Source organism: Opisthocomus hoazin, chromosome 19 (genome assembly GCF_030867145.1).
Source record: "Opisthocomus hoazin isolate bOpiHoa1 chromosome 19, bOpiHoa1.hap1, whole genome shotgun sequence".
NCBI classification, from domain to species: Eukaryota; Metazoa; Chordata; class Aves; order Opisthocomiformes; family Opisthocomidae; genus Opisthocomus; species Opisthocomus hoazin.
The window spans coordinates 15,269,103-15,371,859 of NC_134432.1; the positions used below are offsets into that span (position 1 = coordinate 15,269,103).

Below are 102,757 nucleotides of genomic sequence, written 5' to 3' on the forward strand. Positions count from 1 at the left end.
CTCTCAGGTCGGTCTCCTGACCTCCTCTTAGTGTTCTTGAGGACTCTGGGAGTGAATGATTTCTGAGTAAAACTTGTAAGAAAGAACTGCGTGAACATGTTACAAGTGTTATACTATGTAAATGCTAATGGTAAAGCCTTAGGAAATCACTGGACCTTCATGTCTCGCTGTCATCTGATTCATGAACCGTCTGCCTGTCAGTCAGTGAATAGACCCCAGTAGAGTGACAGCCTCCAAAGTGTGAGTGCTTTAAAAACTTTTTGTTATCAAAGTAGGATCAACTTTTTTTTAAAACCTTCTCTGACTGAAACGTTGTAGATCTTCCGAAACCTTGAGTGTGAATTCCGAAAATCACAATTTAAAAGATTTGTAATGAGTTATAATTTTCTTTCAAAGAACGTGTGAGGTTTTAATAATCAAATACAAATCCTCTGTTTCAGGTACAAAGCTACCTGGTGCTTCTGCATGGCGAGAAGGTCAGAAGTTAGCTAGAAAGTTGCTTGGTCCACCTCCTACTTTTCCAAATCCAAGAAGCACAGCTGAAGAGCAGACTACAGCAAATACCTCCGGTACAGTTGCATCTCTGCTACGCTTGTTATTTTGTCACTCAAACAAAAAAATGGTTTATTAAAACTAGTTGAAACAAAAGGTTTCAAGGCCCTTCTGAGCACCTGTCTTTAATGACTCTTGCAATAACTTGTCAGGTTAACCACCACCCAGAACAATTAATAAAGCTGTTGTCCGTGGTCAGCTGGCACAATGATTCCACCGTGGTTTGAAGAGACCATGCAAATACACTGTGTCCTTAAAGTAAGACTTGTCTGGACAGGTTATGTCTCTCCAGCAGAGATACAGCATCAGCTCCATGTCCTGCACATCCCAGCATAGTCTGCTTTTTAGCTGGGTTGGTTTGCCAGGCACAGCTGTAGAGCTTCGCTGGGTCTGCCAATACCTGAGGCTGGCCGCGGAGTTCTCATTGTGCTACACTGACAAGCGTAAGAGGTTTATGAGATAACGGGTTTCACTGCCCATGTATATTAAAACCTGTTTATACTGAAGGGCCACAAACTATACATCATTTGTACAACTGGCAACGGCAACTTCATATTTTGCATTTACAAGTTTATCTTCTCCTTAGAACATTGCAGATTTTACTACAGATGTAGAAGGCTGGGCAACACCTGCAAACAGTCCTCAGACCTATAATAGGAAGCAGGTTTTAAGATGCTCATGATAGATACAGGAATTGATATATCTCTGAAGTAATAACACCGCTGTTGTTTCTAAATGCTTTCCACAGAACCTGGCAGAGGATTTGTAGCAAGGCCAGCGATGGAAAACAGCTCTAGAGAAAGGGGAAATGAACCTGTGGGGAAAAGCTCTGAATCCAAAAGCCGCATGACTGCCCCGAGCAAATCTGCTGGAAGGGGCAGCAATGCACCAACCAAGGGTACAAAACAAATACTGGGGAACCTGCATTTGCAAAGCCAGTATCATGATGAACACAGACACACCAGGGTCCCAAAAGATACTGCAAAAGGAAAGGTAGAAGTTCTGCAGCAATACCTACGTACCCATTCTCCTTCCCCTGGACCTCAGGCCATAACTCCCTCCTCCTTCAGTGGGCAAAAGATACAGTCTTCACTAATGAAAGCTGGAGCCAAGCCCAGCAGCTTAGGAAACCACAGCAGAGGAAAAAGCACATCTCCTCAGAGACAGAAAGGCTTAAGCAGCCTTGCACAGAAAGAGTCTGAGAAAGAAAACCTTAAGCACCTTTCAAAGAGGAGGATAAACATTAAAAAACCTCACCCTTACAGCCCTGAAATTGTTCAGGAATTTATGTATAGAAAGAATGAAGAAAGAAAGAAAAAAATCCTGGAAGAGAAAAAGTCTTTGGTGCAGGCCATGGAGATGAGAAATAAGCGACTGCAAGAAGTATACAGGAAACAGAGAGAAGCTATTGGAAAGAAAATGGTTTTTGACCAGAAGCACCAGCTCATCGGAGAAACAGCTTCTGCAAAAGAAAGTCCTCAGTGTAAATTTGAGCAAGTAAGTCAGAAAGGAGTGGCAGATTGAAAACCCTCCAATCTTGATCAGTACAGCACCATGTAGGAGATGAAACACTTCGTACAAATGCTTTGAAGTGTCAGGGAGAAAAAGTTTTACCTGGAAAAATAGATCAATTAACTTCTAATTATGGCAAGGACTGCTGGGCTCACTAGTAAGGCTGTAACCCTTGACTTGGGGCCAAAAGCCTGGAAATCTCCATTGCTTGAGCTAAAAGAACAGGCCTGTTGTCTGGTGCATGCAGTTTTCCAGCTACATGAACCAGTTATTAAGTGGAATAAAAGCCGAATATTACGCCCATGTTGCGTAGCTATTTAGTGCTTACACTAATGGTCACTTCTGTTTCAGGAGCAAACCAGTGGTGGAATCCTGGAGAGGAGTTTCCTGGCCTGGGTGGATAAAACATCCTGTTCTCTGTTAAGGAAAGATCACAGAGGCAGGTACTCAGACATAAAAAGCATCCTAGAAAGCCTCTTTCTCAGCACACTCTGCAGACTTTTCATAGTATTCTGTTGTAAACTATAAAAAATGAGAAATGGGCGAATGTCCTATCATATCTTACCTTACAATCAGCCTCACCGCACCCTAGTCCAGAGCGGTCACAGAACCTGGGAGCATCTGGGAGTGCTTTTGAGCATGGAAGGAGACTGATGCTCTGGCTATCCAGGTTGAGGCAAACTTTTCAGCCTACTTCTATGCTTTGCATTTTTTGTGCTTTGTGTTTTTAAAGAATAATTATTCCTCGCCAGCCCCAGGTTGATTCTTCTCCACATCTGTCAGCAGTTCACGCTCCACCCTGAATCTATCATTTGACAAATGTATCTATAGACAGGGAAATCTGCTGCTTTTTCTTTTGCGAAGTGCTTTAGCTGAGGATACTGGTCTGTGCAGAAAGCTACTGTTACTTTGTCTTTATAACCTGACATTTCTCCTTTTTGTTTAAACAGGAATCAAGTTCTAGAAATGGTTCAATCACCTAAAAAATCATCATTAGCTTCTCCAGCACCACTGGAATTCGAATACTCGATTCTCGGTCATCTGAAATGTGAAGACTTGAGGGACTGCTCTGCCCCAGCTTTGCACACACCTGCTCTGAGCTTTTCCCGTCTTCAGAAAGATGTAAACCCGTGCTTCAAAGACTCAGCTTCTGGTCTTTCTCCATACAGAAGCAAACAGGATCGAGTGAAAGCCATCCATAGTCTATCTGAGGAACTTGCAGAAAAGATTGAGATGGCAACTAAGAGACTGAATGCAGCGAGCCGGGTGAAAGACTCTGCTGACAAAACACAGACAACTTTGGACCTTTTCAATGAGTATTCTTCTGTCCCAGAGCCTGAGACAACCAAGGATGAGCAAGACAGGACAATGACTATACAAATGCTTCTGGACACCCCAGATCCTGATGTGTCACTTGTGTCATCAGATGGGGAATTTCATGGACTGGGCAGGATTAGCCTTGTGGGTAGCACTGAGGGAACAACAGCCCTGCACAGACAGAAGGAAATACCCACTCCTTTGCCTGGTGGGAGTGCTGCGAGTGAAGAATTACCGTGGATCACTGCCAGCCCAGGACAGAGGCATTTCAACACTGGGGAAGACCCGAGGAACACACTGAAAGGTAGATCACGTTGACACGGTGCAACAGTGCGGCTCAGATGCCGTAGCCCAAGTCTCTCAAAGCTAGAGAGCAGTGTTTAAGCCTGATTTCCCCTTGGCTATTAAGACTTGTGTTTTGGAAAATCGCTGGGCAGTGGATCTTCTGTGCTGTATCTGTACTGCTCAGAGGGAGCAGTCGCTGGAGCCTTGAGTGTCTGCAGGGTTGTTCTCTGCACAGCTCACCAGTCTAACGCCAAGAAGTCACAGGTGCCCTCAGCAAGGAGCACAGGGAGGCTAGGGACCCTCTGGCAGCAGCACGTACGAGCGCCAGTCTGTATGCTGTTCAGTAGGTTTAAATCAGCAGGGCAGAACCGTGGAATAGCAGCAAATCTCCTCACATCAGAAGGTCGCCAGAGCGTTAATAGTGACTGGCTTTTCTTGTATGTCTGTTTGCTTAGCACTGAGAAGTCTGTCAGTCCCCCTGTGAGAGGAAAGATGAGCCTGAAGTAGAGGCTAACACGTTTAGAAGTAATGATCTAACGGGTAATGATCTAATTGCTTTCTTTTCCCCTTATTGCACTCATGAAACTACATCTCTTAACCTATGGCTTTGCCACTGATTTTGGACACATCACTTCACCTTCTGGTGCCTAGGCTTTCCCAGAAGTAAGAAAGGAATTGTAAACCTAACCCCACATACTTAGAAAGCCGCGGATAACAAGAGCTATATGAAAGTTAAGTGCTCTTACATAAATAGGCGGAGAATAGATGGCACAGCTTGGGCCATTTCATTTCTACAAAGAGCATATTTATTAAATGCCTTCATTTGTCTTTTTAAAAGGTTTTCCTGTGAATAAGGGCTCCGAGGTGGACACAAGCCTATTGCACGAAAAGCCAACAACCAGCCCAGCCTCTCCATCTCACAGATTCCTCGCTAGCAGGTAAATAAATTCGGCTATATTCTTCTCTGCGAAACACGCCACGCACACACACGTAGCCAAAACAAATCGCACCAGTTCAGCGTGGAGCCAGGCTGCTCTTTGCTCTTCACCCAGCGAATGGCCACGCAGGAAGACGGTGGCACCAGCAGCGCTGCGGGAGGGAACCGCCAGTGCGGGAGGGAACCGCCAGTGCGGGAGGGAACCAGCCGCCCGCGGAGAGCGGGCATTCCGAGCGACAGGCGAGGCGCAGCCGGGCTCTGGGGGCGATAGCTCTGCCCGACGGCAGCTCTGCCCTCCAGGCGGCCTCCCCGCGGGGCGGGGGGCTGGGAGCCCGGGGGGAGGCTGCTTCCCACGCAGCCGAGCCCTGCCCCGCCTGTCCGAGGCAGCTCGGCCTCGCCACCGGCTCCGGGACCGTGGCAGCCCGCGGGAGGCGGCCGGTCCCGGCGGGGGGGGGGGGGGGGCTGCGGCGGCGGCTGCGCCCGGGATGCCCGCCAGGGGGCGCCGCGAGCCCGCGTCCCGGCCCCGCGCGGCCCCGCGTCAGAGCTCGCGCCTCCGCGCCAAAACAACCCCCGCCTGTTCCAGCACACGGCATCGGCAGAGTGACTTGATTAGCTTTGGGAGTGCCTAGTTACAGCTCCAGTGATCGCCTCTGTGCGGGGGATTACAGAGTGATTTCACCAGCTGAACTCTGCAAACCCATTGTTAGTGATGGGTGTCACGCGCTTTGCCCCGAAAGTGGGTGCGACTCTGCCGGCTGCGTACGCGGGGCAACACCTACTCACAAACACTGGGTTTCCTGGAACAGCGCCTGTGTCGGAGCATGGTAATTATTATGGAAAATAGGTTTTGAAGCAGGAAATTTAGAAAAAAATCTTGTCACTTGGACGCGGTGCTGTGCAGCCTGCTGTAGGTGACCCTGCTTCGGCAGGGGGTTGGACTGGGTGACCCACAGAGGTCCCTGCCAACCCCGAACATTCTGTGATTCTGTGACTATATTAACATAGGCTATTTTCAGTCAGCCTGTGTTAATTGGAATGTTTGCTGTAGATGGCAGTCGATAGAAAACCCTCTGCGTTTAGCCGGTGCCTTAAAAAGCACAGCTGTATTCATGTAGCTGCCCTGGTCTCTGGTGAGCGGGAGGACGATGGAGGGACCCGCTGGCTCAGGTGCCATCGCTGAGTGCAAACCAGCACGAGCCCCCGCGCTGCCACAGAGCAGGACACAGCCACTGTCCCCGCAGAGAGGTCTTCCCTTAAAGAACAAATCCCCTGAGACCTAGGGGATTAAATATGGCCTGGACAGCATTAGCAAAGAAAGGACATATGTGCAGAAAACTGGCCGCCGCATCCCCAACTTGCCGTTCCGAGCGAGGGACGAGGTGTCGGTGCTGCGGGATCCCTGCCATGGCTCTGCGTTACGGGCACTTCACCGGTGCCTGGGCCCGAGCTGGCTGTGCCAGCCTGCTTGCAGCTAAACTGCAGAAAGCCCTGGCGGGGAGAAGAGCAGGTTTTTTAACTGAAGGCAGGACAGAAGGTACAGCATTCTTTTTAAGAAGATTGTTTACAGCTTTACAGTGCAAATTAAACAAGAGGAAAATGGAAACTGGAGAGAGAAGTCCAGACAACTCAGCTTACCAAAGTTCTGAACAGTAATTACTGGAATCACTGAGATTTAAAACCCTGTTCGTTGTGCACAGCTACCACATTCACAAAGGTTGGGCTGATTTCTGCTCCAAGAGATCAGTTGCAGGGATTATGGAGCTGTTCTGTCACAGAAGATGGCAAATGTATAAAACACGAGCGCTCAGCACTCAGAGCATGCAGTGAAGAGCCAGAGCTCCCTATGCACTGCACCTCGGAGAGCGCAGCCCACCAGTCTGCAGAAAACGGTGGGGTCCATCACTCTTGTCTTGATGCGTGCATGTTTCTATGCATCTCTAATTCACAGTAATGGAAGGTAGGTGCAGACCCCCGTGGGCCCTGAAGGGAATAGCCCCTCAGCTGTAATGGACAAGCATCAGACAAAGAAGAAATAAGACAGATTGCGCTGATCTCCTGAACAATGCAATTACTGAGAAAGCAAAGCTCCCGTGTGTTTGAGCAGTGGAGTCATAGAAAATCCTCAGACTATCACAGAAAAAAAAAAACCCACCAATAAAACCTCTCAAACAATAAATCACAACCCTGTTGCACATGCTGTTTCAAAAGATGAGGAGGGCTACTTGCAGATAAAATATCGCTGTATTTAGAGATTAGCAGTGGAAAGTGTTGCTATACTGTGAACAACTCCAGCCTCATCTCCTTGTGGGCTGAGGACTCCCTCTGATGCAGCAGTAGTGACAGTAAGGGAGTGACATAAAGGAAAGACCACTCCATGTCTAACAGTTTCTTAGCTACTGGTAAAGTAGATAATACAAAGGTTCAGAGTAAAAGGCTGTCTTTGAATTGTCCTCAGCTTTCATCTGCGTATGATCTACCTTCCTAGTCCTGAAGCAAAAGTGGGTGGGAGTCGGTGTCCACACAGAATCACAGAATCACAGAATAGTAGGGGTTGGAAGGGACCTCTGTGGGTCATCTAGTCCAACCCCCCTGCCGAAGCAGGGTCACCTACAGTAGGCTGCACAGGATCTTGTCCAGGCGGGTCTTGAATATCTCCAGAGAAGGAGACTCCACAACCTCCCTGGGCACATCAGTGGGCAGCACTCACCAGTAAGGACAACACAGGGTTCCCATAATCAAGCTGCTCCTGGAGTTTCTCCAGTACCAACCGATTCACATGCCTGCTGAGGGCATCCATCTCCGATCCGATCAGCCAGCCAGCCACACGGTAAAAGAGCACCAGTGTGCTAAGGAGGTGACTGCAGAACACACTTTCCAGGGCCATAATTCCTCCTGCTCCAGAAGCATTTGCACTGTGAGTGCATGAGCTCCGTACAGGGGAGCATTAGCAAGGAGTGCAGGCCTGTCTCTTGACTAGCATACAAAACTTCACAGGACTCTGCTAACAGGCAGGGATAGTGCTGTGTTTTTAGCCCTTGCTAAATCCATGCCTGTATAGCTCATCACCAGTTTAGACAGAGCTAGGTTAGAAAATGTGATAGTAAAAGCAGCTGAATTAAGTCTATGCTCTGACTTCCGCTGTGGCTACCAGTGATAATGAGTTTTGAGCCCACAGTCGGCTACAATGGATATTCTCTTCAAGAGTTCATCTAAACAAAGCCACCTGTTAAAAACCAACCCTTTGCCAGCCTCATTCACAAATATAAAACAGCCACTGTTACAAAATCAGTGCCCTTGAACATGATCTTATCCGCAGCCAGTTTCGACAGCACAGTTTTGTGTTTACTTGTTTAATTATAGCTGCAAAAACAGTGACTCATGTTCGTGCAAGGAATCCCACAGGTGCCTCTTTCCATAAGCAACGTTCCCGTTTCATGCACGGTTGCTCTGCAGTCTGCAGGGGCGGCTGGCAGAGATCTGTTGCTAATGCAAATGACTCACTGATGGGAATTCTCCAAACCGCCAGAAAACGTTTATGCAATTTCATCCTTATTTTGATCCAGTTACCTATAGAAGTGGCTTTCTGCGACATTCTGCATCTCTCGAGAGTCAAAAAGATGACAACACTTCTGCCACAGGTTCAGTGTGCTGGGCAGCTGCACGGGCTAGGGCAGAGCAGGCAGCCGCCAGGCAGAGGCCTGATGTCCCGAGCTGTCAGATCACAGCTCTGCCTCCCGCTGCGGAACCAATAATGCTTCCTCTTTAGCCACCGCAAATCCAAAGAACCTCATCGGGGAATTGTGATGGTTTATGCCCACTGCAGAGCTGGCTGTGTCTGGAGGAGAGGGATTTCTGGCCACTCCACTGTAATCCCAGTATTTTCTGTAGAATCTGCATTGACTTCCACTGATGTTGGCAGGAGCCCTCCCAGGAACCAGGCAGGGTTGGATTCGGACCTTGACGCCAGTCTTTCCAAACAGAAGTTCTCATAAGCCAAAAGAAACAGTGGCATTGACTAAAAACCCAACAAAACACAAATGCAGAAACAACACTCAGCGCATTTGCCCAAGAAATACTAGAACTGCTTTTTAAGAAATCCCTGTTACCTCTTCTCTTTCTCTCTCATTCACCTTTGCTCCCACTTTCTGAAGACTGCATCCAAGACGCGATAGTGGAAGCTATTCTAATCGTTTTAGCAGTTTCTGGGTCATGAAAAACAAAGAAAAGCTTATTAATGAGAAAAATGAAATGAGATTTCCCTAAGCTGATTGCTGATAAAAAAAACAACTTCCACATTCATTTTTCTGTATAAAAAAGAAAACATCTGTCACCATTTCAATGTGTCCCAGTGTCCCTACATGTGTTTCAGCTGGGGCTTGACCAAGAAATGCCCATTTTCACACCTTCCTTCCTAAACTTTTTAGTTAAGCTCAGATAGTTACAGATCAAAACAAAGTCAAAGCAGTTAGCTGAGATCTTTGTTAGGACTGTGGGACCTGGTGCTGGCATTGTTTTGAAATATTAAGGTATATATAGCAAATTGTAGTTGGACCATAGCCATGGCTCAGCACATGTCCCAGAAATACTGGAACAGAGCGCAGTACTTCATATTTCTAAAAAGATTTCAAAAGACTTTGCCAAGGTTCGGAGCTAGATGGTGCAACCAAGTCCTAACAATGGCACGGATTGTACAACGCAGCCCTCACGAATTAAGCTTCAGAACTGCAAGGTGGTTGTTTCTATTTGCCAGCAGGTTGAAAAATATCCAGTTCTTTCAGAGCAGTATTTAGAGTAGGTAAAGGCGAGTGTTGTTAGCTTTCCTGACAACATCAAGGTAGGAGAAAGGGGATTTCTGCATTGGCAGGTACGACTTTTCAGTAAGTCTTTTGTTTCCATTTAACAAAATTCAATAAATGATAGCTTTGTTAAAATAAAATAACCGTTTCTTAGTTCAAAAGGTTGCTTATACATATGCATGATCTCAAAAACTCACTGGATAATTGTTGTTACCTTGACACAGTCCGCAGAGAGAACTCATAGCTCAGAGGAATCACTACCGGAGCGAGACTACTTTGAAAGTTCAGAGTCAAGAAGAAATTGCCAACCACCCTCCCAGAGAGAGCCTGCGGACACCGGACAGCCTCAGATTACAGCCCTCTGCCACTGCGAGCACTGGAGCAGAGACTCATGACAGCTTTGAGCAGGACTTTGGTAAGGTGGCATTTGCCAAAGTGTCAGAGCGCGGTGGTTACTCAGTGTCCTCCCAAGGTACTTCTTATGCTGTTGCAAAAGAATGAACAGTCCTTCATTGCAACAGAATTCTTGCTAACAGTTTTGAGTAGGACTGAAAAAACTTCTGGGGTGAGGGAGAATTTCAAATAGCTGGTTCGCATTCCAGATTCCAAAGGTGAAGAATGCATATATGAAAAAATGTCCCCTCAACCTTCATGTCCAATTTAACAGGCACAACCCACCAAAAAATACAATAGGAACACTTTGCCTCTTCCGTGTGGTGCTGTGCTGCCTCACAGGCGTGAATCCAGCAGAGCGTCACCTCACGGGTTGCTCCTGTGCTGAGTTACACAGTGACAGCTACAGACGGCCCCGATGGAACAAACCTCATTCAGATCAGAGACATTTTCAGCACCTTGCAGCTTCATCTGAAGGTCTTGAGGAGTCTTGCGATTAACTCTTCATAATCACCACATCAGATCAGCATGGGATATTATCCCGCATGTATAGCAAGAGACATCAAAGCACAGAACACTTCCAGGGGTTAACAAAGGATGCAAGCTGAATGGAGAGATCTGCTCAAGGATCCTGCGGGGCTGGAAGGCAAGGGCGGGGTGCAGGGCATCGCCACTTCTGCTCAGAGCAAATGTTTGCACAGAAACAAGGGAAAGTTTGTGGCCGAAAGGGTTAAATGGCAAACAGGAGCATGCAGGCCGCTCTGTCTGAAGAGATCTCTGCTTGCTGCCACCAAACAGTAGCAGATGGCGCATTGTTTTAAGGGCTTTTCTGAGACAAAAGAACAAGATCAGATAACCTTTCCTCAGAGAGGGTACTTACAAAAAGCCTTTGCTCTTATTAAGGATTCTTCATTGTTTTCCCCACAAAATTTTATACGTAATATTGGATTTTGAGGTGGTGGAGAAGCCAGCATTGTTTACTATGCTTCTCCCCACCCCCCAGGGACTAGGACAGCATCTTACATGATTGGACAGTAAGTCTGTTGTCTGAAGTGCTTACCACAAGCGAAAGACATTGTATTTACTTAATATTAATAACTAAGGGCCCCAATTCTGGAAGCTATCTGGCAAAAAGACCCTGCCATCCACTATTCACTACCTGAACAATAGGAACTGCTGCTTGTGTCTATGCCAGGAGAAGCCTTTACCTTCTCTGAGCGTCTGCAGGAGCCGACAGCGTTCGAGTGAGATCAAGCCCAAGGTCTGACCGTAAGCCAGCCGTTCCACTGCGGGCCATGTTGCTGCAGATGAAGCACAGAACTGTCGTTCTGAAGACTATGTGGCTTTGAAATATGGGTCACAAGTGGATCTGTTCACCACTCTTATCAGGAAAAGGGCATTCAGATGCAAGGCTGTATTGTCTGCTGTAATGCATCACCCCAGCAGCTGATTCTGTGTTCTTTCACAGAACACAGAAGTCAGCATGCACATGCAGCATAATGATGGGCAAATATAAAACTGCTGCAAAATATAAATATTTACCTTTAAAAGATACATGCATCACCTAACTGTGAATTGCTATGCCAAAGACATGAAAAATTTTCTGTAGTAAACTTACTTGGCAAAATGGCAAATTTAATTTCCAAATATAATAAAGCACAGTACAGGAAGCAGATATTTACAAAAGATTTGCAACTATTTACTGCCTGGGTGAGACAGTGAACCTGTCCTGAACTGTTGAATTTTCTGTTTAAACGCAGCCACTATAAAATCCAGAAGGACAAATGCTGTAAGCACAGGCTGTGGTCAACACAAATCGTCTCCACAGGCATTATTGGGAAGTATTATTTCACACAGCTTTTACATGCGTCTCAAATCAGTTTAGGCACAAAATGTGGTATAACCCAGCGAGCTGACGAGGAAGTGGTTTGCACATTCTGCCTATCTCAGAGACCGCTACCTAAAATCTTTCCATCGCTCCTGCCAGACCACCAGGTCTTCTTCTGCAGGGAGCTGAGGAGATGAGCTGTGCTTTCCTTGATGCTGCAGCACACCCTCTGAACACAGCCCACAGTACCCAAGTTTCTGCACTGCTATTAAATAAGGGAGCTAGGTGATTTAAAAAAACATTTTGCCTGTGCCCCTTCCTACAGCCTTGTGATTGGACTACGGGGCAGATTGGACTAAATGAGCCAGAAAGCTCATTTCATCAGGCAAGACTTTTGTTTCCTTTTTTGTATTTGAGAGATAACAAGGTTTAAGCTGAAATTAATTGTTTAGAATATATTTTCTAAACGTTAAAACTTAAGCATGGCTACTGGTTTAAAGTCATTTGCATTAGGAAAGCAAATGGAATGCTGTCCATTATTCTTAAAATGCAGAATTTTAACCTGGATTACAAAGAAAATGTATTTATACATAACATCTTTCCCCATAACTGCTGATTGACATATTTTCTCTTATCACTAGAGGGAGCTGCCTTCTTGCTTCTAGCAGAGGCAGGAATTATTAAACTAGTGGAATCAGCAAAGTGTAACAGCATGGTTTCAGCTAATTGTCCTCTGACTGATAGTTTTGAGATAAGACAGCTCTTCGTGTTTTGCTTCAAAATCCTACGCTGTCTTTTGTATTTTACGAAGCTTCTGCCTGGTGAAGCTGCAGCGAGCTCCATCGTCAGCCTTCAAACATCTCTAAAGCAGTCTGCAATGATGGCAGTGTTGAAGCACAGCATGCTTCTTGACTTTGTGACAGGCAACATGAGAATTGCTCTTGAGAATTGCTCTCACTTCTTTTGATACTGGTTTTCTCCCTCTGAACTAGTTTCTTTCCATACGCCCAGAGGCTGCATTTGCACTGCTTACTAGCTGGCTGATAAATCATCCTACAGCCCATGGGTGCACAAGAAGTCAGGACTTTGTGCTTCCCCGTGCTGTATGCTGTTATTTGTGAAATACCACTGCAAAGCAAGTGCATCCATGTGTGCATTTCTTTCTCTGTGAAGTCCAGTGTTGCTTTGCCACACAGGTTGGGGCTTTGGTATCCATACTGGAAGTGTAGTGGGTTGAGGGAATGTAGTAGAATTGATGAGCAATAGAAGGAACATTCTATGGAAATTCAGGGTTCTGGCTAGGTCCAGATTCAGGCCCAGCTCTCTCTTGCTAGCCTGTGGCAAGAGCTGCTCTGCTGCTCGCTATGTGACACACCGCATGTGGAAGGGTCATCAGCAGCATGAGGCATTGCCATGAGCTGCAACATCTGGCTGGAAGCTGAACTCTGGCCAACCCTCTGCACTAGAGGATTTAGCTATAAACACAAAATATGCAGAGGATAGGAGCAGCACAGGCTACATTAATCTCCTTGTTTAGCAAGCAGCTACTCTTCACTGACAAGTGGGATACCAGATGTATTTATAGAGGAGAGCAGAAACTGATTCAGCAGGCGTGGAAATACAGATTCTCCGAGGTACTCAAGAATGCAGATCAGCCCATTGATTTTCCTGTGTAAACAAGCATAGCCTTCAAGTACAGAGTCTCTTGCTTAGGGATTGCTCTTGGTTCACAGGTCTTCCTGACAAAGGTCCAAACAACCATCCTGTTCACCTGTGCTGCATAACTCAGTTGTGACCAGGAGTTAGCAAACCACTTTTCTGCATTTCCCTTTCGCTGCCATCACTACAGCTCAGTTCTTGCATGCTAACAAAGTACTGAAATGCCTGAGTGGTATTTTACCCATCCCTTCCCTTACTTGAAGGGCACCCTCAAATAATAAAGCAACTGAGTTAGCACAGTAATTTTGGAGAGGAAGGATTGCCCTGACCTGGGTATCAAATGGGTCAGTTCCTTCTGGATCTGCTGCTCTGTTCCACAGCAGCCTTTCAGGACTCTTTATACCCCATCTTTATACCTCTCCAGGCAATAATGTAATCAAAGTTGTGCTTACATCTAAAGTTGCAAGTATGTATTTTTGTAACAACTGTTTTGGACTGATTGCTGACATGGGCAGAAAGAGAAAAAGCTGTCCTTGAGTAAAGCAGCAGTAAGTGCTTCTGCCTAGCCTGAAGTGATTAGAAAAATGAGACTTTTAGCCCAGCTTTCTTAATTATATGTCACAGAGATTCTACAGGGCTTTACTGAGATTCTGCAGGTGCAGCGGAAAGTGATTTAATAAATAGCTTCAATGTACATACACTCAGTTTCTTTAAAAAAAATGCTATCTGGGTACGCAGTAAAATGCCATTCATCATAACGTAAGAGGATGTGAAGTTTAGCCAGACGGTATTTTCTTTAACACAGGATGTTGCAACACAAGAAATGCATCTGGAAATGGACACGATTAGGAAAATTATGTTCCAAAGGAGTAAAAACAGATCAGAACAAACTCTTTATTCACTTTGAGATCAATACTATTGGTCAGGCTTTGACCAGAACAACAAAAACGTTGTTCAGTTGAGGCACAAATTTAAAATACTTCCCAGTTTTAAACTATATCCTAATAGATTTACATACTCCAGAATGGCCCTGTTATTAGTATAAAAGCTACTCAGACAACTTAGCTTCAATAAATTTAGCTTGTAATTTTTTTTATTATAAAATGACCTTATTTTTCAGTATTGATGGAAGCATTCCCATCTAGCTTTTGGAAGTGATGAGCTGTCTGTATACCTGCTGAAGAACTGTTTGCTTGTCTTTTTTCCTATTACATTGTTTAAAACCAGTAATAAAACTTCCCTGTAGAAACAACAGCTTTTTCACCCACAGTCTTTTCCTAAAAATACCATCTCTCAAAAGATGTGGCTGTAAGCATTAAAGAGTCTGAATCAGTCCTCAAAATTAGAAAGATTGGGATAAAAGCAAAAATCTTTTTAAAAAATGTCCTTTATTGGGTATGTGATTTCTAGGTAATTCAATATGATTTTGCCTTCTCAAACAACCCTCCAGAACCAAGAGATAGGCATTACTGAAATAAAAGCTGAGATCTTCATCCAGTTTCTTGATTCTGAAAAGTAGGGTGTTGAGAAAAGCCTCTGATAGTAACACTGTAAGAGGTAAGTGAAATTTGCAATCAAGATCTTTATGAAAACACAGCAGCACTCTAACAGAAAACCTGCATCAAGCTTGAAGCATTAACATTTTATTTCACTCACGTCTATGTAAACACAAAAAGCATCCTGGCATGCAAAGAAGCTCACGTCGCTGTTCCTTCCATGTTAAAGATCCTTCAGTATTTAAAGCGCAAACAAACCTTGCATGTTGTGGGCTTATCCTGAGGCACGGGGTAATTTGGATTCAGACAATCTGGATAGCGATACAGATTTTATGTGAAATTTCCAGGTCAAACCTATTTCTATTTATGACCCACACTTCAATTCATTTATGACTCTGGTTGCTGTGACAGTGGCACAGCACAGAGTAAACACGCAACCTGTTTGCATAAGCTTAGCAATTCATCTGAGAAGCTCAAAGCAGCCAAGAACATATCACTGGTAAACATTACATCACCTATACTGTAAAAGACAGACAGGAGAGTTACAATAAGGAAGTAGCAGTGAAATAGGTGCGCCTGGAACAAGAATTGTTTTCCCCACTTAAAAGTGAAAGCTTTTTTTCTGGGGTTTGTCTCTCCCTGGGACAAAAGGGAGAAATCAAGCCTGCACCCCCGTACAGGGAGAAGCTGCAAGATGGAAGGGGAACGCGCAATGCTGCTAGAGTTCCCAAAGTGGTGACCAGGTTGGGAAGCTTTTCTTCTTTTGTAACTAGTGGGTCTGATACTTCAGGCTTAGAAGGGGAATTGTTCCCCAGTCCTTCTCTTTCCTAACATCGGCCCTCTGGAGTCCTACTTCCCCTCTCCCCCATACTTGCAGGACTTTATGCTAACAGATTTACTGACAAGATAGAGGTGTGACATTTTCCTCCTTCTGATACAGTACAAGAAGTAAATGTACACAGAGAAGTTATTCCAGGAATAAAGGCAGATGTCAGATTTAGGAGGCTTCTAAAAATGGGCCCAGGAAGGATTCAAAAGGAAAATGCAGTTAGGAACAATGTACATATCCCCCCTTCCCCCTTTGGCGACCCTCTGTTTAAATCTAGGTATTAGGACTCAGGCACATTTTGAGAAGTACAGCCAGGCCTGAAACGCAGCAGAGCTGAGAATCAGATGTCCCAGCACCCCACTGAAAATATCACCATTCTGTTAGATTACTTACAAGGGTACCCAGCAAGCCAGTCCTGCTGGCAAAACACTTACCAAATGCTAAAATCCCCGTGGACTTTGGCAGTGTAGAAGCAGATTTTCAGGGCATCATCCAACCAGAATCTGAAGGAAGTCTGCTTCCACTGCCTCCCTCTGGTAAACTCTGATACTTTCTTCAGCTGGCACCTGTTAAATGGTGGATGATTTTTTTTTTTTTTTTTGTAATTAAGAAATAGTAACTGTTACCATCTGTTTCCTAAGCTTCTACAGGTGAGGGAGACCCTAGCTACACAGCACCGCAAGAGAAACACAGGTGTCATCTGGACAATTTAAGGCAAACCTCCCTACTACTGGCTCACAGACTGAAGGTACAGTATGCAACCTATGCAACAACCAAAGAGCAATTCCAGTTCTACTATGCCAGGTAAAAAGGTGCTAGTTATCCCTGGATTCAGGTGTATTCAAGCCATAATCAGTTGGCATCAGCTGACTCCGCATTGGGTTTATAAACCCCATGTAGCTACAAGGGAGAGCTGCTAACCTTAATTTGCTGTTTAGAAATCCTAGTGTAGCACTGGTGGGCAAGAATGCATCACTCTGCCACAGCCAAAGCAAGCATTTGTACTGCCTGCTGAAGGCAGCAGGATGTGACAGGAGCTGGCTGCGTGATACCTGTGCTGCCTTCTCTTGGAGCTTGCTGCCCTTTGGCCCTCAGCTCTGAGGAATCATGTGACTTGGTTAAAAATATCATTTATAGCATGTTGTTTCCTAACACAGGTCCATCAGCTCCAGCAGAAACAGCAGCTTACAGTGCTGAGGGAGAAAGCAAAGCTAGAGCTTCAAGAAAGCCAGAGGTTTTTGAGTGACCTGCTTCAGCACAATTCAGAGGTAAGTGATCGTTTCAGATCCTGCGATACCGCTTCTGGATTGAGCAAAATGTTCCTCTAATCCCCACTGGTTAGTTTTTTCCTCCCCCAGAATCCCTTTATAAAAATGTGGATTTTTTTTTTATAACAGAAAAAGGCTGTAAATTAGGGTAACTTTTTGGAAGTGCCCAGGTCTCTCGGGTAACAGGGTCCCTTAGGCTGTCATTTGGATTGTTAATCTGAAATCACTTAGGTACTGCAGCCTTTGGTGTCTGTGGCTGATTCTGCTGTAAAATCAAGAGAAGGGTTTTTAAGTCCTCAAGAGATAATTACTGTGGTACTTTGTCAGACATGCGAGCCTAGTGAGATACTAATCTTGACTAAAAAGTATCCTTTAAAAAAATTTTTTTTATCATGATGTTTATTGGTGATTTACCTTCCAGCCTCAGATTCTGAAGTCAGCTAGGAACTGGTGGACTTCAGTGTCTATTTGCTGGAATAAGAATTTAGCCCCACAAGCATAAATACAAGCCCAGATCTCATGCGCCATTCCAAGCTCTTGTTACATCGTTGAGAGTATTTGCTTTGGAGGGTACTTTAGCTCAATTAATGTCTCTCAATATGTTTGAACAGCACAGACAGAAATGATCTCTACCTAGTTTATTTTTTTTTAAGGCCCTTAGGATGAACGAAGTACCCTGACTCCCATGAAAGCAGCTCTAAATACACAACATACGTAACATAACATACATAACAGCTGTTATACTATCTTACTTCCATATGCCCACACAGTTTTTTTCCTTGAGAGTAGTATCCAACTCTCTAGGAATTATTGGCACTTGAAAAGCATTATTTACAATGAAGGACTTTCCCAAGAGGACGAGGGAAGAAGGCTTAAAAGTTCTGCCTCTCAGGTAGAGCATTCAGGTCTACAGACAATTTCTGTGTTGCAGGAGTGCAGTAGCTCCAAAGGCAGTTATTCTGTGCCAAGGCTGGACTGTGCAGAGCAATCATGGAGAGGATACCAGTCAGAAGGTGACAAAGCAGCTGGCAGGTACAGAATGCAGTATACAATGAGGCACTGTGACGGTTTAGCCTGTGGTTTGACAGTATGAATGACTTCGGGCACTAAAGCATTTGCACTGTGTTTCTAAAATGGATGTGCATTTCAAGTCATTTAAGAACAGCTTATGTGGCCATCACATTATCTTTAAGACTATGGCCTAACCATTTTATTCATTCAGATCTCTGCTGTAAAGTATCCATCTTTTAGATACACACTTTCTACTCTGATTTATGCACAAACTATAGTATAAACACCTTTCCAATGTTGTGAGAGATCTTGCATTTTTTAAAAGGTAGGAGGTCCTTTGAAACTTGTGAGGAAAACATGATTTTCCTCGCTTTGCTTTACCATTGTGTACCTTGGTATGAATAAGAATATCGTATGTACGTATTTCTATATTCATTTAAAGTGGCGTGGGTTAAAAATTGAGAATTGCTTTCAGAGTCTTATGGATACAGTTACCAGAAAGGCACCTTTGCACAGATAAAACTTCCAGCATTGCATAAAAATGAACACCATGCTAGTTTGCAAAAGATTCAGCCTCCGCAGAGGACTTTGCTATGAAAGCTAGGAATCGAAATAGTATCTCTGACTGCAATAAGAAAATATTTTCTTTCTTTCTTACCTTCAGTAATCAAGAGACACGTTCCCTGAAACAATCTACACTGAAGATAGAAAGAGACCACAGTGCAGTGGATCCCAAAACAGTGGGAGAAGGAAAACCTCTGGGAGGAAGGGGTTCATATTGCTCAGTGCTTCAGGAAGGTGAACGCTAAGTTAAAGGATTTGGTGGTATTGGGCAAACAACACTTTCTAGCATGGCACAAGAAACAGTGCAGCGTCCAGGGGCTGGAATACTTAACCACAAATTTCACTGATTTTCTAATTGATTTTGAAAATTTTTACCTAAATACTTATATTCATTACACATTCAAACAATAGCAATCTCCCTTTGTATTCCTGACCCTTCTACAGAAAATAATCTTGGGAGTTGGGAGTTATTTACGCTATTTATAGGCCCCTTTTTCTTTTTACCTGTTTACCATGGTTTCACTTGAAAGTGGCGTTAGTGTTCCTACTTGGCTCCTGTCAGTGAGCAGCTGTGGGGTGACCCTCCTCGGGCCCTGGCCGAGGGCAGCGTGCCGGCCTGGCTGCCGAGGCTTTGCAAAGGCACCTGGAATGCCGGAATGGATGCTAAGTCATGTCTGTGGCAACTGTTTTGGTGGTCCTCTTTCCTTTCTGTTACAGAGAAAGATTTTACTTACAGTGACATTAAATCTCCTCCTTAGGGTCCCTGCCAGCAGAGCACGGGGAGCTGTGGCCTGACCATCACACCTCGAATCTGTTGTCACCTCCGATGAATCTTGCCGACGGCGAGACCAGCGCAGGGGACGACTCTGGAGAGAGCAGCGAGCAGGCCAGCTCCGACAGCCGGGTAACAGCAGCTGGCTTATACTAGTGGGGGGGGTGTTTGGTTTTTGGGGGTGTTTTTGGCTTTTAGTCCCCCATGTCAAAACTCATCACCTGCATGGCACTTCTCCAATAAACACGATGCTCTGCTCTGTTCCCAGTGGAGTGAAGTTGGCCAGCACTATGGAGGCTCCAGCACCTTCTCCTGTTTCAGCTTGGCCATGGCGGAGCAGTGTCTGAGGGGAGAAGAGCTGCGAGCTCGACACCAGGCAGCCCTCCTCAAGCTCCGCAAGAAAGCTCTCCGGGAGAAAGCCAGGGCTGAGCTGGCCTGGCTGGGCCACCAGAAACGGTGAGGGGGGACACGTGGGCAGGACACCACAGGCCTGCCCTGGTGGGGACAGGTCCCTCAGCAGAAGGTGGAGGTGCTCAGCAGGACAGGTTTTTTTCTTCCTTTCAGGGGAAGAGAGCAAATATAAAATCCTTCTCTTACAGAGTGAGTGCAGGTAAAGCAGAAAGAGAGGATTCTGCACAGTTTTATTCTCTCCAGAGCATAGCTGAGGTCCCTGCTGCAGCCTCCCTCAGGTGTGGTGTGAGCCCAGCGGGCTGGGCTGAAGCGCTGTCAGGGATGGCGTGAGCGTCCCTCGTGTGAGGCCTCCCTCAGCGTGGCCTGGGCTGGGGCACCATGAGGGATGGCATGAGGCGTCCCTCGTGTGAGGCGTCTCTCACCAGTCGGTGAGGTGTCCCGAGTGCTTGGAGAAGCCCAGCTGCCTTGGGAGAGGTCCAGGTGATCTGGCTGCATGGTGGTGAGATGTTCTCCAAGTCTAGCAGAACTTTCTGCAGAGCCTTCTGTAGCTACTGCTGCTTTTACAGCTGCTTTGAGGGGAGCTTTGCTCCTATCCCCAGCATCGCTTTCTGAAGGGCATCAAACTCATGGCATTTAATTCTCTGATTGTGATCCCCATCCTTCTCTGGTCTCCAGCTGTCTGGAACACCTGCAAGACAGTAAGGGACCCTCTGTCATGGCCGCAAAGCAGCGCAAAATCCTGACGGAGCTGAAACGGGAGCAGGTAATACTGCAGCAAGAGGAGCTGGATTTCATCTCCGAAGCAGTGGGAGGGTGCTGCACGGGGAGGTGCCAGGAGCTGCTGGAGCAAGTGGGTTTGTCTTCTAAAAAAAGTTGCTGGTGTCATTTCATATGCATTATTCTGCTTTTGCTTCCTACATTCAGCGACGTGGTTTTTGTGCCAAAGTCAGCAGTCTGTAAATCTTAAAGAAAAGAAAACACCTTTTCTTTTTTTTTCCTGCTACTCCACTGTTATTGTGGATTTGTCTGTTTGTGCCATAACAAACAGGTCACATAATGTAGGTTTCCACTGATTTATGCAGATTTATGCTTCTGATGTTGAAATACACTAAATTAACCTGACAGCTAATTTTGTAGTCTCAGTTCTCCTGCTACGGAGAGGAATGCTGGGCTCATAATTACACTTGGTAATCAGAAAATTTCTGTCCTACTCCTTATGTAGTACAAGCCTCTACTTTACTTCAAGGAATTCCTATACAAACAGAGTGCAAACCACAAGCATCCTGTAGTTTTGATTGACGTGAAGATAATATGTTTCCAAAGGTCTCACTTCTCAGGCAGTGAAATACCCCCTTACCTGTTCTTAGATTTCACAGGTAACCCCCAGTCAGCACTAGTGAAAAATAAAACAGCAAAAATTTTTTACAAAGAAGCAACAAAACCTGCATATTGAATTTTCAGGATATTTTGAGTAGTGTTGCCTTCTGTTAAGAAATACTGTACACATCTTTGAGTAGGTCTCTTTTTCTGTATCTTAGCTCTCATATGCTCCTTTCTTTTTCTGCCTTTGTGCAGGCAGAAATCCAGCACCTGCAAAACATCTATAGGGCAGCCCATCAAGAAAGAAAGCTTTTATTACAGCAGCAAAGAGAAATCTTAATGATGCGGCATTCAACAGCACAACTCCAGGAAAAGCTGCATAATTTGTCTGGAAAGCACGAGATTAAGTCACAGTCACTAGATTTCTTGGTGGGTCTTTTGAGTGGATAACACCTGAAGTCAGAGCTGACACTACAGCTGAGGAACCCAGGTGAAACCTTATGTATTACCCTTTCCTTTTAGCTTACAAGGAGCCCAGCAACTGAAGAAGCAATACAGCTGAAGATAATGAGACTTCTTTCTAGCCCCAAGTCATACTCCTCTTCAGCAGAGTCTACAGCCTGCCCAGAAAGGCCTGATCCGTCAGGGAATAGAGAGAGTTGTGTCCAGCTAAAGAATAAACAAAGCAAGAAATATGAGGGGTAAGTACAAACCCTTTCCACAGTAATAAATGAAGAACTAATGTGGTGGAGAAGATGGAAGCAGTTATGTCCTAGATAATTGTGTGAGCTTTAAATGCTCCCAAGAGGGAATTTTATACTAAGTTTTGAAAACCTCTGTGTTCAAGCAGTTGAGGCATCAAGATCACTGCTGATCATTCTGACCAATACTGCCTCACTGTTCATTTGTGCCCTCCATATGTCCAACCTACTATCTTGTGTCTGAAATGGTAAGCTTCTTAGGGTGGGGACCAGCTTATTGCAAGGTATGTGAACAGCATCAAGTAAATTAAGGTGTCTGGATGCATAGCTGGAGATCCTTTCCATACCACTTACTAAATTCTTCACGCAGAATACATTCATCACTACAATATGACAATAAGAAACAGTGTATTTATTTCAGGTTTTTCCATTCCTTAAAAAGAAGTACCCTTCTGTGCAGGGGGAAAAAGTGTTTTAAGTGATATATTGAATTTTACCAGAAAGTTGTCTGAGTCAGTATTTACACCAGCTGTACTCTTTATCAGGGACTTGTTTGTTTTTCTGATGTTAAAATTAAAAAAATATAAAAATATTAAAAAAAAACACAAAAAAAAACAAACCAACAAACTCCTGGTGATTACGAGGAGCTACATTATGATCTCAGTACTTCTCTGTCACAAATATTAACTCCTTCAGTAGGGCAGGCTAAATCTGAGCTGTAATCCTGAAATTTAGAGAGTCTGTTATATGTATGATCTGTCTATGTCTATATACATATACATGTAATCATGTAGTACTGTGATTTGGATTTATCATTAGAAGCTGGACAAGTCTGTTTCGTGCTGAAAAAAGCAATATTTTTCTGCCATCATAAGCTTATTGCATGTGGAAGGGGCTGCACTGGATAACAAACTATTTAATCCTGTGTGCTAAAGGTGGAGTAATATTTGCTCCCCAGGCAGTTGTGCTTTCACTAGAACGGCTCCTTGCTCTTGCATTCAGTGTCACAATCCTCTGTGCTTTAAGAAAGCCTATCCTTGCAGGCTTTACACATTAATTGTGAACTGCGTTTTTGTGCAGGCAGGTAAACATCTTTCACTATGATTATCGGCACTATAAAATGTTAAGCAGTGCTATTGAATTCTGTGGGACTGGGGCGTGTTGCTGCAATGTTAGGAATAAATGTAGCTCTGACATCAAGCCTAGGTGAGTTAACTTGAATAGCATTGATAACCAGGATATTTTTTTAATGATGCCACACAGCTGCTAATGATAGTTCACATTTTCATGGTGGCTTTTAACTACAAACGCAAAACACTTTACAACTATAGATTAATTAGGTTTCAAAATACCCGTGTGGAATGAGTAGAAATGTATTGATTTAATTGGTGAAATTCACATCCCCTGGCTCTAAGCCTATGTATCACTTAACCCCTGGGAGCAGGTGTGTGTTTCACTTAAGATTTAACCACAGAAGGCTTTTGTACTACAAGGGGCTTAATTGTATGCTTAAACCGAAGTGTAGAGGTGTCATGCAAAATGCCCACAGTCAGAGGTAATTCAGGAGCTCAGTCAGACTGTTTTGAGCAAGCACTTGGCCTCCTGTTCCCCAGGTGCTGTGTCCCCAGCATCCCTGTCAGCTCCCCAGTGAGCTGTGCAGATGAAGACCCAGCAGTATCCACACTGCTGAAAGCAGATCAGATCAGCAAAAACTAGTTTGTTTCAGGAAAAAATACCAGATGCAGTTAAAGACAAATATATATATATATGAATTAAAAAAAAAAAACAAACCCTTTTCATTCAGTGTTACCCAGACCTTTAGCAGACTGTGTCAGATTTGTGCATTTACTTAAGTCCCCACAGGGAAAGGCTTTCAAATAAATCCCTGCATGGAACTGATCTATAATTCATGGTGTTATTGATTACAAGTCACAGAAATCTTTAAAAGGTTTCTTGGCTACGCTTTCACTTCTTATTACTGACAAGCCTGCTCATAGGAGAACAGTGAATATTGGCAACAGTCTAGAGCAGACAGGGGCTGGTGGAACTTGCAATGCACCCACACTCTGGCTGCTGCGTGATTGTGTATAGATCTCTTTCCTATGTAAGAGTGCAGAGTGGTAATTATGCTATCTATCCACCAGTGCAGGTTTGTTCATATTTTATTAACTCTCTTCATGATCAGTATAAGCAGTGCTGTAAGGGGATGAAAAGGGTTGGGAAATCATTTTAACAATGAAAGCAAACTGAAATAATAAATTGCCAACATGCAGAAAAAGCTGATGTTTTGAGGTTTTGTTAATGGATATTAAATACTAAAACAAGGTGGCCTCTTCAGTGGTGATTTCTTCAGTCTCCTCCTATTCTTGTCAATGAAAATTAGAAACCTGACTATATAAAGCACACTATCGAGTGAAAGGGAGGGGAACTGGGAAATAAACACACTATTCAGGGTGCTTCTGGCTTTACTAATTTGCTGGTTTATAAACATATGTGCATGTGAGCACTCTACAGGTACTATCAAGCACTACTAGAAGGATTTAATTCATACATTTATTGACTTCATATAGATTTGTCATGATTAACTTGAGAACATGAAAACAACTGCAATCAGTAATTCTTTGTCTAACTGTTTACAGCTTTTCTACTGAGAACAAGAAAACACTGGTACAATACCAGAAAGAGGCAGAGTCTTCAAAACTGGCAGAGGAGTCCCCAGGTTTGGAGCAGTCTTCTGGTGTGCAAGGTCCTGATGCGCCTGAAATGGTGGCCAAGAGAGCATGTGGTGCTACTAATCAAACCCCGGGCTCGGTCTTTATGATTGAAGATTGCAAAAGCACAGGTATCCAATAAAGAAGGTTTCTGTCACAAACCATGTTTGCAACTGCTTAGTCAGACTGAATGACTCGGGGCAAAAATTGAAGTCCCAGCTGTTCTTTGGAGAAGACAATCTTTCAGAGAGGAACATTGAGCTAATTAGCCTATGAGAGAGAACCTGTGATGTCGATCTGTTCCTTGGCTACCTCCAGCGTGGGTTTTGGTAACAGGATTTATTCAGGATTAGCAAGAAGAAGGTGTAACAAGGGTGTAAGTTGTTTTGTTGAGGTAGCAGCCACGCATAATGAAGAAAGAGACGAAGAGCGTAGAAATTTCTGGAAGTGGGCTTTACAGTTGCTACCATGTAACTGGATGATGGGTAAGGTGATTGGTCCTTTCAGCTTCTGTTGGTGTGACAGAGAACACGTAGCGCAAAACTAAATTACTCAGACTATAAATATCTTTAAGCCTTTATGACTGAGCTAAACAAAAAGCTATAGTCAAATTATTCATGGAAAAAAAAAATGCAGCATTGGAAACATTGTAACTTAGTTTTGTACCTTTCAGAGAGTGACGCTCAGGATTGTGTTTCATCACCTCTAGAGCACCCAAATTCAGCTCGAATGGATGAATTCATATCCACACCCATTACAAGAGAAGGCAGAAAGCATGCATTTCTGGTAAGGATCACCCCTGGGATTCCATTTCTGTCTGAAGAAATGGTGCCCTGGGTTACATTTGCCTTAAGATAGGAGCAGCACAAGACTCATTTGGTGGTTATGAACATCAAGTAAAAATTTGTCATGCATGTTGATTCTGTGCACTTCAGCTAAGACTAAATGTTGTAATGGGTTGATTTACCACAACCTTCCTGCCCCTTCCACTTTCTCTATGTTGTTAACTGATGACACTGTGTTTAAGCCATCTCCTGTGGGTAAGAGCTGTGCTGCTCCAGGAGAAACTAAGCCTGTCCCTGGAGCAGTAAACTCCTATTTGCCTATAGCTCTTGCAGAGACTAGTCCTTTCCTGTTTCCTACATCAGTGACACAGCCCCAGTGTGGGTATATATGCACAGGAGTCCATATGCACTTAGATATCTTAGTGCGAACATGTAGATTTAATCTCTGATCTCTTACCTATTCTTTCTGCCAGCAAAGTCCTTCTCCGTTAAGATGTTAACTCTGTCTCTTAAATATTTACATTTTAGGAATCTGTGCTGGAGGAAAAGGCACTTATTTCAAACCCACAGATGGATCCTAGAGACAATGGAGATATTAATCCATGTGACAGCAAGTTCACAGTGAAAGGCTTGGGGATGCTTTCTACTTTATGTAACTTATGCCTGGTTCAGGCAGAAAACACTTTTCAAGGAACTGGTAAATCATATTTAATGCTATTATGTCCAATCTGTTTCAACCACTTCAATCAAACTTTAATCCACACTGAAAGAGAGACAATCTTCTCGTTTATTTCCTAAGTGTCTTGCTTGCTATACCCAATATATAAATCACTGCTAGGCAAGATGGTGGAGATCTCTCAAAGGTTCATTATGAGATACGATTATACTGCTTCCTCAGAACAAAATCATAACTTATTCTGATTGTGCCATTAACAATTTACTCTCTTTTGAGGCATTTTTTAAAATAATTTAAGGGTGTTCTTCTTAAAAGAACATAGATCAGTTCAAGATAGACTTCGACAGGACACGGTGGAGTTATTTTTGTTTCCAAGTTTTATCTTCAGTTCATATTTCTTACGCTCAGTAGGATGTATAAAAAATAAACCTGGCTGTTTATATATGAGTCAGTTATATCACTTATATAGTTCTGGGTATGCATAATCTCTGTATTATAAATATTTACATATTGTGGCAATATTTTGTTTTTGTGTTATTCTTCTAATGAACTATCTTTCTGCATTTACTCCTAGATACCATAGCGAGGGAGACTATAGCTTTGTGTAATTAAGACTTAAAAACAGCGGTCTTGATGTTAGAAGTTTGGCATAGGCTGCACATTAACTAGAGTCTCAAGTTTAGCTTTGAGCATGTGGATGTCAAATTGACTGAAATAAATCCTATCCCTCAGGCAAAGAGAAATTTTTCCATGGACTTCAGTGGACCACAATTTCACCGTTAGTGTTTTGACTTCGCTTTTATATCTGGCAAGAAGTCTTGTGCTGTTTCATCACCTAGAGTGTCAGTGCATAGGCACTGCCGTAAACTCTAGTAGCAAGCCTTAGATCCTTGTAGTCATGGCTACTCTGTGCGACTGAGATGAAGAACCCTGTATTTGCCTTCTGTGCTGAATAAACTGTGTGTTTCAGGTGATGCAACATCATCCTTAGAAGATCTAGAGAAAGAGTCTCTGACAGTGGAGAAAGCACACAAGGAGCAGAGAATTCACAAAATTCCAAGAGAAGAGCAAGACTGCTGCAGTCCACTACAGGCATGTGGCAAGCTTACAATTTATCTTAACTGGGTGTTTCTCACATAAATTCTTCAACAGAGGAAGTCTTCAGTATCGGCTGTCATAGAGATACTGTGCTTGGAACTCAGCTTGCAGGCAGAGAAGCTGAAGTTGTATTGAGGTTTTGCTGTACCATGTTAAAATACTGCCCTGAAACCTGGGGGAAGTCCGGTAGCAATTCACTGATATATTCTTTAGGTTTCCTGGGTATTCAGTGATTCTGAATCACACTCTCTGCAGGCTGGGAAAAAGAAGAAAGATCTTTCTTCTGATGATGAAGGTGGGGAAAGGAGATCAACACTGACTTCAGATGAAGCTACATTAGTGAAAACCCAGTTAAGAAAAGAAAGGTCATCAGAAGAACAGAGGTACTGTATCTGTCAAGGTCAAAACCTTCAATCCTACCTTCAGATTCTTTACTGACGTGTTGAACCTTGCCTTGCTTGATCTATGCCCATGGTTGTGGTTCTCTTGTGGGAAGAGGAGGTAGACTTGAATGATGTTAGCCTGGGATTTTTTTGCCTTGTACAGCGTAACAAAAAACAAACATACAAACAAAACCAACAACAAAGAAAACCCCATCACAACAACAATCCCCCCCTCAAAAAAAAAAAATCACCAAACAAAAAAACCTCCTTTTATAAAATAGTTTGCCATAATACTTGTCACACTCATCAAACACTGTCTGCCAAGTTTTCTTATGTGATCTAATTCTCTGGAGTTGGTTGAAGGGGTGTTCAATGCAGTTTAGGGGGGGGTGGGTAGAAATTGTCTTCACAAGGCTTTGGGCTAGACAGAAAGCATCTGAACAGTTGAAACACTTCACATTATGCTGTCTGTAGGTAGCTAATATGCCCAAAGAAATTTAATGTTCTAATTAACATTCTTGAATGGTAGTGCATACCATATACTTCATAAGTTCAGTTTAATCCAACTATAATGTTGTATTTTCAGAATTAGCACAGACTCCGAGAGAAAATCAGAAATCATCCAGATGGATGAAAAAGCACCTTCTGAAATCCCTTTGTCAGAAGGTAAGAAACACCTTTTCCCAACAGGGTTTTTGTAGTTATTTAACATACAGTCCGAGTAATGGCTATTCCTGGAGTTTGTCCATAGAGGATAATAGCTTACTACTTCTACCAGGTACAAAAGCTACTTATTGGGCTGAAATAATACATACCTTAATGAAAATCCCACATTCAAACTCTTATGGTCAGCTACATTGGACGCTGTTGTATTTGGTCATTTGCTACATCACTGAGTTCCTCATCATTATTTGATAAATCTGATTTTTTTTTTTTGGTACAGTGATATTAGAAATAGTCCTAATCTTGACTGTGTATTTAATGCTACTGTCTTCTGAATGCAGTTTACAGCTGAGGATTATGGGATTTGAATCCTAAGTTACCTGCCAGCAACCTCTTCTAGAAAATATTTTTTTCTGAAATGATGACTTTTAAAAATTTCTTTTAAATGTTCCAGCTAAAGGAATGGAAGTGCCTGCCCCTTATGAGATTCATCAGCTGGATAGTAGTCAGTGTTTGAAGCATTTGGACCATATTTCTCATGAAGCTTCTGATGAAGAACTAAATTTAAAAGAATTTTCCAAAGGATTAGTTTCCACTGAATCATCGTCCAAGTCAAGCAACTTCTCTCTGAGATGTGGAAGTGCCAAATCGGATTCTTCACTCCTAGAATTTCAGAAAGCATCTGCAGCTTGGATTGACATCTCGGATGGCTCCACGTCAGACTCTGAATTAGAGCTGAAAAATGGAGAGGACACAGATGTCAGTATCCCAGAAGAGTTTGTCTCTGCCAATGGTGATGCATTTCTGAATGTCTCAAAAGAGATGCTAATAGCAGTAAGTAATGGAAAGGAAACGTCACCTAGTGACAAACACCATGAACACACAGTGCCTGAAGATGACATTACTGAGACTTCATCACACTCCCAGAAATATCCTGGAGATGTTTCAGATCATGGCTGCACTGAGAATTTGCTTTCTTGCATTCCATCAGACAAAGCAATTGTCTCCAAAACAAAGTCAGCAGATTCCTCCCAATCTGATAATGTTGCCAAAGGAATGAATGAGCCACATCTGGATGCCTCAGAAAACGACAGTAGAAACAAAACTTGTTCTCAGGAGATCACAAAACAGGGTAAAGATGCAGTTGCCAGATCGTCACGCAGTGATGATATTTATTCACCTAAGATTTATGGACAGCAGAAACCTAGTTCTACAATTAGCAGAGCAAAAAACGATGGTGGAATTAACAGTTTATTTGTGGATCAAAATAGAGACCTAATGGGGTTTCAGCTGACAGGTTCTTTGAAACATCTAAATTTGGTTACTGACCAGCTTAGGAACACTGTGTCTTTTCCACCTGACAAAGTTATTACAAATAACAGATCATTAGCATGTCTATCCTCAAGAAACTTCCCAGTTTCAGGAGGCGAAAATAATCATGAACAGCTTTTGAATGAGAGACGCGCATCCAGCAAGCTCAGTAAGATTGCATCTCCATTCACATCCACGCCAGGAATTTCTGAGGAAGTCCATATAGAAACCAATTCATTTGAGTCTTTGCAAAGGATGGCCACAGGAAATCAAAACAACTCAACAGCTGAAAGGCAAGCCATAAAGGATGCAAGAAGGGGACTGTTTTCTTCTGTCTGCTCAAAAAAGCAATTGTTTCAAGCTGAGAACTGCTCTTCCAAAGATGAAGATGATACAACTTTTATTAACGATGAGGTTTTCCTTCCAGCTGATGAGGCTACCTTGTCAGAAATACTGTCTCCTGTTGATGAAGTATTATCCTATGGAAGTGCTGACTTGCCATCCTCTAATAAAAAGGATTTGTCATTTCCAAGTGAAGACCTTCCTCCTCCCCCTTTAGGTGCAGATGCAATGAAAAATGATGATTCTACCTTCAGTAGGGATGATTTCCCATCTCCACCGGAACAAATGACAGTCTCAGAGACTAGACAGTGTATGGATGAAGATATATCACTGAAAATGGATTCATTGCCCCCATTACCTGATAACGCTGTGCCTGAAGAATTTCCCTTGCTCAATCGAGACACAACTGATGCTTTTTCAACCCGGGATGGTAGTCTCTCAGAACAGTTTTTAGTTAAAGATAATTCCACTGCAAATGAGGGCTTATTAAAATACCAACAAGGAGAACATGAGACACCTTTGCAGCATTTGGAGTTTCTGCCTGTGTCAAAGGCTGTTTCTTCTGGTCAGGCCAGTGAAAGTCCTGACTTCACAAAGAATCAATGCAAACCATACTTCACACTGCCCAAAGTTGAGGAGGACAGCGATGACCCATTATTATCATTTGAAATTGGGGACAGAGTGTTAGTAAAGCAGACCCAACCTGGAACCCTAATGTTCAAAGGACGGACTTATTTTGATAGCGGCCATTGGGCTGGTGTTGCACTTGACAAAGCTGAAGGTGATAACACTGGAACTTACAAAGGGGTGAAGTATTTTGAGTGTGCTCAGCACTGTGGTATCTTTGTCAGACCTGATGAGATTTCACACCTGTTGGAGACTAACGAAAATGGCTCCAATTACACTGGGGACAAAGAGTCTGACTCCCATGATGATGAAACCCTCAAAGGAGACTGCAAATATTCTGAAGATGGTAAGCAGAGACCAGGGTTTGCAGAGGAGAAAGCAGTAGACACAAACAATGCAGGAGGATCAGAAAACCAGTCTAGGTTACACACTGCCTTGCTCTCTGCAAAAGGGCAAAAGTTTCTACATTCTGACCAGTGTAAGTGTAATGAATTCCTCTGTCAAAATAACTTCACATGCTTGGCATCAGATAAAGAAAACACAGAACTGACACAAATAAAACAAAGGATACTTGCAAGCGTGCTTCCAATAAAAAGTGAGACCGGTAACACAGATGAGGTAAATGCAAGCAAAAATATTTGTTGCTTGGTGGAAGATCAGAAAAGAAATAAACTTGCTGATGATATTGCAAGTGAGCTTGGCAAAAAACTTCTGTTTGACACTTTAATTGCATTTTCTGGAACAGCTCAACACAAATACAAAAGTGCCTTTGAAACAGACGTGATGAATTATGGCAAAGGCCTAAGACAAGGCAATTGGAATCTGTTTCTCCTTAAAGAAAATTCAGTTGCTATCTTATCTGAACAATCAGCAGAGGTTTCTGATGTTTCACTGTGTGACTTCAATACACTTAGCATTCGTGGTTGTCACACAGTAGCAGAAAGAATTGTAACTAAATTTGTAGATGACGCAGTTAAAGAATACAAGAAGATAAAAAGAAAACATGAATCAAAAGCAGACCAGATATTTCATTCATCTTCAGAGACTTCTCCAACCACTTTGCCAGTAAGTACAATCAGAAAGCTTTTGTCTACTTAGGTGTTAGACCTGAAATTGAGTCTACACAGGCAAGCTCCTGTGTTGCCTGGTTGTTTTTATCATCCATAAAAATCACAGGTCAACATCTGGAATCAGATTGCTCATTTTATCTGACCCATTCTGTATCATTACTCTGCAGCCAGTGGATAGCATGTGTATGGGGGGACAAGGATGAGCCCAGCACGGGGATGATGACTGCAGCTAGTCCAAACAAAGCAAGTGAAACTTCTTTGTTGGAATTTCAGTTATCGAAAACTGATAAATCTGTGCAGACTTCGATCTTGATTGATTTCAGAGCAAACCTGGACACCTGTCAGCTCCTCTGCCTGACTCTCTTGCAGCCCCTGGTTGCAAGACCTTCAGCTTTCTAATTCTGCATTAGCTCTGCAGGCAACATCTAGCAAAGTCAAGGCTCTCAGAGCTGCCAGATTCTCACTTTTTGTGGGGCTCCCTGGGAGACTGGAATCCCAAATTAAATGGAAGCTTTTGATGCCTGCTGCTTCCAGTCCCATGGTGTCTAACTTGTACTTCCTGATGGAGTATTTAAGAAGCAATATCACAGAGTTGTTTTGGTTTTTTTTTTTTTTTAAAGTTTTGCTTTGGCGGAGTGGGGAGAGTAGTCCCAATTCAGAACAAAAATGTTTCAAAATGTGGATAATTTCAACAACTCCAAATTTGGAATTCTTTCTAATTCTGAATTCTGCCAAATACAGTTAAAACAGGTATTTTTCTTAATGACACATTGGTGAGCCTTTCTTTGAGCCTATGAGTAAGAAGATGGTTTTAAGTGTAACCTGAAACAGTTGCTAATAATTGCAATACCTCTAAAAATTTTAGAAAAATATGGAGTATGTCACCTGGCTTTTCTTTTTCTCTCTACTAAAGCTCCTTACGAAAATCCTTGATGCTGGTGTTTTTGGAAGCTCTGAAGACTTTGATCAGCCTGATTCTGACCAACGCATGCTTGTGAGACAAACACAAAAGCAATACTTGTACAAATTCGATCAGTGGCGCTCGGCTCCTTGGAAGAAAACTGTGGAAGTTCCTCTTGTGATACCACATTACAGTTCATATGTTAAGAAATTGTCTGCATATGCTGTAGAAGAATTATGGACCCCAGAAAACATATATTCAAATTTCAGGAGAATCAGTATGCCAAAGCACTTTGAATGTAATGAGCTCCCAGGGAATGATTTGGAAACAGAAAGCAAGAGGATGTATGATCAGGTATTTTTAAAGCACTAACTGTTATTAAACTTTTCTAGCTTTCTGTAGACTGACTTGTATTAGCTGGTACTTCATATTATTCTAGCTGCTAACATTAAATACAGCTAAAGGAACACTGAAAGAGGTATTGTGAAATATTGCTTGTGGTAATCTACTGCAAAACAATTCTACTAGAATAGATGTCCTTGCTGTAATGCAAGCCTGTTGCTAGAGCTCTTCAGTCATAAGACCCTGGACACCTAGCCCAGTGTCTGGTTCGGGTCTGTTCAGAAAAAGCTAAGATTCTCAGAAAGCTGCAATCTAAGCATTCTAAGTCTCCTGCCTTGGATGTCCTGCTGAGTTTGGAGAGATCTTCATGTTCTTCAACATCCTGAAACTATTGAGTTTTGTGGACCTCTGTCTACACAAAGAGGTTACAAGAGGCCCTGATGGGACCCTTTATATAAGCCATCCATGCTTGGTGAGTGTTCACGTGTTACTGTCCAGTATCTTCTGCTGTACAGGCTTACATGCTCTTTAGCTAACGGTCCACATGACATCAGCTAACCTTGCACTGAGACGCAAACCTTTACTGTCACCAGCCTAACATCCTCCAGAAGCACTAAGAAAACTTTTGAAAGGGCATCAGTGAGAAATTCAGTTTATATTGGTACTGTGTTTTTGTTGTTACAGGTTATATTTGATTTGACCCATGAGTTGCTCTGTGCAAAATATCAAGTAAGTGCAAATTCAAATACATTTCCATGGCTGAAAGAAAATTTGGGATCTCACTGTTCCAGGCATTCTTGCAGAACAGATGCCAATGAGGTCAAGGTATGTTCTGAAAACAGAAAGTGTACAATAACAAGAGTCGGTGAACAGAGCAGATACTACAATAGCAAAAAGAGAACAATGTGAAATTTGGGAGGATTATGGCAGTGTAACTGAGGTGATCAGAAAACAGCATTGCTCTGAAATGCTTGAGTTAATATAAACTGAGCTAATTAGTCTAAATATTCCAAGTGTATGGAGTTCTATATGGAATGGCAATTAGGCTTCTAAATCTCCCTGGTTATGACTATCTTGAGTGTAACCTCTAAAGTAATCTTATGTTTAAAATGTGTTGGCTGGCCAGTGTGGATCAGCTACTTCTAGATCAGCTCCCTGCACTTTGGGATGTTTCTAGATCTAAAGCTGGATGTCCACACTGGTACCAGTCACTCGTTTGCAACCTTCACAGTGACAGAATTCCTGTGAGAACAATTCTTTTCAGCCTTTTTTTGGTTTGTAGACATTTGTTCAGGGTGAAATCATGAAAATAATGAACCTGGAAAAGAATGACTTAGAAATGAAAAGAAGATTCCTTAATATGACCAAGTACAGAAACTGTAAGAGAGACAAAGTGGACCTTATTCTGGTAAGCAAACTTCCAAATAGAGATTTCTTTATTTTCTCTAGGTTTAAACTAGAAATTCTCATGTTTTTGTAAGAATTGTATTTACTTAAAATAACTTCAGGACTTCAAGGTATTGCCTTCCTTTTCAGTACACTTGCAATAATAAGTACTTCCAGTTCTTGTCAGTGGTTGGAATTAAACTAACAACATGTGTAAATTTGTTGGATTAGGTACAGTGTCTTAGTACCTTTCAGAACTGACTGTGCTCTTTTTCTTGAAGTAAACATTTACATCTATATTATTTTAGATTCAGGAGCTCTGCAAAGAAGAATCTCAGTGGACTTCCTATGACGATGATGAGTTAACTGTGAAGATGAGAATGGCTGAAGACATATTTGATAGCTTGATCCTTGATACGATCAGCGTTCTTAATAAGATTTATCTAAGAAAAGCCTGTGATTTCCCTAAAAGGCCCTAATGGAGGAATTTTAATCTCCGATTTTTTTTTAGGTAAGAAATGCCCGGTTTAAGAATTTTAATTCTGAACTTGTACCCAATATCAGTGTGGCCTTGGCCTAATTTATATGTTCATGTTTACAAGGAAAGGATGCAAGCAGAGACTTAAGCAGATAAAAAAACATATTGCACAAAATATTCTCCTTGTGTTTTGGGAGTGTTCATTAAGATCAATGTTGTTCTTAGACTGATGTCACACAGAATCCAAAGGGTGGAAATATTCTTCTTGTCTGTTTGTTTTTTTTGGTCAAGATAGCACTTTATTCGCTTATATGTTTTAAGAGCACAACATGTTTTAAAATTTTATGTAAGTCTATGATTATGCAAACTGCATTCAAAATCAATTTCTGTGAATTATCTTATTCTTTGTTATCATGTTCAGGTTGTAAATGATGACAGGTGAATCATTTTGAAAGTAATGTTCAGAAAATCATAGGTGGCTGCCTTTATGTAAAGGTGCAGATGGAATTAAATCTAGAAACTGAATTGCTGTGCATTTCTGTAGTTTGGAGTAAGTTCCTCCAACTGGAACAAGTCTAAAACTTCTCCTGATGGGTACAGCAGAGTTACACAGGTGACAGTGCACCATTTTTTATACACCGTGGAACTGGTTAAAAGTAGGCTGGAGATGGCTTCAGAGATGTGACATTCAGTTTTAATGTCTATAACTTTATGTAAATGAGAGAAATACTGATGTAATGCACTTTAAATGGAATGCTTTGCTATTAGTAACTACAATTTCTGAGAATTAAATAGTGCATATGATCAGGCTATTTATCATGCAACTCACATGAGCCCTTTGAATTCTTACAGTATCTAAAGATAGGGTGCTGAGGATGTAATTTAATTGGCAAAACAGAAGAAATCAATAATCCTATTTTGTATTGGCAACACTGGAAAAAATCAAGATTTTAACTAGGAAATACAAACATTCCCTGGGCATGCTAATTGTTCACTATGTATACTGCTGTGGTCCCACCTACTGTGCATTAAGAGAAGGCCAATGAGAAAGTTCTATTATTGTTTGTTTTTAAAGAAATACTATGCAAATATTTCTTACTGGAATTCAGAAACTGTTCATTATTGAATGTAAGTAGATCTGATTTATTCAAATCCCATTCATTCAGGATATCTTTAAAATAAAATAAGCAGGACATACAAACTGTATGCAAACATATTTAAAATCACATTATTTACAGTCTGATTTCTGTGGGAAAAATAGAAATATATTTTATGTTTCTGTTTTTAAATACTGATGGCTTAACTGTTTTCCTACTGAATTGTTTTCTGAATAAACAAAAATAAACCCTCTGTATCTCATTTTTATTTATTTCTACTGCAATTCCAAGTGATTTCAGGCTACATGCTGTACACTTCTACTCTCATTAGCAAATGGGAGTAGTTTTGTTTTGAAGATTGCTCCTGGGGATGTTAAAAAGCCCTGTCCTGCTAGTTGCCATATGAACAGAAATTAAAAGGCAACTTCTGCCCCAAGAACATTAACTGTTCATCTTATTCTGTAAATTATTTTCAAGTCCCTTGTGGTACATTTTCTTAAGTCTCCAACTTTTGTCCTCATTGATTAATTAATTCAGATAATTTATTTGTTCTAAGATTAATGTTTTCTTGTTGTCAGTTTACAGTAGAATTTAACTCAATTTTTTTTCTCCTGGGCTTAGAGACAAATTGTTGGATACAATGACAAATCTATATATTGAAGCACTACACTTTCCCAGTCTACTGTCACTATGGTTTTGCAGCAGCAGCTAAAAACATCACTTCTATACGTGAATGAATAGCTGAAGGACTCATTTTATTTCGGACGGGTGCCTTATGTTACGCTGTGTTACACTTGAGGAAGATAACCGTTATATTTGCAGTTAGGTTTGTGAGTGAAGCCTGAACTCCTGCAAGATGCTATGTACAGAAGGACACCACTATAAAGTAACTACTGCTGATGAGAATAGAAAGTGTATACATAGAACATGTCAGACATGTTTAATATCCCCCACTATTCTGTGCTCAAAACCTTAGATTCTGGCACCCAGATATATTGACCTCTTCAGTCAGTGGCAAGTCTTCAATATCAAGATTACTCTCCTTCAAGGTCTAATATTTTGTTTGCCTTGGTTTTGATCAATATTAACCTTCTGGGTCAATAAATCTTGATACTAGCCTCAAGAGGAGTCATTATCTTTCATAGAAAATGATTATTTCTCAGTTAAACCCTACATTTAATTTTCCTGTAATCCATCTTTCACATCTTCACGTTTAACAATATTTCTGAATAAAATTCACTCTAAAATAACTTAGGCACTGCAGATTTTAAAATCCTAATTAGCAGCTACCACAAGATTTTTCAATTTTTTGAGGGGTTGGACCCCGCTATTGTACCCACTGAATTTTGTTGGTTACAATACCAGGGAAAACAGAGACTGAAAACCCCCCAAGTGGGATGGGATACAGGCGAACACCTCACTTCTACCTGAGGATACAGGTGCAAAAGAGACGTGACAGAACCATGTCAGATACTAACGATCAAGAAAAGACCAAGGTGGCAGAATCTGTTACTCAGTTCTCAGAGAAGAGGATTTTTACTGTCTGTAAGATTCCCACCCTTGTACTGTCTGTGAATTACTGGCCAGAAACGATGACAGACTAGATCCTAACCTCTGAATTTGCACTGGTAGGCCTGAAGTAAGAATTTGGACCCATTTGTTTCCTACTCGCGGGATTAAAACAAGCATTTGTGAGTAACAGAAGCAGGAATTATCTTTTCAAGGACCTCAGCCTTTCATTGTCTGAGTTTTAAAGTCCTCTGAAGTCGGCCTCTGGGGATAATTTCTCTGATGGTTTTCTGTTAACGTAATGAAAAATCTTCAGCCTGTATTTGCAAAGGAGACGTCCGCACTGTAGCTACAGCTATAAAAGGTGCCAAAACCCATTACCAGCGCACAACCAAATGTAATCTAACAAAAGAACAGCGTTTCTGACATCCTCTTCAGAGCTCACAGCACCCTACGTGCAGCCTTTTGCCACATCTTCAGTTTTGAGGAGAAACGGCTCTTTCCTGCCAAACAACACACTTTGGCGTGAAACTGCTCTCGACTCAACGGCCGTGCTGGTTTAATCGCTTCTCGGCGAGGAGCTTCGTGAGGTTGGAAGTCCTGTTCCCACAGCAGACTGCCCCACAAAACCGGCCCCCAAGCTAGCTCTGTCGTTTTAATCTCATCAGTTTTTCCCCTTCGACAGTCACCCTGAGGGAAAGGCGGCTCCGAACGCAGCCGCAAAGGGTTTGCTGGCGGTGCGTCCCTGTCGCCAGGGCTTGGCAACGCGCTCGGGTGATGAGAGGGGACGGAGGGAGCGGCCCTGCCACCCCCCCCCCCGGCCCCCCATGTGAGGACATGGCGGCGGGCGCTGCCTGAGGGGACCGGCGGGCAGCGGGGGCCAGCGGGCCTCGCTCTCCTTGCTCGGGGGACCCCGCTCCTCTCAGGGGGGGAACAGGGCCCGGACCCCCGCCTCAGGCCACCGAAGCTCTGGGAGCCCAGGGCGGGAAGGAACCGAGCGCGGCCGGGTCGCGACGGCCGCCTGGCCACAAGGCCGCGTCGCCAGGGCCGGCGCGTTGCTATGGCGCGGCCCCGCCCCGCCTCTCGCCGCGCGCCGCTGGCGTCCCAACATGGCGGCGGCGGGCGGCTGCGGGCCGCTGGCGCTGCTGGCCGCGCTGCTGCTGCTGGCGGCGGCGGCGGCGGCGGCGGCGCGGCTTTACCGGGCCGGGGAGGACCCGCTGACCGTGCTGGCGGCCGGCTCGGTGCGGCGGGCGCTGCTCAACTCCTCGGCCGCCTGGGTGGTGCAGTTCTACAGCTCGTCCTGCGGCCACTGCATCGCCTTCGCCCCCACCTGGCGGGCCCTGGCGGGGGACGTCAAAGGTGAGGCGCCGCCGCCGTCCCCCCCTCCGCGGCGGGCTCTGACCGGGCCCCCGAACCCGGCGAGCGCACGGCTCTGCACGGCTCCGCCAGGCCGCCGCGGGCCTCACCCGCAGCCCGCCGCCCCCGCCGTCGCTCCCCGGTGCCGGTGTTGGGCCGGGGGATGCGGGCCGCGGCGGGGCCTTGTCGTACGTGGTCACCCGTGGGGTGCTCGGCCGCGGCGGGGGCCTTGGCATGCGTGGGGGCAGCGTGGCTTGTGCTGGCCGTGTCACCCGTGGGCTTGGGCAGGGCCTTGGCACGCGTAGGGGGCAGCAGGGCCTGTGCCGGCTGTGGGCTTTGACGGGGCCTTGGCACGTGTGGCCGGGCTTGGCGCTAAGCCACGGTGCCTCGACGCAGGAGCGTCGCCCCTCTTCACGCCCCTCGGGCGGCGGGCACAGCCCTCGCCACGCTGCTGGGGTGGGCAGCACATGGGACAGAGCCGGGGTGCGGGTGCTGCCAGCCAGTCTCCCCACTGAAGGTCACGGAGGAGCCCCACTGCCTCGCCCACGCCGCGCGGCCCAGCCGCGGGTTGGCAGGCGGGCATCTCGGCGGGGGCTGCAGTGTGCGAGGGGCGCGCTGAGGCACAGGGGGGTTGTTCAGGCTGAGCTCTGGGGGCAAGGTCTTGATCATCTGAACGCTTGGTGAAGGGACTCGCCTATTTTAGAGGCTAAACAAAAAGTAAGTACTGCGGGGCTGGAGAGGCCGTGCACACGTTGGAGTTACACCTTGCGAGTTCAGTGTGGAATGACTGGACTAGACAGGGGGAAAAGGACTGCCGGGAAATAGTATGAAAATCAAGCGAAGTGAGAGTCAGATTTTCAGATTTATCAGATAGTGACTTAAAAAGAAATGGTGGCCTCCGCGGTTTATGCTGGGGGAGACCTGCCTCGCTGTGGCTTAGTCTGCTCAATTTTTTTGGCAGGTGCTGAAATGTTTTACTCTATTTGTAGGTCTAAGTAAACAAACAGGCCCCTCAGATATCCATTGAGTTCAGTACCTCAGGTGGGGAAAAGACCTGAGATCAGACTTTTGGAAATGTTGTGCTTAATATAGTGGTGTTAAAGGCTTTTGAACCACTCTTAGTTTCGCATTTGACCCAAGAGATGTTTCCAGGGTGGAGGCAGCAGTTCTAATGCATTCGTATGGTTCCAGCGTGAGAGGGGGTGAAGAGCTCAAAAACTGAGAAACACAGAGCATTGCTGATTTCAGAGCATTTCAAAGGCTTCTTGCTTGCATTCCGGTTTTGTTTATAAAAGCAGTAGCTTTTTTCTGATTTCTTTGGCTAAGTTTGTGTAACATTTTCACCTTCTGATTTGGTTTGCTTGTGGCCAAAATAGTATGAGCTTTTCTTCTTTTTTTGAAGAAAAGTTGAGAACAAGGAGGTGTTTGAACACTGCAGTGAAGATCGTGAAGAGCCTGAACTGAGCAGAGCTTTTGTCAAAATGAGACGGGGACGTGTTTATATATTACCACAGCAGCACGATACCTTTGAAGGCAATATTGTTTGTAATTTGTAGTGACTTCTTCAAATACGTATTTTCTTTTCTCATCTGCAGTCATGATAACTGCAAATGATGTTCTGCAATTCTATTACTATAACCTGTTAAAGGCCTATCTACTCTTTAATCCATTGAGTTTTTATGAAGACTTTAATTTAAAAAGTGGATTTTTATGTTTGTGGACATTGGCACTACCAGCAAATGCAATTGCCTTCTGGTGTTATTTGTCAGCAGAATGTTTCCATTTTAAAGTTGGAATGAATGGATTTTAGTAGGAGACTGAGAACAGTCACGCTTTTTGTAGCTTCATCCAAAAAAAACCCCAAAAACGTTTCACCCACTTAGGCTGTCCCAACATTTATTTTCCAAAAATGTTTACTCATCTGCTAGGATATTACAGCTCTCTTCGAGGCTGCAGACTCATCTGCATTAGAGAACTCCTAGATCACTGTGGTTGTATTTGCTAATTTGGTATAGACAGTTAAATGAGTGCAACTACTTTGTCTATAAAAGGCCTGTGCTAATACAGTTAATTTTAATTTCATTTCTCATTTGTTGAATCTTGGCAATGCTATCATTGCAATCTTCATAGCAGAACATAATCCTCCGGTGCTTGCTTTTGTGTAATTTACATTTTGAGTTTGATGCTCCCTCTCCTCTCAGAACAGGCTTTAGGCTTAGAGTCATTGCTGCTGCATTCCTAATCACACATTTAGTTTTATTACAGTAGTGTCCAAAGTGGCCATTATAGTTAATTGTACTTTTTCTGTCTTAAAAGATGATTGCATCCATCCACCATAATGCCTGTGGGCTGGAATTATATGCAGTAATTTTCCGTGTAGAAGTAACAAACCCTTGGAAATCCCATGTACAACAACCTTTGAATTATATGCAGAAGCAATTCGCTCTTCTGGATTTGGAACAACTGTTCCAAATCTAGCAATAATGATTTCCTTCTAGAAATGGTTCTTTAAACACATTTGGTGGGGAACTGCAGAAACCTTGTCGTTATTCAGAAAGCAGCCTATGTGTTAAAATACATAAGTCTGAAGTGGCCTGCAGGGAGAGGTTGCTTGTGATGCATCGCTTATCTCCCTGACTGAAACTTCATAACGGAAAATAACGCGTGGCATGGCATCTGCCCGCTGGAGGGAATACACAAAGAAAGTATCTCCCTCATAATACCCTGTGAGGGGTGAGTTGGCATTCTGCAGCATTTCGCAAGGTTTGAGCAACCTGCTGGATTTCCAGTGTGTCCAATGCATTCGTGTTGTTCATTGGAACTTGTTTAGCCTAAACAGAAAGAGCTTTGGTTAGTGTGATATCACTTATCTACTCCTTTCATATAGTTTGTGAGTCAGTATTTAAAAAATACTAATGCTAATTTAAAATTCATCAGCATTAAAAAAAACCAGTCCAGGCTACAGTGCCACTGTAAACTCACACAGTGTAGGCTGTGCACTCCAGCAACTTTCACGTCCTTTAGAAAGGAAAAGCTCCTTTTCAAGCAGAAGCAACTGCTGAGCAGCGCACGTCCCAGCTGGTGCTCTTTAACCCAAGTGTTTGGCTGGAGATGGGTTTGCATTGTTGTGAGCCGGCTGTTTGCATGAGGTTCCTGGTGCTGCTATTCATTCTGTGGAGGAGGATCAAGACAGGTGGAAAAAGGAGGAGGAGTGGTGAAAGTTGAATGAGATAGATACCCAGAAGCCAAACTTTTTTTTTTTGTTTTGCATTTTATTCCATGAAATGGACTGTTGTATCTTTTGTGCTCCTGTGAATACATGCCCATCTGCTCTAGCATGCTCGTAGTTACTCCTGGTGCCTGTTCAGCTGTTGGCATGTTCAGCACAACTGAAATTCTCCCTCAGCTGCCCCATCCTCCTCCAAAGACAAATAAAGGTCAAGCTAAATTTCAAAAGCAGCTAGGCATGCAACGGTCAATCAGGTCTTGAACTTGATGAAGCTTTCATGCGCTTTGCTATAAAAGCAAGTTTAATTTTAGTGCTTTTTAAATTTTATTGATACTTGGCAATTGTGCTGTACCTTCAAATTCTGCCCACAGCTGTTTTGATTTAGCTTAGCTTCAAAAAGTAACTGTCTAAGGAGTCTCCTGGAGCCGTTCTTCCTTAAAGTGATTGCTGCAGCGGAGCATGCCTCAAAAAGATCAGTTCCGAGCAAAATGAGAAGGAAGAAGTTGTAAAGGAGCTGAAAGCTTTTACTGAAGTTATATAAGTATATTTATAGAAATACTTGAACTCTTGTGGTTATTGCTGTGCAACATTTATAAAGAAAACTTATGGTGATGTTCAAACTCAACTATTTAGCACACTGGTTAAAAATCAGGTATTTTTTGAGGTATATCTAACGTATTCCTGAACAGTACTGAAAGATAAAGACGGCTTTCAGTAGACAATAGGTGAGCCTTGGGTTGTGTGCAATTCGGGAGGCCTCTGAGAAAATTGTGAGTTCACCAAGCAGTGAGTCCTTGTGAAAACAGCTGTAATACAAGGTGCATCAGATTTATGGTTTTGTAGTTGACAGCCACGTGGAGCAGTAACTGTTGGATTAATTTTATTCAGTTATATATATTCTGTATGCTTTATTTTATGAGCTTAGTTAGTGGGAGAAGCTAGGGAATACAAGCTGGTATCTTGCAAGTGTTGGGTTGGCCCTGATTTCATCTTACTGGATTCAATAAAATGTCTTTGGCCTGGGAAGTGCTACATTGTGTGTTGAGATTCTTCTTATTGAGGTGTATTGAAAACACTGCAGCTAAGAAAAACAGGGAGGCTTTAGTTATTTTAAAAATCAGTAGATTGTATTACACTTGAGGATAGAAATGAATAGCAAATGAGAATCGACTGACGGCTGGATTTTTGTGCCATTGGAAGCTGTCGGAGTTCTGTTGTTGATTTCTGTGGGACACAGAGTAATCCATCAGCTGAAAAATGAAAGATATCTTTGTTTTCAGACTGGGAATCTGCAATTAGAATTGGCGTGCTGGATTGTGGGGAAGAAGAGAACTATGAGACGTGCAAAGAATACGGTATTCACTATTACCCAACTGTTAGGGTAAGTGTCTTAATATATTGCCTTAGGTAAAGGGTGCCTGCTTTATAGTAACTAAAACCGTAACAAACTTACTCGTGCAGAGTGTTACGTGTAACTAGTTGTTCTTCAGCTGGACTTTTTCTTTGCTTTTGATGAGGAAGCTGTGGGGTTGATAAAAGATTAATTTGAGTTCTTCTTGCTGAATGCAATAGCTGATGCAGTTATTTATAGCAGTAATTCAGTCCTCAGTTCTGAATGTGAACAGTTCTTATTGAAAGATGATGCCATTCTAGAAAGTACTATGTTGATACATTTATATAACAACTAGCTGTGGTCTATTTGTTAGATAATAACAATTTGTATAAATATTTTTCAAATTCAAATATTCATGATTATTAATAGGATTTTTAGTTTTGTTATGTAAAAGTAAAGGTAATACATTGAAATTGCATCATGAAATCTGATTTCATGACCAGGGGTCCAACTTAAAATTTACCCTTAATTCATCCATCACTGTTTTTCTAATTAATTTCATAATTTGCTTAAACTGGCTTTTAAGAGGGATCTTGTGTGTGCCAAAAGTATCTACTGTTGTTCATCTTCAGGACTTAAGTGCAATTTTTAACTTCTCTGTCAATGTGTATACTCACATTATTAACCATGAGTGTAAGCAGAATGTGATGGATGGAGAGGACTGAATAAACTGTGTTTGTTATGACAGGAGACATTTTACTGTAGAATTTGTGATGTTCTACCCTGATAGAAAGAAAAATATTCTGGTTTTTGTAATCTTTCAAGTTTTGGGTGTAAATTGGAATGCGCTGTTTGTTAGACAGTGAATCTCTTCTATTTCATTTTTTTATAGCAGAAGGCAGTCAAGCTCCATTATATATCCTGTTTAACCACTGGAGGGAGTTGAGAAAATGTGAATAGTGTTCTAAGTATGTACACAGTTGGTAGGACTGATTTGGTTATCAGTTAATTAGTGTTTGGGTTAATGTTTGCAGTCGCGGATCAATATACAGTACTGAATTATGCATTGTGATATTTTTCTTCTAAAAGTTGGCCTTACTGTATATCAAAGTTTCAACTGGTGCCTATGATCTGCCCTCGTATAGTTGAGAAGCAGGTCTTTGGAGCTCATAGGCTAAGAGGGAAAACTGTCTTCTGAACAGATAGTTAAAAATATTTTGTAATTGGAGCTGTAAAAAGTAAAAACTCTTGGAAGCCGTGTTTGTTCCTAAACTGAGCTTTCATCTTACACAGTGAGTTATTTTCAAAGCGATAATACTTTTTTTTTCTCTCACATAGTACTTCAAAGCATTCACAAAACAGTTTACCACTGGAGAAAATTACAAAGGTAAGAATATCCTGCTGTAAGAAATCCCCAAAGCAGTTATCCTCTCAGCCAGGAATGTGTCACACAAGAAGCAAAATCCCTTTGCCTGTCAGTTAGTTTAGACAGCTAGAGATGAGGTGGACACTAAATAGCTCTTTCAGATGTGATATTACAAGTACTGTATGAACATGGAATGTTGGGCAGAATTTTAGACAGGCAAAACACTTGTTCAAGAACTTAGGGCTCACGCTCTTAATTTTGACAAATGGCTAGATAATTTTTTAAAATTCCTTTTTTCCACTGCACACACACCTCATCAGCGTGAGATCCAATTTGCTCAGTCCTCACTGATGCTTTTTGATCTGTCGGGCTGCTTTCCAGGCATCCTGAATCTCACCCAGAGAACCCCTATTCAGATGTTGACTAACTGAAAGTGGGCTTATGCTGTGTGTCTGACAGGATCACAGCTTGAGGTGGTTTGTCTGGGGACAAAAGTAATGTTGTCTTTTTCAATGGATTAGCATTTAAAAGGCCAGAGGTCAGAAGAGAGACCACCTGCACCATTAACCCTTCATGTAGAAGTAGACTGTAGTTGTACCTGTTACTTTTTGGCATTTGTGAGATTTTGCAATTTTTGACATTCTGCTTTTTATTTTATTTCTTTTAAAGCAAATAAAATGTTCTCACACTTCATATACTTCCTCATATTGTTACATGGCTTTGTAACCTCAAATGGTACACCTTTGCAGTTTTTAATGCATGATGAGTATCCTTATTGCAAAAAAGCTACTGAAGTTGTCTGCACCAACTATTGCAAAAATGAGCATGGATTTAGCATGAAGCCTTGTTTGAAGAGAAAATCAGCAAGGCAGGCAGATGGTTAGATCTGGAAAAGTCTTGAGGTTTTATTAATTTTGGGGTGGGATGACAGCTTTTAAATATGATCTCATCTCAACATTAAAATGAAATCCTGCAACTAAATCCTAAGTCCCTGTTCTTCAGCCAAGTAGTGTTCTGTTTAAGTCCAAATTTAAAACAAACTGACACAGAAAAGCAGGAGAATGTATGAAAACCTGCATGTGAGTAATTTTTTCCCAGTTTTCTAAAGTGTTGTTTGGGTTTTTTTAACTTGTACTCAGCAGGAGCAGATCGAGAGCTGCAAACAGTTCGTCAGATGATGATTGACTTCTTACAGAACCATTCCCAAGAGCTGAGACCGCCTGCTTGCCCGCCATTGGATCCAGTTTCGTAAGTTCCTTGTTTAAAATACAGCTGATGTGTGCTTACTGTGTTGATTAAATAAAATGTAGAAGGTCCTATTAAAGATGAAGTAAGCTTTCTTATTATCAGTTCTGCTACAAGATTTTAAAAGGAAACTCTATCAATAACAGTGGCTGTATTGCATTCTGCCTGTGCTAAATAGCTTTTCTTTTCTTAAAAGGTCCAGTGATATTGCTTCACTTTTTGACAAGAACAGCCACCATTACACTGCCATTGTGTTTGAGAGTAATAATTCCTATGTTGGACGAGAGGTAATGTATGACTTATGACTGTAATAATGAATATGAATGAATGTTGGCATAACACAGTTTAATTTTATGTTATTTATCCAAGCAACAAATTTTTTGATTATAGGACGAATTAAAGGGTCATAAAGGGCAGGTCATGCATATATGAGATATCACAAAGTCAACGGATTATACAGTGCTGTTGTATTTAGTCACACAGAGGAACTTTCTTACAAATGAATGTGATGTCATGTTAACTTCTTCCATTCACATTTTAGTGGAAGATTAATTTATTAGTGTCATTGTTAGGATAATTTTTTTGTCTTTCAAGATTTGGAAGATCACAACAAAAATATTGTCAGATTATGTTATTGGTCTGTTGCAGCTAGAGAACCATTCAGAATATTCATTCCTCTGGGCAGCTTTTGTGATTTCGGCTGTTTATAATAATCTAAATTCTCTGGTTCTCTGTCTTCATGTATGGCTTTTAGGAAATTATGTTATAAATTAAGATGATAGCATAAAATTATTTTCACAGCTCTGAGGCACTGAAGAAGTGGAAGTCTTTGGTTTTTTGCTGCCCCCACCCCCCCAATAAAATATTTGATTTGGCATCATTTCACCACCTAATGAGCCTGCTGTTTGCTTAGACAACTGTTACTTTTCTCTTCCTGCCAAGATCTAGGATAAGTAAAGAAAATAAATTGCATAATTATCTAGGCATAATCTGCGCAGAAACATCCAATGTCTGTGGAATGTTTCTAATTAGATTTGATGCTGAGATGGCCCAGTTGTCTAAGTGGAGGAGGGTGGGCTGCCAAAAGCAAGAATCACTTTGAGAAGCAGGCTGCTTCCAGTCGTTTGTTTTCTGGAAGCTGCTGTGTTGAAACAAGTGGGCTTTACCAAAGAGAAGAAAGGTGATGATTGTAAAGTTCTTCAGCATTTTGTCACGCTTAGTACCTGCTGCTATAGGGAAAGACTGAGTGTCACCCGATTAACACAAAGTGGAGTCTGCTTTCAGAAGAAAAAGTATTTGCTAATGTTATGTAGTATTTTAGCTTTATAGAATAGTTTAGTGAAATAGAAAACAACGTTGTTTTCAAGTTTACGGTATAAGACACAATGGGCAAATGGGCAAACCTAATAGAAGTTGCAACAGCTGAAGAAAGGAAGGCCATGCGTTTGCCACTGATGGAAGGAGGAAAGGAAGGGTCTCTTAAATTACAAGTTTGAAAGTGAAGGAAAACATGGCAAAGATAATATTCATCTTAGAGGGAAAAGTGTCGTGGAAACTGTGAAACTAACAACATGAAAAAGAAATAGAAGAGACAGAGAGGGGTATAAGTAAAAGAATGACAAGTAGAAATGTAAGGAGAGTCAGAAGGATGAAAGGTTTTGTAGGTAAGAATGGAACATTAGAAATGGTAGTAGAAGAGCATAGGCTAATGGAAGGATGTAAAGAGTGTGGTCATTAGAATGACAAAAGAGTTTAGTAGTGGGATCTTGAAGGACGCAAGAAGGGAAGAAATGAGTATTTAAGCTTTTTTTAAAGGGCAAATTTTCATTACTTATAATTGACTCATCATATTTGTAGGTGCAACGTTGGCTGTAGCTGGCAAAGAACTTTGCTGGTTGAGTCCTGGCAAATCTTTGAGGCATCCTGATGTTACCATCCTTTTCTGCCTCCTCCACCCTTCACTGAATTTCACGCCTTGCAAAGAAATTTGTGCCCACTCCCAGCTGCTCTAAGGCAAAAGCCCAGCATCAGATTTAAACAGCTGAGGAAGATTGGTTTGAGCTCAGATGTTGGACTGTGAACTGGAACTCTTGAGATATAGGCACCTACCCCTCTATGGAGTCTCTGCTGTGGGGCTGGTAAACAAAAAGAGCTGAACAGACGGCTGGGTGCTGTGACACCACAGACTACACAGCTTGATTTGGCAGGGCTTGCCAAGAAAAGTCTTAAATCCTGTGGAGCCCTTAATTGTTTTCGAGGTCATGGACTTTGACATCAGAATGCCACAAATTGGTGGGACCGAGATTTCTTCACTACCTGAAAATTTGCCTTTGGACTCTTACATATATAACATGAAAGATAAACCTGTTCATGCCTGTGGAATATCCTCTGGGCTATTTTGAGCTTTCTGAGGGCATTTTATCATACATTTTCATGTTTTCTTCAGATGTTAGACTTCAAAGGGAAAAGATCAGGATAGAGCAAGAAAAAAAAAATGGAGGATAGGGGCAATAATTTCCAGAGAAGTGTAAATCTTCTTTAACTTGAGTTGTTAGTGTCCACAGAATACTCGTAGATGTGCTTTCTTGGTGAAGAGCTTAATGATACCCTTAAAGGATGATGCGCTTCACCTATTTATATGTCTTGTCCTACAAGATTGGATATGCCTTGAACAATGTATAATTCATGTCATCTTTTCATTACCCAGGTTATCTTAGACTTGATCCAGTATGAAAACATCATTGTAAAGAGAGCGTTGAATTTTGATAAGCCTTTTATTGAGAAACTTGGTATTACCTCAGTCCCTTCATGCTATCTCGTGCATCCAAATGGGTCCCATGGCTTAATTAACATGTAAGTAGTTATCTGCTATGGAATATGGGGAGGTTCACTCAGACTATAAAAACAGTTTCCATAGCTTCCTTTCATACAAAGTAAATTATTCTGTAAATCCATAAATGCTCTCTAGCAATTATTAAGTAATCTAGCAGTCTTGTTATACGATTTACTCTTTGTGAATGCTTGTAATACACAAATGTGGGTTATGCCAGTGGAAGTTAGACTGCATCTTTTAGGAGGAGAAAGGTAGCTGAAATGGTGTGGCGGCTAATTATACCCCTTGTGTAGTTTGACAGCAATAACAAGTTTATACTGGTGGCTTCACTTGCGAAGTAGATGGTTTGAAGTAGTGTTTCTAACTGGAAATAAAAGCTCTAGGCCAATGTTTGTTGCTTGGAGTTTTGTATGCTCAGAGCAATGAGCTGGTTGTTCTTAATGAACCATTTAATATTGTTCCCTGTATGTTTTAACGAGAGACCTAATATTACTTTTGCTTACAACTGTTGCCTATTTATAGCTTTAACCTATTATTGTGATACTTCCTAAAACACTTTGGAATAAAAGTGGAAAAAAATTAACGAGGCATCAAAGTTCTTAAACTTGCCTCTAAGTCAAAATACTTGTTCTATGGGAACACTGCCTGTGCAAGGTGAACAGACATTTTGATTAATATGATGTGTTCTTATTTTGAATGGAATTTCAAACCACTAATCCAAATGTTTGTTATTACTATTCTGAAGTTGAACATTATTTAGTTTCACTTTATATCAAAACATAACATGTTGCTAGGACTGCAAAGCATAAAACAATATGAACATCTTGTTTTATAAATATGCTAATTTGCTTTGGATATTCACTTAGTCTAAGATTAAAAGTAATCTTTCCTTTGTCCATTTCTATGCAGTTTGAAGCCTCTACGGTCTTTCTTTTCTTCGTATTTAAAGTCACTACCAGGTGTAAGAAAAAAACTTCTTTTGCCACTTCAGCTACCTGTTCAAGAAAACAAAGAGGAGGGTACAGAAATCAAGGTGTGGAAGGAGTTTGATAAGTGAGTGATACCCTCGATTTTCAGATCAATGCTTGGTTATTAAAATTTGCTTGCAGTTTTTACTTGCCATGTGGGAAGCTGTGCTGTAATTTATTATAAAATCCTTGTGCAGTGAAAAATTTTACTTCGTTTCATCCCAGATGATGCACGTTGAGTTGAATAGGTTGGTCACTACTGAATGATCTGCATTCTTCTGCTAGAGTAAAATTAAAGACGTTCATGCTTGATGCTGGAGAAATTATAGCATCAAAGCTGAGAGCAAAGCTTTCAGTTGTTGCTTCAACTTCATCTCTTTCTCAGTGTATTCAGGTAACACTTGTGAGTTAGTTCAATTCTAGCATGAAGGTTACAACTTCTTTACGATTGTGAGCAGTGTTTCAAACAATTCAGAGGTGAAATTATTGGGGACTTTTAGTATTTAGTTTTTAGCAGCAAGCATCTGCACTGCTAATGTTTTTTTCTAAAGGTATGGCTAAATACTTAATTGACATAAAAATGCCAAGGACTTGGCACCCATTACCTGAGGTATATGGATCACTGATCTGAACTGTGGGTAAACTTCAGCAAGTAATCAGTGTCCCTTAAAAATAAGTAATAAAATAACAAGCTCTAGCATTACTATAGAAAACAAGAATTCTGTATGTGTATAATAGTGAAGCAATACCCACTAAAAACTGCTTGTCAAATGCAAGTATAATAGAAAATATGAAAGTCACTGTAAAAGATGTTTTAGCATACTAAATCCAGTAAGGTTTATCTTCACCCTCTTTCCCTCTTTGTCTGTTTGAGAAAAAGATGCAAAGGCTTTGCAAAGAGATAATCCCTCAGCATCTTTAGATGGAAAAGATGTAGGACTGAGTGCTTTCATTTTGTACTTACTTCCCTTTCGTGGACACTATTAGTGTCATCTTCTTTCAATTCCTATTATGAAATGTTTTATATGAAACATGATGTTATCAAAACAACCGAGTTAAATTGAGCTGCTTTCCAGCAAGACAAAATCTTGTTGATGTGAATCTCAAGTCAAAGTATCTTCTAAATAGGATTCTTTGGGGGAACCTCATGCGTTCACATGGATGTCTTTTTATTTAAGAAACTGAAGCAGAATTTTGCTGCTGTTTTAAATTTAAGTGAGTATGTTATTAATTAAGGAGATAAATTCAGAGCGAGTCTGTAGTTTGAGTTCTTAAGAATATAGATTATTCTGTGCTTTAATATGTTATTTCCTGCATGTTATTTAAGAGGTGGGTCCAGCCAGTTTCTTGAATGATTGTTCTTTTAATTCTGTTTGGTTTTAGAAATGTGCTGCTGAACGCTTACAAGAAGTGTTTAACTATTAACTATTTGAACTTCTGTTTGTTTGGTTACGTTGCTCTGTATGATACTGTCTAGAGTTTGTACTCTGAAAGCATTGAAGGATAAAGTGCTTTACTTGGTCTATTTGTACTTTGTAAACTGTTTTTTGCTGTTATGAAGGTATTTGGTTGTGAGAACGAAATCTTAAAATCTTGGATTTGCTTTACGTGCTTTACTTGTACCTGTTAGAAGGTACCTAATTCTGTCTTGAGAGCTGGTGTGATTAAAATTAACTGTTAAACTTGTATGCGAAGAACCTACAGTAAAACTACTGCGTTTGGGAGAGGATTTCTAGATTCAGTCCTTTCCGACTGAACTTTTTCAGTCTTGTTTGCGCTCCTGCTTTGGATATAATCTACTTCTGTTCAACAAAAGTCTCCCTTTTTTCATAACATGTCATTTTTCTGTTTGTGGTCAATCCTGAAGAGAAGCTGTAATTTCTTTACACTAGCTATTTCCTTGCTGACAATGTCAGGGTTATAATTTCATTACAAGGTAAAGCTGGCTGAGAGGCAAAAAGTTTAGTCAAATATAAGAGAAATTCTTGTGTGTGGTTATGCTTCATCTGTCTAAACTCTGAACAAAATGACATAAAATTTCTGTTTTAAGAGAGTACAGTGAAACTCATTGAACTTGACATTCACCATACCGAGCACCTGAAGTAACTGCTGTGTCTTCCCATACTGGTGTAGGGTATACTGCAATCACTGTGGAGTGGCAAATGTTGAGGTTTTAATGACACCTGCTATATATCAATTTTACCTTCATGACTGGTGAGAAAATGAGCGAAAGAAACCTGCCACTTTATAACATTATATATGTGTGTTTCAGATCTAAGCTGTACATGGCTGACCTTGAGTCAGGATTGCATTACCTGCTCAGGGTAGAGCTTGCTACGCACAGGACACTTGAGGGAGCTGAGCTAAAGACCTTCAAGGATTTTGTTACCGTCTCTGCCAAGGTATACACTTCTAGTCTTTGATTATTTGTAAGAATAAAGTGACGCTAACGTAAAATTTATTATGTGGCATAAGTCTCTCAAAATGTCTTTCAGAATGTTGAAGTATATGCTTCCTTACTAGCTTAAATAATAGTTTTGTGGGTTTCTTTAAATATTATTTTTGAGTTATTTTATGCGACTCTGGCATACTTTTAGAGCTGAAATGCATTTTAATTTAGAGGGCTCAAAATTAAAGAAAGCTTAAGTAGTCTGCAGCATATTGAACAAACACTGTAAGTGTAGTCCATTTATCATATTTTCAGGATAAGTAGCTATTGTAACTGAGTGGGATTAAAAAAACTCTTTTGTTATTAATTTTTGACTTTTCGATGTTGTTACTGCATACTTGGAAAATGGTGTTCTATTAGAGTTATTAGTAACTCTGTCTAAATTTTGAATATAATTGAAGTATTGCATTTAATTGGGTGTGTCAAAATAATTGAGATATTGAATATAATTGAATATTTAAAAAATAAAGTTGTTTACATATTACATTTGAGTGAAGGTACAATATGTGTAATAGAACGTGGTATGACGTGAAAAAAATGGAAATAACTTTACAATGTCAGCCTACTGAAATGACCAACGTCTCTATATTTACTTACCGAGCAGCTAACACTTTGTTTTATTTTAAAGAAAGTGAATCAATATCTATTTAAGGGAATAATAAGGCCTATACGAACTATTTCCAAATATCTGGATTTATCTGAAAATCAGACAGACAGTTTCTTGCCCCCCCGCGGCCATCAGCGGTCAGAAATCTCTAGCTGGCCTCATTTCTTAAAGAAAGTGTAGGGGTAATCTTTCCATCATATTATCCCTCAAACATCCTCTGTTCTTTGTGATGGCTCTCGGCCAGCTGATGTCATTTACTTCCCTGGCTATTAGTGCATAAATGGGGAATGCTCTCTTTTAGTTGCACGCTCGTCTCCAGACTGCCGTTGTACAAGTGGAGACTGCTGTCCTTTATGTGCATTCTCTTGTCGTGTAACACTTTCCTCGTAGTTTTCATTCATGATTCTCAGGTGTTTCCATTAGGAAACTGCTTATACTGTCCTCCTGTGTAACACATTTATAGTGATGATAAATCCAAAGTCACAGAGGTCTCCGGTTCCCTACTTGGGGAATTTTCATTGTTGTAGAATTAGCTTTTTTGGCAATCAGTGCAGAAGTCCATTGTTTTTTGAATCCTTGGTGAGTCTGATACCTACGTCAGATACTATTGTCTTTTAGGTAGTAATGCATGATATTCTGGGGCTCCTACGGGAGTAAATGTAATTGTAGTATGCAGTCAGTAGTTAAGAGGTATGCTGTTTTTTTACAGACTATTTAAGAGTTACCTTTGAACTCAAATTATTTAATGCACATGGCCCCTTGTGTTAGATACAATACAGGCAATTAGCAAAAGGGAGTCCCTGCTCATAAGATTTACATGGTATCAAGTAAGTGGTCTATGAATTGGAGATATTATCGATAGCTGGACAACGGCTGCAGAGTGACTAGCATATGTATAGCATGTTCTGTCATAAATTGCTTTATGTATTTAATGTAGCAGATACAGGGACTTTATTTCTCCATCTGTTGAAATACTGCTCCCTCTGGAAGGGTAGTTAGAGGATGGTATGCATACTCTACTTAATTCTATAGTAATGACAACCATCACTAAAGCACGATACCATTTCTAGTGTAGAATAATGGCATTATCTCTGATTTACAGTTCCTCACGCTCATCTGCCAGACTCTGACTTCTTTAAGTTGCAAGTTAAGGAAGTCACTATTTCCAAATCACTTTGGAAATCACTGTTACACACATGAAAAGGAAAATGCTATTTTAGGTAACCAACATTGTCTGCATTTGCAGAAATTTGAACAAATACTTTATAAGAACTAATTTTTGTGGTTAATCTTCTGAGAGTGAGAAGCATTTCAGCCTCTCTGGTTCACTTAGGTCTTATGCTCCTTCCTGAGCTCTACACTGAGCTGAGTTACCTTGACGTGAATCTGTCATAAGTTGTTCTGTAGCATTTCTGCCTGCTCTGAAGTAGCTTCGTTTTACTGGTTAACATTTTGTGCATGCAACTTGTTAAATTTTGTGAGCAAAAGTTAGTGTGAGGTGGCTCTTTATTGAAAGCAGAGCAAATATTTAATTTGCTTATAACAAAAGAAAATCTGAAGCATTGAAAGACAGCAATACCACATTTAGATAAAGATGAAAGTGTCTTGCTGATAATGAGATTTGGATTCAAAATATGGTGGGTTTTTTTGGTTTTTTTGTTTTTTTTCCCCTCAGCTTTTTCCTGGCCGTCAGCCTGTGGTGAAGTTGCTAGAGACCTTGCAAGAGTGGCTGGTGAGCCTTCCATTAGACAAAATCCCTTATGATGCTATCCTAGATCTGGTCAACAACAAAATGCGGGTAAGCTGTTGCTAGTTTCCAGCATAAAATACAGCATTAGTAAAAGATAAGATTCTATATAAATCTAAGACATCACTTACTGATGGTCCCTCAGTCATAATGGAGTTATAAGAAGGTTAAAATGAAAACAAAGTGAAATCATTACCAGAAAAAAAAATCCACATGAAGGAATTGAAATGAGAGAATTGAAATACGCAGTGCGGTTTCAGTTTTATAATGAGCGGTCGCTATCATACACACGTTCCCTACCGTCCGCTTCAAACGATGCAAGATTCCCAGCGGATGTTTTTGAGTTGCCTTTTCTTGCTGCACCTGCTGTCAGCAGGATTCTCTTGAAGGTCAGAGTTTAAGTAATTGGAAATTTATCCACTGAAATGGGCATTGTTCCTGAAGAGTTTCACAAAATACTCTTTAATTTCCTGGCACAGTAAAGGCCTTGCTAGGCATTCCGTCTCACTTTGGTGGTGCAAAACCCTGTAACAGGGCCATCTTTCTACACAAGTTAGTATGAGTCTTGCTTCCCGTGAAATGGAATTGCTGTCTGAAGTTTGGAAACCTCCTGTGTGTTTCAGGAAGCAGAAAGATGAGTCTCGGAAACTAAAATCTTACACTGGATTTTAGGTATAATGAATAAGTAGTGTTTTTGTGTTAAGAAGGAGTGATAATGAATTCTACACACAGCCTGTTAAAACTTTACCACTGTCAGTCATGTGGATCTTGCGAGTAATATGGGATTTTTAACGTGCCCAGAGAAGCTCTAGCTCTCCATTTACAGCAGTATTTGTGTGTGCTGTGTTCATACTGCGCTTGAAAAAAAAACTTTAGAAGTTAAGCTACTTAATATATTCTGTCAGACTAATTAGACATTTGTGACGTGCATTTTAGTAGGTTTGACATCAGGGACTGTACGCTGTAAATCAAGAAATATGTTTGCAAGAGGGGTGAGTTTTATAATGGTGCATCAGAGTATCTCAGACTTAAGGATTGTTATAAGTTTAAAATTTGTTTGCCTTAAGCGTGGTTTCATTAGCAACAAGTGCAGAGTCATTTACTATTATTTGTCCGTGGATCACCTCAATTTCAAGGTAGGCTCAACTGCAACTACTGTTATGTTCAGTAGTGAATTTAGGTCCCAGAGCTGCATATATCTTAAATTTTTTTTTCCTTCCCCAGATTTCTGGGATATTTCTCGCTAAGAAAGTTCAGTGGGTCGGATGTCAGGGCAGCAGACCTGAGCTGCGAGGCTATAGCTGTTCCCTTTGGAAGCTGTTTCATACCCTCACTGTTCAAGCTGCGCTGCGACCAAAAGCTTTGGTAAATACAGGTAAGCAGCAGTCATCTGGGGCACTTAAAGGACAAGACAAATATGTGCAGCAGTTCTGCTATGCGACAGAACAAGTAACAGATTACAGCAAATATTTTTGTGTGTAAATACTCTACTAATACCTTGGCTTTGGAGGCTTAGCTTTCAGGTTTGTACCAGCAGAGGTCAGAGCGTAGCCTTACTGCAGCAGGAGGGTTCCGAAGGAAAGCGTGTCAGTTTGTCCTTGCTTTGAAATGTGGTAAATAAAGTATGTGGCGATAAAGCAGAAAAAGGAGAGAATTTCAAACAAAGAAATTTTCAACTACCTGAAAAGGGATGAAGATTGTTCAGGTTACCTGAGGCTGCACTATTAATTTAATTTGAGAAGAATGAGATTTAACCATGCAGTTTAGTAGCTATAAAAGCTGTACAAACATTAGCTAGTCCCATAATTTTATTTCTCAAATACCGGATGTTATGACTGGGTGTTTTTCAGCTGAATGTACCTTGTGTCCATTAATCTGTTCAGTGATACACTACTTTGCAAGCACTCTGTAAAATTGCATATTTTTAGACTAGCAGCATCTTGTGAAGCAGAGTGTTGATATTCTGGTGATGATTCCTATTCAAGAAACATGCTGGATATATAATCTGTTTTCCTCGCACAATGGAAACAGAATTACTGATGCTAAAATATTGGCCTTCGTGTTTTTATTCTTGCCAAGACAGTGCTTTGTTTGATTGTAGCTCTATTTAGTTTTCATTTAAACCTTTTTAATGTCTTTACCAAGGAATATAAGATGGAACGTTACTAGATTATAAAACTCAGAAATTTGCAATTTGTCAGTTCTTGACTGTATGTTAAAAAAAAAATTTGATTATTTCAAATTATGGGTGCATACAGATGTCCTGCATCATTTGCAATCACGGTGAAAATCTCTCAATTCTTAATACTGAACCTCCTGCAGAATAGGGATATTTTGGGATAGCTAATCATCCTGTTGTTGATTTCTTTCTCTCTTTGTTTTGTCTTGTTTTGTGTGTTATTCATGGGACAGTGGGTTGAATCCCTTTAATTTAGTACTTTGCTCTGCCTGGTGAGTTTGGGGCATTTTTCTACTGGATGATACATTATCTGTTCAACGGGATCATGCATAAGTTAAATTTCCCCTTTTGTCCCAATTGCCAAAAGTGTTCCAATTAAAAGTAAAAATATTCTTGAACTGTACAAAATTGCATCTTAAATTGCTCCCATGCTTCAAGCGTGAGCTCTAGTCAATCTGAAGTTAAAAATACATTGTAGAACCTAAAAACTCTTTGGCACACTTAACCATTGATTTAAATCGGGACAGATATGTGATGATCACTTCTTATGGTGAAAGAATTGGGTCAGTCTGAGACTGTCGGATTATGTCTTGGGAGGTTTTCCTCTCCTTATTGCTTGTTTAAATCCCATCTACTAAAAAGCATGATGTACTCCCTAATCCTTCCCACCACAGGTAGGGTTTTATGGTTCTTGTCCACTTTAAAGATTAGGGTTACCCTGAATTGCAGTAGTTTGGGAGGAAAGAGAAAAGGAGGATTACACGATGATACATGGCAGATGTTAATAGAAGATTCATCTCTGGGCTGATAAAAGAAAAACAAACAAAATGAGCCATTTTGCAATTGTTTGTTTTCTTTTTCAAGCAGATGTATTTTTCTTGATAGTTTCCTCTACTTGCAGAGTCTGGCAGGCGGTGTGAACTTGCGGTGGCTTCCTCGATATAATGTTTTTATTGGTTTATATTTGACACGTTTTAATGTTGAACGGTGTCATTTGAACCTGCAGTAGGATCAGCATAAGGGAATCCAAAGGAACTCTGAACAGAACTGCTCACACCCAAGGATGTATAAAATCATTGCAGAAGTCTAGTCCTGAGCATGCCTAATTAGATGAAATGTGTTTTTAGGTAATAGGATCTATTGGCGTGAAGAAGACAGGCTTGTGGATTTTATAAAAAAAATATTATCTGGATTCTTTTTAATCTGTTGCTGAATTTGAAAGACCTGCCCACAAAATGAATTTGCAACAGCGTAACATTACACAGGAGAACAGATATAATTAAATTTGTGTATGAATCTCTGTTCCTCCCTAAAGAGCTTATTTGCTAGTAGTTCATTTTCTTACGTTTGTTGTTGTTCTTTTTTAAATATATATCTTAGTATATATGGTAAAACTGTTCTGCCTGAAATTCGTTTCAACTTTCCAAAATTATTTTTCAGCCTTTCTTTTAATACTGTAATTTAATCTGCTTTAATCTCATAGCTTTTATTTATACATGCCTATTCAATCACAGATATTGAATGTCTGAGTAGAGATTGTTTGCTGTGTATGATTTCTTTTTGGCTTTAAAGACTTTTTTTTGCTGCTGTGTTTAAGAACAGAATGTTATTGTTCTGAATAAAGGTGTTTATGACCGTCTTCGTACATTCCTCATATGCATAACAGAGAAGTACTCTGACAGTTTTGCTGAGGATTTTTTTCCCAAAAAACAATGCATGTACAGAGGGCATATGTGCTACCAAACTGTTTGTTATTCACTACCAGAACAGGACAGTGAGCAAAGCACTGTAGCCCTTTACTACAGAACCTACAAGACCTGCATTGTAAATTACTCGTGGTAGAGTGTTCAACTGCAGGAGTCGGTAATTTGATCAATCTGCATCATAAAATGTGTTTCGTTTGACAAGTGTGTGTTTGTGGTGACATATAGTACATTTGTAAGTACATTTTGGCATAATTTACTAGGTCAATTAAGCATGAATCAGAAAATCTGTGAGACAGAGATGAAACCATTGGGATTTTTAACGAATTATATCAGGTTTTCAAGCCACTTAAAGATGTACCTGTGGTCACAGTAACAATGCAGGACAAAGTTCTCAATCTGTAAAGACCTTGGCTTACTTCTGAATAAAACAATTTTTTTTTCATGATCTTTAGTGTAGAAGTATGAAAGTTATAGAAAGAATAATGTGTTTGTATTTTTTTTTTTTTTGGAGGAATTCCTGAGTTACTCTTGAAAGTTCAAATGTTGCTAAGTAGCTATTATGTGTATACGTCAGTGCCTGCCAAAAAAGCTGTGGCATTAATAACTGCAATGAGGTTCTGGTATTCTGTAATACCTCAGAGTTACGGAGTAACAAACAGATCACAGGCACCTTGTGAAATATTTATCAGAGGGTTTTGGACTCTTGGTTTTCCAGTAGCAAGGTCACCATAACTTAGTGCCTGAGCCTAAATGTAACGGTGAATGCGTAACGTAAATATTCATTTAGTTATTGGGCAAAATACTGGAGGAAGTATGTGCTTCCGGAGGAATTGTGTGAGGTATAGACAGTGTGGACTTTGCATGTTTTAACAGTTTCAAAATGTACTCTCATAATTGGCTTCTGAAAAAAAAAATTTTAATGTCTGAATTTCATTTAGCTAAATTGGTTCCCTCATCAAATTGTAAGATATTCTTTGAAAGGAGAAATTTCACTGTAAAGAACCCTTGACCTTAAACACTTATTTTAATGTGTTGTTCAGGGTAACACTGAACATAATTGTATAGACTAAATGTGTTAGTATGTATTGGTCTAAATAGCTTCTTTGCATTTTTAATAACACTGTTGCTCACCTAGCATTTTTTGAACCTTAGAGTGTTTGAAATAATTCCCTTGTAGTTGTGTCTAATATCCCAGGCAACCTTTCAAAACAGTGTATTTTGAAATGTACTGTTTGAGATCACTTTAAACTTTACATTAGAAACCAAAGTATTTGGCAATGAATAAATAAATGTCTCACCTCAACTACTTAGGGACAATATGAATTATGTATTTTGTTGGGGAGAGGTATGTCTTCTAAGAGCTGTGTGAAGCTGTTCACCCCCCCTGATATCTCTGTGACTTACTGAGGTATAGGCTCTGTGTCCTGGCACATGTGCTACGGATATCTTTAAATTATATAAGTGGCAAGTTGCTTATCTCTGAAGTGGAGGTGTAAATTTGCGTGGAACAAGAAGGTAGCAACATTTCCTTTCCTTTTCCCACAGTTCACTCTGATGTACGCTAAAGTGCACACGTTGAAGCCGTGTTTGTCCAGATGGTGCTAAATGCATCGATCATCTGTCTTCCTAGGTCTCGAAGACAATCCCCAAGTAGTACTCCAGATCATGCGGAGATACATTCACCACTTTTTTGGATGCAAGGCTTGTGCTCAGCATTTTGAAGAAATGGCTAAAGAGTCCATGGATTCCGTTCAAACCTTAGACAAGGCTGTGCTCTGGCTCTGGGAGAAGCACAACGTCGTGAATAACAGGCTTGCAGGTATGGAAGACCTCGCTTAGGGAAACCCGCCAAGGGTAGCTGTGTCTGAAAGACAAGGCTATGGCACTTTATACACCATGGTTTATATGTGAACAGAGATACTAAAAAATAAAGTAAATTAGGCTCTAACATGAGTTTAAAACAACAATAACTGTTGTTCCAGCTTGACATTCCTTTATTCAATACTTATTTATTAAATACTGACTTCAAAAGGCTAACTCCACATTTACATTGTTGTACAAGAAAGGGTACTTGTGTATAGAGCAAAACCTAGAGCATCCCAGTCAACTATAACTCTAAAGCCCAACATGTGAACCTTTGCACGAGTGAGAAGTGCACACCTGAGATAGAATGTCCTCCAGTAACATAGTTATCTCGTATGATATATAATGAAAAAACCTCATCATTCTCCAAGATACTGTTTCTTCTGAGATTTCACCTGTTGCTGGATGAGAGGATCTTTCTGGAGTACAAATCAAAGCCTTTTCAGAAAGGAGCAATAAAGTTCAGCTACTTATCAGTGGATAAAAAAACAACTAAATTTCTTTCCGTAACAGTTTAAATAGGTGTTCAAACCTGTCTTCATTTTCTTTTGGAGAGATACTGTATAGAAAATGATGATAGCTGAACAGGAGACTTTCCCAGGATAAAAGAGCCTGAACTGTTAACAGATCAGCAACGGAATAAAATAAAATTACTGTATGAAGAAAATCTGTTCCCCCACTAGATTGCTATGTTTTCAGTTAGACTAAAGGTACCATTAACCATACTGGTTGTATTTAATCCGTTCTGTTATGGGGATATCAAGTAACTAAAGCACTAAAGAAAATTGGTTTCTTTTTGCACTTAATCCCTGTCTGCTGTTATGGATCTGTGTAATGTAGCATTAGTTACAATTTAAATGTGCTGTATTGTGTTTATATTATGGTTATGCTGAATTCCCAAGATTTATGAAGTATTAAATACTGTTGTGAGTATAAACAGTTTGTCTCCTTTTCTCCAAGGAGCAAAAAAGTAGATGACGAGGTATTCAATAAAACCATCTCCTGCTGTTTGTTAGTATTGCCGGGTTGAACACAGTAGAAGGCAGTCCTGTTGACTTGAAGTTGCTAAGTAGTGGAGCAATATACTTACTGAGAACATTTAAGTTATTGGAAAACTCACATGGATATTGATTTAGGTGATGCAACAGCCAGCTAAAATAACCTTTTAGTAAGAGGTGTAAACATACTGGAATAAATAATAATGTTAAATTATGCTTTTTAAGTTTGCTAAAATTTCTCTTTGGGACAGTGACTTATTTTACTCCCTAAAAGCTGCATCTGTATTTCTGGTAATGTACATAGATTTCAATGAGAAATAATGTTTGACTGGTCAATGAAAACACCTTGGCACAGCCTTCAAGTGCGGGTCATGAGATTGTTATATATGGCGCTGCCCTATTTAATTCTTTCCTGCAGCTTTAGAACCTACAGAATTTATAGCATTCTTCTTTTTGGCAGGAAAACATGAAGTACAGCAAGTTTTCTGTTTGTAATCTCACCATAAGATGTTTTGTTTCTACTTTCTCTACTAAAACAAATTGATTGCTGAGTGATCTTTATTTAAAGATATGTGAAATGCAAGCTTGCTGTCTTACTTGTAAATATTAAGGAGACAAATATTTTTAAGCATTCTTTGAATCCCTGAACAATATTTTGCTCAAAATCATGGGGAAGTTTCCTGCTTTAAAGAAGGATAAAATAATAAAATAAGAATCTATATATATTTCTGAAATATGTTAAGCGTTAGTGTATGAATCACAATTGATAAATAAATTGGCTTTTTTATCAAGTAGAGATTTTTGTTTTAAATTGATTGACATCCACATTTTAATTTTACTATTTTTTAGAGCAAAGTGCAACACTAGCTACAATGGTCAGCTCTTTGCCATCAAGAGAGAAAGGTGGCCGGAACTATGAGCAACTAAAACGTTAAAATTTGATCTAGTTCAAGACTGTGTTGTATGTTTAAATGCTAAAAAGCAAGCTAAAAAATACATCTTAAATATGATAATGGTTTTTAAAGTACTGAAAATAATTTGCTATAGTAATAAAACAAGCTATGAAAAAGCAAGCTTAGGATGGAATAGTGCACAATATTGAGACATGAAAATATCTGCAAGTCGTTGGCCTTGAAGCTGCTTGCTGCAAACCAAGCGTCAGGATTAAAGAGCATCGTGTGCAGAAGAGCAGTTTGTTTTCAACCATAATTCAAATTAACCCCTGAAAGGCCCAGATGGTGGTGTGTTCATGCCTTCTAAAAACGTAGCAATGGTAGTATCTTGTATTAGAATTTGAATGCTACAGCTTTTACTGAGAGAAAAGGAAAATAATTATGATAGAGTGTTTGTATTTTGAAAGAGGAAGCAATAGCTGGGAACATAATTGATGCATCCATAAGGAAACGTAGGAATTTCCAAATTCATTCATGATTGTCTTCAGTTTAATACAAACATTATTGTGCTGTGGGCTTTTTTGCCAGCCTTGCTGTTTGGAAGTGGAAAACGCTCTCTGCGATTTCCAGTGAAGTGTCTGATGGTTCAGCTTTCCTGCTTCATTCGCTTCTGATATTTTTTTTTCCTCCTCCCAATTAGGGGATTTAACTGAAGATCCAAAATTTCCCAAAGTGCAGTGGCCAACTCCAGACATTTGTCCTGCGTGTCATGAAGAAATTAAAGGGTTGCACAGCTGGAATGAAGCCCAGGTTCTGCAGTTCATGAAGTATCACTATAACAGTGAAAATATTCTATATAAATACATTGAAAGCCAGACTGACTCCAGTGAAACTGAACAGGGAGACACAAGGGAGGTGAAGGACAAAAGCCTACTGAAGAAACCAAGTGGAAACAGAGAAAATAAGATCCAGGATAAACAAAGCATACTAGATTCAAAATCTAAGGTGTTAGATAGGCTAATAGCAAATCAAGGACCTGTCAAAGATAGTGGTAAAAGCGCGGTGGAATCGGCTAACCTTAAAGAGACGAAGCAGGCCGTGTCTTTCTTGGGGATTGGATTTTCAAACATAGACATGAGTCTGTGTGTCATACTGTATGTAGCATCATCGTTATTTTTAATGATAATGTACTTTTTTTTCCGAATGAGATCTAAACGGTGGAAAGTGAAGTATTATCGTTCATCTGTGTAGAAGTTTAAATCGGAAACAAAGTTTTCATTGTACGTGGCTGTTCAGTACCAGATGCAGCTTTAATATTTATGATCAGGGATTTTATATACAGTATTCCTTGTTTAAAACCCCTTTCTTCCCAAGTCTTTTCACAAGTGTTGTAGCTTAACATACGGAGCTTGCTGTAAGAACCCAAATCTCTAGCTGAAGCATACAGTGCTATCATAAAACATCCACTGAAGGAAGCATTGCATTTTTCAGTTAGGATTTTTCTGTGACTTGCCACCTACATCCTCATTTCTCATTACTCATTTTCAGAGTAAACATTGCATTATGCAATCAACTGTGCCTGGTTTAGAAGGAAATTGGATATTGTTTTGTGTACTTCAAGTCAGATTATTTTTTTTTTAATTTATCTAGACCTGATTTTACCTACCAGAGTACTGAACAGTTACACTGTTACCTTGGCTGCTTCATTTGGAGAAGCAAGAATTTGGATGTTTTTTCAGGAGACGAGAGTTCTATTCTGATTAAATCAATTCAAAGCCTATATGACTTTCTGAAATATTATTTACACTGCATATTTAAAGTAGAAGGCATTACATGTTCAAATAAGTCTTCCAATCTCCCGTGCATTCCAGCCAAGGAGGTGCATGTCTCCGCTAGGATGGGAGTTTTGGGGCAGTTTATATCTCCGTAAGCAGCCTGATTCTGATTGCTAATGCTGTCATCCGTTTTAATGGTGTTTAGAAGTAAGCAAGGACAGACTCAGACCCAGTGCTTTACTTGCTCCTCTGTTGGATGTGTTAATGGAGCATTGAATAACATGCCTCACTCATTGACGAACCAGAAGAGTAATTACTGTGTTATCCAGTTGGAAGCCTGTTCTGATGAACTCCAGTAAGGAGAAACACAATTTTTAGCGCAGGAGCGAGATTCCATTTGCATCAACATGCCAGAACAAATTTACAGATCTGGATATCTGAAGTTTCTTACTATGTTGGTTAACTCCTTCACAATACAGTAATTCTTCTTCTTGTAAGGTGGGGCAAACACTTCACTTAGTATTTCCAGTTCTGAGCTCACAGAGAATACCACCTGCTAGCTGTAGAGCTGTCTGCACGGTGCTTAGGAGAACAGCCTGTTTCTCTTGCCCTTCTGCTGGAGGGCTCTTCTGTTTGGGTCAGGAAGGGTTTATCTGATGGCTAGGTCCAAGAGCTCCTCCGTTCTGGGATGCGGCAGCAGTTGGGAATATAGCAGTTGCCTTCATGGATCTGTCTGGGGTCCTGGCTGGCAGCAATTAGAAGAAACCACGAAAATTATTATAAAATTGCCATTCGGAATAGGAGTTCCTTTCTGATCCTAGCTGTGGGGGATAATTCACGTCCTGGATAGTGAAGTTTATAATCCTATCCAATGTAATTGAGCATGTTCTAGTTATCCATTACCTAATCTTTAGTTAATCCTAATAGGTTTTGGCCTCAATGTTTTCTTGTGGCAGTGAGTTCTGCAGATTAATTATGTTATATAAAAAGGCTTTTCCTTTCAATTCTACATTTGCAACTTTTAATTTAATTGAACATTCACTAGCTCCTCTGTTACGCGAGGAGGAGTAAATAGTCCCTGGCCAGTTCATTGTATTTAGGCTGTTAGTGTGTCCTCCTCTTGTTTCCATCCTAAGCCCTACTATAAAAAGTCTCAAGCCTAGCAACAAGAACAGTCTAAAAGCACAATGACTCAACAGGGATATTTTTTTGTAATCAAATCTTGTTTGTTCACAAAACCGAACATTTCTGACACAAGTTTCTGCAGTTGTTATTCCAATTGGAAGAACAAAATTGAGCTTCAAAGATTTACTGTCCCTTGTTCCTTAAGTTCATCAAAGTAATGCACACACAAAGTAATAACCTTCTGCTGTTTTTTGTAAACGTGTCAGAGGAAAACAGCTCCTTTCACGTGGCAGTGTTAGTCTGATGTACGTAGAGGTGCATGACCTGTGGTTTTCTTAAGCCACCTTCACTGTTTGTTGAGTGCCCCCAATGTGAGAAACTTGACTCCATGCTCTCTCCGTGAAGCTGGGCGCAGCTTGTGCCACATGCTGGGAGCACCTTGGGCACCTGCTTGTGCCCGTGGTCTGACATGGAAACGTCTCTCTGTAATTGTGGCGTGAGCTCTGCGACATTCGGTCAGTCTGTGCTGTTTAAGGACCCTCACTGTTCAAGAGTTCTGCCACGTGGAGCGATCCTGGGTCTCGTCTCTTCAGGAGTTTGTAAGAGTCCCTATAATTACCTTTATAGCACCAGGGCTGGAATATTAAAACAGCTCGTAAGCAACTAGAAAGATGGAGAACCCATGGTGGAAGGCGGCCAGGTGGGCTCCCGGGTGCCCCTTTGTGCCGGAATCCAGTGAGAGGTCCCGGGAGGAGGCTCGTTAAGAGGAAAGCCGGAGCTTCCAGTTTTGAAAATCGGGCAACTTTTAAGTGACCTGATCCGGGGAGATGTTGGTATTGGCCAACAAGCAAGGACATTTAGCATCTCAGAACAAAAACCCAAACCCACCCCCACCCACAAACACCAAAAAAACCCAAACCCACAGCATAGCAAGTGTTGGATCTGAAAAATCTGGCCAGTTTCTGTGGCACTGTTGAATTCCCTGCTGTCGGTATTGTCGCACAATTTGAAGTGGAAAATCGGTCATTACTGCAGTTATTTGGAACTCTACCAAATATACAGAGCTGAGTTTGTGAGCTTTGACTCATTCTGCTTATTTTTGTCTTCATATATAAAAAAAAAAAAAAGGCTTTGAAGGTTTTTAGTGATGATTTTGCTGTTAAAACAGCAGCAGATGTGGTTCTGGAATAAGGTGGGGGTTTTGCTACACCGTTAATTTCCCTGTTACTGTGACTCTGCTGGGAACGTGGCAAAAGGAACCGATGCTCCAACTTCCAGTGGGGGTTTTTTTGTTTGCTTCTTAAGAGAGTAAAAGCATGAAATTCGGAGGTCGGTTACCTGAGTTGGTGCTCTGGCTGTTGCCAGTTGACTGGCCGAGGCTTTCACTTTAATTGCTAGTAGCGACCTCATCTGGAGAAGTTCTCCTGAATTCAGTTCTGTAAATCTTGGTTTCCTTGTTTTCTATCTTTGTAACGACAAACTGCATCCTTTCCTTTTGTGTACTCTGGCTGTAAAGACACACGATGTCTGCTGGGACTGCCTGGTGCTGCTTTGCCGTGGTGCGCTGTCGGGGGGTGAGTTACAAGAAAGCGTTTCCTTTTCAAAAATCGCCCCGGAGCACCGTCTCCGCAGTGCTGGGGCTTTGCTCTGGGCGCTGTGCTGTACCTGCAACGCCGCTGGCGTCTGTGGGCTGGTGGCAGTCGTTCCTGAGAAGGATTTCTTGGCCCTTTGTAATTCACGGAGCCACCTTTGCTCCGCAGATGTTTTTAAAGCGGAAATACTAAACCTGCCTAGAAAATAAAAGGAGTACTGTGGAATGTGCCAGGAGAGAAAGAAAAGCTGCAAGTGTTAAAGAGACCAAATGAATTTATTCTGGAGAATTCTTGATTTGTGATTGCCGGTGGCGTACCCATCCTGCTGTTTCTCCCAGAACTGGGTGGGATCTGCCGTCTTGGGAAGAGGTCCAGGGTGCGTTGTCTAGGTCTGTGCGTTGCCTGTGAGGTGTTGAAAATAGTGAATGTAACCGTTCAGTAATTTAAGTGTTTTATTTATTTTAATTCAATAACTTGACATATTCAAGTCTATTCTGGTTTGGTTTGTTTGGTTTTTTTACTCAGTCTCATACCTCTCTAGGAAGAAGTGACCGTTTTGTACTAAACTGTAAACTAACGTGCTTGTTTAAAATAAATTGCAAACATTTGGGCAAAGTGGTGTGTTTTGGCTTTTTACTTGTATTTTCAAGTTCTTGTAGTGCGAGGATAGCTTGGATACACATCCATTTCAAGCCATAGTGGTCATTTTATGGAGGTACTTAATTTTGAGAAGTACCGGCAGCAGGTAAACTTCTACTCCATTTCTTTCACTGTTATCTCATAACTTTATAAAATGTCAGTGACCGTTTGCAGGAGTGATGGAAAAATTATTGGTTTCTGACCAATCATTTGCACGTTATCTCTCTGTACACCCATACACAAGTCATCCCTGACCCTGAACCGCTCTTCTTTGGCCAGGCTGGTGCTGACCCCCACTGGGTGCTGCTCAATCTTCCTGCAGCTTCTGCTGGCGTCGGCAGCGCCGCTGAGGAGGTGCGACGGGTGACTGCTTAAAAATACTGCTGATCTACCTGCAGCAGTACCCCAAGGTGTTTTTAGAAATCAGAAAGACTTCTAAACCTGTGGCTAAGGTTCTCTGAAGTCTGGCACTGCAACCCACTTCCCCAGGGAAACGTGTTTCCTCGCTGGCCTGTGACCTTGCCTGGAAGTCGGTGATGTTCCCCTGGGGAACCCGAGGTGCGGGCTCATCGCCGGAACGTCCCGAGGGCGAAGGCAGGGGTGGGCCCTGCTGGGGCAGGGGCAGGAGCGCCCTGTCCTTGCCACCCCAAGGTGATAGATCTACCTGCTGCCTCATCCGAAAGAGCTGCTCCGGGTTGTCCTGGGAACTCGCTGCAGGATCTGATGCTCGGTGGTCGAGGTGGGGGCGGGGGGCGAGGGCTGTTGTACCCAAACTGGCCCAAATTCCTTGGAAAAAAGGACGGTGCGGCCTCTGGGTCTGTCCACAGAAGGGAACGGGGAGGGGTGGACGTTTAAGGCCAGAATTCTGCGGGGCTGCTAGGTGATCCTCTGAAACCAAGGTGGAGAGAAGAAAGCAGGAATAAATATATGTTTTGGTTTTGGCTTTTTTTTAATGGTGGCAGAACCACACTGAGGAAGACTACGGGCAGGGTCTGATGGCTGCGACAGCCTGCGCAGGAGGGCATGGGAGCAGACAGGGCCCACCCGAAGGGGTGTTTGTGGCAACCTGCCGAGAAGGTGCCGCAGCGCGAGGGACTCGCGGGGCTGGAAACGCGAGGCTGTGCAGGGCTGGGGCGCGTTGGCGGCGGTCCTGAGTGGGACATCGGCCACCACCCTCTGTCCTGCACGGCCACGACTGCCGCGATGCTGCCGCGTGCACTGGGGAGCAGCCACCACACACACACACACACGTGTCCGTGCTCGCTTAAACTGCTTCTGTAGAGGATCAGACTAAAAATCCACTTATAAAACTGAGCTTAAGGAGTCCGTGTGGGTCATCACCTGTATGTTGTCCTCCCCCCAAGCTGTTCATGGCCCCGGGGAGGGTCGAGGTGCCCCAGCGCAGCCGGTGCTGGTAGTACCCGCCGGACTCGCCACGGTACCCGGCGTTACTGCAGCATGGTGCTGGTGATGCTGGGCCAGCACTGCACCCACACCCCAGCATCTTGGTATTTTATTTGGAGACCCAAGATCCTAGTCCCAAAATTGTCTCCCTGCATCATTTTCCAACTGTATGGGTCTGAGCGGTCCCCTAGGCTGGGACCTGTCACCCGGCCAGACGAGCCAGCAGAGGGGATAGTCCTGACCCGGCCATTGGTCCCGCAGCCCCGTGCCATGCAGGGTCCGGAGCGGGCTGGAGGCAGCCTGGCACCCAGGGGTGCTCAGCAGCACTGCGGGGCCAATGCCGGTGCCACCAGGTCGGGGCCCTCGGGGGCTCGGTGCTGGGCCTGCTCCCCGGCTGCCCCCACGGGTGGGCGAAAGTCCCCGTGCTGCCGTCGGGCAGGAACATATGTGTGTTGGGAGGCTCCCGCCCCTAAGCTGCTTTTATTAATTTGTAATCCCCTGCGAGCAGGAGGTAAAGGGATTCGGGGGATTAACGGGCTCGCAGTAACAACCACAATTATCAGCTCCGGCTGCCTGGGGCAAGCGGTGCGCACACGGACGGGGCTGTGCACCCCGCACGGACACGCGCCCACGGCGCACACCAACACCTCTGCACACGCAGGCACTCAAACGCCCGTGGAGCAGAGCACAAGCACGCAGGTACGGGCACAGGCACGCACACCTGCGTGCGCACACGCAGACGGAAACCTGCCCACCCCGACTCGCGCACCCACGCGGAAGCGCAGGCTGGCACACGGACCCCTCGCACGCGCACACGTATGTACAAACACACACAGACCCCTCGCACACGCAAGCTGTGTGCGAACACGTGTGCACGCACAACCACACACGCAGCCCTGCGTGTGCACGTGCCTGCACCCCTCTGTGCACACGCGTGCTCCTGCGCATGCACCCATGCGCGCCCGCACCCACACACCAGTACACGCATGCACACACATGTCCGCATCCCGACCCCAGTTAATTAGTGCAATTAACCCCCGCCAGCCGCAGGGCGCTGATTGCCGTGGGTCAGACACGTGTTCCCACCCGCGCTCATTAACTAATTAGCGAAGAGGAGTCGAGCCCCCCCCTCCTCGCTCACCACGGGCGGCGTCGGGGGAGCCCCGCGCTGCGGGGACAAACGAAATCCGCGCGCGGGGACGGGCGGGGGGCGGCCTGCCCAGAAGGGGGGGCTCCCCCCTGACGCCGACTCCCCCCCAACCCGGCCCGGTGCCGCCGTCGGGGCTGTGCGGGGGTCCCGGGGCCGCTTTGCTCCTGAAGCCGGCGGCTGCCCGCGCCTCGGCCCCAGCCACGCGTGGGACGCGGGGGGGGGGGACACACCGCGACCAGTGCCCCCTCCCCTCCCGCTGCTGCGGTGCTGCAGACCCCCGCCGTAAAGCGGGGCCCAGCTGCGGCCCGGCCCGACGGCGCGGTGCCGCCCCCTCCCCGCCCCCCCCGCCCCGCCCCGGGGAGCGGCCACCCCCCGCGCCGCTCCCTGCGCTCCCCTCCGCGCCGCCCCGCCACTCCTCCGCAGCCCCCCGCGCACAGCGCACCGCAACCGCCGAGGCCGCGATGCTGCTGGAGCGGGTCCGCGCCGGCTCGGAGAAGGCAGCGGAGCTCTGCCCCTTCCCGCGGAGCCCAGGTGAGGGGGGGGCGAAGGGGGGGGCGCAAACCTCCGCGTCTCCCCGCGGGGACCCGGGTGACGGCTCTGGGAGCCCCGGCGGGAGCGGGCCCGGCCGTTCCGCGCTCCCCGCGGTGCCGTCGGGGCCGCCGTCGGAGCTGGTTGCCGGGTGGCGGGGGCGGCCCAACGGCACCGGGGGGTCCATCCCGGTCCATCGCTCCCTCTCGCTCTCTCCTGCCTCGTCCCCGACCTCAGAGACCTCCCCGCTGTCCCCCTCCCCCCCGCAGACCGACGGCTCCGGTCCCGCACCCGTTCGGGTCCCGCCGGCTCCGGATCCGGGGCTCCCCGCCCGCTCCGGGGGGAAAGGCGACGGCTGGCCCGGGTTCACCCCGCTGCCCGGCCCCGGCGGGAGCTCTGCCCCGCACCGCTCCCCTCTCCCCAGGTCCCGCCGCTCCCCGCGCAACGAGGGCAGGGACGAAACAGGGAGTTTCTGCCCGCCGGTTCCCCCCCCGACGGCGGGCACCCACCTGCCGGCCCCCACCCGGCTTCTCCCCTCGCTGGAAGAACTCCCGTTAATTCCTCTCCTAAACGGTTTTTTCCCCCCCTTCCGTCTAACGAACGGGGATGGCGCTGTCGGGGGGATGGGGAACCGGGCCGCGCTCCCCCGTCGTGTCCGGGGCGCCGGGGGTCTCACCGGGGGCGGCAGCGGGTCCCGTCCCGGTTCTCGCCAGCACCGATCGCGCGCGACAGGAGCTTAAAAACGAAACAACGAGGAGCCGGGGGGCGGCGGGGGGGGCCGGGCCGGTGTGCGGGGGCCGAGGGTCGCCGGGAGCGGGGCCGGCAGCCCGGCAGTCTCCCCGCCGTCGGGCCGGGGCCCCCGGTCCTACCCGGCGCCCGGTTCTTCTCTCCGCGGTGCTGTCACGGCGGCCGCGGTTGTCGCGCGTTTGTCGCGGTGATCGGGAGATGTTTGACTGTCGGGGGGAGGAGGCGACACCGCCGAAAGCGAAACCCCGGTAGAAGGAACGACGCGAAAACGCCGTTCGCCCACGGGACGCGACGCCCGTTCCCGGCCGGGCTCCGTCGGGACCGGGGGGCAGCGGGAAGGAGCGCGGGGCTCCCCGGGGCGGCGGGCTCGGGGCAGCGACCGCCGCTGCCTCCCCCCCCCCGCCTCGGCCCCCGCCCGCCGCCGCTGGACCCGTCTAGCGGGGGTGGGGGGATTAGGGCCGGGGTTTCGTTTCTGGGCGCCCCGGAGCCGTCGCCCTCCCGCCGGGCCCGGCAGGTGCAAGGGCGGAGGGTTGGGGGGGGGGGGGGCTGGAAGCCACCGGCTCTACCGAATCGAATCCCCGGGCGGGGGGGAACGCGTGCGCGCCCGCCACCGCCGTTATTTGGGGGAGGGGGGAGCGCGGCGGTCCCGCACCCCGGCCCGGCCTCGGCAGCGACGGGGCGGGGGGCGGCTGGGGCTGCTCCCGCGCCCCGCGGAAGATGCGCGGGTGCCCGCGGCCCGGCTGAGGGAGCGGCGCGGAGCCGCCATGCAGCGTAAGATCCGCGGGACGTGCGGGACCTCGCGGGGCCGCGTTACCGGGGCCGCTGCCGTTAGCGGGGTTGTGTGGGGGTCTTTTGGAGGCGGTGAGGTGCCGGGGAGAGGATTCACACCCGTGACGGTGCCATCCCCGCCGCTACCCTCGCCCGCAGCCGTGCCGCTCTGCAGATCCCCGCACAGTTCGCTTTCCACGCAGATACTCTCCTGTCTGCACCTATCTATACGTATACATCTCTGCATCTCTCCGTCTGCATTTATACCGATATATCTGCATTTACGTACCTCCATACCCACATTTTCACTTATCTATATCTATACCTATATACCGATGTTTATATATTTATGTCTATATATCTGTACATTTTCGTTCTCTGTCTACCTGTTATTTTTTTTCCTCTGTCTCTGTTTATTTTTTAAATCTCTATTCCTCTATAACTGTATCCTTATATCATCTCTTTCTGTATCTTCTCTGTCGGTATCTGCAGGGCGAAAGGACAAGCCCATCGCGTTTTTATTTTCGGAGCAATTCTCATGATTTTCGGCAGTTTATTTCGCGGGCTACCCCGCCGTTGTTTGCAGGTGAATTTTCGAAGCGTGGGGAAAGGAAAAAGAGCCCGGAATAACTGCGTCGCAGCTTTGCCGGCGGCTCGGCCGGGGGGTTAATCCCGTTCCCATCCCTTCGCTTCTCGTTTTCCCCGGCTCTTCCTTCGGTGCGGGCGGCCCGGGGAGTGGCTCACACGGCGCCGCGCCAACGCATTCGAACGAATATTAGTTCGAATTTCAACTAATATTAATTTTTTGGGGGCCATTCCCCGGGTTTTCCCCCCGGGGCTGCCGGGCCGGGCCGCTCTCCTCTCGGGGCGGCGGGGGGAGGCCGCGGGGCCGTCGGGGAGGCGGCGGCTGACAGGGGGCTGCCTCCCGCAGAGATCCCGCTGTGCGCCGGCTGCAACCAGCACATCGTGGACAGGTTCATCCTCAAGGTCCTGGACCGGCACTGGCACAGCAAGTGCCTGAAATGCTCCGACTGCCAGGCGCAGCTGGCCGAGAAGTGCTTCAGCCGCGGGGACGGCGTCTACTGCAAGGAGGACTTCTTCAAGTGCGTGGGGAAGGGGAGAAGCCGGGGGGCGGCAGGCTGGGGGGGTTCGGCTCCGCGGGCAGGAGCCGGGGGAGGGGGCAGCGGCAGGCTGGGGGGGTTCGGCTCCGCGGACAGAAGCCGGGGGGGGTGTGTGTGCAGGCTGGGGGGGGTTCAGCACCGAGGACAGCGGCGGGGCGGGCGGGTTCAGCACCGCGGACAGCGGCGGTCGCAGCCCCGCGGGCCGGGCCGGTCCCCCCGCCGCGCTCAACGCTGTGTCCCTGTGTCCCCCCCCGCCCCAGGCGCTTCGGGACGAAGTGTGCCGCCTGCCAGCAGGGCATCCCCCCGACCCAGGTGGTGCGCCGGGCCCAGGACTTCGTTTACCACCTGCACTGCTTCGCCTGCATCGTCTGCAAACGGCAGCTGGCCACCGGCGACGAGTTCTACCTGATGGAGGACAGCAGGCTGGTCTGCAAGGCAGACTACGAGACGGCCAAGCAGAGAGGTAGCCCTTGCCCCGTTCCTCCCAAACACCCCGAGGGCGAGAGGGAGACGGCCCCGGGGTCTCCTGCCCTCCGGGACGCGCTCATGCAGCTCCCGGGAGCATCTGCCATCAGGGGGTGGCTGGAGGGAGGGCGGGGGTCCCACGTCCCCGGGGCCGCTCCGCGGTGACTTCGCCTCTAACTCGCCCCGTGTCGGCAGAGGCTGAGTCCACGGCCAAGAGGCCTCGCACCACCATCACGGCCAAGCAGCTGGAAACCCTCAAAAACGCTTACAACAACTCGCCCAAGCCGGCGCGGCACGTCCGGGAGCAGCTTTCCTCGGAGACGGGGCTGGATATGCGGGTGGTGCAGGTGAGACGGGGCGGCCCCGGTCCCCCCCCGCCGGGTCTGCCCGGGCCCCGGGGGCGGAGGCGGCGGGGAAGGAGCCGGCCCCGCAGCCAGGGAGCTCCCCGGCGTGCCCTGCTTGCAGGTCTGGTTCCAGAACCGCCGGGCCAAGGAGAAAAGGCTGAAGAAGGACGCGGGGAGGCAGCGGTGGGGTCAGTACTTCAGGAACATGAAGCGATCCCGGGGGACCTCCAAGTCGGACAAGGACAGCATCCAGGAGGAGGGGCCCGACAGCGACGCCGAGGTCTCCTTCACAGGTCGGTGCCCGGGGCCCCGCTCCCCGCCGGGGCTTGGCCGGGCGCGGGCTGTGCCCTCCCGCGGAGCTGCTGGCCGCCTCTGGGCTCCTCTCACCCCCTCGGTGCCGCGTTAATCGTTTTCAGTCGCGATATAACGAGCGAAACCAAGTGCCCAAGGCGGGAGCGGCGCGGAGGTGCGGGACTTCCCGTGGTGCGGGGCCAGCGGGGCTGGGGGGGGAGCCGGAGCCCGGCAGCGAGGGGCGGCCGTGGCTGAGGCACCGCGGGGGAAACCCCGCTCCTCCGCCCGGAGCCGGGCCCGGGAAGGGGCAGGGGGAGCAGGGAGCGCTCCCCGGGCGGGCGCTGCCCAGGCCGGAGCCGCTGCTCCTACGCAGCCTTTTCAAGGGACACTTGGAGATAGAAAAACCAAAGAGTTCGGAGTCACTGAACGTTTCCATGGGAAAAGTATGTCCATTTTTTTTTTTTTTCCCATCCTATTTAGCGGTGGTTTAATTTGTGCAGTCACCAGCTAGGACTCCGTTCCCCGTTCTGTGGGAGCTGTCAGCTCTCCGCCGTGCTGTGACACGGAGATTGCTGCCTCTTCGGAGCTTCCTGCGTCGGAGGGTCCCATTTTTGGAGCAGACATTTCTGTTGACAAACCCATGGAGGTCCCCACGCTTGCTCTTTCCCTGCGTGGCCTTGCCCCACGCTCTCCAGCCGGAGGGAGGCCGGTGCCCGCAGCGCTGCGTGGGGACTCATCCTGCGTGGCCCCGGAGCCGCCCCAGGGCCCCGCGGTCTGTGCCGACCTTGTCTGGTCTGTGCCAGCGCAGCGCCCAGACGTGCGTGTGTGCGCCCATCGTTTTTAGGAATACAGGAGAGAATCTGAAATGCAAAACTTGGTGTGCGTGTTCACACAGACCCACGTCTACTGCGGGGATACACACGTGGCTTTGCATCTCGGCTTCTCTCCCGTGTTCATAAAAATATTCGATTTTCAAGTCTGTTGATGCACACTGTGCATCAGCGTCATTAAATATGAATATACTATAAATAATAACTAAAAATGTTGCGCAATTGTTGATAGCTTGATGCCACAAGCAGGTTTGTATCCCAGGCAACAGAGCAGCTCTCACTGTCCATAAAACCCCTAACGGATGCAAACAAATTTTGCCAGTAACTTAAATATTGCTCATTTTTCACAAGTGTTTTTAAGTCATACAAATACATTTCATTAGCCTGTTCCTGAGCAGACAAATACTGCTGAGATTTAATATCTTTTTTTTTTTTTTCTGAGCAATGGAGAGTTTTTCTTGCATCAGTGAGTGTTCATGTTGCTCCTAAAAATTATATCAAAATTCAAAATAAACCTCAAAGCGAAATAGAAATGCAGAACAAAAGGTGGAAAGACATTGAACTCGCCATTCTCCTTTAAAGGATTAATTTAAAATCACAGTCTTATATTTTAGGATGTACTTTTCATGCATATTTTTAAAAAACAAAATGTATTAGATGTTTGTACTCAGAAAAAAATAATAATCCCGTGGTTTTCTGTGAATATCCATCAACAAGGACGGGAATAATAAGGAATTACAAGTTGCAAGTGCCTGGCTGCTCAGCTCCCAACCGTCCAGTCTATTTATACCCAGAGCTTGCGGGAGTTCCTGTGCAGCCGCTGCCAGCCATGCCCATTGCTCTCCCACTAAAACCAGTCCATTTCCCTTTCAGATGAGCCCTCCATGTCCGAAATGAGCCATTCCAATGGGATTTACAGCAATCTCAACGAAGCGTCTCCTGCTCTGGGGAGACAGGCTGGGACCAACGGGAGCTTTCCTCTGGATCACAGCGGCATCCCGGCTCAGGACCAGTACCACGACCTGCGATCCAACAGCCCCTACGGGATACCCCAGTCACCAACTTCCTTGCAAGCACTGCCTGGCCACCAGCCTTTACTCTCCAGCTTGGTTTACCCAGACAACGGCTTGGGCATCATGGGACAAAGCGGACAAGGGGTGCCCCAGTCCATGAGGGTCCTGGCTGGGAACGGGCCCAGCTCCGACCTCTCCACCGGCAGCAGCGGGGGGTACCCGGATTTCCCTGCCAGCCCGGCCTCTTGGCTGGATGAAGTCGACCACGCTCAGTTTTGATACAGGGTCCACCGCCATGCAGTGGGAAGGGAAAGGACTCGGTGCTGTTAAACCTCACCTACTCTCGGGAATAAAGGAGGGACAGACCGCGACTGCCGAGCGGGGCAGGAAAGCGTGACGACGCGGGGAGAGCGGGCGTGCTTTCGGAGGGCGACCCAGCGGTGCGTTGGCAGAGGACGGCGGGCAAAGGCAGGCGCACCGCAGTGATACGGAGCGTCCAGACGGAACTGATTGTTGTGTGTTTACTAAACACCGAGACTTGTGCTTTACAGATTTGATATGAGGTATTTTGCTTTCTGTTGTCAGTGCATTCTCCAAAGCAAGGACTTGCTCCGTCACCTGTCCACACCGAATCCTTTTAAAGAGAAAAGAACATCCTCATCCACGGTAAAAGGTGTGACAATGTCTATATTTCTATAGGAGAAATGTTAATAGTGAATCACTTCAGATATTCATGATAGAAAAATTCTCTGTTCTTCCAGCAGATTTTTTTTTAAAAAGCGCACCGATGTGGTATGTTTTGTTTTATTTTGAATTTACATTAACTTTCTAAAATGAAACGCTCTTTAATATGCCAATCATTTATCAACAACCCTTTTCCTTTGTAGAATGAAAATCATATGTTAATTCTGCTTCTCATCTTTTTAATTTGTAGCTTGCTAGTTCTATTCTTCCATATAAGCATTGAACCGTGAATAGATGTGTTTATCACTAAATAACCACACTTTGATCGTGAGGTCAAGAGGTGATTTTTCTTGACCCGGGAACACTAGCGGCTCTGGGTTGTGAATCTCACGCTTTTCTTTCAAATTCCTTTGCAACAGTTTTACTGTAAAGTGTCTCAAAAATCACCCTGATGTCTTGTTGCCAAATACCTTCTCGGGGGGCTCTGGGCAGGGGGTTTCGGCGGGCTGAGTTCGAGCCGTTCCCCAGGCACCGCTGGGAGCGTGTCGCAGCGAGCAGACCCTTTCCTGGTGACACTTCTCTGTCCCAGGCGTTTGTGTATTTCCACAGATATGGTGCGAGCTGACTGCGAGGAAAGGCAAGACGATATGTATAATGTTCTCTGTAAAAAAATGACTGAATTAACTGTAGATTATGTGAATGTCCAGTGTCTTTTATTTATATTCTCGCTTTCTCTCTGATGATCAAATACTTCAAGACTACAAATAAATTTGTCAGCTAAACTTTACATAGTCTTTTGCTAAATTGACATGAGAAGCATCAATATAGGTAAATAAAATACTGAAACTAAAAGGAAAAGCCCTCAAAACTCAATGCCATGACTCAAAAACTTGTTGCAATACACTCGTCTGCTTAAATACAGGAGCAAACCCACCACTGTCAAAAGGCAGAAACAAAAAATGACAGTTTTGGAGGCTGGCAATCGCTGGGGGATCCAAAGAGCATTGCTCCGTGCACACACAGGCTTTGATCAAGCTGTTTTTGCCACCTCATGGTTATTTTTCAGCATTCACCACAGAGATGTAAGCAGGAATCTGTGCTGATGCAGCAATAGCAAATAGTAGAGTCAGATACTGTCTGGCTGTGGACAGAAAGTTGTGCACCGAAACGGTAAGAGTCAGGTATTGGAATATTTCAAAGAGAAACCAGGGAGAAAAGGAAAAACCCTTAGGGAATTCAGCTTGCTCACACACATGCACGCCGGATCTGTGGGCTCAGAGCAGGGGCAAGCGCTTTGCTGAAGTCGCTGATTTAGGGATCAGATGGGAGACACTTTTTAAAGCACGTGGGCTTCGCGCCTCCCGCTCCCCGGGGAAGCTGGGGAATATTTGTACAGGGGTCTTCGGTATTTGTACAGGGGTCTTTGGTGTATCGAGTGTCTTTGCAAGGGGCTGAATCTGAGACCAGCAGCACGCTTTGGCAGGTCGGGGTGCGGCTGCCTCTGGACCGGCCCGGCGGGCGACGCTCTGGCAGACACTGTTGGTCCTGGGCTTTGTCCCTGGGGAAGAGCTGTGCCATCCCCATCCCCATCGGGCTGCCAGCCCCCGGCACGGCCCCAGGGACTCCCCAGATGTCAGGCAGAGACGCATGGGAGCTCCAGGCTCTTATTCCTTACCTTTTCTAAAGGACACGTCGCCACTGCCGGAACAGGGTGACGTGTCCTTGTCTCCGGTCTCTCGCTGTTCTGCAGCTGTGGGCGGACGTGTGCTTGCCGTGACACCCGGCCGTCACTCCCTGCCTTCTGGCCGCTCTGGGCCTTTGCTCGGCGAGGGTGGGACACCGACGTCTCCAGAAGCCAGCAGGTACTGACAATACTTGCAGAAAGATTTAGATTTGCAAAATCCTTGTTAACCACTAGCATCGTGTAAGCCTCTTTACAGCTTTTCCCCCTCCCGTTCCACACGCCTTCCACCTGAGAAGAAGAGCTGTGTCCAGCTCCTGCTCCCGGGGAGCTGTCAGAAGCCTGCCTGGGCCAAGTGAGCAGCACAGCGGAAGCTCTGGAGATGCCTCTCGCTGCTGGGCGCTGCGGGAAGCTCCTTGCAGCGTACACAGTTCTCTGGGGGTTTGCTGGCACCGGGAAGCAGGGTTGAAATAATGCCCTGGTTTCGGCTGGGACAGAGTTAATTTTCCCCCAAGCAAAACAGTTTCTTCCAGAGCAAAACAGGCACACAGGTACCGCCTTAGTGCCGCAATATTCCCTCGGCAGAGAAGCTCCCTCTTTGCTTCAGGAGAGCCAGCCCACGGGCTGCGGCAGGGCGGGGGGAAGCCCCACCGCCTGACACCGTGGGGCTTTCGGTGTAAAAACTCCACGGCAGCTTGGGCACAGGGGCGACGCGCAAATTTGCCTGTGTCTGTGGTCCTGGGGGAGCTTTCAGACGGGTGAAGCTGCATCTCCCGCAGCCAAGGCAGAGATTTGCCTCCTTCGGGTCGGAGCTGGGAGCTGGGCTCGGCAGCAAGAGCCTGGAGCTGCTCCTTCTTCCTTCTCCAGAACCGAGTAGCAGAGAGCCAACTGTTGCTGCTGGCCCACAGGTACAGCACAAGGACAATGAAACTTATGGAGCAATTAGAAAATAAAGGGATTTTAAAAAACAGATAATAGAACTTCACCCAAACAGAAAACAAGAATGTGTGTTTTCAAGAATCCCATGGTTTCTGCTCTCCTGCCCTATGATTTAGAAACACCTGCACTAAATCTGGGCATTTTGCATCAAAACATTTTGGCAGTTCAAGTATTAAAAAATATTTTCTTATAAAAGTCTAAAAAAAAAATTCTAAGATACTCATTTCCTAAAAAAGAAATAAGAACAGAAAGACAGAAACGTAGTCGATTTTAGGGTGATGCTGCTGTTATAAAACCACTGTCCAGAATCTTTAGTAACTGAATGTGTATTTTACAGATTTTTTTTTCACCGGTTCCCTCCCAGCAAATAACGGGTGCTGTTGTTCCTCTCACACTGGGAATTCCCAGTGGATGGCTGAATTTAAGAAAGGAAGAAATGCAAATCTCCCCCTCCGCCTTTGTGCTCCCCTCTGAAAGGCAGAACGGGCTGAAAGTTGCCGCCGCTTGTGCTCGTCTGAACGCAAAGAGCTCCCCGAGTGTCCTGGTATAAAATTCAGGGATTGCATTTCAGCCTCTCCTCTCAGGGCTAAGGCTCAGGGATTCCATTAATATAAATGCTTTCTTCCTGTTAAAAAGAAAACCAATTTAAAAGAAGCAAATAAAACCAACGCTATCCACCTGCCTGACAGCTTGTAAAACCCAAACAGAATTAGGCAGAGGGGTTTTGCTTTGCTCAGTTTGCAGGTGACCTTAGCAACCTCCGCTGATTCGCGTGAGCGCGTGACATAGGAGGCTGGAAATTTTTTGTGCTCTCGGTGAGGAAAACCTGCCATATGAATCTTTCTTTCCGAACGGCACCTTCATCTTTTAGAAGCAGTTGTGTCTAAACTTGCATTCCCTGGAGGAAATGATTAGATTTTGTGTCAAACAGTAGAAGTAACTAATTTTTTTCTTATTTTGATTTTCTGTATGAGGCCAGTGAAAGCAAACCACTCGTGCTGGAAGGGAGAGACACCACTTTACTGTTAACTGTTTTCTGTGGGGGTGCCAGCTCTGCAAGGGACCCCGTTTACCGCAGCGACCGAGGCTGCCGGCGCTCGCAGCGGGCAGTAACCCCATGCCTGCGAAGCTGGCTGGGAGCGGTGTCTGGGGAGGGCGGCTGAGCCTCCTGGCTCCGCTCGCACAGCTTCTGCGGGAGCTGCGTCCTGGAGAGCTGCTGGGAACAGAGCCGAGCAGGACTGCGGCAGGCGGGGTTCGTCCAGCCCGATCCAGAGGAACGAGGGGTGACAGCGGGGTGTCCCCAGCTGGGGTCCCAGCGCTGGTCTGGGGACAGCCCGCTTCCCTGGGGCGCAGGGCTTGGGGACATCAGTGCCCCTCTGGGGACGTGCGCCAGGTGAAACCCCTCGCTGTTGGGGGCTGGGGCTGGGTCACCCTCGGGGTCCCCGTTGGTGGCTTCTCCCAGAAGTGTCCGAGCAGCCGAGGAGAGGTGTTCTCACCACCCTGCACACCCCGCCTCGCCTTTCCCTGCAAGCCCCAGGGTCCGTGGGAGCAAGGCAGGAAAGCAGAGACCTGCACGATTTATACGCTGAAATAACATCGAAAGGCAGCAAATGACTTTGTTAAAACCTGACGAGAAAATCAAGCTTATCAAAAGTACACTGGAAAAAAAGGAAAGGTGTTTAAATCAGGTTTTTTTTCTTCTTTCAGACATCTTCATTCTGTGCCTAGGTCGGAGTGCATTTTGCACCAAACCACACGTGCAGGCGTGTCTGTTGGCACACGGCTGTAGCGGATAGGAAACAGAGCCTGGGGAAAATGCTGATTTAGGATGCAAAAGCACTGCTTTTGTGCTCAGCATTTTGCAATCTGGGGATGAAAAAGAACTTAATAGCCAAATATGCAAGGCTTCTGGATTTAAATGGACTTTTCCACTTTAAAACACAGTCAGCTGCTGCCCGTTATTTCTCTTGCAGGATGCACAGATACATAAATATGTGTGTGTGAGCAGAGTGTTGGGAAGGTGTGTGTGCTGCCTACAGAAGCCACAGCCCCCAGTTCAGACAAAAACAAACCCCCACCTTTTTTATTTTTTCTAGCTCCCCAGTGATTTTTCCACAGTGGTCTGAGGAGCGTCTCTGTCTCCCCGGGGAGGGCAGAGCCACTCGCTGCCAGTGTCTGGCTGGACACACGTCCTGTGTCCCGCTCCCACCCAGGCACTGGCCTCTACCAGCTCCTACGCAGGAGCCCGAAAAAAGTCTCCGAGTCAGCTGGAGGCGAGTAAATCATTCCTGACAGCTACATCTCTACAGGGCAGTTAGAATTAATGTAACAATTTGGCGTTTAATGAAGCAACAACATGCTGGGCTGCAGAGAATAGCTGGGACCTGCTGCAGCCACGTTATAATCCCTGCGGGACCCAAACGGCAGAGACTCCATCAGACGCCGACTTGTTAGGCTGAGCAAACTGCCATGGGGGAGGAAAGCGGAGCGGCCGGGAGCCGGCAGCCCCCTCCAGCTGGGAGGCAGCCAGCGTCGGCCAGCTGAGCGCGGCTCGCAGGGACCAACCTACGGCCCTGAGCCCAAACCCCTGCGCTCCGGGGGTGGGCACGGGTCTGAACAGAAGGAGCAGCCCAGGGGATGCGAGGACACGCTGGTCACGCGTCGGCTGTGCCGCTCTGCCGGGAGCTGTGTGGTGGGGAGCCCTCGTCTGGGGTCGGGTCATAGAGATGCTGAATTAATATTGTTCGTGTGAAAAAAATCTTCTGAAGTTTGTCGGAAGAGTAGGGAAAATAAATCAGTGCTGGAGGTGCTGGGGGGGGGGGGAACCGGCAGAGCAATATGTTTTGTAAATAAAACCTGGCTTGATCAAGTGCTCTGCACCCAAAAGTCTCTGATTTCCGCAGAAGTTGGAGGTATTCCGGCCGTCTCCAGGACAAGGCCTTTTAAAAACACTGACTGCACGAGGGAGGGAAGGAAAGGACAAATGCAAATGATGCTGGAGATGATCCTCTCTTTCCAGTGCATACACATATGCTCTCAAAGCATTGCGGTTTGCAGCAGCTTGGATGCTTTGAAATAAATCATGCGGTGCATTTTTTCTTTTCTCTTGCTTTTAAATGAAACCACAGCACCAAACAACACCGCCCCACTTCCAAAACCGCCCGCGCTGGTTGCCCTCTCCGGGGCTGGCTGGCGTGTGTGTGGCCATAAACCTCCACACGTTCTGTTGTGAAGCCTCATGGTCACCGGCTTTAAGGGCTTGACAGGTTTATAAAGTGCGGAGTGTCCCCGAGGGACGGCGGCACAGTTTGCAGAGAAGATGAAGCGTGCCATATCCAGCTGGTCTAACAAGGCAGCGGGAAATCTAAATTAATTCAGGAATCACTTCTGTTCTTCCGAGGGAGGATGCTGTTCTCAATCTATGGAAACAGCACATCAGAATACTTATTAAGGGCAGGCGTGGGGGGCTCGACACCAGCCTCCCCTCGCTCACGGTGGTGTAAATCAGGGGGTGTTTAACAGAAGTGCAAAGCAGCAGAGTGAAAGGGGGGCCCCAGGGCTGTGTCCCTGCACACACGGGGGCTCGCCCTCACGCAGAGCTGGGCAGGATTTGGGCTGGAAGGGTTCTTCCCACTTGAAACAGCTGATTTACACACACCTGCCTATAAAGAGGGATCAGCCCCAACAAGTCCCACCTGGGCTCTGCAGGTGAGGTCAGAGGGGAGTTCTGTGATGGCTCCTGGCTGCTCCTTCTCCAGGTCTGTGTCCCTGCTGATTTCTGGTCTCCCTTGTGCACCATGGGGTCGTTCTGCGTTGACTGTTTGGCACCCAGGCTTGAGCCTCCCCTCTGTGCTGCAGGTCAGTTGTGTGGGACATGGGGCTGGGTTTGCGGGGATCGTGGCAGGTTCATGGGCTGTGGGCCCGGTCTCATCTCTGGAACACGGTGCTCGGTGTTTTCCCAGGATCTGTCCTGGTATTTGTGTGGGCCGTAGACTAAGCAGTGTGTGTTTCCTTGTATTCATAGGGAAGTTGATTCCCAAAGTGTGATTCTTTTCCCACCAAAAAGACTCCAAAACAAGCCTCAGGTGATCTCAGCTTGATGGTACAACAAGTCTTTGCTTTAACACTGCCTGGGTTTGAGGGGTTGGAGTTGTTTGCTGGTTCCTTTTCGTGAGGCCATGCAACGCTGAGCTGTGGCTGCTTTTCCGTCTGTGTGCTGGAAGCTGGATGAAGATTTACTGGGATTTGTTTTGTTTTCCCAAATGTGAATCATGCTTTGAAAGGCAGAAAAATTTCTGGAGACTGGATGCTGAAATTCCTGCTCACCTGGTCGTGGAGGCAGTCCTGCCTTGGGTCTGCTGCTGTCTTGTCTCTGGGAGTCTCTGTGTGCTGGGGATGGGGAGTCCTGGCAAATGAGGGGTGGGCCAAGCTGTGTCCGTGTGTACAGAAGAGGAGGGGTGGTGATTACCTGCTGGCTAAGGAAGGGCTGAACGCTGTGTATCACTGTACCAGAGCCATTGCTTTCTCGGGTGCAGTAGGATGGAGGTCCCACAGCCCAGGTGGTGCTGGTGGGCTTAGCTGAGGAAGATGGAGCAAAGTAAGGCTGAGTGTGCTGAGCAGACCAAGGCGGCAGATGGTGTGTGCATGTTAAAAAGCTATTTGTTGTAACTATGCTCTTTGGAAAGTTCAGTTAAATACCCTGCTCATGTTGGTCAGCGCGTAGCCCCTCCTCCAGCAGCAACTTCTCTGGTGGCTCAGACCAGCCCTGACCCAGAGCCGCTGGGAGCCTTTAGCTAAATGAGGGAGGACTTGGACAGCAGACCTCCCTGTCTGCGAACGGGGCTCCAGTTGTTGAGTTTGTCATGTTGAATTAGCTTCATATTAAATAGGGCTTTTATGAGAGCAATTGAGAAGGAGCAGAGCCAGAGCCTGCTGCTGTTCCTTGCCACCAGCAGTACTTAGCACGGCCCTTTCATTTTCATTTTCTGAACATACTCTCCTCACTGTGGCTTGTTTCTGACAGGAGGCTGCCATGAACTTCAAAATTAATTTTTCTGGACTATCCTAATCATTCTAGTTGAAACATCCCCTTGTTGTGCTCTTATTGGGACTTGGCTCTGGGGGATAAGGGTGTTTTGATGAACCTGCCTGATGTAGCAAAATTAAAACTTATTCTGCTTTTAATTTGTACTAATCATACACTCAGAAATAAAGAATTGGTCCCCCAAGTGTTTTTCTGGACTAGAGGACCAGGCTCATATATTTGCACGGATTAATATGCTGCGTGCTAATTGTGGGATGCTGATATTAGCCATGCTGCAGCAACAGAGGCAGCGGAACCACACAGAGTCAGCCCGGAGACGTAGCTGTAGCCCAGATCCATTGAAACACGGATTTGTGCAGTTTTTTGATCACTAGTTTTGCCAACAGGAAAATCATAATTTTTGGAAATAAACTCCCTTGTGGTAGTTGAAGCTTCTCATTAACTTAGAAGAACACTAATTGGACATGCTTCGATCAGATGGGATATTTCTTTCCCACTTCACTATAAAGGGCAGTGAATTATGTCTTATGTGCAAGTTTAACTGCTCAGACCAAGCGCAGCGTGATGCAGCGGGCTCCTGAACAACCCCACAGTAAGCAGAGTTCAGAGGAGCTGTCGCTGAAATGACCGAGTGCTCAGCTCAGATTTTTGCGGGCTGGTGCCCGGCATCAGACCTGGCTACGATGTGCAGCCATAGGACGTGTCCTGGCGCCCCACGGCCTGCCCTGGGGGTCAGAAGCCCCTCTGTGCTTGGGGGTCGGAAGCCCCTCCATGCTTGGGGGTGGCTGGGTGAGTCCCCCTGCACCCCCAGAGCTGCCTGCTTCTCTCCCCGCAGCACCGGCACACGCGGTGCCGCAGTGGCAGGGTGGCGGGAGGGCTGCGGGTGCAAGGAGCTTCCCCGCTTTCCTGTGCGTTCTCAGGGTGTTTGGGCTCACCAGTTGAGGTGAGCCGGTGTTTCTCCTTCAGGCACAGCACAGCTGGAATACGATCGCTTTGGTGGCTCTGTGGGCTGACACATTACTTGTCATTAATAATATATCAAGCCAAGCAGAGATCGAGTTGCAGCGTGTGGAGCCTTGGTACAGTTGTGCTTTCCCTGCTGTGCCCATGAGGCTGAGGGGAGAGGGCTGGGATGCCTGGGGTGGAACTGGGAGCAGGAATACAATGGAAGTCTGCTGAGGGCTCACGACGCAGGACTGAGTCTGGCCCCATCACACCCGGCGTGCTGCTCTGCAGGGACAGCAGTCCCTTAGGAGTCCTCCTGCTTCCAGCGTGGCAGAGCTTTCACTTGCTGCTGGTCTCGGCGGAAAGACCCGAATGCTTGGCAGAGGATGGAAGAAGAGAAAATCAAAGTCCTGTTTATTTTTTAAGGCCACCCCTGCTCCTGCAGTGAGTTAGGCCAGGGAAGGTATCAGACTTTAGTCAACCCTAGGGAAGGGCTGTGTAAAGTCAGAGGTCTCTCTGCACCAGCACCCCGTAGGGCAGAGCCGCAGCTATCACGTGCTGCTCTGGCCTCTGTGTCCGTTGGGTGTTACATGTGCCCCATCACACTTGTGTGCAAGTGTCTTTGAAGGATTTCTCTACTGATAGCTCTATCAGCTGTGTAGCTGTAGCTCTGTATGTGCCTCCAGGTGCATTACATACGACCTGTACGCCATGCATGTTGGGGTCCGTGGGTTCTGTGGGCACGCTGAGCCTCACCAGTGAGATGGCAGGGGGTGGATGCTCCAGTTACATCTCAGCTTTGCTTTCCCATCTGTATCTCGGGTACTTTTCGGCTGTCACAGACCAACCTGCAGCCTGATGGCAGTTGTGAGCCTGGAGGTCAAATTCATCTTTGGAAAGTGGAGTTGAAGGCACATACGCTCGAGGCAGAAAGACACTGGTGGTTAAAAAACCCCCAACGCTGCAGGTTGCTTTAGCTGTGTTTTGGGGAGCTGTGTCCCTTCCCACAGATCAGCCGGCCGCGCTAATGAGCAGGCTCGCTCTGAAGTCACCTCTCCTTCATTAATTAAAGCTGTTCGGTGTGAAGCAGTGAAGAGGGATTGAGGAAGGGCTCTTGATGCAGTTACACTTTCCATAGATGTTGCTGAGTATCCATTATGGCCTGTGAAAGCCTTGTCAACATTTTTCCAAGGAAGAATGAAAATGTAAATAACTTTAAAATGATTCAGTGTCAGTGTGGTATGGAAAAAGGTCATGCTGCTGGAGACAATTTATCTTTTTGCCGATTTAAAGAGCTTTTTTCCTATTACGTTTTTTGAAATTAATGTTTTTAAACATTACCCAAAGTAATGTTAACAATCATGGGGTTTATGGGATTGATCGTTACGCAGGCTGGGATTTAAATTGGAAAAGATTTGTTTTAGGTAGTTGTTGCTGATGGGGTTTAACAGACATTTTAGATTTATTGCTTATAATAATGTTTGCATGACTTAATGAAAAGGCAAAACCAGATCCTGAGTCTCCATGCAAATATGAGGGTAGAATATTCTTTGAGAGTGAGTCTGGGATTGTGGAAGCAGGCCTTGTCTGTGCATGTAAATGTCAAAGTATAGAAATCTGAGGTGAGCCTGAAGGGACAGGATCCTTATCTGCAGACTGAGGGTTGGAGGGAAGGTAGGACAGAGACTTTGTGTTCCCTTGGCCCTGCTCCTCACTGCTGTCAGGGTGTCTGGGCCGTTGCTCTGCGAACCTGGCAGTGTGGCAGAAAGTCTGTACCTGCTACGGCACCCCGCAGAGACACTGTCCACAGGAGCAGTGCAAAGCTGGAGTGCAGAACTCGGGCTGGTGTCCCAGCCAGCTAGGACACAACCGGTCTGCTGGGGGGTTTGGGTACCTGTCACCTGCCGAGCATCAACACAAGCGCAAACCGCTGCGTGGGCACAGAAGATGAGGTCCCTGATCTGAGGAGGGTGGGCCAGCAGGGACCCTGGAAATAAGGGTTGGGTGCTGAAGTTCAGGCTTGTCAGTGTGGTTTAAAGAAAGATGCTTGGAAAGAAGGCTGTAAAAATAATCTTTGCATCTGCTGAGGGAAAGCCCCACACCAGTTCCACACAGGGCAATGGTGCCAGCGGTGACGGGCTGTCAGGGAGGACTGGACGTGGTTACCTGCATCCCGCAGTGGCAAAGCACACCCCCATGTAACAGGGTGGGCCAAGACCTTCTCGTTGGTGTGTCTGCTCCGGCTGTCCTGCAGCAACGCTGACTTGAAGCTGAACTCCCCTCGAGTCATTTCTGACTGTGAAAACGGGCGACAGTTGTGAAAGGCTTTCTGCTCTTCTGCACAGGAAGAATTTCAACAGTACTGAACCTTGGTTTGGGGAGGGGGGGGGGAAAAATAGCTGTGCTCTTAATAGAAACGCGGGGCCTGCTGAGATGTACTCGCATTTTTCACCTCTGTTGCCCCTGCTACATCAAGTGTGAGGGAGCAGGGGATGCCACAGCTGGTGCTTTGCATGTAATTTTCACCCTCTTGTTAATGACCTTGCAGGGATTAGCATGGCCTTCTCCATATGCCAGTAGATTATGTCTGTTGGCAGCTGCTACCACTGGAGCAAAATGGGATAGTTTTCATTAGGAGTGCTTGACACTAGGTTGCCCTGGGTGTCGTCAATCCTGAACTGTCAGTGCCTTTGAATAAAGCAGCGTACAGATGTGATTTATTAGATGTGCTGCTGCCTTGCTGAAAATGTGGCATTTTCAAGTCAGCAAGGTCTTGTGGAAGTGTGAAAGGGACCTGCTTGCTCTTCTCTACTCACTTACTCTTCCACCCCGCGGGCCCTGTGGGATGTCCAGCGGTGCTGGATGGGAAATCTGCCCTGAAATGACTGAGTGACGTGGGGACTTGGACAAAATACCCCTGCTACGCTGTTCAGTGTAGTTACCAGTAAATACATGTGTGTTTGTGTTTAGGGGGAAACTCTAATCTTCAACAGCTTTATCTTGTAAGTGTGTTCTGAGTGAGCATTCCTGTCCAGCTTGAATGGGAGGTGGGAGGAGCAAAGACTCTATTCCTCAGTGTTGAAACATGACTAGACCTTCCAATCACTTAATTTTTATGAATAAGAAAATATTCAGATATACCACACAGACTTCTCCTCCTTAATTCTGGAAGTGCAGAGAGGAAAGTGAGGTTTCAATATTACTTTATTCCTAGAGCTGAACCGGGGGCATATCCTGAGGCTTCAGGATAATTTTGCAGACTGAGGTGGACACAGCTCACTTCTGGGGTCATAGTTTGTAGGGCGCAGGGCAGAGGGTGGGTGAAATCCTCACCCGGCTGCCGGAGAGAGATGCTGCAGAGGCTTCCCTTTGCCCTGGGAGGAACCAGGCTCTCTGTGTTCCACAAGGTTATTAATCCTCTGTTTATCCTGTTTTAAAATAAGCAGTTTAAAGGAGGCTGTCAAAGATGATAGGCCACAAATCCATGTCATTCTTTTGATTTGCAACAGCAAAGCTAAACCTGCCTGTGTCCCTCCCTCGTTAGCAGAATGAGGGCTTGTGCTCCCCAGCATGCTGCAGCGGTAACCAGCCCACCCCGGCTGGAGGGGACCCATTCCCTGGGCAGGACTGACCATTTAAAAGGGATGAAGACTGTCCCGATGACACAGTATCCAGACAGCTAGCCCACAGAATTCAGTGGTGTTACTCGGGGCTCGTGTCCACCTGACAGACCCATCCATCACTGCTGTGGTGTGACTTTATTGAGCAGCAGACTTGGGTAAGGGACCAGCTGCTAGGGCAGAGTCCCGAAGCTTTTTGCTCTGCTTGGCTCTGTGTCCGCTCACAAGCACGGGCCCACCGGCCCTTCTGAGCGATAGTGAGCAGAACAGCTTCTCTGTGGTCTAACTATTTCATGACTCGTCTTGCAAGTTCAGTAACCGCCCATTAACTATTTAAGGCATGCCAGAGGAGGATTAACAGCCATGTAATACACCAGATATGATTCATCTTCAGTAAATAATTACCCATTGATTATAAGGGATATATTTCATCAGCAATAGTTCTGATTAAATCTAAATTATTAGTCCATGTGGGACATTTGATTCAAAAGCGATAATGTAAAGTTAAGTGAATTTTGCTCATCGTTTATTGTAATACAAAAGCTCGTGTTTGCAAGCGAATGGCAGAGCTGGACCAGCACAAATGCCCAACAGGCATTGCCGAAAAAAACTCAAATTTGAATCAAGCTAATTTATTGGGCCATGGTAGTTTGAAAACATCCCCAAACGTTGTCTATGGGCAAAGCTCCCTCTGCCCTGGGGCTGAGGAGCCCTTTGTGCAAGCCCGCATGAGCTGGGGGGGCTGTTTGGTGCCCAGGTTCCCCAGGGCCAGCCGGGCCGGGGGCTGCAGGTGCCTGGGGAGCAACTTGCTCTCAATTTCCGAGTCAGAAGAAGACACCAAGGGGTGGTGAAAGGGTGTGGGCAGGAGATGATAAATGAGGAGGAGGGGAAAAAAAAGAAGCAAGAATGGAGAATGTGAAAAGAAGTGCTTGAACTCTGACTGCAGTAGCATTACACCACAGATGGGTTTGACTTCTGTGTTCAGCTGCAGGCATAAAACATCACCCCTGACAATTAGAGGCAGGATCAGCACAGCTAGTTATTTGGGAGAGAAAAATAAACCAGGTTAGTTAGCAATAATAGTTCTAAAAATTCCAGGAGGTAATTAGAACAGTCTTTCTGATATGTAAAAACTAACCTCCAATACCAAAGTACCGAATAAAAAGCAATAATTATAGCTATTTTCTTGTCGCGTATTACAGCACCAAGTACATGAATCTCATCAGCATGCAACTCCCTAGTAATGATGCTAAGGATTATGTGAATGAGGCTGCAGCTGGGATCCTCACCAGCTCTGGAGTTTCTCAGATTTGCGGCTTTTGCTGGTTTGTGCCTGCTTGCCCAGGCTGGGGAAGGCTCCGCTCTGGTGTGGGGTGACAGACCCACCCCCAGTCACCGCCATCTGGTGTCTGCCAGCTGGGCCATGCCCAGGGGGTGATCCCCATGTTAAGAAAAAGAAACTGCTCCTTTTCCGTGGCTTTCCCCTTGCTGGAAGTCCCACAGAGGTGTTAGGGTTCAAGTCAAACCACCTGCTATTCTCATGCCTGGAAATTTCCTTCTGCAGCCGTGTTGAAGTGCTGTGAAAATATCCTGAAAGAGGAGGGAGTGTTTTACTGCGCATGCTCATGGTTGGAAGAGCTTCTTCATCACCAGTGGTCTGCCTGACCTCGCAGCTGGGCCCAAAGCTCCCTCTGAACAGTGCTGAAGTCGCTGTACCCCATTCCCAAATCCCCTGATGGAGGAGGGCACTTCGGAAGGCGAAGCACAGACCAGACTGATTGCTATGCTGACCCCTGTTCCCATCAGCTTCTTGGGGACATGCAGGAGAGAATACAGATTTTTTTTACCTGTCTCGGGGTGCTGCAGGCTGTGGCTCAGACACACGTGCGCTTTTGCACCAAGTAGATTGGGGCCCCCAGAAATTCTGGGGATAAAACAGTAACGCTACTGTTTGCCCCTTGGGTTGCTCTGCACCTTTCAGATGGGTAAAGGCTTCTGCTTTCTCCTCCAAAAGGTGAGGCAGAAGAAAACCACTGTAGGAACGTATGGAGTGGCAAGCTTGCTTTCTTACAAACATGGATGTAAAATTCTTATTTAATCACCTTCACAGTAGGATTTTGTGGCTTTCTAGGAAATGGTGATAGTTACTGACAACATCTAGGGGTTTAGAAATTAATGAGGTAACTTTCATTATTCAAATTCTTTTTTTTCATTAAACTAAGTATTCTATTAGTTCAGATCAGGAGAAATTTGAATATACTGGCATTTGCAATAGGAAAATTAATAGCCATGGTGGGAAAGTCTTATTGCTTTTTTTTCCCTCACTTCCATGTGTTCTCATTAGAGAAAAGCTCGTTCCAAAGTTTAGTTAATTATTTAGACTACCGATGTAAACCTTGCTGAAAACATTCTCTTGACATCGTAAGTCTAAATTGGAAAGAGAACTGACATGAAAACAGCTTTAACACATTGGTTGTCAACACCTATTAAATATATGATGTGACTTGGCATAGTTCACAATCTTGATACCAGGATCGCAGTCTCGTGCAATATGACATCAGCCCAGAGAAAGATGTCAGGGTGATGAGAGTGCTTGTACCCTAGAGAGACTGAAATCCCGGTTCAAAACTGGAGTGCAACTGGTGTCCGCAGCCTGGCCCAGAAGCTGGCAGGCTTCCCCCGTGGCAGACCAAGGCACACGGGAGAGCAGCAGGGACTGAGCCAGGGCAGGGTGACCTCTGCTGCTGCACCCCTCGGCTCCCCGGGCTGCACGGCCATGGTCTGCTCCCCTGGCTCCGGCGTCCCGTGCCTGCCCTCACCGGCCCCATCCCAGCAGCCTGGCACCGTGGTGGACGCAGCCTGGCATGGATTTACTTTGTGGTGCCAATCTTGGCTGTGTGCTTTTTGTAGGTGAGGACATCTGGCACTTGGTACTCCCACGTGCCCTTTGCGATACCCATGGATGAGTTGTGGTGTACTGGGAGGGTGACTGGCTTCTCCCTCCACATCCCGCAGAGTGTGATTTGTGCTGAGGTGGAAGCAGCCTCCTCGCTACAGCGTTCAGGGTTGATGCTCCAAACTCATCTTTTCGCAGATTTCAGCACAATGCGTTCACATACTGCAATTTCGAAGGCACGCAGTTTCTGCAGCTAGGTTTATCAGGGATGAAAACTATTTGGTAGAGCATTAGGGTGGGGAGAAACCCCAATTCCCAAATGCCAGAGATCCTCCTAGGGGTCCTGCCAGGTCGAAGCCTACCCCACGTTCTCCTGGCAGTGCGAGGACCTGGCTCGTGTATGCCTGCTCCGAGGACCTGGCTCACGTACGCCTACTCCGAGGTCCTGCAGAGCACGATATGTTGCTTAGCAGGTGCAGAGGTCCAAGTTTCAGGGACTAATTAACTGCAATAAACTCTGGATTAAGATTAGTCACCAACATGCTGAGGAGCGGATATCTCTGGGTAGGGGCAGAACGAGAGGGCTGAAAAGCTACTTTCAAAAACACCCAGGGACCACGAAGTTAGTCAGGAGGCTCTTGATTCTTGACTAGATTTCTTTTTTTTATGAGGTGCAAGTCTATAACCAGAAGACACTAAAAAGCAATTGCATTAAATCAAAAACTACATTTGACTTTATGGATTGTTTATGGGATCTTTCTTTTATTAATTCTTTATCCTTTAATATTAAAGGATTTGTGTCTACAATAAATAATGTAAAGTTACATTACATCCTCTTTGGCTTAAAATTTTAATATTCCTATTGCCCATCTCCATAAAGAAATTGTATTTGAGGTCATTGCATATGTACAGCTGCAGTCATAACCCTAATGGAATTACTATTCAAGTGCAGGCGAGATTAGTATGAACGCCAAGAAACTACCCGTCTGTCAGGGGAAAAGGTAAAAGTTCAGAGTTCAGCTTGCATCCAAATTATTTATCTCCCTAATAACTTAATAGATTGAATATATTACTTGTCAGTGACCTTGATGTACAACAATAAAGACCCCTTGGTTGTGTCAGAAAATATATGAGACTATAATAAGTAGTACTTATGTAGTGGAATAAAAACATCTTCTTTATGATAATGAAGTGTCTTCCCACAAGGACACCACAAGGACACAATTCCATGTAAACATAAACACCAGCTTGCGTTCCACAGTGGCTTCTCTCCTGAAGCCAGCTGAGGAGGTGCTGGTGTCAGGGGCTGCATCCTGCGGATGCCTCAGGTGCCAGGGGTCCCTCCCCACGCCAGGCGAGGGATGATGGCTGATGCCCTTTGCTGCTCGTCCAGACACACATCGCATCCTACATCCCCTCTCACAACCACTTTATGCAGAGAGCGAGTCCCTTGCTTTTTGAAAGAGTCCCGTTGACTTCCTGCCATTTCTAGTTATTTCCATTCTGGATCTCCCAAGCATTTAAAAGAATGATTTGAATTAGAGTTTAGGATCAAAGGTAATACTGCAAATAGGCACGGTGTAAACATGCCTAAAAATAGGAAGGTAATCTCCCTAAGTGCCGTAGTGTCTGTAGCAGTGCAACACAATGTCTTTATTTCTTACTGTTTCTATGTCTATTTCTCAAGGCTCCACATTATCTAAAGGGAAAACCAAAAAGCCCTCAAAGGATATTGTTCTTTAATAAGGCTTATGATTATGGATTTTTTTCTTCCTCAGCCAGCACAGAATCACTATTAATATACTTAAATGGAATGAGTCTCTCTTTAATAGGTCATTTTAATCATATATCTAAAGTTTTACTTAGAGATGGAGGAGGAGTGTAAGAGGGAAGACAGACAAAGGAGGAACTTATTTTATCTGTTTGGTGTTTCCCAATTAATCCTCATGGTGTGCCCACCCGTGATGCCTAAGCTGAGCGCAGTGGTGGTGTGCAGCTGGCTCTGACCCATGCCGGGAGCAGCCCTCCTCACCTCCTGGGATACCCTGGCTGCGGGCTGCTTGGGGACTTGAAGAGGTCCCATGTCCAAGCCTGAACACCAATCTTGGAAAACAACTCGGCATCTTGCCTCTGAGGTCCCTGAAGATGCATACCCTCCTTTCTTCCTCCATCAGCAGTGCTGCTCGCTGCTCTGAGCCTCCAGCCCCCTCCCCAAAAATGCAGGACCCAGCTGGGCGCTGAGGAAGCATCACAAGCTGGTCGCTGCTCCCTCAAAGCCCACTGGAGCTGGCGTGCATGCAGTCGTGCCACCATTCCCCAGCCACTTATCCCAGCAGCCGCACGTTTTTGATTGTATTTATGGCCACTTAATCTGCGCTAGCAGCCAGGATCAAATATATCTCCAGGTATTGATCAGCTTTAGGCTGATAGAAGTTCAAGCTCATGAGGTCTCGGTCTTTGACCCTCAAATAGGATATGAATCTCAATCCAATAGACTGATATTCACACGCAGTCGCTGCCCAGGGTTGCAGACTGCAAGGGAAAAATCAATGGAGAGTGCTAATGATTCACAATTTATAGAGCAGCTGCCATTTTAATATTAGAATAAATGTTATATTGCAAAGGGATGGGAACATAGGTGGTGGCATGGAAAATATTTCTTTGGAGCCTTTTCTGCGAGAAAATGATGTGCGCAGGATTTTATGAAGTATAATTTATTGGCCTCATTTAGACTTATAATTTAAAACTCCTTATGAAAAAGGTATTTAACTAGAGTGGATTGGGTAAGGAAACGGCAAGGGCAGAGCAGGCTGTCTTAGAGTGCTTCAAGCACATGCTGGTGGGGAAAAGGAAGCAAGACCCTAACATAGGAGACTGGATGTAAGAACTCACCTTCTGCTTAAACATCCCTGCAGCACTGGGCAACAAACAGGCCCCGTTCTCTGACCTGGCTCTTCTGAGCACACTTGTAAATGGAAAAAAAAAAATATATATATATATATAATCTCGAACGTGCTGATGAGGCATAAGGAGCATGTTCAGATTCAGTGATGGATCATGTCAGGGTGGAGCAGTATGGCAGAAAACTCCACTGAACCTGTGTGTGAGGGCTAGAGAGAATTACTGAAGCCACAGAGAAGGGGAAGGCTGGAAGACAGATTTCAAACCATGGGCACATAAGAGCTCTCTGTCCAGATTACACAGGTTTTATCATATTTTCAAAGAACTCATTTCTATTTGCAATGAATTACAGTTCCTTTGGTTGAGGTTTCTTTACAAAAGCTCATGGGAACAGGCGATCTCCAGACTGTGGCAGAGAGGCAGGAATGACCGGGGAGCTGTCAGGAAAACATGGAATGTAAACTCTGCCCTTTTGCCTTTTCCTTCTCCATGATACGCTGGGGACTGGAGCTGTGAGCCTCTCTGAGAGAGCAAGGAGGAGGGGATGGAATGTCTTCAGCCGCTGCAGTGCCCTGGATGACCCAACAGCCTGGGCCAGGCTGGCAGTGGTGAGCTGGGGCCCTTCCTTGGGCTGCATGGCGGGGGCCAGCGGTGTCTGGGGACACAGCGTTGCTCCGGACGATCCAGTGCGACGTCTTGGGACTCTTCGTTAGGAGGTGGCGCGTTTTATTTGCCTGTAGACAGCAGCATCCCCGCACTGGTTTGCAAGCCACCCATACTGGAAAAGAAAAGGCTTCAGCCTGGGAAGACTGCATCTTCCCTCCAGCCAGAAGTGCACGCTTTTGCTTCTCAGTTCTCATGTGTAGAATTCTTCACCTGTAAGTCCAGTTCAGGGGACATTTTTCAGTTTATAATGATGTCTTTCCCTGAATGGATGCAAATGGTAAAAGTATTTTAGTACAAAGGACCCAGGCTTTTTAGAATAGACAAGAAAAGATGGAAATCCCACATCAAAATCACAATTTACAGCATCCGTTTTGACCATCACTGTATTTACTTTTTACAGAAGTGAAAATAACTTAAATAATTCATCTGCCTGAGAGCTCATAACTCTCTGGCCTGCATAGAATATCTTTCATATATCTCATAACCTAGAGCCTATTGACAAACTCTATGAAAAATAACAGCCCTTTCTCTTGCAAAAGCAAAATCCGATTTATTGATTGTGATAGTCTAAATAATGGCATTTCTATTGACCGAAGGGTATCGCCCAAACAGGTTAGAGTTTACTCAACTCAGGGCATGAAATGTCTCGTGCATGCCATCAGAAAACCAAAACTTACTTGATGCTTTTCCTTCCTTGGTTGTACTGCAGCTGTGACCAAACTATTTTGTGACAGGTGCTTAATGAAATCGAACACTGGATTTTTTGAGGGGTGGGGGACACGGGCCGAGGGCATGAACACATTTATTTCTTTAGTCTACAAGACATAGCAAAGACTTTCCATGGTGTCTGCATACAGCCACTATAGTAATGTTCAGGTGAGCTGAATTCCCAGACTGGAGCTCCAGGGCCCAGCCACGGCTGTTGGGTACCAGCATTGGTCTCAGGGACCTGTAACAGGGCGCAGTTTGAGTGGAGAAAGCTGGATGTGCCCGACGGTGTCCTTAAACCTCCTCTGGGAAGGGCTGTGGAAGGGCTCGCACAGTGACTTCCCAAGGTGACGAATTTGTATCATTTGCTCGTGTGTGGATTTGGGGAGAGGGAGCAGAGGGAGAGCTGACGGCTGGGGGGGTTCACAGCCGCAGGTCGGCGAGGACGGTGATTCGCACTGCCCTCTCCGCGCTCCTCTGCGGTGTTTGTGCTGCGCTCACTGCTGCGTGCTGTCTAAGCGGGGCCCACCAAGTAAGTCTTCGCACTTGGTCGGTGGACTCCTCGCCGTTTTCCAGCCCAGTGCTGCCTCTTTCATTCAAAGTTAGACAGGAATCTGGAGCTTTCCATGAGACTCTGGTGCTGTGCCAACGACAGAGCCTCGTGAAAGCAAGAACCTGCTCTGCTGCCATTAGGGTGACAGGTGCAAGTCTAAAGTTTGTACCCAGATTTGACTCTAGAACTATCTGAAGTTTAGGGTGGGTTTGTTCCAGGATGCTAAATTTGCACGAAGCTTTGCTTTCTCCCCATCTTGACAGATCTCTGCTTTCTTTTGTTTTTTTCTCTCTCCTAATTGGGCAACAAAGAGATTGTTACAGCCTCGTAAAATACTGAAAATCCTTCCCCATCAGTTCTGCCTGTTGGAAAATGTTGTTCTCCAAATTCTAGTCTTGGATACATTCTATTATTTAATTCATAAATGTTTAAATAGGGACCTAAGAGATCCCAACTGTGTCTTTTTACATAATGAAATTACAAGGAGTAATATGTTACTACCATCCATAAACTTATTGTGCACTTTACATAAAATTCAGATCAGGTGGCTCTGCATGCATGCATATTTTACATTTTCAACTTTATTAAAGAAATGAGCAGAGTGCTGGAAAGGTTGCTTTGCTGTACGGTCAATTCAGATCCTGGGGACCATAAATCTGAAAGCCTATGATTTGTTGTTCTTTGCTCGCAATAAATTAAGCCCTTCTTGTCGGAGAGGTTGGCTACATTTGTTGCAGTTTAGGTCACAGTATTTGGACAAAGATGCCTCTGGATGTGCCGGGAAGCGAGTCTGTGCTGGGTCCAGTGGGGCAGGGAGAATATCTTCAGTTTTGCCAAGCTATCAGAGCTGGAACCTACAGCTGATTCTGTGGCACAGGTTTTCAAGTTAGGATAACTGAGGGGAGATGATTTTCATCTGCAGGCTGATTGCATATTAAAAGCTTTTGAGGTGTTACTGGGAGGTTTTTTGCCTGGATGAAGCAGTAGCTTAATGAACAGGGACAAAGGCAGGGCTGGGTGCAGGTGGGATTTGGGTGGGACACCCAGTAGCTGTGCCACACCAGAAAGGTGCCACCAGGACAGTTCCTGGGGAAAAAGACAGGGCAGCGCTGTCTCCCGGATAAAGCCAGCCCTGTGTAGTACACATGGCCTGGCATGGCAGAGATGGGGGCATTATACAAATAAAAACCTGTAATTTTATCTCCTTTGCTAGTAATGAGTGTCCCCAATTGCTACTTAATGGTGTCTCTGCTGGGTAAGGAATGAGTTGATATGCAGGGTCTGATGAAGCAAAAAGTATTACTGTTTCAACCCTGAAATCATAATATCATTTAAAAACAAATCATATCAAAGTGCTTAAGTCTGTCACGTCTAGCATGAAGGATGATTTAGTTGACAGTTGGTTATATTTTTCCATTAAGAAAAAATAATCACTATTTCTAGCTTTCTCTTCCTCATCTAGATTTAAGCCTTCTTTTAGCCAGAAAGGAAGAATATTCTTGCCATTGAACAAGACAAAGGTCTGTTCCATTGAAATAGTAGCCTTAAAGCAATGCTGAAATAACCTGCTATTCCGCAGGGACTAACCCCAGCATAACTAGCCTCCCCTCCCACAAATGCAGGTTAGCTCACAGTAGTATGTTCCTTTCATTTCCATGCACCACATTTTTGAATCAATAAGCTGAGATGAACTGGAAAAATGCAAAGGAAATGGTGCAATTACCAAAATGGTAGATTTTGTGTCTAAAGGAAAAAAAAAAATATCCTGGGAGTGACTTCTTCTTTCTCAGCTGGGATAAGACAACACTGGGAAAGGTGACATTGTGACAAATACAACATTCCCAGCTTATCTGTCTCAAAACCAGCCAAACGTAAGAAAATTAGATATAACTGCTGAGAAATTGGCACTTAACATTTTTCCCAGAGATGCATTGGTTGGAAACAGAATTATGCTGATCTCTGTATACAAGATAGAGATACAAGATAGAGATACAGGTACGAGAACTTACAACTGTTCCGAATTCACTAAACAGCTCAGGGATATTGGCTTTAATTTTACCACAGTAAAACATAAAGGAGTTTAATCTTTCCTGTCATATTACTATAACAAAAGATTGGTAGGTGTGGGTGGCACATTCCAAATCTGCTCTGAATAAATATTGGGTGAAGAAAATAAATTTTGTTCAAGTGAGGAATACATTTCAAGTTTAACAGTGAAGTGGACAGGTCATGTCTATGCTCCAGCCTGGAAAGGCAGCATTATCAACTGGGTGTGAATCTGTGCTAGATCCCACGTCTGTTTCTTATCAGCACTTACACTTCTCCTGAACTAAAGTTGAGCCTTGACCCCCTGAAGCAGTGCCCGTGCAGAGGAGGTCTGGCCATCCTGTGTCTCTTCATGTGGTCAGGGCAGGGGAGTGAACTCTGCTGAAGCTTGCAGGGCTCTCCTGGTGTCTTCTCCAGGAGATCTTCACACCACTGCCAACAGCTCTCCAACTGAAGTCCTGGGCAGAAGGCTTTAGCTAAGCGCTGGCCAGCTGTGGCTGTGAGATGCTGACATGGCAAACCTGCCCTGCATTTCAGCTCTGGCTAACGACGTTACCCATTAATTGCCAGGTAGTAACTGCCTGGCGGGTGCTGGCTGAGGGAGCCGATGTTACTGTCAGCCCCACACAAAGAAAGGATGGATTGAAAAAGCAAAAGAGAAAGATGGGAAATGTGAGCTGGTACCTGTGAAATGCTTGTGAACTTATCATGTCCCCAGTGCTGAGGGAAAGCTGCTCTGACCTCTGCAACCTGCATGCCTCCAGCGCTAGCACAAAGCACCTGACAAACTCTTCCAAACACCAGCCTGAACTTGAGGGGAATTGCTTCTGCTGAACAGCGATTATAATTCCTGCTGTATATCCAGATTTTGACAAGTAAATCTCATATTTTAAACACAGGATTAAAAAATTTTATTACTACAGTGGGGATTAAGTAGTAAAGCCTCAGAATGTAAGTCTGCAAAGTAGGAAACACAGGAAAATAAAGTGAAATCTATTGTTCAGAATAACTCGGGCTTAACCCTTTGTCACCTGGTGCAGACCCAGATTGCGATCGGTACAGCCCTGTAATAATTATCCCTGGGTCTCCTGTAACATTTCACAGCACAGTTAGGGGATATGGAATTTCTTCCTGTTGTTTTTCAAATCCTTCCCTCTCCAGACTTGGCTGCACCATCACGCTCAGAAAGAACAGTGGCATTGAATAGCATCCGAATGAGAAATTCAAGCCAGCCAGTCCTATTTGCTGCACTGACTTGTCTGATTACGAAGCGGTTCATTTCCGTTTCTTCTTGCTTGTTTTTAGAGGAAAGTCTCTTTATTAAGCTCACCATTGTGAAAGTGCAGTAAACAAAATAACTTATCAGCTGACAAGTTTTCAAGCCGTTGGGTGAAACCCTGACCCCGCAGGAGCCAGCAGATGTCTGGCCCTTGTTTTCAGTGAGCCTGGGATTTTACCCAAAATGGCTAATTTTGAACCTGCTCCCCAGAAGGGTGATCTTGGGAACGAAGCAGAGGATAGGGAGCTGGCAAATGTGGGTTTAGTTTGCTAGCACTGCACTGCCTGAAAACCTCCATTTTCCAAAATGATGGATAATAATATCTCTTTACCTGCCAGGTGGAAGTTTAATCCATCTGTGGCTAGTAGGTGATTTGAAATCCTTGGCTGAAAGCTGTTATGGAAAAGGAAATAATAATTCTTCCAGGATGATTTGAATGCACAAATTTAGAGGCTGCCTCCTCACACCTCCAGCTTCAGTGCCTTTTGCGAGTTCACTTTCTGTTGTCACTCTGCTCAAGTTTTCCCCAAAATACCCCGTCCAGAAAAGTGAAACACTCTGAGAGGACAGTGAACTTTACCACAGGGAAAACTGTAGCTGAAACAAGTACCGGTAGTAATCATCTAATGGAAAAAACATTCAATTTTTGGATGAATAAAGATACTGCCTGATGTCTGCAACATGTTTTCTTCTCTCCCTGAGCTCACACATGTTTGATAAATTGCATTTTCCACAGAAATGCTGGGTATAAGCAGCTGCTGGGCTCAGGATCGCTGTAGAATTTAGAACTTGATGTTGTGGTATATTATGCAAAACTCTGTCAAAGCAAAGCTCCTGTTGATCCTAGGATTCAGCTATTTTCTACCAATATGGCTTTTCTGAACAGCTAATGAACACCTAATATTCAATTAGCTGCCTGTTCCTTTGGATTCAGCTTAGGAATGTAAAAAAAATCATAGGCACAATCCTAAATCTTATGAATCTGGAAACCTTACCCTTGGTTCTTCCAGACAGTGAGAATTCTGACAATTTTTTATGACTTTCCAAATGAACATTTCTGCATCTCCAGCAAGGCCATGTGAGGTTTTGACTTGTTTTGAGGATTAACGGTGAAATGGTTGATAAACGTAAGCCTTCAGAGATTCCCTGGCTTTGCTAAGGGAGGTAAATCTAATCACAGGTTAATTACCAGCTATTTTCACACTACCAGAACATTCTTAAAAAACAAATCGATGTCTAATAAATGATTTGTGTGTGTCCAATAATTAAACCCCTGATGCTCAGCACTCGCCAACTCTTACCATGCTGAATCTGCCAGAAGATGCTATTTCATTCCAGCGGTATCAGCAGCACAGTCCTTTTACATCATCCACTGATTCTTGCATAAGGAAATAAAATTATTGAACAGACGATTATTTAAACCCTCCCTAAGCTAAGGAGTTGTAAGTTGTTGGCATAATAAACGAATATAGAGCTATTTTGCTTACTGGCACTATCAGCAACATTCCTGTTTCTCCAGGCAAAGAACACCGAGAGATTTGGCTACACTGAATACAAAAGCAAGTTGCAAGCAGGAGTAGAGGTCATTCTGGGGCCAGAGAAATTTTAAGTTTTTCTTTCCGTGTAACTTTAGCCTTCTTTTGATATGGTTCTTAATTAACTAGTAAACTTGTCTTTTCATTTCCATTTAAATGTACTGACAGTGCGTTCTGACTTGGCTTGTGATCTATTATTTTCCCTTTGGTGTAATCAATACAGAGATGCCACAAAGCTACAGGTGACATTAGAAAGAACTTTTCTCTATCCCACATAATTAATTACCTCTCTATCTCCATTCCATAACCAGCGTAATAAAATAGCCCAGAAGGCTGCTTTAGAGGGAAGTGGGCCTAACTTTTTGTTAGTACTGGGCTTCCTTGGATGAAGCAGAGCTGAAGTCCTGCAGTTTGGAAAAACAGAGCTTATTTCTTTGTATTTGAGGTGGGCTTTTAAGAGGAACACATGAAATTCTGGGAAGCCTTCATCTCTCCCCACCCTACAATTTTTGTGCTAGCGAAATGTCCTTTCACTGCTTCAAAATAAATGCAAAGCGTGTGGCCAGCGGCTAGTACTCCCGGCAGTTTCAAAGCCGAGACATGCAGTAAGGGAGAAAGCAGCAGGGAAAGCAGTGACAACAGTTCTGTTCCCAAAGAAAGAACCCGGAGCTGGTGCGCAGCCCAGCTTTGTGAGTTAGGCATGCAGCAGGCAGACGTGAATTCAACTCGCTGCCCTCAATCAGAGCCGTGCCACCGCCTCATCTCCGTGTGCCCCGCAAAGCCCGACGGCCCCGGAGGAAGGGCTGCCTCGCAGTGCCAGCGCCCATTGCGAGGGGACGCCTGCTCCAGCCCCCGTAATTAGTTTCAGAGCTTCCATTTCTCAGAGCAGCTCTGCAATTGCAGGAAGAGGGGCTCCTCGTGCGTGCACAGCATGGGTATGGGGACGCAGGGTCCGTGCTGTCCATCAGGCTGTTGGCTCATCGAGTCTTTTGTTTCAGAAGCCTCAGCTCATTGCAGAGTTCCTGCCGCATTCCCGGGGTGAGACGGGGCTGGGGTGAGCGGGAGGAGAAGTTGTGAAGCCTAAGGTAATTCTTCAAGCTTGAAGGATTTAACTTTGTTCGCTATTTATTTTACCAGACTCAGCAGCTGTGGTTGTAACCTAGAGACCGAAATCCAGAGGTGGCTCTGGATGGTGTTGCTGGAGCTGAAGCCCAGGTTAGTTGGAAGTGAAAAGCTATTGGAAAAAAAATGCCAAGTCAGCTGTCCTTTAGGCTTGGGGGATGACCAGGTCGTGCTCACGGGAGGGTTCAGCCACACGGTTACACAGCTCTTCAGAAAATCCACACCACGAGATGGGACTGAATCGAGTTGTGCAACAGGTTGGCTTCGTACCGCTTCTCTTGTCAGCTCTGGGAGTGCTTGGTGTTAAATAATAGATAAATACTGGAGGATAACGTTGCTACGCTGTCGTGAATTGCACGGAGCTTTTACCATCTCTTAATGCAGACTATGCAGTGGGGCTGTTACTGGGGTAAAAGCTCTGGGATTTGGCATAACAGAAGAACAAAAGATGACCGAAAAGGCAAATGGAACTTATAGTTTTTGTTAATTAACTGCCTCCTTGGCCTTTACTTTCAGTCCTGCCAGCAATCCAACTCCCTGCTTT

At 44.9% G+C, this 102,757-nt stretch overlaps 3 protein-coding genes across 3 annotated transcripts; all 3 read left to right on the plus strand.

Moving 5' to 3' along the window:
- The first annotated feature begins 30,861 nt into the window (after positions 1-30,861).
- LOC142363645 (centrosome-associated protein 350-like) lies at positions 30,862-35,669 on the plus strand. The gene is made up of 5 exons (XM_075439596.1): positions 30,862-31,312; positions 32,231-32,572; positions 33,245-33,385; positions 33,843-33,968; positions 34,255-35,669. The coding sequence occupies exons 1-5, from the start codon at positions 31,031-31,033 to the stop codon at positions 34,423-34,425; spliced, it is 1,062 nt and encodes a 353-aa protein (XP_075295711.1). The 5' UTR covers positions 30,862-31,030; the 3' UTR covers positions 34,426-35,669.
- A 2,470-nt stretch (positions 35,670-38,139) lies between these two features.
- QSOX2 (quiescin sulfhydryl oxidase 2) lies at positions 38,140-66,900 on the plus strand. The gene is made up of 12 exons (XM_075439497.1): positions 38,140-38,389; positions 42,896-42,996; positions 44,287-44,335; positions 45,454-45,562; positions 45,756-45,846; positions 48,267-48,412; positions 49,302-49,445; positions 51,633-51,762; positions 54,092-54,214; positions 55,388-55,538; positions 59,679-59,867; positions 62,503-66,900. Exons 1-12 carry the CDS (start codon positions 38,140-38,142, stop codon positions 63,051-63,053), a joined length of 2,034 nt encoding a protein of 677 aa, XP_075295612.1. The 3' UTR covers positions 63,054-66,900.
- Positions 66,901-69,948: 3,048 nt separating this feature from the next.
- On the plus strand, positions 69,949-75,873 carry LHX3 (LIM homeobox 3). The gene is made up of 6 exons (XM_075439539.1): positions 69,949-70,018; positions 72,462-72,633; positions 72,912-73,114; positions 73,312-73,463; positions 73,582-73,753; positions 75,455-75,873. Exons 1-6 carry the CDS (start codon positions 69,949-69,951, stop codon positions 75,871-75,873), a joined length of 1,188 nt encoding a protein of 395 aa, XP_075295654.1.
- Positions 75,874-102,757: the final 26,884 nt, after the last annotated feature.

Excerpts from the sequence above, each read along its gene's own strand:
- LOC142363645 (XM_075439596.1), top strand. The coding sequence starts at position 31,031 with ATGAATTATGGCAAAGGCCTAAGACAAGGCAATTGGAATCTGTTTCTC. Across the intron at positions 31,313-32,230 it reads CTTCTCCAACCACTTTGCCA|CTCCTTACGAAAATCCTTGA; the intron begins GTAAGTACAATC and ends TCTCTACTAAAG. Across the intron at positions 33,386-33,842 it reads CAGATGCCAATGAGGTCAAG|ACATTTGTTCAGGGTGAAAT; the intron begins GTATGTTCTGAA and ends TTTGGTTTGTAG.
- QSOX2 (XM_075439497.1), top strand. The coding sequence starts at position 38,140 with ATGGCGGCGGCGGGCGGCTGCGGGCCGCTGGCGCTGCTGGCCGCGCTG. Across the intron at positions 38,390-42,895 it reads CCTGGCGGGGGACGTCAAAG|ACTGGGAATCTGCAATTAGA; the intron begins GTGAGGCGCCGC and ends CTTTGTTTTCAG. Across the intron at positions 59,868-62,502 it reads CGTGAATAACAGGCTTGCAG|GGGATTTAACTGAAGATCCA; the intron begins GTATGGAAGACC and ends CCTCCCAATTAG.
- LHX3 (XM_075439539.1), top strand. The coding sequence starts at position 69,949 with ATGCTGCTGGAGCGGGTCCGCGCCGGCTCGGAGAAGGCAGCGGAGCTC. Across the intron at positions 73,464-73,581 it reads TGGATATGCGGGTGGTGCAG|GTCTGGTTCCAGAACCGCCG; the intron begins GTGAGACGGGGC and ends CCCTGCTTGCAG. Across the intron at positions 73,754-75,454 it reads CGCCGAGGTCTCCTTCACAG|ATGAGCCCTCCATGTCCGAA; the intron begins GTCGGTGCCCGG and ends TTTCCCTTTCAG.